The 144,179-nt window shown below is 43.2% G+C and overlaps 3 protein-coding genes across 3 annotated transcripts; 2 read left to right on the forward strand and 1 right to left on the reverse strand.

Annotated features, from left to right (window-relative positions):
• Positions 1 to 5,630: 5,630 nt before the first annotated feature.
• ANTXRL (ANTXR like) lies at positions 5,631 to 67,046 on the forward strand. Its single transcript, XM_086616838.1, is given in 25 exon segments — positions 5,631 to 5,900; positions 6,266 to 6,471; positions 18,715 to 18,786; positions 18,916 to 18,987; positions 21,085 to 21,166; positions 21,270 to 21,303; positions 23,259 to 23,338; positions 23,449 to 23,517; positions 23,719 to 23,751; positions 23,753 to 23,800; positions 23,906 to 23,966; positions 30,795 to 30,893; positions 33,128 to 33,160; positions 33,163 to 33,196; positions 34,338 to 34,416; positions 38,756 to 38,851; positions 39,553 to 39,591; positions 43,079 to 43,130; positions 43,133 to 43,176; positions 44,802 to 44,853; positions 44,856 to 44,909; positions 44,912 to 44,965; positions 45,884 to 45,912; positions 46,147 to 46,227; positions 66,816 to 67,046. Coding segments are annotated over 25 exon segments (2,004 nt in total).
• Positions 67,047 to 85,317: 18,271 nt separating this feature from the next.
• Positions 85,318 to 98,460, forward strand: ANXA8L1 (annexin A8 like 1). The gene is made up of 12 exons (XM_009986532.1): positions 85,318 to 85,338; positions 89,408 to 89,498; positions 89,764 to 89,858; positions 91,110 to 91,223; positions 91,754 to 91,844; positions 92,475 to 92,554; positions 93,174 to 93,233; positions 93,768 to 93,861; positions 95,683 to 95,778; positions 96,025 to 96,083; positions 96,940 to 97,062; positions 98,404 to 98,460. Exons 1-12 carry the CDS (start codon positions 85,318 to 85,320, stop codon positions 98,458 to 98,460), a joined length of 981 nt encoding a protein of 326 aa, XP_009984834.1.
• A 27,150-nt stretch (positions 98,461 to 125,610) lies between these two features.
• Positions 125,611 to 126,743, reverse strand: LOC104379296 (neuropeptide Y receptor type 4-2). Its single transcript, XM_009986536.2, is given in 2 exon segments — positions 125,611 to 126,716; positions 126,719 to 126,743. Coding segments are annotated over 2 exon segments (1,131 nt in total).
• Between the last annotated feature and the right edge of the window lie 17,436 nt (positions 126,744 to 144,179).

Below are 144,179 nucleotides of genomic sequence, written 5' to 3' on the forward strand. Positions count from 1 at the left end.
GCTGAAGAACACTATGTAATGTGAAATTCTGGAGAAAAACATAAACAACTTATTTTACACAACAATGAAGCACAGAAATCTTTTAAGTGAAAGTGAATTTCATAAATTAAAATAGATCTGACCTAAAATAATTTGTTTCCCAACAAAATACTTTGTTCTTTGACCTGATGTTTATTAATAGCATTTGCAAGTAACGTATGACTGTGCTGTAGGAAAATTATATAATGATTCACAGCATTACAGACATAGAAATATCCGCAGATAACATACTAGGATTTAGCCAAGTAATTTCTTCTGCAAAATCTTCCATGGAATCTGTAATTCTTTACACAGAATTTATTTCTATACTTTCTTATCTGGCTGTATTATGTTCAGATAACAGACGCTAAAGTAATATTTTGACTTTACATTAAGATTTCCATGGCTGTAAGCTATTTTTTTCTGTAAGATGACTTCTCTATAGAGTTCTATAAGGCAGCTCTACTTTGCTTTGAAACACTGAAAGATGCTTAAATATCGAATAAAATCTGCTTTCTCAAAGAGCAGCTTATGCTTTGGTGTAGTTTTACACATTAGAAGAAATAAATCTTAAATGTAATCTTCCAGTCTTCCTATTGCCTAAATAAATTCCTCTCTCTAGTACCAATTATATTTAATAATGATAACAACAGCTGTTGAGCACTACATTTTGCATTTTTTTAAAGCGAGAAATAAGGGATATATTCTGAGCAATAATTTATTTTTAAATTTCGAATTTCATTTCATGCATGAATGCAACTGCTTTTTATTTAAGAGCAACTATATTAAAAATATAAAACCATTTTAAAATCGTATCTTCTATCAAGTTTTTATTGGCATTTCTTCCAACTAAGTACCTGTCTGATACTACAATAAAGACATTAAAATGCTTCAAACATTTGTAGTGGACTGAATTCCTACAGAAACCTTTTCATGGAAGGATTTGCAAATGTAAAGACCAACATGACATTTTAAAGTGGCAAAAAATAGCAGCTTCTAACTTACTTAACCAGTAGGAAATTTCTGCTAAGGAACATGGACATCTTTATATTAGATACAAATAGAGAATAACAATGTGAGGTATTCCAAAGAAAGTTCATCGATTTCTTAAAAGCAATGAGATTCTAAGTAAGTACCTAAAGCCGCCACGATGCTCTGATCACCTGTCGCAGCTGGAAGGATGAGGAGAGCTGCAACCAATAAAAAGGGCAACTGATGCTCGAGAGGTCTCGGCGAGAGCAAGAGGAACCGGGAGGGAGGAAAAGAGCTGCGACCCTCGGGGTTGCCGAGGGGGTGGCCGCCTTCCCCCCGCACTGAGCCGCCTCCGCACGGCCCCCCGCAGCCCAGGGACGGTACTCGCCGCCCGGGGGACTCTCTCCGGGCCCCCTCGCTGCCGCACTGAAGCGGGCGGTGACGAGGTGGGGGTTAAGCACTAGTCACCAAGGGGCACTCCCGTGCCCTCGTCTGCTCCCCGGCAAACGCCCTCGGGGCAGCCCGGCCCCGGGAGCGGCAGGTCCCGGCGCTGCGGCAGCGCCCGGGCCGGTCGGGACCCCCTCGGGCCACCTCTCCGACCCCTCCCTCCCCCCCCCGTCCCCTCGGTGCACACCGGCCGCCGGCACGGCCCGAAGCGCGGCGGCCCCTCGCCGCCGCCCTTACCCGCTCCGGGGAGGCAGCGCAGCGCTCCGCGGCCGCGCAGCCTGGGCGGGAGGGACGGCGCGGCGCTGCCCGCGCTCTGCCGGCAGCAAGGCGGCCGCCACGGCCCTCCCCGCCGGGCCCCCCCGCCAGGCCCGCCCACCGGGCCACGGAGGCCCCGCTGCCCCCGTCCCGCTCACCTTGGGGGTGCCTCTCCGGCACCGGGCTCTCCGCCGTGCCCCTTTTTCCCGGCGCGCAGGGCGCAGCCCTCTCCCAGGATCCCGCTACGGCCGCGTCCCCGCGGAGCCCTCACCCCACCGCCGGGGCCGCCCGGCCCCCCAAGAGCCGCGCCGGCAGCCCCCCGCAGCCGCACCGCCCCGGCACGGCGGCATCCGCCTCCCCTGCGACGGCTCCCCGCCCAGAGCAGACCCCGGGAAACGCCTACCGCAGCTCCTGCCCCCCGGCCCCCCCCGCCGGCACAGAGCTGCTTCCCACCCCCAGCTGTCCCACTCTCCTGGGACCCGCTGGCACCCCCGCCCGCGGCGGGCGCGGAGCCCTCCCCGAGGCAGAACCCGTCGTGGTCGCGGGTGAGAACAGCAGAGAGGGGGGCTCAGAAGGTGGGTAGGATTCCTCCTTGTAATGGCACTTTAAAAAGAGAAGTTTCTTTTAAAGTTGGGGAAAAAAAGAAAACACACACACAAAAAAAAAACGCAACACAACAAAACCACCTCCTAAGCTGTCTTGCCCGTCGTCCTTTACAGCATCTGACAACACTTTTGAGTCTGAAGCTATTTTGAGAGCCGCAGATATTGACAAGAATGGCTTAAAATGAAAATTAACTGCTTCACAGAAAGTACTCGCAGGACACAAAATTAGGAATTTGAGGTATGAAACGATTTGTGGCACAGCTGGTATGTAAAATAAAACCATCAAATGTCTTGTCATAATCAAATATTCCCTAAATCTGGACTAGCGACATTGCTTTTGAAAGATGTCGTTCCATATAAATGCCTTTAACGCCTGGTAGAAAATTCTTATGAACATCTTGACAAATGAAATAACCCAGGTTATTTGATTAGTGTCCATGTAATCTGAATATTGGCTTGTATTGGGAAAAGAAACGTCAACCCTTTAATGCTTTTGAAAGGATGGATTTTCGCTGCAATTAAAGAGTAATCTTATACCAATAAAGAAAGTGAATCACGCTCTACGTGTTCTGCGCTACGGGGAGCGAAGAGGACGAAGTCAGGAGTCCGTGTTTCCTTTCAAAATTCAGCTCAGGCAGAACGAACGACGTTCTAGAGCGTAACGGAGTTTGGTAGCTGCCCCCTCGCCGTGGGAAGCTCTGCATCCCACCGCCCTCTCAAGGACGGGTTTATGTGCCGCTGGCATCTCTTAATACCTTCTTTGGAAACACTTTGTGATTTGGGGTGCAGATGTCAGGAAACCGAAGTGAACAATGCCGCGTTATAACCTCGCAAGCGGTTACACTTGCGCAGCCCCTGCGCACACAGCTACGGAGGGCAGGGAGGGATGTTGCCACCTGCCTTACGGAGCCTGAATCACTCTGAGACAGTGCGCTGTGGTAACCCCTGTCCCAAGCTAAGACCCGCATCTTGAAGTCGGCTCGGCTGGTGCTTGGTTTGGTTTTCCTTCGAGCAGCACGCGAGAGAACGAGCCCAGGCCACCGGCAGCCCCGGTGCTGCGACCCCGGCCCGGCCCGGCCCGGCCAGCCTCCCCGCTCCCCTCCCCTGGCCAAAAGCACTAATCCCACACACACCTCGCTCCGCTTTCGGACCTGTCAGGCTTACCCGGTGTACGTGACAGCTACTGCCGGGGCTTAGCAGGTCGGAAAACCTGTTTTCTGGAAAACGGGAGGCTGCGGTCCGGCAGGCGGCTCCGCAGCCCCCGCCGCGCCCGGCGCTCCGAGCAGGGGCTGGCCGAGCAGGGAAGGGGCGCTAGCTCCCCATTCCCCAGGAATTTTTCGGTTCGGCACTATCGGTGGCAGTCGCCAGCCAGCGCTAATCGTGGCGGTACCACCGCGTTCGCGTCCGCTCAACGAGCCTTAAAACATTCCCCCCTCGCCGGGACGCATAGCCTTTGGAGAAGGCAGGTCAGGCAGCCCGCTTTCTTTGCTGCGTAAGATGATTTATTAGTGATCAGAGAGGGCAATGCACATTATTGGAAAATAGTTATATCCAAATTTTTCTTTGTAGTGCCTTATTATTCTGCTCTGAAGACTGCCTTGAAGTCTGCCACGTTATTTTAAGAAACAAACAGGTAGTGACGGAGCACGGGGGGAATCTGAAGCTATTAGTATTTTTATTTCGTTTTGAAAGGCCGCGGTGGCTGCGGGGGAGGACTGCTGCTTCGGGCAGGGCGAGTGAGGGCGGCCGGGACGCGGCGCCGGGGCTGCGGCTCCCGGGGACCGTGGAGGCTGCGGACGCTAGTGGGCACCGTCGAGGCCCGGCGGAGCGGGAGGAAGAGTGATTCCTGCTGCCCAGCAGCCGCTTGCTCATTTTTTTCGAATGTCACCAGGGAGGATGTGGGTTTCTTGTATTTCTCCATGATCTAAGTAATCGCTGGGTCTCAACTGGCCAGAGCATAAAGCCCTTTAAAGTGGTTAGCTCAAGCAGTGCGTTCAACTTCTGGCTGTGCATAGTTAAAACTAAGCGAGCAGCTGAAAAACGGTGGACCCTCTAATCTTTTCTTGATAAGCCCCCGACTGCCGCCGCGGTTGGACGTGTCTGAACTCGGTCCAGCAAGAAAGAGGGAACTGAAACCGAGATGCTTTCTCCGCAGTGCAAACTTTATTTTAGACTCGCGGGCGGCAGCTTACATCGCACAAAACACGCGAGGGGCTGCTGGAGGGTCCGATGGGGAAGGGGCTCTGCGCGGCGGGGGCAGGCGCGCCGCGTTCACGCGTGTCCTTGTAGGGCGCAGAGGGATAGGGCCCGCCGGCTGCGTGGGGGCAGCCCGTCGCCCCCCGACGGAGCCGCACACCTACCGCGGAGCCGGCCGAGCCCAGGACAGAGCTGCCGTGTGCTACGGGGAAACAGCCCGCTGGCTCCCACCCGCACCCCGCAGCCCTGCCAGCGCCTCCCCGCAGGGCAGCGGGCTGAGCCCCGCCCGGGGGGGACCCTGCGCCCCCGCCGGTACCGGCATGTCGGGGGGAGGAGGTTTCACTTTTTGCTGTTGGCACTTAAAAGCGGGTCCTGGCCCGAGCGTTATCGCTCGCTCCCCGCGTGTAGAGGCCCCCAGTGAAGAGACGGGTGTTTGGGGGGGCAGTACCGATGGGGCAGCGTGCCAGCACCCCACAGGGGATGGATTCCCTCGACCTTGACTCGTGTTCAAAAGCCTCGCCCCAAGAGAAACATCTAGTCCCAACTCTGTCATGCAAAGTGACTCTGCTCGCATCCCTCCCCGTGGCTCTTTTCATTAATTAGGGGCTGCAACGGGTGTGGGGGAGGGGGAAGCGGCTGGAAGCCACTAATTATTCAAACTTTGGAGACAGCATCCAGATGAGCTGGGTCAGCTCTATAGGGCAGTGCTTTGTAACCTGTATCAGGCGGGGAGTGGTTATGCTACTGTGCTGTGCCGTCCATTAAGAGATTTCGTTTCGTCATTACTCATTGCCTGCACGATGTGTGCAGACTCCAGTGTGAGTAAACTAAGCCTTCTCTACCACGGAAAAGAAACAATTTGCTGCGGTATCAGAGAGTCGTGAAAATCTGTCCTTACGCTCACCTCCAGGCAATGACCTTTTTAACTGCAGTCATCTCCTGCAACTCAATTTTCCACAAGTGCCCCCTCGCGTCGTCCCCCCACTCCCGGTTTGTCACAGGTTTTTCCAATGACGCCCATCATTCCTACAGCAATTTCTTTCCGCCCCGGCAGCTAACGCCCCCCAGCCCCAATTGCCTCAGGACCCCGGTCGCTCCCGGAGTCCGCGGGCGAGAGGCAGCGCAGGATTCGTCGCGATGCCCTGGAGCGCACCTGGGCCGCCCCTGCCCCTCTCCCCCCTGCCCTGCCCCGAGGGCGGCCGGCACGGAGCTGCCTCCGCGGAGCAGCGCGCACGGGCGGCGGGGGCGGCTGCGCTCCCTTCTCCGCTGCGGCTGCCAAGCGCCCCGCGGGCAGCCCGAGAGGGAAGGAGGGAGGGACGCCCGCCCTGTGCCCGCGGGGGGCGGCGGGACTGGGGCGCAGCGGTCTCTGCCCTCGGTCCTCCGCTCGCAGCAGCCTTTCCCACCTCGGTATCCCGGAACAGGAAAGTCCTAGTTCAGCTTTCCCCATAAGATCCTGTCTTCCTCCCCCCGCTCCCCTCCCTCTGCCCCTTCCTGCCTCTGGCCCTGGAGAGAGGAGCTGCTTCTCTCCGTGCGGGACGACGCTGAGCCGCTCGGGGCAGCCGCCGAGGCGGCGAGGTATGGGGACGGGGCTTCTGGGGACCATCCGGCCGGCCTCAGCCCCCAGCCCTGAGCCGGCAGGCCGGTGCCCGGCGGGCAGGGCTGCCTTGAGCCCGCGGGGTTGAGCCGAGATCCTGAAGTTAGTGATTTTTTTTTTTTTTTTTTCCCCCTCCCCTCTTTTCTCGGTGCTTCCGAAGAGCCCGTAAGGTCTGCAGCGAGAGAGAGAGACTGGGGGAGGAGGAAGAATTAGAAAGGGAAAAGATGGCGAGTTGCAGAGCAGCGTGGAGAAAGCAGCGGTTTTGTGCTGCTTCTTGCTGGCACTGGGGAGCCTGACCTCCTGCGCCCGGCCAGAGGAGGAGGAAGAGCAAGAAGAGCAGCGCTCCTGTCACGGTGCCTTTGATCTCTACTTCGTCCTGGATAAGTAAGTGACAGTCGCATTTAAAAACGTTATTCACCCTTCAGTGCCTCTTTGCAGCAACAGTGACGTTGTTTCCCCCGTCCCCTCCGGGTTGCCTTCCCCCAGCGCCCCTGGTGCCAAACATGATGTGTGAGGCAGGGTCCTTATTTTGCTCTCCCAAACTTGCACGTTTCCCAAGCGGAGCATTTGGGGGAGTGCTGTGCTTTATCCTGGGGTAGTTGCGCACGCAAACCCGGGAAATCAGGTCGCTTTCAGATTGTAGCATGGGATGTGTGGGCTGTGAGTGTTCGATATGAGGGCATGTTGGTCTGTGTCCCTGGCACTCCTGGAGTTTGGTGTCAAGACTTGGGCTAAGTGCCAAAACGTCACCTGTGGGATTTAGCTGTGCCAAGGCTGTGTAGACCTACCTAAAGTTAAGACTACGGTGCCTGTATGTATGTTTGCTTTTTTACAGACTCACTGTAAGGTTAAGGAGAAACAAGTTTATAGAACTTCTTTGAATTGTCTAAACCTGTGTCTGAGTTACATCTATTAAAATTGGCAAATACTTTTCTTTAGTGCTATGTTACCCCAGTTTAGGTATAGCCAGAGGGTATGGTTAAGCTCACATTCATAGGCGTGTTACAGCAAGCACTAGCAAAGTGAGTGGTAAAACTGGTGCACCCACAAGTGTTTTCAGAAGGCACAAACTTCTGTCTCTCCTGGTGCACTGCTCTGGCTTGACAGTCAAGGGTTAAACTCGAGGAATAAATTGTTAGTTTCCCACATACGCTCAGTTTGATGGTTGTGTTATCTAATGCATCATGGGTTACATATGTGACATGGTATTATGAAAGACTGAAGAATTTACTTTGTGATTCTTACCCGTAAGCCAGATAATGAAGGCTGCATTGTACTGTTTCCCACTTGGGAGAACTATGCAGTCCATCAGGCCTTCTGCACAGCCTGCATGAGGCAAAAAGCCACCATCACTCAGGAGCCCGTATGTTCCCATATTCAAGAAGAAAAAAAGTGTCATTAAGTAGTGATTCTGGTTTTAGAGCAAAAGGATCTGAAGACCAAAGGCATTCTGCCTTTCTAAAAGATGCACTAACACACCATGTGATCACTGTTTTGTTTTCTTTAGCTAAGAACTTGTTCCTGAAGTAACCTTCATGTCTAGGAAGAGCTCTGTGGGGAACTACTGTTAGTTCTTCAGCTGATTCTCATCAGGCTTTCAAGAAGTGACTGGTACTACTGTTGTGCTCGCTTCTCATACTGAATTCCTAATAACAATTGATGTTGCTTGATTGCAATATGGGTTTTCTCTGTGACAAGATACCTGTCTTCTACAGTGCAATTTCTGTGTTTACAATGGCATTGTGTACCCTTAGCAATCACCACACTGCGCTCCTATGCTAGTTTTCATCTGTAGGTCAGAAAGGACTTTACTTAGGGTGATTGCTGCTATCCCTCATGTTGTATTTGGGGAAATCAAGGCAGAGAAGAAAGTGATTTGGTCAGAGTAACTGATGTGTTGAGCAATAGAATGTTGGCTGCATAACCAAGTTGTTCTTCAGTATTGTGGATGTGAAATCATAATGTTTTCTTTTAGCAGGCCACAGGTATTGTATCTTGGCTTGCGTGCTATCTACCTGGTACATTGGTCCACTGGAGACTGGACCTGATTATGGTTGAAGTAAAGTCATGCACTTCGATTCCAGTGGAAAAATTCTCTTTGGCTTCAGTTGCGAAGTGAGTTTTCATAACCTTTGAGAGGCTGAAAGAGGAACTCTTTGATAAAACGCTGCAGTGAAAGTTACTTTGGCCCGAGGTGATTTTAGAATCCATCTCTGCTCCTACGGAGTCAGTGGCAACATGGTGGCAAAGCTGCTTTTGGCCTCAGTGGGATTGAATTACAATCCACATGGGTACTGCCAGATCTGAGGAGCCATAGGTCCCGTGCTGCCTTCCTGCTGTAACAAAACACATGTAGTACTTGGGGATAGGGGGCTGGCTAAGGGTGTATTTAGTCCTAGCTGTATTGTGACATCTGGCACAGCACAAGTTTATGGAGGCAGGGAGGTTTGACTGACTGGATAGACTCTGGATCTTGGCACAGTTCTTCAGGAAGGAACTAGATAATCCATTAGTGTTGAGAAGGGTCAGGGTAGTCCCAATAGGGAGAATGCAGGAAGCCAGTCAGAAGCAGCTGGTGAAATCTGAAAATGCAGTGGACATACGTTTTAGAATTGGGTCCCTGCTGATACATATCTGGGAAGAATTCTAGTTCTAATTTCTAATGAGAGAATCCCCAGAAAAACCCAGCCCTATACACCACAGAGTATCCCCACACAGGCCTGGGGATTGCCTCTCTTGTTGGTGCCCTGCCAGTCTGGAGTTAGATGCATTCAGTCTTAATTAGCTGTCTAAAGCCTGGAGTTTTCACAGAGCCAATGCTTTGACCCCATTGTTAATTCTGCAACCCTGTAGTGTGCTTTTTAGCAGAATGACAGGCCCTGTTTCTAAAGTCAGCCTGGGTGAACCAAAATGACTTTAAATCTGCTTTGCTTTGCTTTGCTTCCCCATAGAAAAACGTAATCTCACATCAGTAGGAGGCAAATTGGAAGACGACAACAAACCTTTCTCCTTATGCATGTAAGCACTGTGTGTTACTGCGATGACTTTATTGGGGCATGATTTTTCCTTTTCATTTGGTCAGGCAAAGTCTGTGGAGATTTAATCCTGCAGGCAACAACCATCAGATGGAAAAGATCATCTGCTGGTGAAGTTATTGGTATAATATACATGCTGCCAATTAGAAAAAGAAACTTGCTGGTTTATTACAGTTTTTCTCTGTCTGAAGTTGATTGCAGCCCTTTATGTTAACTCCATGGGATAGGCAAGATCAGAGCAGAAGAACTCAGCCTTGAATGTCCAAGAAGCTGGCATGGTGAAAGAAAAGCAGCATGTGTGGGAGGGAGACCTGCCACCATCCTCCTTAGGAATGTCTGACTGTGCCAGAGCCACATTAGGACTGCCTCGTCTCTGGGGATGCTTAAATGAGCAAATCCCTTGAAGCTAAGAGAACTGGATGTTTCCTGGCTGCAGAGGTGGCTGCCTAGAATCTGCCATCTTGTGCTGTCTGTATGTCATACTTCATGAGCTACGCAGGCTTGAGCTTATTTGGAGCTGTAGTGGAAGACTTTTAAAGTATCATACTGAAGCAGCAGAAATTTTTCTTTTTGCAGGTAGGTCACTCTCTCTGCGAGAGGTAAAGCAATATACTGTGCAGTTGGCATACCCATCTCTCCTGTGGCATGTGGCAAGATCAAGTCACATGTGATACCAAAGACCACATCTTTACATTTAAACAAGCATAGCTTTTAAACTCAACATAGTGGATAGATGAGAACTACTCGTTTGCTTTGGTTGCTTCTTTTTCTTTGATTGTGAAGGTGCATGAAGAATGTTTTCAGTCCTATCCCAAACTGCCAAGGACAGGCCCTCTTAGGGATTTGATTGCTTGACTATTCAGGTCTAGTAGTGACATCCTTGTGCTTGAGTATGTAAATAACTCCCTTTCATCCCTGCCTTGCTGTTAACATCCAGCTGTTGTTTGTAATCATGCTGAAACGCACAGCAGAAAGGATGACTGACCTCTAGTGTTTTCTAATTATAACGGTGCCTGGTAGCATCGTTACGGTTGTTTGTTAGAGCAATAAATAGAAACCCTTCTAAAGTAAGAATTTATAACTATCATAAATATCTGCTGCTGGCAACGCTTGACATGACAGATTTGAGCTGCAGAGCTATCTGTATTTTATATTTACCAACTATGAAGTGATTTCTTTGATTATTTTTTTTGACTGTAGGACAGGACGGGAAATGGGGAGTAAAGAATGTGAGATAGTTAAAAGTATTTTCTCATTTTTCCTGCTGGGATGTTTGCTAAGAAATTGTTTGATTTTTGAGGAAAAATGAGCTGCACAGCCTTGAGAAGATGTTTTCTTTTTCCACAGCACAGATCATGGCAGCACAAATGTCTTGAGTAAAGCCCTGACTGATTTTCCTTTTAGAGCAGTGATTATAATTTTTTTCTGAGGGAGGCTGGCTTAACTACCCTTTCCCCACTCCCCATCTTCCCCCTGAACTTCTGGGTAGTCATAGTCCCTTTTCATGGTGCTCCCTTCTCTTGGGCCCACAACAATACTGCTTTTCACATCAGTTTTGTTTCATCTCCTGTGCTCCCAAGAGCGTCTCTGTCAATAGCAGCTTTAGTAAAGACATCAGTACAATGTGGCTGGTCGAGCCCTCTCACTTGTAATGCATTTTCCAGCTGTCTCTCTTTAAACTTGATAAGCCTTGCTCCAGGGGTGTGTGTCACTGGTAGAGAGCTGGTGGGGAAGAGCACCACCTCTGACTAGACTGGGAGATTAGCTACCCCATCCCATCTCCTTCCTGGCTTTGGTTTTTGGGTCTGTGTTTCCCCTCCCAAACTTTGCCTTGAAAAGACAGTTTTGTGGGGAGGAACATGTTGGGAGGGAAACAGGTTGATATTTCCTAATTCACTTCAGGCAAGCCAAAAAGTCATCAGAACAAAAGGTGTTTTCAGGAGCTGCTATTCTGGGCCAGCTTTTATCATTTAAGGCAACTATAGTGAATTCTTGATCTCCAGATACCTTGTTTTTCACAATATGCCATATCTAAAGCAAACAAGAAGAGAGTCTGATAAACATGTTTTGTGCTCCTCTCCCCCACCAAAGATTTCCTTGCCAATTATTGAATGAATTCAGCACTCATGAATTACAAGTACTAGTGAGAGCAAATATTTTGGCCCTAGGCTCTCACTGTAGCCCTCTGTCTCTCTTCCTGCATCTGCATGGTCCCAGCCCAAGAATGCTGGGATCGAGCTGGAGCTGTGGGAACTTCTGCAGCTTCTCTCTGCAGTATCTCGTTCTGATGCCCTTCTGTGTGCTGGTTTTACACACACTGTGTGAGGAGGGGAAAAGTCTGGCTAACTACATTGTTGTAGTTGGAAATCAAACTGCTGGCAAAGATAGGTGCTGGAACACATGTTCCATCACCTAACTTAATTGTATTTGAAAATCTTGTATTGACTGACTTAAACCACTGCTGAACTCGCTTTTCTGTAAGCAAGAATATCTACCTACTACAACCAGACTTCAGTTCATCGTAAGATGTAGGACCTGATGCAGGTCAGCTGCCTGTTGAGATTGAGAGGAGTTACTTTTGTTCAGACAGCATCAGCTTTGTTCCTTAGATGGCACTGATGACTATGCATGTATGTTTAAAAATGGTGGTGTCTGTCTTCCTCCTTTGCTGTCTGACTTTTTCTTTTCCCCCTTTTTAATATAACCACATCATCTACATGACACTTCTCATGCTCTCTAACTGCCCATAAGCAATATTCTTAATCTTTCAAACCATAATTTGTTGGTCTTTTGCCGTTGCGTCTTTCTTTGTTGTGGTTATATCGCAACCAGTGCTCTGATTTTCTTACAACCAGGTATAATTACTTGGAATGTTCCAAAGCAAATTTTTATTCAGCTTCAGACATACCTATGTTATTGGATCCAGGTTTTATTTGTTTGCATTTTGTCTGATATTATTTTGCCAGATTTGTCTTTTGGCAGGAAAAAAATATTCAGGAAAACCAATTCTCCTCCCCTCTGCCCTAAGAAAAAAATTCTTTATAAAACACAAGGCAAATCTAATGGGTACTGGTTATTTGACGTAAAACATGTACTGTTAACGGGAAGAAAAAGCCATGGCAGCTTGTCATTCGTAGTCTATTTATGCATGTAACTAAATCTGATTTATTTGGGGCTTGAGCCAAGGAAGTAAACCATAAGATTCTCGCTGACCTAGGATTTTGTTTTGTGTGTGCTCAGTGGTTGAGAATTTCATTACTTTTGTCTGAGGTTTCAGGCCAAACACTGGTGTGAATGGTGAGTTTGTATGAGGCGTAGTAGGACTGAATCTTTTAATCTCAAATGCAGAGAAGATGAATTGACTCCTGGGAGTTATTCACAGCACAAGAGTTGTATTTCCCTGCTCCTGGTTATCATTTGCACTTTGTTATGAGTGTTGTAGCACGACTGGGGTTGAGTGTCCTGCTTTGCTCCCTGTGTTGTGTTGAAGAGGACCAGGATGCTGAGAGTGGGTCTTCCAGCCCTGATGCTGCTCAGAGCATCTCTGGAGCTTTACAGGGAGATCTGAAGTGGTTGGATGCAGTCTGAGCATGACTTCTGAACTTTACTTTGTGCTCTTTCGTCGGCTGGGGATGTAGCAAGAGCTGAAGTGCCAAGTGGACAGGACTTTGTGGATTAGATGGATTACTGTAGGAGAAAAGGGCAATGTTTTGAGGCATGATTTATAGAAGTCAGTAATGTTGCTGCAGGCTTTGTCAGTAGTTTTATAGGAGAAAAGTTGTCTATAAAATTAATAGTTTTGGTCATGAAACCTTTTAAATTCAAGTACTTTGTGTCCTGTGCTTGAGGTGCTGGCCTAGGACTCAAATCCATTTTTCCAGTCACTTCTCTGCATCTTCCCCTCCCCGTTCCAGCCCTTGTCTTGTCTATTAATGTTAGAAGTACTCTGAAGTGAGGACTGTCTCAGAATGGCTGTGTCCGCCAGTGTTTCTAATTGCCTCTGGAGCAGATAATATAAACTAGTCCTTCCTTGCCTCGATGAATCACCAGTTAAGGTCCTTTCCATGCTTGCGAGAAGCATTGTTTGGGAGAGGAGGATTCTTGTCACTTCGAATGCTCTGCTGGCTCAGAAGAAGGGAGCAGAGGGGTGGATGAGCACGCGAGCGCATGTCTGAAACCACAACAAACTAGATGCCCCAGGGTTTGCTTTTATTGCAGAGCCATTATTAGCCATGTGCAAGAATTCTGTTGTCTACAGTGTGGTTGTGGCCACAAAGACCTCTCCAAATAACAACAAAGTGTCACGTTTCTGAGCAATAGGCTGTATAAAGGGCCGCCACTAGCTTGAGGGAGACTTACAGGGAGCTGCAAACTCAGGGTGTTGCACTCCCCTGACACCATACTCTAACTGAAACCTGCATCAGTAATAGAGTCTGTTTCTTGCTCCAGGATCTCTGGAATTGCTGCCTTCACCTAATCATTACCAGAGGCAAATGTGCATGGAGGGGGTGGTGGTGGTGCAGGGAGTAGGACAAGGGGCAGCTCTCTATCTTCAAGGTGTTTCACTTTCTCACTTTCAGCAGGGAGGAGAGAGAGGCTTTGAGTCCTGTTGCCTTCTCTCTGTGTACATGTGGTAATAAAAATATTTACTGTTTGGGTAGTGCTGGGGTATTAACTCTCACTGCCAAGCTGCAGGTCTGATGTATATTGCACCAGATGGATCTGTATAGACTCCTGATAGCGAGTTCAGCTGTAACTGAATCACACCTGTCTTCAGACAGACACCTTGCAACTGACCCTCCTGGTTTTTGCCTGTTAAAGTAACTGGCCTGAGAATGGCAATCCACATGCTGGGTTTGTGCTACTTGATTTCTCTAGGCTTCAGCTTCCACTGCACCTGGAAGAGATTTCCAGCCAGTCTTGTGCTTTGTTGTCTTCTCAAACAGTGGCGAAATCTTACAGATTGAGGCAGATATGACTCTAACTACTCACCATTTCTGTACTGACAGAGAGCTCCGCTAAGCTAAAAGGAGTCACTCTAAAGTAAGCAGGAGCAGAATCAAGCCTTGCAATCACATCACTTCCTTCCAGCCCCAGAAATACTCACTGACCTCCTTGTTTTTCCCTCTCATCAAGCGATAGCAATGTGAGATTTGGGAAAACAGCAGAAGCAGGAGCTGCAGCAGCAGCTGCTTCTCTGAGCTGAGTCCCGATGAGGCTGGGAGCACATTCCTTCCTATGTTGTGGTTTACTGAATCTTCTCTTTGTCTCGTGTAATGGGAACAGAGCTCGTGGAGCAGGGAGCATGCTTGCAACAAATGGCTCCTGTGAGTTTTTCACTTGACTTGGGCCTGATTCTGATCCCATTTATGTAGATATGAACCTGGGGAAATTTTGCTCTTTCTCTGGACCTGCTCCAGGTTCACTCCAGCGGAACCAGCAGCAGCAACAGGCACTGAAATATTTTCTCTGCAATGCTCTGGCTACCCACAGCAAGTGTTTATTGCTTGTCATGAGAATTAGGTAACCTCCACAGGCTGAAACCTCCCCATCCTGCTTGACTCTGAAGGGCACGCAAACTGCTTGTAGGCTGTGGTCACTATCCACAGAGGTGTGGGGCTTGGTACTTTGCAGAGAGCATCAGGCTGACAGGGCTTCTTCAGCAGGGAGAGTGCAGGAAGGGAACCTAGGGCTCGGCTGGCTGACGGTGGCCGCTTTGGTTGATGTGAGGAGTTGAACTAGGTAGCCCATGACCTGAAAAGCAGGAAATCTCTAAGGCATGAGCCAATGAGATAGGTCTGGCTGTAACACTGTCTTTCTTTGCAGACAACCAGAGCGTTGGCTTGGTGGATCCACAGGTACAGATCTCCGCAGCAGGATACGTGGGGTTCCTTGGCTGCATTGTTTCCCCATGGCTTCCCTCAGTTACTGCTGACGGGTGGATGAGCGTGTGCCTCACACACAGTGATTTTTCTGCACAGTGATGCTCTTTTTTTGTGCTTCGTTTTATTCTTTCCTCATTATTTAAAAGTCTTCAGAGTTCCTCTGAAATCTTACAGGAGTGTTTCATTTGATGGCCAAACAGGCAAGGAATCTGTTTGTGGTTATTTACTCATGGCAGTTCGAGACAACATGCCAGCTTTGTCTGAGGCCCCTGTTAGCACAACTGATTCAGGAGTTGTTTGATCTTAGTTGTTGTAAGGTTCTAAGAGAAACAACAAAAGTACCAAAACAGCTGTAAAAAATCAAGCCAAGTGCATGTCCAAGAATAACCTGTGGTATAGACCATCACTGAAAGACCTTGTGCTTTCTCTAGGCATGGTAACCGTGCAGTTAAAAATGAGTATGGTTTTCAAGCATTGGCTATGGTCAGAAGTAGCTTAGAGGATGTTTGGAGCCTCCCCGCTTGCCGTGGGAAACCGAAGCAGAAACCTCCTAGTCTGATCCAGCCACAAAGGACAGCAAGTTAGTTTATGCTGCCAGCAAAAGTGATTCTACAGTGATAAGATCTCAAAAGCAGTGAAACGCCTCAGTATTTTCAGTAGTGTTGTGCAGCTTCTGTTTGTCAGTGTTGGGAGTAATATTTGACAGCATTTGGCAACTCAGTATATAGTTTTGTAAACATTTTATTGTTGCACATTTTTGTTTAATGTGCTGTTGAAACTGCTGTAGCTGGTTTTGTGGGTTCAAGCTTCTGGGGCAACAGATAAAACTATATCAGAACAACCGGACAAACTCCAGAAGCCTCCAAAACACATACATATATAAAAAGAAACAGCAAATAGACTTTACAAACGAGGGTATTCAGAGGTGAATTTAGGTGGGAAGGGTGGGAAATCAAGTTCTTCTATAAGCTAGGCCACCCTCACTGGTGTTCATGAGAGATTTGACATGACAACTATCAGTGGCACTTGGGCATCATTTGCAGTGTGAGGTGACACACCTGGTCTTTTGAGGGCTGTGGTGGGAAAGTGATTAAATGCTGACCACTTCATTGATGTTCTTTATATGAGGTTTTGAAACAGTAAAATTTTCTTGCTTGTCTGGCCTTGACACTTCCCAGCCAACAAGCAACACATGGGTGGAGAATTCCTCCTGGAGGAGAAGGAGACCTGCTGCCATGCTGAGTTCCTCTGCTCAACAGGATTGTAGCTCAGTGATGTAGAGCCAGGAGCTCTGAGAGCACAGCATGGTTCCTCTGAGGACTAGCCCATGATAGAGACCTCCCTAGCTCTTCAGAGTTGGGCATATATCAATTTATTGCCGATAATAGCCAATTCTAGTTACCCTTTGTCTCACTGGCTCTGCCCTTTCTGAGAAGGGGTTTTCATTATAGTCAGAGAACATGGGAGTGCACAGTACTAAGTTTATATGTGTGTTTTCACTTTAAAAGTCTTGATGTTTTTCCACCATTAGTGGCTTATGATTTTCTTAAATTTTCAGTGTCTAGGCTGTTTTGCCAAGCTGTTCTTCGCCTGAGGGGTACATTAAAAACAAGCAACACCAACCCCCCCCACCCCCCCCACCCCAAAAAAAACCCACCAAACAAAAAAACCCACCCTCCCAAAAACTCAACCAAAATAATTCCGACCATCCTAAAAAGGTACTGGAAATGATGATTTGTTGCTGTTGTAAAGAAAACTCATTGCTACTTTCTTTTTTGGATTGCATCAGTGCCTCTGCAGCTGACAGTAGAAATTTGATACCTCATCCAAAATAGGTCAGTCTTTTCCAAGTAAGAAACTCACTATTCTATGATGTAGGGAAGTGAATTCATTGGAAATTGTATGATTTGGATTTAAATGAGATGGCAAGCTCAGAATGAAACTGAAAGTATCAGCTCCAGGGGAAAAGAATTAAAAAAAAAAAACCACAAACCATACTGTGAGCTGTAAATGCATCTCACATAGATTAAAAGAAAATATGTCTGAGTTAAGCATGCTTAGAGATTTAGTCTGGGACTTTCAGAATTATAGGTGTTGGATTGCCTGAGATCCCTTCTGGAAAAGCAGTGCTTAAAGTACATACCTTGCATCTGCATGGGGTTATTTTTTTGATGATGTGAACAGTGCCAGCACCTTTCATTGGTGCTGTTTGCAAATATATAATCATGTCTCATCCTTTGTCTAGCATATATAAATTGAACTGCAGAGGCTCCAGATCCTTGTTCAAGCAGTTTCTGGTGCTTTGTTGCCCTCCCTCAGTGCCTGGCAGCTTCTTGGCTCTTGATGACTAGTTTGGTCTGTGAATCAATCACCAGCTCTCCAGAAGAGCAGCATGAAAGCAAGCTTATTCTAGCTTATGTTATTCAGGACTCCTTTCAGTCCTGTCTCTTTATCTTTGCTCTTCTCCACTCCATCAGCACTGTTGCAGGGCAGGCAGTGCAATATGATGTGGGCTTCTGTACGCTGATCTCTACCTCATGTACAGGGGTAGAAGTGACTGGCGTAGGAAGAAAGCCTATAGTAGAACTAAGATTCTAACATGGGATCACTTTCTTCCCTTTATATATCCATTTATACAGAAGAATGTCTGACAGCAGTTAGAGGAAACCTGCTGCTTTACAATAGACAGACAAGAACTAAAAAACTTCTGAAATTTAACTAAGGTCCTGCAATCCTTCTGTATGTGCTGTTGTTTATTTATCTTTTTACCTAAGAGACCTGATACATGAGTTTACCTGGCAAGGAAAGTGCATGAGCTGTTCTCATAAACACCACAGTCCTAGGGAGTACTTTTAAAATCATTGACTTCTTAAGCCTTTTAAAGGCTTTAAAGTGTATGGCATAGATCCACATGGTAGAAATCACGTATCACTTACTGTAGAGTTGCTGCGTGCAAGGCTCTGTTGGAGGTCTGAGTCCCACCAGACTGTGGGGGTCCCTGAGAACGTAAGACTAGGCAGAAAAAAGCCAGTAATGCAGTTTTATATATTGGGAACGGCAGCACAGACGTGTAAGTTTGTGCATGCAACTAAGTTGCCCAAGTTTTCGCAAGAAACTTGTAGCGGAGCCAGGGATTGACTGTCCAGAATGCTAGTCCAGTGAATTAGCTACAAGCACTGCCTTTCCCTTCGGAATGACTTCAAAAGCTTTCTCTTTTGAAACAAACAGTAATTCATGGAAACATTCTCCTACGCATTCTGGGAGAATAGGAGATCAGTCAAGACGTTCTGTGTGGCTGCAAGGGCAGAGCTGTGCTCTAGGAAAGTAAATAATCTGCTAGCAGATGATTTAGTGAAGTCAAATAAAATGAACTAAACTATAAGAAAATATTCAAATTTTTATGTTATAAAAGGAACAAAAGCAGATGGAAGAGTTACTGGACTTGTTTTGAAATTGGATGGTAAACCATTTCAGACCTCTTTCTGCTTCTCTTTGAGTCAGTGGGTTTTGTCAGGATAGTTCCTGCTACGGCTTCTGACACAACTGCTATGGAAGCCTCAACAGAGTTAGCTGCCTCGTCTCCATAGACCTTTGGGGAAGTTGTGTCCCTAACCACATTTGTAGTGGCCCAGGCTTCAAATTCAGAGTGGAACAAGAGATTTAACTGTGAAATAAGATGAATGTAATCAATTATGTTTTGTATGCAGGTCTGGAAGTGTCAGAAATCATTGGACAGAGATTTACTCTTTTGTGGAAAGTCTAGCTGAGAAGTTCATAAGGTAAGTTTTCTTAAGATGATATTTTAATTTGATATATATAGTTTAATTTTCATTGACTGCTTCTTAGCAAATGAGAATCTGCCAAAGCAATCTGTATCTGTGATGTGGATCTGGCTTCTTCTGTTTCAGTCCAATGTTGCGGATGTCCTTCATCGTTTTTTCTTCGCGAGGCACTACAGTCATGAAACTAACAGAAAACAGGCAAGTACTCCACAGCTTTCCTCCAGAAATACCCTCCATCCTTCCTCTCAAGCAGCGAGTGGCCCCAAAACTAGAATTCAGAGCTCTGTCTTGGTCCTTGGTGTGGCACCAACTGAAATCTTTTCCACTGCTTCCGACTGGAAGAGAGCCTTTGGGTCTCCCATTACTGTCCAGTAATCCCACAGTCCAGTGCTGCCTTTCTTTCTTGCAGTATTTCAGGGATAAACTGTGTTTCCAGTCAAGGATTCATGTACATCCTTGCTGTCCTCAACTACCCAAGTAAGGACAGTTTTTGTGTACAGACCCTGAGTTGATGAGCAAAAGACTGTATGAAAGGCCCACAGTGCCCTTAAAGTGGCCCGAAACCCTGAACTTCATGACAGCAGCTGGTCATACTTAGTGCTGGAGCACTGCCTCACCAGGCTATCGCACCCCTCTCCTGGGCTGCCTTCAGACAGCACCTGTGTCAGAGGTGGTTGGCACTGCCAAGCAATAGGCTTCTTAAGAAGAGGGTCTGAGGCTGGAGCAAAATTCTTGTTGCCACCTTCTCAACCAAATCCTCTTTTTTAAATCAAAAGACGAACATAACAACAACAACAAAAAAGCAACAAACAAACAAACAACCCCAACCATGTCAAACAAAACAAAAAAAAACCCAAATAATTTTGGGTTTAATTTGCTTCACACATGGAAATAGCTGTCTTGGGAGTGTTTCTAAGTATTTTCTTCCATTTCAGCTTAAAGCTCTTGCTTTTGGTACTGCTGCTGTCTGTGTGAGAAGGCCTCAGTAGTATAATGCACCCTATAAATAGAGCTGTGGAGCAGTCTTGAAAGAACAACCTCCCCTCCTTTTTGTACCTCAGGGCTTCATCCAAGCCAGAAACCCTGCCAGGGGCCGTGTGTTTCTGCTGGTTCCACTGCATTTTGGCTCAGGTCTCCATGTTGTACCTTAGTGACAGACCTCAAACTTGCTTACTTCTCCCAGGTGGATTTAACCTTTGCAAGGTGGGAAATAGACAGGAACCCTGTGGCAATATGTTGAACATGGTGTTAGAATGTTCTTTCTCTTAAACTCCTCTTCTCTATATGGATCACCATGTGTGCCTTTTCAGCTCATTTTATACTTTGGAAGGGTAAAAACGTGCTTTTTTGCTCTAAGGACATCCCCAATTCCAGCCCCTGATTTTACCTTCATGCCACGTAGACTCCTGTTTCCTTTGCAATTGGGGTTGCGCTGCCTGAAATGCCCAGTTGCAAAACGGAGCTTAGAGAGGCTGTCACTATCCTTTTTTTAAAAAAGGATGCCCTATAGCATCTGGGACTGATGTTTGGACTTCCTACATTTTGTCTATTGAATATTTGTTTTGATATTTGGCCTTATTTGTGTTCCATTAATACATGAAAACTTGGCTAAGGATCAGGGTCTCTTAGTGATCAGTGAACTATTAAATTATTAATTTCCCTGAGCGATCTTCTTGGTTCGTAGTTATGTGTTTGTGGAGCAAGAAGCTGTGTAACAGGGGTCATGGTATCAAAGCCCATCTCTTACAGGGAGCAGTCTGTGCCCCAGAAAGGTCGATTGGTTCCTGGTCTAGGATAGTAAATTCTCATCATTCCCATCCTGTTCTCTTATGTTTTGGCCTCTGTCTCTATAATGGAAAAGTCCCAATTCTAGCTGTCCTGATGATTGATTGAACACAGAGTTTTTATTTGTCCCATTTTTGTGACCGGGTCATAAGTTCGGGTTTTTTTAATCCTCATTCTGCCTGCAGTTTGTCAGAGTTTAATATCTGGCATTTGCTTTAATTCAATCTTATCCTGCCTGACAGTGTATCAGAAAGAGGGAGCAGGAACAGAATTGCACCCTTACAATGTTAGGGCTAACACATTTTATCATGTCTGATTTTGTGCTCCCAGGGGTGTTTGGTTGAAAAATTGTGGGTTTTGAGAGATCTTGGGTTTACCAATGTTTTAGCTGGTGTGTGTGCACACTCTGTGCAATGTACTGACAGGATGCATAATCTGGCTATGGTACAGGGACATCTCAACAAAAGAATTTTCATAAAATTATTTTTTCCTGTTTTTTCCTATCCACAGGGAAGCCATAAGACGAGGGCTCGACATTCTTCAGTATGAAGTGCCTGGAGGAGACACGTTCATGCATGAAGGATTTAAAAGGGTACACGTCACAGTACCTCCTTTCTTTGATTTATACATATAAACTTTGCTTTGCTTGCTGCTGCTGTACTTAAGAGCTAACAATGTTCTACACTTTGTTGCAGGCAAATGAGCAGATTTACCATGAAACCTATGGAGGTAGGCATTGTATATCCCTCATGTTATATATCTGCATTGAAAAGACAAGGGTGATAGTTCTTTATATGACCTGCAGTAAACCCGCTGAGAGAAGTGTTGGAGAAGGCTTTGGTGTTACACAATCATTACATTCCATTTGACTACAGCTTACTTATAAATGCATGATTCATGGTTTATTAAGACCAGAGGAGGCCAGTATGATCACAGATCTGACCCAGTGCAGAATACAGACCAAAGCACTACAGCTAGAACTGCCTGTCCTGTACCCGGGGGACAGGAATACCCAGATTTTCCTGCGCCCTTCTGTCCTGACGTGCTCAGCCCTGTCTGCCTTGTGTGCCCAAGCTCTCATTCTCATTAGGGTAGGTATGAATGCAGTCAGATAAGATTTTGTGTCAGTATGAATGATTTGGGATTAGATTAGATTCTGAGTTCCTAAAATGTAAATTTTCACAAAATTTCAAGAGGGAAACATCTTGTGGATTTTGTCTGTGCCAAAAGAAAGCCTAATTAGTTAAACTGAACACTTCTTGCCTGGTTTGTACGCTGGTGTGAGGTTGTTCTCATTTGTGGGCTCATGGTCTCTTTGGAAGATGGAAAAATAGGTCAGTGCCTTTTTAATAAAATAAGCTGTGAGTGTAGAGTCTTCAGCAGCAACTCTGTGTGGCGTCTCAGACACTTCTGCCAGCGAAATCGAGTCCTGAAGAGTCCACCTGAAAACTATTTACTTCTTTGTAACATATAGCTAAGAACCAACCAACTATTCTGTAAGTTAATTAGGAAGAGAAAAGAAGTGGACAAGAACTGGATTTATAAGCTGAAATATCAAGGAAGAAACAAGTGCTCAAAAGAAAACTAAGATCTCTAATTTTTCAGTCTTTTTTCAAACAAACTGGGCAGGAAAAAAAATGAGGGATACAGGAATCCAAGATATTTTTTCCCCCAAGTTGCAGGTCACTTTTTTTAAGATTTATGTCGGTCTGACATGACATGGGAAGGACTGCATGGCATAAGAAACCTGTCAGAACTAATCAGTCTTTAATTTCAGACAATATGGGGAAAGACACTTGAAATTGTAACAGATTATTTTGACAAAATACCAAATACGTCCCTAAAAGTAACGTGTACATATTAGTTACTTTGCTTAAGAACTATGGATGCAGAATGCTTGACTGAACCATAGTTGGCACATTAATTTGGTTTAATTTTGTTACTGTGTTGCATTTTTCTAGGTAGTATTGTATTCTATACTGCATCATGTATATAACTATTCAAAGTCTATGCAACCTTTTCACTTAAGCTTAAGTGGAGTATGAAATGCCTTGTAAAACACTTTCTCCAATGGACTGGATCTTGAGGTTTCCACGTGCTCAGAATTCCTATGAACTTCACTGACAGCTCTTGTTGCTTTAGAAGTGTAGGACTGAACCCCCTATAGAAGCACATTTCATGCCGTGTTCAGTGGGATTGCTCTTTGAAAGTCTGCTGGAGGGGAAGGTAGGATGGCAGGAAAGCTCCTTTTGCAGAGGTATTGCTTACTGCAATCTCTGGGCAAGGTTTGTGTAGAGACAAGTTTGTCAAGAGAAGAGAGGAAACCTCTCCCTCTCTGCAGATCCATTTTGCTACTTCTCTACATGAAGGATGTAAATGTAATATTGGTAGATGTTATAATTTATGCAGAACAGAGAAGTTTGTGCATGGCATTGTTAGAGCAGTACTCCTCCTTCAGTGATGCTTGTGGTATGAAAGTGCACAGGTTTTGGCTTATTACATGCTATTATGCATCTGACCTTCAGCTGTTATATCTCCAATAAAGTCCATAGAAATCAGGCTGAGAGTCTGACCTTATGGTTTTGTATTTATTTGTCAGCAAAAAGGAATGCCTCACTTCAAACTTTCTTTTTGTTGCTGAATCTTGTCATACTCATGCAATCTGTTAACTATCCTCCATGTAGGAGTTCGGACTGCTAGGTGATCATTGCTTTGGACGGATGGAGAATTGCAAGACGTTCAGTTTTATTATGCAGAACAAGAAGTAAGTCACCTTCACGTTTTACCCAAACTACCTTATGTCAAACCTGTAGGTGTTTACTGTTGGCTTCACTGATTATATGGCTTTGCATTTAATGACATTTTTTTGTTTAGGCCAACAGAGCCAGAAGCTTTGGAGCTATTGTTTATTGTGTTGGAGTGAAAGATTTCAATGAAACTCAGGTAACTTGGCTTGCTTCTTCTTGTTTTGTTTTTCTGTTATACTACTGCATAAGTAACAGCATCAGATGAAGGCATTTATTTAATTACTTGAGGCATAAATCATTTGTGTCAGTATGATGTCTTTTAGCAAGTATGAAAGGGCCCAGTTTTGTTCACTGCAATTTTGTTTTCCTTATGATTTATGATTGTCTTTCTTTGCAGCTGTCAACAATTGCTGACAGCATCGATCATGTTTTTTCCAGTTACGGGAGGCTTTTATGCCCTGAGAGGAACCATTGATTCAGTAAGTTGGGTGTTCTGAAACCCAGAAAAGGGCACCCTTTCTTGTATTAATAAAGCACAGATAAAAATGAGTGATTACCAAAAATGCCATTATCTAATCTTCTAGATTCTCAAGAAATCTTGCATTGAGATTCTAGCGGCTGAACCATCGAGTGTTTGTGCAGGAGGTAAGTTTCCACAAGAACAGTGTGATAAGGCAAATGAATGACAATGATGAAATGTCAGTAACTACCTAATGTGGTATCAGAGCTGAAGCCCATGGATGTGTTAGTGTCCCCTCAGGCCATGGCTAAAGCCCTGTGTGTCCCTTCTCAGCTTGAGAAAAAAACTGTACCAATAAACATGTAGCTACTGCAGCTGAACACCAGCTTGGAGAGTTGTTGGAGGAAGCACTCAGGGAATTGGGAATACTGCTTTTTAAAATATCTGCGAGAAGGAGACACATGATATGAAGTCAGACTGGCAGAGGTGTTTTAGGGTCTGAAGGTAATGTCTTGCAGATGTCTGGAAAGACTGCGTTCCTGGGATCTGCTAGGACTTGTCAGCAGATAGAACAAGATTTTGCAAAACGCTCACAGAAATTCCTGGTTTATTGAACCAGATATAAGTAACTGCATAGGCCAAGATACCTGATGTGTTTTCCAAATTACTAATGTTTTACTTATTTGCAATGAAAGAGCCATTAGTGTATATGGTATATGTAAAGAATCTCCAGAGGAGCTGTTGATAAATTCATGCCTTTCATGTCTAGTGTATTTAACTTGGATTTGTTCTGGTTTAAGTTAGCAACTCACTTGCTGTGGTTTTGTCTATTTAAGAGGCTATTGCAGCAGAGTAATAGTGACACCATAAGTTTGCTGGAAGGTACAGTTTACCACATGGTTATTTAGATCTGATGTTGCTGTTGTGTGTTCATTTCCTTATACGCTGTAAAAATGAGCACATAAAATAGCAACGATGCATGAAAGCCGACCTTGAAAACAGATGAAAATTGGAAGCTCAGGAAGAATGTAATAAATATCACAGAAAAGAGAAATTTTTCACTCTCTATTTCCTCATGTCAATCACAATATGATTTTACCCTGAGTGTTTCAATTTAAAATGAAATATCCCTGTATATTTTGAAATGCCTAAATATATAATTGTGGACTAGATGTTTGTGATAAAATCTTGTCTGTTTAAAAAATTAAAAAAGGAATAATTTTGCTTTTAAAAATCTCCATGTGTAGTTGATTAAAAACAATTTTAAAGCTTTGACATTTCAAAGCTCTATTTCATGGTGATAAATTCTTTCTTTTTTTGTTTGCTTATTGTATAGCAGCCAGTTTTTTGTACAGCAACTTATTGCAAGCTTTCCTGATCAACAAAAACAGCATGTAGCTACATGAAAATGTGAGTGTTCCAATAGGAGGGAATTCAGTAGTATTCTTGTAATTGTTTGGAACAATATTAAGAATCCTGGAAAGCTGAATTTGAAACTGTTTTTTTCAAATGGAAATCTGAAAATATTTTTCTAAACTAGTTGAGAAAATAAATTTTCGAGAAAATAAATTTTCAAGAAAATATTTGCTTTTCAAAAATAGATATATTTCAGCAAAAAGAGTAAAATTTCTTTTTTAAAAGGAATCAGTTTAATTCATGAGTTTGAACCACTTCACTTTTTGTCAAGCTTGCTAGGTAACTAGTTTATCACAAATGTGACTAAAAATACACAAGTACACTTAATAGTTTACCCTCCCTAAAAAATAAAATAAAAATAAAATTATTGCATTACTTGCGTCTGTAAAAGTTTTTCATTGTCCCTATGACTTTCAAATGAGACCAATATAAATCAGGGAGAACCAGTTTCTGTGTAGTGCTGCTGATTCAGCAAAATATCAGCGCTTGATTCACTTAAATTCTGAGGTTTGTTCTGTCTCTGTTGACCAAGCTGCCCAGCAGAGGCTGGCATACGGCAAAGTGTGGTGCCGAATCACCAGGACGTGAAGACTTGGATCTCGCATGCTTGAAGGTGTGTTTATGACAGCAGGGAGCTTGAAAATAGGAGGAAGCCAAAACCGAAGCTCTGAATGGTGTGTTACTGTTGAGTTAAATGGCTTTTAGCACCAAGAATCAGGCCTGTAAGAGGTTTTAATACGAGTCTAGTCCTGCAAGCTTTAGCTGAAATGAACTCCTGCAAAAGGTTTTACAGCACGAGGTTGCAAATGTTTACTCTTGGCTTTGCTTTATTATCCTTTAGTATCCCACTTGCTTCAACATAGCCAGAACTTCATCTTTATAGCTGTGTGCACCACTGTCTCCTGGAGGGAATCTGCTGGTATTAACAAGTGGGTTTTTTAATGGTAGTTTGAATCCAGATCCTGAATCCAGTTCACTAGACAGTCATAGTTCTATTCTATATGCAAGATGATTTTTTTTCCATGGACTTTAATGCAAAAAATACTGAAACTTATGAAGTCATCTCAGAATTTTAATGAATTTTAAATTTAGTTAATTACTAATACAGTTTACTAGTAATGAATAGGTAAGATATATAGCTATTGTATCCTGTGTAAAAAATATATATACCTACATTTAGAACTGGCTGAAAATTAGAACTTATCATTTTCTAGAAATGCAGTGTTCCTCTTCCTTTTTTCTATGTTAGGAATTTTGTTTGGGTTCTTTTTTTAAGAAAAATATGTAATTGAAATTTGCATTTCAAAAGTTTGGTTGAAAAACAGTAGACCTTTTGTAAGAGTTGAATATATTATCGCACTCTCCAGCAAAGAAGCTTGCTTATTTACAGCCTTGGAATGTGGCTCTGAGCATGTTTTTTGTGTTAAACTTATTTGAGTGAGGAGGTCATAATCAGCTTGACTTTTATTCAGCATTATTATTAATTTGTACAATCTGATATGAGATCATGAGGGATTTATGTTGCTTAGTGGAAGCCCATCATAATCAGGGCTTAGAGCAGACTGGCCCACCCCTTCTAACTGTTCTTGCAACTCGTAATTACCACTGCATTGGTGATTACTGGTGATTCCGCCTTAATTTTTGACTTGCCAGAGGTTTAGCGAAAGGAAGATAAAACTATTTCCGTGTGGTGACAATTCCAGTTGGGACTCTGGCTCTCTGTGACAAAGCTGTCTGGCAAGTCCATTTACAAATTGATCTCATCACGTTGTGACAGCTATCTGATGCTTAATGCTTTTTGACCCTGCAAATTCACTGTCCCCAATGCGGAGCCGTGTAGTTGGGTTCTTCCTATTGCCTCTGATTTAAAGTGACCAAGACATGCAGCCTGTAAACAGGCTATCGGTGCAGAATCGGAGGTGCCTCATATCCTGTTTGACAGCATCATTGCTTTGATTATGCTTACGGTACGCAGATGTGATTGAAAGGCTTTGCTGGACGTGGCATCCTACTGGCCACATCAACTACCAGGTGTGGATGCAAGCCGTCAGCTTCTCATCAGAGTCACAGAAGCGAAGCCGACAGCGCAGCCAGCACACACCAGCTTCAACCTACCATCTTGCTGCCAGCGCCGCCCGGTTATTTCAGTGCTGACCTTTTTCCCTTCACTGTCTTGTCAAAAGCTACAATCTACAATCTGACAGTAACTAAGGAAGAAAAGGATGCAGCCAGAGCCAGGGCGCAAAATTAAATGGAATTAGCCATTTCAACAGACCATCATCCAGAACACGTTAATGCTCCAGAGCATCCGAAGGGGCAGACTTCTTAACAGCAACAACCAAATCCAGTACCAGCTGATTACGTTTCCATGCAAGGCTGGTATTGAGACTATATTGTCAGCTTGTGTTGGTGGAGACGGTACTACTGAGTCAGTTGTTCACAACTGACTGTGCAGAGTGGCAGTGACGGTGAAAAGAAGGGCAGGAGAGGTAAACCATCCTGACAACTAAACTTCTCAACATAGCTTTTACCTTTGATGTTTTGTGTTGAAAGTCTCTGACTTGCTGCATCTTTTAAAGCCATGGAAACAGCTGTCAATTTAAGCCTTTGTGGTTGCTGCCTTTTAAGACCAGTAGTTTGGAGGGTGGGGGAGAAACGTAAGTGTAATTTTCAGCAAGTTGCTTTTGTAATATAAGGTAGAGAGACGAAAAGAAACTATCGTCTTAGCTGGATATTCAGGTCACTGTGGAGTGGGCTGACTACAAGCAAGTCTGGGGCAATGTGTAGTCCCAGGCAGGTAGTTCTGGTGGGAGGGCAGAGGCCGATTTGCCCCCAGGGCTGGCCATGACTCTCAGCTCTGCTGGCAAAAAAAGGGATGCTCATCAAGAATAACTCTCAGCATATCAGCTGGGTTAGATGTGGAATGGCTCAAGGCATGAATCAGACTTAGAGTAACTCCATATTCTTGCTGGAGTAAGAAGCAGCTGAATCTGCCCCACAGTCCATTTTTAGTTGTTTAAAGAAGTGCCCTTCACCCACAGTGGGAGCCAGGAGGTACAACCTGTCCCTTAAAGAGGCTGAATTCTGATGCTGACTTTTGGCTCTTGTTGTGTTCAGTGAGGTCTCAAATTTGATCATCTTTCTTCAGCAAAGTGCCAAAGCATGTGTTTCACTTTATTTTGCACTCTGGTAGATGTTTCCTTTTTCCCCTCCCAAAATATCTTCACCGATTCCTGTGTTTCTTGCTGCCTGCAGCAGTTCAGAGCCCTGCTCTAAGGGAAACATTACCATGAGAAAAAACAGTGTGGGTTTCCAGTGCTTGATCATAACTTGTCCATGCCCTTGTCCGGTTCACCCAGAGTTATGTTAGACTTCAATGTAGTGAGAATGTGTTTTGGGCAAGAACAAGCTGTTTTTTTTGGAAAAGTTAAAACGCTCCACATCCTCATGCTAGCTTGTCTTATAGTAACTTGATAGTGAAGAGCAGGCAGGCTGAGCTGAATATGCATTTCAGCCACCTTTTGGCCTCATGTAGTGTTATCCAATAAAAAGTCCTTCCTTCCAAGCATAGAAATAACATGGCAGTGCATCATATGAAATGTTATCAAAAGCTGGATCTTGTATCACTAAAAATTAGGTACGGCTCCCCCCAATACTGTCAACATTGTTTTCCTCTCATTTTTAGTGTGTTGGTCAAAGTATAAGTGGTAATGCATGTGGACTCGTTAATGGTTTTTACTTGCTGCTAGTGGAGAACTTCTATGCAGTTTATTCTTATTTTTCTGTATATGTGTAGCTTGAAGACTAATTGACCCTATGTTGTGTTGGTGTCTCCCTGGTATTGGGCTGGTCTCAAATGCTGCTCAGCAGCTGGTGTAAATGAGCTCTGTGGAGAATTCAGCTAAAGCAGGAGATTTATGTGTGAAAGTGCAACTTCTGTGCTTTCCCTTGTCATGTTTTATGGGTCTCAGCTTCTTGTGTGTAGCATCAAAGGGAGTTCCAAAAATGTTTGGCACAGAACAAATTGGTAATGTCTCTCCACCTGCCTGTGTTAAAGATGTTATCTCTGGTTGGTGTAGCAGCAACAGTGCATTTTGTGACCTAGAGGGAAGTTTCCCTTTCCGCTTCCCCTCCTGACGTACCTTGTGCCTAGCTTGGCGATTCGGGAAGACGTGTGTGGCTCAGTGTCAGGCTCCACCTGTGTAAGGTAAAAGGGAAGGAAGAGCAGCAAATAGTTGTGTTGTGTGGTTATCAGAGCTCTGAGAAGTGTTACCTGTATAGGTTACTAAGAAATAATGTTTAAAGCTTGCTGTGGAGAAGGCAAGAAACCAACCAGGCTTCTTAATACCTTCTTTCTCAAATTGCCTTTCTTGTTTCTAACTGTTCTTCTTTCTCAAATTGCCTTTCCTGTTTCTAACTGTTCTGGGTACAATGACTCGAGGAGGCTTCATGATAGACATAAACTCACCTGATGCTACTACTGCTTGTCTCTGTCCCTTTCTTTCTCTTGTGTGTTTCTGTTCCCAGCAGATACTCAGCCAGGCAGATTACCTCACTGATCTCTCTGGCAACAGAGGGTTATTGTTCAGGTATGTGAACAAGCTCAGTGCACTGCAACATCATCAGTGGTGCCAACAGCGGAGGGCTTGTACAACTGCAAAATCTTGCTTCTGGCAGCACCCTTCCTAGATTGACTTTACTCAGATGTGAAACTACCCTATCAGTAAAAAGACCATTGAAAGATTGACTGAAAAAACAGACAATGTTTTTCCTGCTTGAATGAACAAACTACAGTTGCTTATCACAGTAATGACAAAAATCACAGGTTGGCCCCCCCCACCCTCCCCCATCAGGACTGAAGCAACAGAAGTTGAGAGCAACTGAAGGGCAGGTTCAGGAACACACTTGCTCTATCCATCAGACAGTGTCTGATTGTGGCAGGTCTCTTCTGGTGCCACTGGTGGTTTCTGCTACTGGGGCAGGGGTGTGGGGGAAGAGCACAAAGAAACTTCAGCACCTGGATCTTTAGTTATTCCCAATGCACAGCAGATGGTAACAGGGCTGTGCACAGACTCAGTTCTTGTATGGACAGAAAGATTGTGTTTTTCCAGGATTTATACGAGATACAAACCTTTCTCACTGATTCTTGGGGAGGGAGTTATGAGGGGAGTCCTGTTTGTCTGCATCTCTCTGAACAGAGCTGCTGCTGAAAGCCAGGTGCAATCTGCTGTGGAGATAAGAGGAAGGGCTGGTGCTTAGGGTTAGCAAAGGTGTCTGGCCCGGAAGCTATGGAGGAACCATGACATGACATCAGCTGTGTCAGCCGCACAGTATTACTGTGGCACCTTTAATTAAGGCCTTGGGGTTGATAGGATGCTTGCAGGAGCAGCTGTAAGATGAATGTTGCTCTGTGAAGCACCAGTGCCACTATAGCACTCCTGGCCATTGCTGCTGAATACTGAGAGTGTCAGTGTGAATGTTTTGTTTCAGGTGTAGGACAAGAGAATAGCCACTGCTGTGTTGTAACTCAGATCACTCTGTAAGGAAGGGCTGTGTTTGAGCTATTTTTCATTACTCTTCTGTATTTTTACTTACAGAATCATTTCAAGTTGTGGTAAGAGGCAACGGCTTTTATCACGCAAGAAATATCGACCAGGTACTCTGCAGCTTCAAGCTCAACGACAGCCTTACTATCAGTAAGTTTGCAATTTGATGGATTCCAGTGCCCCCTGTGGCTGTGTCACCCCATGAGTGACAGAAGTGATACAGGTCACCTCTCGTCCAATTTGGAGGGGTCCTTGCAGTGGAATGTAGGGGTAGCTGAGTAGGGATCCACATCTAACAGAAGCTTGAAACATCTTTAGTCAATGCTGTGACCTGTGGGCATTGTGTCTCCAGGGCTTACATGGGGTGTGCTGCTGCACAATGAATTCCAGCATCATTGTAATGGTGCATGTGGGTGAGGCATACAGCCAGTGAGGGTATCAGGTTTTAAGAGGGAGAAACAGAATTGCTCCCTAGTCCTTTGTTCACTAGTGAAAAAAAATAACGCTATCTTGATATCCTTGTGGTGTCTTCAGACTATTTATTTACCAACTCAGGAGATGCTCCCCACAAAGCAGGGCTTTCCTAGGCCTGCTCCGTTCCTCTCTGACACCAGTTGCTGGTCTCATCGCAGGGAGTGTGTAACGTGGAAACTCCCTGTCATCGCTGTGCTAAAGAGGGTCTTTTGTTTGCTGTCTCAGCAGCCAGGCAAAGGACTGAATGGCCAAAAAAGATGGAGTGTCCAGTTTCTCAGCAGTCCTCTCATTCCCGAGAAGCACGGTGTGGGGAGGGGAGCTTTGCTTCTTTTCTGTATATGCTGCCCTTGTTGACTGTGCACAGTAGAGGCTTTCATATCCTTTTGTGGTCAGACTGCCTTCCCCAGCAGTCAATTCACTTACAAGAGGGAGCACATGAATCGCGCCTTCATTTCCTATCCGAGTTGCCTACGTGGAGGCTACATTAAATAAACTCTGGTGGTTTCTCTCTCATTCCGCTTACAGATGCCCTTTGCCAGGGATTTGTTTCTTATGGTTTACCAGGTAGACTGACTTTAGTTTTTTTCTTCCTTGTCCCTAATGCACTGGCAACTTGACTGGTGAGTGCTGACCTGGGTCTGGAAGTGCACAGAAGCAGAATTACCCAAATTCCTTACATCTCCTCCATGTTGTGTTGTCCTTGGATTAGGTCTGCAACAAATGTTGTGATGAGATACTGATCTATGCTGGCTGACTTTTGCCCTCAGGCTGGCCCTAAAACATATCATCATTTCCATGGCTTCATCTCTGCCAAAGCAGGGAAATGAGCTTTGTCTTCAAGTGTACTTGATTGAAGCATGAAGGAACAACTCTCATATCTTCTGTTGCTCAAGTTAATGTGTTTTTTAGGTAGAGAAAGTAATCAAGCCTTTAAGGTTTAAATAAACTGACAGCTTTTACCAGGCCCTGATTCACTTGGGTCAGACTTTTGTGGATCAGTCTTTCTCTGGACTGGCAGCTTAGCTGCTTTATTGTGCCATTTGAAGCTAAGGTGCAGTCACAGCAGTGATTTGTCTGCTCTTGTGCCTCAACTTACTTTTAGTGGAGTGGCATTGCAGGATTACTGCTGGGCTTCCTCTTGGTGTTCATGGGATGTGGCTTTTGAAAGCAACAGAATTAGCACTGCCGACTCTTGGAGCAGCAGAGTTCAGAGAGGCAGGAAAACACCTGTGCCTTGCTTTTGACTCTGCCTGCACCAAACCCTTGTAAACATAGACTGTTTCTGGATGATGCTGCCACAGAGGGGAGGTTGGGGACAGGAACAGCAGCAGCTAGTGCAGGACACGTCCTCACAGAAACATTGGTCATGGCCCCTGTCTGTCATATCTGACCAACTATGGGTTTCTTTTTGCTCCAGTGTCTGTCCACTTCAGCTCTACCCCATCTCTGTTCTTTCTCTTCCCTGGGCTCAACAGTGCAGCCTTGGCTTCTCCTGTGTGTAAGTTTGGAAGTGGGTAGGTGAAAATTGAACCCTATGCTTTTGACACCCTTGAGTAACTTGTGGGATCAGAGTATTCAGTATGAGCAGAGTTTGTGTGCACTTGTGAGATAGGCAAGATGAATATTGCTCAAAGCTGGTTTCCAAATGGCTGATCGCTGCTGTCAGGAACAGAGATGTATTTCCATTTCTTAGCTGTAGTATCTTCAGCCTGATAACATTGTATTGACATCAACAAGAATGGTCTTCCTAGTACTTGGCTTTCTAATCAGTGCCATTTGAGAATACCGGTACTTGCCTATGTATTGAATTTGTCTGTGGCTCTCATTGGTGTCAACACTTCTCTAGGGCGTGGCCTGCTTGGGACAATCTCTTTTTTTCATCCCTGACAGTTATATTTACTTCTTTCCAGATGAAAAGCCGACCCTTGTTCAAGATACTTACTTACTTGTCCTGCCCCAGTGATAGAAGATGCTGGACAGTAAGTATTGCTTTTCAGCACGTGTCAAGAAAGAGAGGACTTCTAGATGAAGGTGTCATTACTGAGCTAAGAGCTCAAAATTTTGCCCAAAGTGCCAAGCTAATAAATTTGTGTGTGTGGCAGGATTACCTCCATCCCCTTTGTGCCAAATCCTCTCCTAGTATGAGCCATTCTATTCAGTGTTGGGTCTTTAGCATGGCTTAACCAAAGGCCTTGTTGGACCATGGTCCCATATCATAGAATGGTGATTTTTTCCTCTGTTCCTACATCTTGTTTTTTCAGTCCAAATGGTAATTGAATTCTAGACAACTTTTCATTTTGATTGAAGAGAGATGCTTGATTTGAATTCGCTTACTGCTGTTGTAGATGTTGCTTCCTGTGTTTTGCCCTGCTCTGGCTAGTGTGGGTATTTTTCAGCTGTTGTAATCCTGCGGACTCCTGGGGGACGTGGCATGAGGCCCTACCTTCTTGGGTGACCTTGTGGGTGCTTAAATACTGTACTGGGGATGAGGGGAAATGCCTCCCTCCCCTTTCCTGTTTATGGGTGAAGGAAAGCTGTTTGGGTGGGTTTTTTGTGGGTTTTTTGTTTGTTTGTTGCTTTGTGGTTTGTTGTTTTTTGTGGTTGTGTTTTTTTCCCCCTCTGATCCTTCCTTTGATATTTGAGAATGGCTAGGGCCAGATTCTTCTTTAATTTCACTGTCACTTCAGTATTCTTACACCTTGACCTCAGTACAAGTATTCTGGATTTTCTTGGATATAGAAGAAAACACATTCTGGCTCTTTAGGCTGCAGAAGGAGTTTAAAAAAAAAGCCTTAAATTTTCTTGTGCTATCTAGGGTAATATTGTGAATGTCTGAGACTCTGTTATGACTTACTGTCCTAGTGCCCTTTGCCTCAGGTGGGATGGAGTTTTTCAATAAAAAGCATATGCCCCAACTCAATTAAGCCAACATAAAGGTAGCTCCTGGGCAAGCAGAGAGATAAATGCAGGTAAGCACCTGAAGCCATGAAAATGTCTTGACTCAGCAGGACATGTTATCCATGCGTGTTCATGAGCCAATGGCTAAAACACAGCCAGAATAAAGGAAACAATGGGTATAAAGATGACACTAAAAATAAGTGTATCTGTTTTGTGCTTTAGGGTGGTTTTCCTACAAGTCAGCATGAACAACGGGCTAACGTTCATCTCCAGCTCTGTCAGCATCACCAGCACACAGTGTGTAAGTAATTGCAATGGGGCTTGACAGAGAACCATGAGATCTTGGAAAGAGATGATGGCTCTTCAGGCAAAGCCTCCTTGAGTGAGCATGAGCTCTCTATAGCTTCTGCAGCACACTTATTGACTGAATCCCAGCATTTCTTTGAAAAATTACCAGCACTAGTTAGATTGAATTGTTACTGATGATGGATAGATCATGATAGATTTACTGAATAAAAAATTACAACTAAAAGGCACCCTACCCATTCCTATCCCAGGAAAGAGAGATCCTTAGAGCTAGGATCTGACTGGAAGGGAATCTGGGAAAATGAGGGAAGGAGCGTCAGCAAGCAACACCCTGTTGAGCTTTCAGATCCTTTATGGGATCTGAGGTGAAAGGTGCAACTGCTAGGACTTGGATCTGGAAGGGCCACAGTGTGGAAGGTCCTCTAAATTTGCTTGGTTATTTTTTTTGATTGGAGCTTACAGCATTTGTTCTTAGACTCCCACAATTTGCCTTTTTGTTCAGGATTCGGTAAGGTGTTTTTTACAGTTTTAGTGATGGGAGCTGGTTACTTTTCTCTTGGTGTCATAAGGATGACCAGAAAGGGAGCAGCTTCAGATCCTGGGACGACCTTCTTGATAACATGCTGCTGCTCAGCCCAGCTGAGGGAGAATGTACTGCTGCAGGACAGTGATGACTGTGATGTGAGCATTTCCTGCTCAAAAAGACCACCTATCCTCTGGTGGAGCATCAGGGACCAACAACTAGAAGTGATCCTCTAGCAAAATCTGATTTTTAGAATCAGTCAATCAAAATTAAGATGATGATTAGTAGATAAACATTTGTCTTTCTTGCCTTGAAGTAAAATAGGCAAAGCCTATAGCTGATGTACTGTACTAAGCAAGTACAGTAGCTAAAGATTTGGCCTTGTGCTTGTGGATGAGACAAGTTTGCTGAAGCAACTGATAGCAACACTTTGTATCAAAGTTGAGCTTTATTTTTGTTAGTGTCTAAAGGACTCTTATAGCCTATGCCAAATGCTGTCATATCGGTTTGTAATCATTGTTGGCCTTTTGACAGCTGCAGAACAGAAGGGCAGGAAGGAAGACAGAGGCAGTGACTAGAACTTGCAAATACCATTTTCTGATGTTTCAGCAGTGAAGCTGTGAAATCTCACACCGGATTGCTGGAACAGTCTGGGATGCAGGGATGCAGAATTTAGCAGAGGTGTATTTGCTGCTTCACCTGATTATTTTTAATTTTCCAAAACTTTCCTCTAAATTTTCTACACTGAAGATGAGTATTTTCACATTTTATTCCCTTCTCTACCTCAGGTACAATAAAATCTTTTGAGTCTACAGTGAAACGTGTTAACTGATGCATTTAGTTACCTATATGTGATTCATTTCTTATCAAGACTGAAGTCTTACCCCTAGCTGGGGTTTCTACAGGCCAGAGCACGGACGGAGGAAGCTTTCGTCTCAGTAGCCTTAGGATAAAGAAAGGAATGCAATCTCCAGTCCTGTCAATCTCTTGCAGATTGAATGTGAAGGAAACAGGGACCCTGATTTTCAGCTGGTACAAAAAAAGACTGTCTCACTCCAGTTACATCCTGTAAGCAGGGAGGTTAGCAGTTCAGTTTCCAACTTTGTCTTAATTTCATGCATTTCACTCTTGTCATTCTAGAGACTCCTCCATTTCCTTTCCTCTCCTGTTTCCTTTCCTCTGGGTGGCAGTCAGCTGGCCTGCTCAGCTCTCCTCCCCAGCTGGCCCTTCTGTCCTTTCTGTACAGTAAGTATCTTCTCTTCACTTTACTCCTAAAGCCTCTGTGTGATCCCTGTGCTTATTTCTGTTCAGCTTCGTGAAGGCTGCTATTCCCTTTTCAAAGTCCAGCTTCACTACGATGCTTTGTATGTTTAATCATTAAAAGACAACTCTTTAGCTTGTTGCTGCCCACAGCTCCTGAGCTGCTGCTGGCAAATGTCTCTGCAATTTATATGAGCCCTTAGCATGGGAAAAGCAATGCCTGGGAACAAAGGCTACAAAACAAGGAGGTAATGTTGTTCGGAGTGACAGTAGCAGTGGTATGTGCATCTGTTGGCTCATGCACTGGATTGCTACTGTGCTTGGATTTATTTTTAAGGTGTGCAGCAATACCTCTTAAAGTTATGCTTGACTTTATTCATCCTTTTCGCAACAAACTGACTTCACTGGGATTTCATGCCTCTCAAGTGTCTGCTTTCCAGATATGTTAGTGCTACATGAGGCCATTGGAGGGCCAGAGAAGAGGGGCTGCAGCACTGAACTGCAGCTGGGAAGTGTGTCTCCTGCCCTTTAAGCAGGGCATTTGGCACATATTGCAGCATTCCACCTTGGCTTTCACCTGACCAAATGAAGGAAGTGAGCTAAATACTGTATCCCAAAACAGGTCAGTTGTATCTAAACGGAGAAGCCACACACCAGTGGAGGGATGGTGATGCTGTGACACAGATATGGAATATTGAGCTACCTGCCTAAAATCATGGAGTAGGAGCTGTGGTTTGGCTAGTCCCGTCTTCAATATGTCAGTCCTGATAGCTATTGGTTTTGGTCTGAGAAAGAACTAGGTACCACCTGAGTCAGCCACATGTGATGTCAGTTGGTATTTTCTTTTCCATTCTCAGCTGTTTCATTGTCTGAAGGGAAAACAAACCCAGTTGGAAGAGTGAAGGGAACTCCTATTGTAAGAAGGGGCTAAGCCTCAGTTTCTGGTGTCATAGGAATTCAACAAGTATTTTCAGATTAAGTAAGATGAATCTCATGGACTTTATCCTCCATAAGTCTTCTTTGGAACTGGCTTTTTTTTCCATTTTTCCTTCACCTGTCCTTCTTTGAAAACCTCTTACAGCTTCTTCTCTAGTCAGGTCCTATTCCCTCAGCCTGATTCACAGATCTTTCTTTAAGCTCTTTTCACATCCCCCTAGCCCCAAGCTACTCTGCAATTTGCTGCCAGATTTTACCTGTTCTCTGGTACCCCTACTGCTGATGAATCAAACCTCTTCTCAAACTCAGAAAATCATAGAATCATAGAATCGTTAGGGCTGGAAGGGACCTTCAAAGGTCATCTAGTCCAACCCCCCTGCAAGGAACAGGGATATCTCCAACTAGATCAGGTTGCTCAGGGCCTCATCTGAGGAGGTTGAGGAGGTTTCTTTTCCCAGTATAAAAGAAATGGCAGGAGCACCAGAGCTAATTTTAACTCATCCTGGAGTCCAATGCAGTCAAAGGAAGTGGCATGTCCTAGCATGCCACACCCATCTGTAACAAATGTTTAATTCCCAAAAGGTCACATGCTCCGTATGTTCTACAGGGGCCAAGCAGCATATGAAGACCTGCATTCCTGTAGTCGTCACAGCAGTACACAGAGTTAATAATCTTCTGAACACTGATGTGAAATGCTCTGAGTGCAAAGAGTCCCTCAAGAATTACATAGGAAAATCAGAGCTGTGATTCTTTTTGGTTGCCTGGCTGCTTTGAAAAGCTAATTTCAAGTGTTAACACTTGATTTTTTTTTTTTTATTCTAGTACTTTTGAATAAAATTCAACTTCTATTTTGAATGTAGACCGTTAGCTACCTGTCCCTGGAGTCCCACCATTCTCTGTAGACAAACAGATGGAATATAAGAATCAGGAACTAAGATCATGATTACAGCATGTAATTAAAAACAGTCAAACCAGCTCCAGGAGGATTACCAATAACCAGTGGCGTTAAGGACTAGTTTGCATAGGCACTTGGGCTGGGTTTGTGTGTGCAGTTTTGACTCAAGGCAATTCAGGCAGGCTTGGGAGCTGATGAGGCTCAGCAAGGAAGTTGTGTTCTGTTCTGTGATGTTGGTGTGCAAACAGTTACCCATAAGCTCTTAGCTCCAAAATTGCCATTCTTTGAATATCGGCATTTGCATACTCTGCATATCTAGTGGTGAATGGTTACTCTACACCCAGAGTCTGTGGTCATGTACTTTGAAATACCCCTCTGACAGTATTAAGGGACCTCTTAGCATGGATTTGGGAATGGTTGGTATAGAAGTTTAGCACCCTTGAATCTAGTGGGCTATATGCATACCGTAAACTTTTATATAAATTATACATATGCACACCACAAACAGGAGGTGCTTTTCTGAATCATGACTTCAAATAGAGATTTGTCACGCTGAATACTGATATGACCCTGATGAAATCATGATTGACTACACCATCTATCTGAGGCCTTGTAGTGAGGGAAACCTGGCTCATTTTGCCCAGTCTAATTGTGTAACTTCAGGGCTCCCACCTTGTTTGACAAATGCAGATAACTCAGAAGTGATCATCTTGTTTGCAGCTGACTGGGACCATCCTTTTCATTGCTCTCCTGATTCTCTTTCTGCTGCTGGCTCTGGCTCTCCTTTGGTGGTTCTGGCCTCTTTGCTGCACGGTGGTAAGTACAGGTTTTTATTCTTTGACTTGGTTTCATGTGTTACCTGCAAAAGCACAACATGTGTTGGAGTGAGTGGTTAACTTTGTTTAAGAAAAATGCTGCCAAGTTTGTAAGGCCCTGATTCAACAAATTGCTTAAAGTGCTTGTTGAAGTCTGGGTTTTTGAATGTTGCAAGGCCTGTGTGATGATGATACTGAAGAAGTTTAAGTGAGCTTGTGGACATGGCCCAAGTTTCTGTAGAGATCAGGACCTCCTTAGAACAAGATTTGAAACCTGCTGCAGAAAAGTGTAATGGAACTGGTTGGTTGACTGCCTAATATGCGCGTAAGCATAAGGGTTTAGAGACAAGAATTAGGCTTTCTTTTTTTATTTATTCATAGGAGTTGCAGATTCTGAGCAAATATTTTGCACTGGCTTGGTAGTCGCATGACATTAAGTCAGAACTACCAGAATATGGAGCTGTGTTATGAGTTACTTAAAAAGGTAATAGGTAATTGAATAGTTCAGTGTGATGGATTTAGCTTCTTGTCTGCATTTAATTAATGCCTGCTGAAAAGCAGCGGGCTAGTGATGGGATTGAATGTGGCCAAATGGTCCAGCAACCTTTTTGTGATATGAGCAAGAAAGCAGAGAGAGCATAGTATTGAGATGGATGAACCTTACCGTTAACTCAGATTTCTCCCATTGTTTGTATATTCCAGGTAATCAAGGAGCCGCCACCACCACCACCTCCAGAACCTGTAAGTGTGCTATTTTTGAACTGTTGCACTGTCTGCAGCCATTGTAAGGTATTGTGCTGTCCAGGGACGTCAGCCCTGTAGGTGTCTTAATGACACCTTGAAGGCTGAGAGAGGAAGTCGCTTGGGTCAGGAAAGTTATTTCTGCCTTCTGCCCTCTTTATATACTTACAGCAAGATTATTTCCATCCACAGTGAATATAGTTGCATAACTCAGAAGTCTACAGACCAACAGTTCCTATGGTATTTTATTCCTTCTGCTGTGCATCCAACAGGTGTGTAAGCAAATCTTTGCTTCTCAAGCTGTGCTGAAAGCTCTCCCTCCTCCAGTAAAACTGCCACTGTTCTCAGCAGGAGTTTAGCCCAGATTGGCAGTAAGGAACAAAGACTGGCAGCAGGAAGAAAGGACAGCGAAGACCACGTTCTTGTGGCTTTGCTATAGGAGAGGGAGACAAGAGCCTGCCCTGGCTGTGGTTCTGCTGCAGAGTGACCTTTGGAAGGACATTTAGCCTTTCTCCATTTAGGCTGGGAGCTGTTTGAGGCAGGGTTGTATTTAGCTCTTTTTGGGACAGTAACACACTGACCCTGACCTCAGCTTAGTTTGACTGTACTAATTTCATGAAAATAATAGTAATAAATAAAAGTACCTCCAAAGAAAACTCATGCCTGCCTTTATTTTTTTCCTAGGCATAGACAGTTAAATGATGGAAAAATACTTGCCTAACCCACAAGAGAATCTTACAGTTTGCTGCTAACTTGGTGTAACTTGGCATGAATATCAGAAGGCAACCACAGCTGCTGTTTTGAGGTTGCCAGAGGCCACCATTACTGTGTGTGTGATCCTGTTGCTTGTCCTGGCCAGCAGCACTGTGACAATTCAACTTTAGAATATTAGGCTGAGAGAGCTGGGTCTCTTTAGCTTGGAGAAGAGGAGACTGAGGGGGGGACCTCATTAATGTTTATAAATACATAAAGGGTGACTGTCATGAGGATGGAGCCAGGCTCTTCTCACTGGCATCCAATGATAGGACAAGGGGAAATGGATATAAGCTGGAACACAGGAGGGTTCCGCTTAAACATGAGGAAGAACTTCTTCCCAGTAAGGGTAACAGAACACTGGAACAGGCTTCCCAGAGAGGTTGTGGAGTCTCCTTCTCTGGAGATGTTCAAAACCCACCTGGACGCGTTCTTGTGTGATCTGATCTAGGTGGCCCTGCTCAGGCAGGGGGATTGGGCTAGATGATCCTTTGAGGTCCCTTCGAATCCCTAACATTCTGTGTGAATATGCACTGAAAATCATGCTGGTTTTAGGGTGATTAGAGTTGTTCTGAAGTATGCAATTGCAGCCGTGCTGCGTTTGAAGGAGGTTTCAGAGAGCATCACACCCCTGCAGCAGAGTTCCCAGATGCTTTGCAATTATTCTGATTGGCAGAGATTTTAAATGCAATCAAAGAGACTTTGAGCTGAAGTAAGCCTCCAGAAATAACACACTTACAGATGCTATCCGTCCTTTTATTTGGCCTTGTCTTTATCCTGTGTGGCTACTTAGCACTGGCCTCCTGAGGTATGGTGACCTGCCCTTTAGCTGATATAGTCTGGTATTGCTGCTATTAAACTGAATATGGTTATCTAAAACTTATTCTAAACCACAAGTGTTAGATTCCCATTACTTTTCAAAATGTATATGGTAGCTGTTGATGTTACTTTGCCATTTGTTCAGTGTAGGGGATATTTTGTATAAATTCTATGTCAGCCATCATTGTTAACTGTGTCCTGCTACTGTCAGGCTTGCCAGCAATAAGGATTTTTTAGACACAAAGACTTGAAATCTGTATTACATCACATGGAAAACGCAGGATATTTTATACGGTACCCAAGTTCATAAAGAAATCAAATATAAATTAATTAAAACTGCTGATGTAGTTCACTGGGTACTGTTTTACATGAGGCACCAAATGGGATAAAAACTTGTATATTTGTTATAATCTTTAAAAAAAAAAACAACTTCAAAACAACACCCAAACCAACAAGAATACCCAACACCAAACCGCAGTGCCACCTTTGTATATTTATTTCCCTGACTTAAGATGAAAACAAAGCAACAACAACAAAAAATCCCAAACCAAAACAAAAAACCCAAACCTCTTTACTAGTTAATGGGAATGTCAACTCTAGTCTTGGCCATACTAAAGAATTTGTTGGAGGAACTGACCCATGAACTGTAGCTGAAAGATCAGATGCCACTGAATAACTGATGGAAATACCTTGCTCCAAGGCATAATTTAAGAGTTAAATATGAACAAACAAAAAATCAAAGCATATTTTTTAAAAGCTTTTTATTGAGTTTGGAACTCTCAGTTTCTTTTACATTCCAGTAGAAAAATGTAGGGCAACTTTGAGAAAAGATCACCTAGTAATCTAACAATAATTTGTATCCTTCTTTAGTGTTTGAATTTCACTTGATTTATTTTTTTTTAGTAAAATTTAAGTCCAGGCAGTGTTCTAGAGACAAGCTTGTACTGATGAAAATTGACAGAGGCTCTGTGCATGACCAGCCCATGATATGCATATCTGCCTATCAGCATGAGGTGTAGTTATTTGTCTTTATTAAAGAGTATGAGGAATGAAGATGGTATTGTAGGATACTGGTTGGGCCCTTTCCTCAATTATGTGTGTACTTGGAGAGTGTCAAGGTGTGACTTTCAGCTGCCTCGACTCGATGTAATGATAGGGAGTCTGAGAAGTCCTGGTGACTTCTATCAGCTCAAGATGATAGAGCTGGAGATGTGTTCCCAGGGTTGTTGACCAGATACACTTGCCAGCCTTTAGTTAAGTAAGAACAGAACAATGAACCTGAAGTAAAACCTGATTCACTCTCTCATGTTCCAGAAGAATAATCTGCAGTCTTATAATTGCAGATCAAAAACTTTGGATCTGAGCTTCCTGGCAATTTGGAGAATGCTTGAGTCTGAGTCCTAGTTCCAAAATGTACTGCTTGACCCCAGACTCTACAAAGAATCAAGCAGCCTAGAATAACTGCTTACAGCTGCCGTAAGAAAAGGATCGATGCGCATATTAGAAAACAGTGGTAGCTTTTTTCCCCTCTTAGGTGACATTAAGTTCTAAAAGCGCAATTAATAAATGATTTGTTTAGGTTAACTGATTGCTGCATTTTCTGTATACCATAGTGGTAAGCCAGTATAATGTATGATTCATCTCCACTTTGTCCTCCTTTACAAGTCAGTTGTGATGTTGAAGCTCAGTGCCTATTTAACTAAATAGAAGCTGTCTGGAGAGAGGAATAGGCAAATCTTCTTTGGCTTCACTAGTTAAAACTGCAGCTGCAGAGACAAGAGACTTTTGTTTCTTGTCAGCAAATAACACATAAAGCCAGATATCCAAGAATTGGACCATAGGATGTTAATTTGTTTTCCATAGCTTGTGCCATTTATGTGAGAACAGCATCAATATCTCCCTGTCTTTCCCATAGGAATCAGATGATGAAGATGGATTGCCAAAGAAAAAGTGGCCAACCGTGGATGCATCTATTATGGAGGTCGAGGTGTTGGTGGGATTAAGAGGATGGAGGTATTTGGCTTGTTCTTTAGTGTTGTAAAAAACAGCACATTTAATTATAAACTGTAGAAGTATATTTTTATGTGATTTTTAAAAAGCTACCTAGATGGACTAGAGACTGAGATTTAATTAGGGCTTGTCCACTTGATTGCACCTGCTGTCTAAGTAACAGACATCAAGCTGCCATCATTCACATAAATAATTAAATTAATCTAGTATTATGAGCCAGAGAAAATTTGCAAGTTAAGAAATGGGATAAGCACCAAAAGAAGTTTTTAATCTACTCAATCAAACCCTTCTGTGAGTGCAATTGTGTCCAGTTGTCTTGTCTCAGGCAGAGTTACACTTGTCTGGAGTATTTGAAGGTGCCATCTACACTTTGCCTGGCTGCCTGGAAGCAGTTGGTTTGGGAAACTTACACTAGTGATTTTTCTTGTTTTTTCCTCTTTCTTATTTTTTTTTTCAGTGAGCATTAACTCCTAATGCACAAAACAACATCTATGTTGAAATTGTCCAATAAATCAAATCCTGCCTTGGGATTCATGCACAAGCCAGCCTTAGTTTGTAAAGTGAGGTGTTACCTGTGAAAGAAATTTGCTTTGTGTTATCTTATGGCATATACATGCCAGGGAGTCAGTGGATAATGCTGTGATCAGCAGCTGACTCCTGTAAATAACCACGTTAGTGAAAATCAATTCAATATTCCTAACCATGGATAATGCAGGGAATTGTCACTTACTTGTATCAGCTGAGAGCCTAATGATGGCTTTTTAGGGATGTCACATCAGAAACTCCCACTAGAGTTAATGGATAGTTGAAGGAAGTGGGTTAATATAAGTTAGCCAAGAATCTGGACCAAGCTAGGGCTAACAGAATGAAAGCAATGGCTTCCTTGCAAGTCTGCAGCTGAAGATTGCATCTGAATATCCTGAACTATTTTCCTCCTAAGAATTTTATCTGTGATGCTGAGTAAACCTATGGATCATATGTAGCCCTTGATTGCAGGATCACATTTCTGTTTGAGGCTCAGAAAACAAATCAGAATTTCAGGATGAAATACGCAGTGTATAATACATGAAGTTAAAGTTACTGTCCCCTCTTGTGACTGTGCAAGGTCTTCTTTAGAAGAGCTGTTCTTAGTAGCAGGTGCCCAACTACTCTTAAGATGCTTTTAAGCCATTCAAGTACTTATCTACTAACCCTGTTTTCACTTTTGAATGGAACAGCAGGATCTGCTTATGGCTGGCTATAAAGACTGTGCACCTTAAGCTGGTGCTGCTGCCTCCTTTTTGCGTCAGGCAATGGGAAGTGTATGGACCTGTATCCTAGCAGAGCTGGGCAGAGTGCTTCAGACTTCACTTGGAAACGGGTTAATCTGCCCTGGATGCTGTGAATTCCCATGCTGCCTTAGGTTACTGGAAAGTGCACATGCTAGTAGTTCAAGCTGATTTGAGTGAGAACGTTTGACTCTGAAATGTGTATTTCTGATTACACTGAGTTTGGTGCCTTCATAAATTTGGATTCAAATCTGGTGGTATTGGGTCATCTGGTGAGAACTAGGTTAATCTCTGTGAAAACCACCTGCTGATGGGGACTGCTGGAGTATCCCTACTGACAATGTGCTCTCCTGATTTCAGGTGCGATGGGGAGACAAGGGGTCAACAGAGGAAGGAGCAAAATTGGAGAAGCCCAAAATGCTATTATTAAATTGCCAGAACAGGAGTATGAGCCATGGGAACCCAAGCCAAAAAACCTCACGTGAGAAAACCACCTTCCCAGCGGAATGGTACACTCAATCAAGGTAATGCATCTGCCCTTAGTTTTACCAAGTCTCTTATGTCATGCATGTTACTGCATCCTGCTTCCATAGCATGTCCTTTCTTGTGGTGGAGCTGAGAGATCCTATTTAGAAAATGGCCAGTACACCTCAACTTTGCCATTTCTTGGAACATGCATTTCACCTGGCCCTGTGTTGCAATAGAGTTTTTAGGGGGAGAGTGGAGGGTGTTGGAGGCATGAGCAGAGATTTTTCCTCCTTCAACTCCACACCTCCTCTCTTTGGGTACTTTTGCACAGCATGGATTGCAACAGCAGAATATCCCAGCTCTTTGTGGGAGAGCAGAGTGTCCTATTTTGTACCATCTCAAGGCAACATACAAAGAGGATCAGACTGTGCACAGTCCTTGCTTTGACTGCACTGCGGCCAAGGCCTTGGGTTAGGATTCAGCTCTGCTTCCCTCTAGTTCAGCCACAAGATAGAGTGTTTGATTTTGGGGCAAGTCGTTCAGTGTCTCCATGCTTTTTCATCCTCATTTCTCCTGTGTCATTATAGTATCTGGTATCTCTCTGTCTTTAATGTATGTATCCTCACACAACTCTTTAGGCAGGGCAGAGCTGTTATCTTTGCTTACGGAGGAGGAAGCTGAAGGGCTAGCGCAGGCCGAGAGAGCAGCATGCCACAGTCATCCCAGAAACCTCTGGCCATGTCCCAAACCTGTGCTTTGTGGGATGAGGTCCCCCTCCTCACCATGCTCACAGATCAGCTTAATAGTGCTTGAATTTACTCACTGGAAAGTACCTGTGAGTTTAAAAACCTGCCTATGTAGGAACTCTTGTGGCTATTCATCCATGCTCCAGCTTACCTCGCCTCCTGTCAGTACAGTATTTTTTTCTGCCTTTTGTTAACATAACACCTGTCTAATTGTTCCTCTTATTGAAGCTGTTCACACTGAACTACAGACATTCTCAGTGAGTTTTGAGCAGGGTGAATTTGGCCCATTGTGTATCAGATCCACGTTACCCCATTGAGGTCTGTCTTCTAGCTGTCTAGATAAGCAGTATATAGAGGGCAAGGGCACAGGAGCAATGTTTGTGCAGACAGTTTAATACAGAAAGGCTGGAGCAACTCATCTGTAGTTTAATTTCATGCTATTTTCCCTGAATTTCTTGATCATGTCATAGTTGTTGGTTTTTTTATTCCAGGGCAAACTTGATGCACTGTGGGCTTTGGTTCGACGAGGCTATGATCAAGTCTCTCTTATGAGACCACAGCCAGGAGATAAGGTAAGATGTTACACACAGACTTGTCTGTTAGCAGCAGCAGTGCTCTTTCCCTGCCAACCACCTCCTCTTTTCTTTCTCTTTCTTTTTTTTTTTGGTGAGCTTGTCTTTTTTCCTATTACCCTGAGGCTAGAAATTTGTCACAGGAACCAGAGATTTCAAAACAAGCTAAAGTGTTTGCTGTGGCATCTACTTAAAAGTATTGCCCCAAAAGGTCAACAGCAATGTCTCCACAGTGATGATTTGAGCAGACCGAGGAAGAAGCTGGCCAGCTGCAGTAGTATGAGCTCTTTTTCAGCAATATAAGTTCTTAGCCTTGTTTTTTCTAGGCATATGTGTTGGAGTCCAAGGATTGATTCTTTGTTTGTGGATTCTGGGAGACTGCTCATTTTGAATTTAATATGCAGTAGTTGTTCTGCAACATTAGTCTTCCTACCCAACTTCATAAAAATGTTTTTTCAGATTTCATAATAGAGCTAAGTGATTAATGAGAGAAATCATGAACTGTGCAGAGGAAGAAACAAGTCATAGCAAAGTTAAAGGAGAATAAAGTTTCTGTAGAATTCTGCAAAGACATATTTCTTGATTATATCCTATATATAGGCAGAGATTATCCCTTGCCTTGGTGAAGTTTGTTGGCCAAACGTAGGTCAGGAGTAGATTCCTCTTTGCCTTTGAGCCACAAAGATGTCTGTGTGCTGCCCCTGGTCACTTGCGAAAAATTAGTTCAGGGCGCTCTCATGATTTCCCTGTGAGAGCCTGGCACTGTTATGGTTGTCTCTGTCTTGTTATTTCTGGGCGGACAACTCCGTAAGAATTGAGTGCTGCTGCTTTGAGCTGTTGCACCTTCACATCTGGCTTTCTGCAGTGGAGCTTTGAAACACCAGGGTCAAGCAGAGACAACAGCATCTTTCTCCCTGTGGTGGCCCTTCTCTGGCCAGAGTCCATACAGTTCATCACCTCTGCTCTCGGGGGAAAGGGTGATAGAGTTACAGCAGTGGGGGCCATAAAGTACTTTTCTGAGGTAGGAGTGGTGCAGAGATCCTTGTGCTGGGTTTGCCTGCCTGGGTGATTTTTATACCTAATAAGTCTTAAAGACAGCTCTAATTTGCATAATCGAGGGCAAAGACATTACATCTCTCCAACTTTTGGCAAAACACTGTTAGGGCATTTGTCTAGTTATTAAGGAAGCATATGCAGCTTCAGTATTTAAAGTTTAGTCTCTTCTCTTTTTTCCTTTGGTGTGTAAGGAAACGAAGAGAACAGACTCAGCTTCCTGTGCTACTTTGTAAAATAGTCTTAACTGCTTCACTGAGCTGCATTTTCAAGGCAGCTGTGCTCGGGACACGTTATTTACTGTTTAAGCATGATCTAGAGTTTCTGAATAGGCTCTTTAGGCCCAGCTGTATTTTGATAGCACTAACATTGTATAATACGAATCTATCCTCTGCCTTTTCACTCCCTCAGTTGGTGCATTTCTATCAGCGCAGAGCACAACAGGGCCTCTGTTAGCCCATGCGGTCAAGAAACATGCAGGGGGCTGGCTCTGAACAGGCATCCTCAGTTCCTTGCCTTCCAGCTCTGCTGCTGGGAGAACGAGGGACTCAAAAGAGGCAATGTAAAACATAGAGAGCTGAAGGATTATTGTATCAGGGGGAACATTAGAAAAATCAAAGGTGCATCTGAGAAATAGGGTGGAAAGAATCCTATTGAGCCAGATTTGGTGGAAGAATAGGATCATCTCTGTTCCCTGGCCTGTGAAATTAACTAAAGCTGAAGAATATTGAAAGAGAAACAAGAAAATGACTAGACGTCTTTCTGCTGTAAAAAAAAAAAAAATATCGCAGGCCTGTATTTCATGGAGAAAGCTAGCACAGAAAAAAGCAAGGTTATTATTTATTGTTTGGTTGACTTTCCTATTAGCAATTCTCCTCAGTGGAGAATTGGCTTCTTAAGAGTTAGGCTTTTCTGGAGGGGAAGTGTTTAAATATACATGTATGTACACAGAAGCGTATATGGATATATACACACACATGCACGCAGTTACTTCATGGCTGAAGAATGGGGAAATCAAGTCAGTGCTGCGAGTGACCACCAGCAGCATGGAGAGCCTGGAGCTCTGGCTGCGCAGAGCTGGAGGAGCCTGGCAGCCCAGGAGCAAGCCCACAGCTCTGCTCGATCCAGCTCTGGTGGGGACAAGATCACTCCTGTCAGATGTGCTGACAGCCATGGATGGGTTTTGGTTTACTGTTGGGTAGACATGAAATTACAGCCAAACATGCCTCGGTGCACTGTGTTCTTCCAGACTGCGCCATTCAGAGGCCAGTGACTGTGTGGTGATCTTGGAGAGAGGATTGCTTTGCTTTGTGGGTCAGAGGGGAAGAATTCTTTGTGGTTTTTTGTTTGACTTTTTTTTTGTTTAATTTTAAGGTAATTTCATAGCTATCTTGGTTGTTCAGGAAAACTTACAGCTCGGAAGGCAAAATAAACACACAATTTAATTGTGTTTTAGCAGTGGTGTTTAGATTCATAACTCGGAAAACTCCTGTCTCTGAAAGTCCTCAAATCAGTCAAACTATTTTTACATTTTTTGGGATTACGAGAGGTATAGATAGTTTCCCACTAGAACAAGGTAACTCACTGAAGTTATATTTTCCTGAATCTCTGTTTTACAGTTTACCTTCATTTAAAAAAAACACACCACAAACTTGTCACTTTCTATTTTTATTGCTACAATTGGGCATATCTTCAGTTTTCGTAGCTATTTGGGGGGAATTATAGCAAAACGTGTTTTTTTTTCTGCATAATGGGAATGTTATAGTAGTGAAAGAACATCCACAATACAGGGAGAAAAATGTTTCTTACAAGGCTTTTGGGACGGGGGAAGATGTCAAAGGATAATTTTTGACATTAATTCTCAGGCACAAAAAGAAGGCCTATAGGGGGTGGAAGCAAGGACAGGTAGCCTGGGAAGAATACAGAGTGGTTGTCTGAGCAACCAGAGATCAGGTTAGGAAAGCTAAAGCCCTGATAGAGTTAAATCTGGCCAGGGACGTCAAGGGCAACAAGAAAAACTTCTATAGATATGTCAGTGATAAAAAGAGATCTAGGGAAAATGTAGGCCCTCTCTGGAAGGAAATGGGGAACATGGCTACCTGGGATATGGAGAAGGCTGATGTTCTCAATGACTTCTTTGCCTCAGTCTTCCCTGGAAAGAGCTCCAGCGGCACAGCCCAAGTCACAGAAGGCAAAGGCAGGGTCTGTGAGAATGAAGAACCACCCACTGTAGAAGAAGATCAGGTCTGAGACCATCTTAAGAACCTGAAGGTTCACAAGTCCATGGGACCAGACGAGGTGCAACCGCGGGTCCTGAGGGAACTGGCAGATGAGTGCTAAGCCACTATCCATCATATTCAAAGTCGTGGCAATCTGGTGAAGTTCCCAAGACTAGAAAAGGGAAAACATAGCCCCCATCTTTTAAAAAAGGGGAAAAAAGAAGACCCAGGGAACTACAGGCCAGTCAGTCTCACCTCTGTGTCTGGCAAGATCATGGAGCAGATCCTCCTGGTGACTATGCTAAGGCACATCGAAAATAAGGAGGTGATTGGTGACAGCCAACATGGCTTAACTAAGGGTAAAGCCTGCCTGACTAATTTGGTGGCCTTCTATGATGAGGTTACGGCATTGATGGACAGGGGAAGAGCAACTGACATCATCTACCTGGACTTATCCAAAGCATTTGATACTGTCCCACACGACATCCTTGTCTCTAAACTGGAAAGACATGGTTTTGATGGATGGACCACTCGGTGGATAAGGAATTGGCTGGATGGTCGCACTCAAAGAGTTGTGGTCAACAGTTCAATGCCCACGTGGAGGCCTGTGACGAGTGGTGCTCCTCAGGGGTCAGTACTGGGACCAGTGCTATTTAACATCTTTGTTGGAGACATGGACAGTGGGATTGAGTGCACCCTCAGCAAGTTTGCAGATGACACCAAGTTGTGTGGTGTTGTGGACACGCTGGAGGGAAGGGATGCCATGCAGAGGGACCTTGACAGGCTGGAGAGGTGGGCCTGTGAGAACCTCATGAAGTTCAACAAGGCCAAGTGCAAGGTCCTGCACGTGGGTTGGGGCAATCCCAAGCACAAGTACAGGCTAGACGGAGAATGGATTGAGAGCAGCACGGAGGAAAAGGACTTGGGAGTGCTGGTGGATGAGAAGCTCAACATGAGCCGGCAATGTGCACTGGCAGCTCAGAAAGCCAACCGTATCCTGGGCTACATCAAAAGAAGTGTGGCCAGCAGGTCGAGGGAAGTGATTCTGCCCCTCTACTCTGCGCTCGTGAGACCCCATCCTGGAATACTGCATTCAGCTCTGGAGTCCCCAACACAAGAAGGACATGGAGCTGCTGGAGTGGGTCCAGAGGAGGGCCACGAAGATGATCCGAGGGCTGGAGCACCTCTGCTATGAAGACAGGCTGAGAGAGTTGGGGCTGTTCAGCCTGGAGAAGAGAAGGCTCCGGGGTGATCTTATAGCAGTCTACCAGTACCTGAAGGGGGCCCTACAGGAAAGCTGGAGAGGGACCTTTTACAAGGGCGTGTAGTGATAGGACAAGGGGCAATGGATTCAAACTGGAAGAGGGGAGATTTCGATTAGATATACAGAAGAAATTTTTCACTCAGAGGGTGGTGAGGCACTGGAACAGGTTGCCCAGAGAAGTTGTGGATGCCCCATCCCTGGAAGTGTTCAAGGCCAGGTTAAATGAGGCTTTGAGCAACCTGGTGTAGTGGAGGATTTCTCTGCCCATGGCATGGGGGGTTGGAACCAGATGATCTTTAAGGTCCCTTCCAATCCTAACCATTCTATGATTAAAACGCTCCTTAGAAACTTTTGAGAGGTGTGATTTCTGTCATCATTTGAAAATGAATGCTTTGTTTTGGGAGCTTTTCTCCCACAAAATATCTGAAAAATACTTGTAGAAAAAAAAAATCTTTCCTTGATTAGTTTTGGTGAAAACCAAAATATGTTAATGTTTTCATTGATTCACTAATGTATCTGGTTTTGTAAGAGAAGAAAAAGGTATGTGAGGCATTTTTCAGAGCTGTTCAGCATCTTCCCCTACAACACAGCCCTCTTCTCTTTGATTCTGCAGAACATATGGGGAAGGCAGTATTGCTGCCCCAGATTTTCAAAACATGACTTCTTCCCCAGTCCCATCAGGAAGTGAAGTTAAAAATGGCATTACTTGTACTTTTTGAGTCTTCATGTGGTGCAGCCCATTCCAGTGTGTGAGAGCCTTGCAGTAGAAATTCAGGCTGAAGACTGTGCAGGAATACAGAGCTGACTGCTGCAAGGCACTCTGTTTTCCTTTGCTCTGGGTGGCCAGGGCTGCTGTCTGTCCATCCTCATTTCTTTTTTCATCATGAGCCTGTTGCCACCTGCTCTTTTCCATGCTTGTGATCCCCTTGGACCCCTGCCCTAGATGTTCCCTTGTTTCCTTCTGTGGTTTCTTCCTCTCCCTGCTCTTTCTGTCCTTGTTTCCCTGCACCTCTCTGAGATGAGGGACTGATGCCCTGCAGCCCTACCTTCTGAGAACGATGGGTTGGTCACCAGCTTCGTTCCCCTGTTCCTCTCACGCTGCAGGAAGGAGCTGCTGGTAGGAGCATGCCCTAGGTATGGCTTCACTGCAGAGCTGGCTGAGGCTCCGGAGAGCTCTGTCCTGGCTGGTACTATCCAGGGCACAGCAGGGCCTTCTCAGGAAAAGGATCCCAGAACAGATAACCCAGCAGCATTGAACAGGATTGTATTAATAGGACTGGTTGTTAAAATCACAGGCACTTTTTGGAACTGACTAAAGAAAACCAGCCAAGCACAAGCTCTGATGCCCCTTCTCCTGGGAGCTGTGCCCACAGTGTTTGGCTTGGCTCTGCAGACAGTTGCTTCTCTTGGTCTCCATTCAAGATCATGTCATGGCCCCACCAGTGAAATTAGTTTTTATTAGTTTGGCAAGTACCTCAGTAAAGGGTCACAGGACCCCACTCACTAGACTTCTACAGGTCACCCCTGGCAGGAGCTTCTGTTGGACCAGGATGGGACAGCGAGGGATAAACACGCACTTAGCTTACCTCATCATTAGCAGACTGACTGCTGTTTGTGGGATGGTGTCTTGCTGAGCTCTCCAACAGCATCAGCAGAGGGATGGAGAGATGAAAGAGGGCTAACAGCTCTCCTGTGGATTGCTAGGCTTTCTTCCTTGCAGTAACATACAAAGGCAAAGCCTTGATAGGCATTTGTGCTAGTGTTGCAGTGATGGATTCCTTAGAGCTAGGCTGCTACTCTTCCCTTTCTCCCCCAGAAATCTGGGGCTTAGAGGACCAGCAGTTGCTCTTCTGGTCCAACAAAGGGGTTGACGGCTCCAAGGTGGGCACACTTTGCTCATCCAGCAACATAGAGCACATCAAGGTGGCCAAATGGCCTGGCAAGCTATGTTGCTCAAGATACTCAAGCTGCCTTGAGGACTTCCCCATCACTCTGTTGGTGTACTTCTGAGCTTGCAGGGGTCTGCTATGACAATTGGAGTTTGGGATATATTAATGCCTGGTTATCTTGAAGTATCTCACAGAAACCACCGTAGCTGGTGGGGCAGGTTGTCAGTAGACTCTGCAGAAGGGAACTTTCAAGCTCTTCCCCTTGGCCTCATGGATCAAAAGCAGGGCTGTTACCAATGCCAGCAAGTAAACATTAAAAGCCCCAATATGTGCAGAGAAGAAGGTGAGATGCTACTTTCAAATGGTCTGCTTAGTTGCTGCTTTCAGCAAATCCATTCCATTTTGCATTTCAGCACATACTGTCACAGGAAACTCTCAGAGGCTCGGTTTACTGAAAACCTCAACTGAAAAAAAAATTTATTTTTTTTCTCCAAGGCAAAATTGCCCTTGTTTATTTTAAAGCTTTAGAAAGTGATCTCATTTTTGTTGCTGAAAACTACCTGCAACAGAGTGAGAATGTAGACCAGATTTTGCTGTCGCCATCACCCTTGTATACTCATAGGACTTCACTTGAGGAAAAAAAAACAGTGCTTTAGCAATACTACCCTGTGGTTTGCACATGCAAAGCCCTTTCCTGGGGAAGGGGACTAGAAGCAGGCTGTTGTACAGAAGTCTGAAAGCCTTTTTTTTTTTTCCTCCTTCATTGCATAAAACTGAAGGTAAAAAGGCTGCTGTGCAGCCAAAATTTCAGACTATGAGCTGCTTCCATATATTGGAAGCCAGGACTTCTGAGTCCTTTCAGGTTCTCACCATGGAGTCATCGCATGACGTTGAACAAGGCATGGCAGCTGGAATTTTAAACACCAGCCCTCTGAAATGAGAACAGGAGTATTGGGTTCCTCATTCTGTGTGTCCCTTTGGAAGTGATCACTCTTAAGCTGAAAGGCTTGTTAATCTCAGAAGGTCTGATACCCTCAAATTTTGAGTGATTCCTTGTAATGCTGACTATGACATCTATGTGCCTTAGTCTTCCCAACTGCGAAATAATCATGAGAACACAGTACTTGCCTTCCTTACAGCCATGAGGTTTAGTTAAGGCCTGCCATGCACTTGAGACTCCTCAGATGAATGGTAGGACATCAAGCCTATGGGATTATTAATGACTAGTAATTATTTTCTGACTGCTGCCCACGGGGATGGCAGCACCCGCCTGTCACTCCATGCTAGCTGCTCTACTTCTTTTCAAGACGGAGTAATGGCCTCTAATAGGCTTCCCTGCCACTTGCTTGGAGATGTGTTGTAATCTCCCCAGTAGTAATTGGCAGAGCTACAGGGGGTGCTGGAAAAGCAGCACTGAGCTCCTTCAGACTGTATTCATCAGTGACTGCAGCCTGGTTCTGAGGCTCTTCTCCCTTTGCTTAACCTTTCTGGAGCCAATTACCTTCATAAGCTGCTGAGAAATTAAGAGACAGGGACATTGCCTGCTGGAGTAGGTGATCTCACTTTGTCACTTTGAATGAAAACGTGATACACGTAGCCCCTGTTTTACTTTTTCTTCCTTTTTGCAAAGGAGACCGATATCAGTAAGGGTTCATTCCTGCTGTAGCAGGCATGGCATGGGGAAGAAAGCTTCCTGGTGTGGGACCAGTGTCCTAATGCACAGTTCCCAGGATGTGCTGAGCACTGCAGCTGGATATACATAATTGGTGACAAATTAATTTCCTGTCCTGCAAGAATCCCACATACTTGGTATTACCTCTCACTTGTGCCAGAATCATGTTATTTCTGATGTGGAAGAAGTCACAAATGGGCTTTGAGGATAGATGCTGTAGCCCCTTGGTGGAACTAGTGGTGTGTTTGAGTCTTTGGGAGCCAAGGGCTCCCAAACAACCACAAGAGGCTCTTCTGAAGGATGGGTACAAATCCCAGGGCTGGTGCTGCTTAGTGCACAACAGGATTGGTGCTAGGATTGAACAAGGATTGGCCTTGAGGTTAAGAAACTGGGATGTGACTTTGGAGACCCTGGCTGTAGCTGGTGTAAGTTATTTCACTTCTGTTGTAGTATAGTTCCACAGTGAATAAATGAGATAAACAGTAAATTCTAGGAAGGTGAGACCATGTTCCTAACAGCACTTTGAGCACTTCACAGATGGACTCTATGAGGTAGGCAGAGGCTCTTCTGTTACTCTTAAAGCACGTGTAGCACTTTGATATTTATGGTAAAGGAACAGGTTGAACAGGTCTGATTCTCAGTTTTTTTATAGGAATTGTGACTTTTGGATAAGAACTGGTGACTTAGCCCCTTGTTAACTGAAACTCTGACATGTTTACCTTAGAGAATAGGCTTTTGCATGTCATCCACAGTTTTCCAGGCAGCACTTCACTGATGCTCCACAATCGTGCTTAAGAGTACAGTGTGTCTAAGCTATGCAGGCCTGGCTTGGAGCCAGGTGACTATCTTGGGACTTAGATAGAATGGCTGTGCTGCCATTCAGAGAGACCTGGACAGGCTGGAGAGTTAGGCGGGGAGAAATTTAATGAAATGCAACAAGGGCAAGTGTAGAGTCTTGCATCTGGGTAAGAACAACCCGTGTACCGATACAAGTTGGAGACTGAAACTGTTGGGGAGCAGCACAGGGGGAAAGGGACTTGGGGGGTCCTGGTGGACAGCAGGATGACCATGAGCCAGCAATGTGCCCTTGTGGCCAAGAAGGCCAATGGCATCCTGGGGTGTATTAGAAGAGGTGTGGTTAGTAGGTCAAGAGAGGTTCTCCTCCCCCTCTACTCTGCCCTGGTGAGGCTGCGTCTGGAATACTGTGTCCAGTTCTGGGCTCCTCAGTTCAGAAGGTCAAGGAACTGCTTGAGAGAGTCCAGCGCAGGGCCACAAAGATGATTAAGGGAGTGGAGCATCTCCCTTATGAGAAAGGCTGAAGGAGCTGGGTCTCTTCAGCTTGCAGAGAGGAGACTGAGGGGGGACCTCATTAATGTTTATAAATATGTAAAGGGTGACTGCCATGAGGATGGAGCCAGGCTCTTCTCATTGGCATCCAATGACAGGACAAGGGGAAATAGATATAAGCTGGAACATAGGAGGTTCTGCTTAAACATGAGGAAGAACTTCTTCCCGGTAAGGGTAACAGAACACTGGAACAGGCTTCCCAGAGAGGTTGTGGAGTCTTCTTCTCTGGAGATGTTCAAAACCTGCCTGGACACGTTCTTGTGTGATCTGATCTAGGTGGTCCTGCTCCAGCAGGGGATTGGACTAGATGATCCTTTGAGGTCCCTTCCAATCCCTAACATTCTGTGATTAGGAGGAAGCCCACAACTCAAGGTACGTCTTTTTTGAGAAGACAAGTGCACAAATGTGCATGCAGTTGCTTGCTAGGACTGCATGTACAGATCCACGATTGCACATGCAAGTGAACAGATATGCTGTGGCCATGTTTGTTTCTTAGGCAGCACTCCTGGATCATGCCGAATCCCATGTTACCTTGTTTCAGTTAGATTGCTGGCAGCTGTGCATCCCTCATTGTCTTCTGAGTTGGGTAACAGCCCAGAAATTACCTACCTGGCCTTCCTTAGCTCTCTGCTTACATACTTCTAGTAACTATGTAGGAATCCATTTCCCCGTATGCAGAATGAGTAATGCTGCGACCTTCCTCTGAAGGTGTTTGAGCTCTAGAAATAAAAAATGCCATGTAAGATAATGTCATACTAAAGTTATTGTACAGAGTGGTAACTAAAAATCAAAAGGTGTTTCATCATTACTTTCTACAGAGGAGCTGTAGTTCTGGATGTCTCTGTTCTTGTATAACTACTGTGGTTCACTTTGTGGTACCAGAAGAAAACCAGAATCACTGTGTCTGCCGTTATACAAGTAACACAAATATACTACGCAACCTGAAGAGCTTATGAGCTATGTCTGCTAAGTCTTTATCTTAACTTAATCTTGCTTTGAACATAAACATTATGTTAATAATAAATCTTCCAGTTTTATATGCCAGTTTAGTCTCAGATAGGAACTGTTCTTGGAACGAGAAGACTGCGCTTTGCCCTCTTTGCAGCAGCACAGGTGGTTTCTGTAGCATTTTAAGATCTTTCTGTCTTTTTTTCCTTTTTTCTTTTTTTTTTTTTGGCATGTGAACATATCCCTCTTTTTTCCTCTCCTTTTTGGGTTTCTTCTGGAGAAGGTAAGTACCCAAGTAGACACCTCAGTCTTCACTGGCTGATAACTTTAAGGAGCGGGATATACAGAAACTTTGAAGTGAAGTCTAACAAGAGCAGTGTCTCTTCTTGTAATGCTAAAGGCCAGGCGCTCTGAGTGGAGCAGAGTTTTGAAAAATGAGAGGAGGTGTACCTGACTTTTATATTTTTTTTCTTTTTGCTTCTGGGGAACTAATCTACTGTCTCTGGTAAGTTGAGACCAGGGTGTATAGCAGTTTGTATGAGAGGTGTCAATGAGGTGCTCATGGAAAAGAGTAACTTCAAAATGTAGAGCTGGTACTTGATAGACCAGTCAAGCTACATAGGGGAAACATGGCAGAGATATATTTGCATAGAGCATTAGATCTCTATAGCATACCTGAAATGGGAAGGAAAGTTCCTTATGAGGACGTTAGTACTTGAGTTGCTTCCCTGGTATGTTCATTCCTAGAAATAATCAGGTGGTTGTGTCCTAAGGAGCTCTTCCATCCAACTTAAAATAGGAGCATTTGGCAGGGAATTTCTGTGCTTTGTAAATATGCCAGTACTGATAATGAACTGTATGAGTCTCATCCCAGGAGAAGAAAATCCTGGTGAAATAAGCACAGAGGAACCTGGGAGCTGTGGGTTTACCATCTACTTGCTCTAGGTAGCAGTAGAGCCATTTAAAGGGCCAGGTACCCAGAGCTGGGTTGGGGACAGTCAGATCTGTTTCCAGACTTTAAACAAAGAGGCAGCTTGTCTGTGTGGTGGGCCAAGATCTTAATGTTTTTGACTGAGGCAAGGAAAAATAATAACCATTTTCACCAGAGATCTTTCTGAGTCTCCAGAATTATCCTATACCCTAGGTGGGTAAAGAGCATTGTGCTCTTCCTCTGTGCATGCCATAATCCCAGTTTGCTCCTGAAGAGATAATCATTCGCTCTGGAAAGCACAATGACATTTAGTTACAGTTTGAGCAAGACCAGTTATGGTCTTTTGTGGCCTAATTTGCTCCACCCAGCAAGCCACCAATACCTCAAGGCTGAGCCTGTTGCACCCAGCAAATGTTTGTTGCTCTTGTTGCTATGCTCCAAAGCCCTCCCTGTTCTAAATGATGGACGAATGCAATCTCCTTTTCCCTGAAAACGCCAAAGGAAAGAGAAAAATCTTTGCAAACCAACCACTGTTGTTTTTTTCTTGAACCACATTCTAGTCTGGTCAGCATTCAAGTGTGGAAATGTGTGGTGCTGTGGTTAAAACAGGGGATGTGAGTCACGAGTCCTGAACTTGTAAATACCTTTTTTTTTTTTCCCCCGAAGCTGCTGCATAACCTTGGGTAGATGACATGACCTGACAGTGGCTCTCCTCACTTCCTCCACTCCAGGAGCCCCATCTATAAAACCTGTCAGAAAACAGGAAGGCAGTAAATCGTATATTGTGAGTGCAGGTTTAGGTTAAGATGTTTCTCTAAGGTTTGAGTAGAATTTGGTCTGGTGTAACCGTACTTTCAGATCAGTACTGAATATAAAGTATGTTTGATAGACCTTAACTTTGATTATGCCCAATGTTATCTTTTTCTGTTCTCTTTGCCACTTTGCTTTTTTAGGGCTCAGAATCAACAGGCTTTGTAATTCTTCTGCACTGTGTGTTACTTCAGCCACAACCTCAGCAAGGTCCAAGACATGTGATGTTTTGTGCATTCCTGCGAGATATCTTGTGACTCTGGCCATTCTTTCAGGAGATGTCTGTAGCCCATTGCTGCATTTTCCTGCTAAGGCAGGACTGGAAACAACATGCAGCTCCCTGCTGAATGAAGTGTGGTACAAATACTTGAATAGCCCTGTCTTCAGTACTGGGATGGGTTCTCCATGTCACCTGCTTCATGTCTCCATGTCACTTTCCTAAGCTGGAAAAGTGGTATCAGGCTTGTGAGAGCTGCATGGTGGGGATGTATTTAGCTCAAAGTTTATTTTGACAAAGGGTCCTAGTCCTAGCTTAAAAGGCCAGTTTCCCTGGCTGAGCTGTTCCTCCTTCAGATTCCTTATTATTGGCTGATTTCTCCAGGGGTGAATTGGAAGTAGTCCACTTCTCTTCCATGTATTCCTGCACTGATCTTCAAACTAACTGAACAGACTGCTCCCAGAGGACCCATCCCTGGTTTCAAGCAGTGCCGTGCACAGTTGGGACTGTGAACTGGGGAGTAGTGTCTGCAGACGTGCGTGTCTTGGGAACCTATCAGTACTTGATTGTATTCAACTCTTCATATTCTGGTTAAAGAAGCCACAGTAGCCAGGGATATTGCAGCAATTAATCTTCAAAAAAACAGTTCCTATCTTAATACCCTAGTAGATCTGGACGCCATTTTCCACATGACTCAGTTTTGGCTAAAAACTGCTTCTTTAGGTGATGTGTTAGTGGAATTAGCTGAAGTGGAAAAAATACCCTTGAAAAAGTCTCAATATTTCCAATTTTTACTTTGAAACACCTTTTCTGTCTGAAACTCAAAGAAAAAGATGTTTTGAATTGAACAACATAAGAGTTTCAAGCCCAAGTAAAACCTATTTTGACATTTTTTTTTTTACCTGAAAAATGAAGACTTTTGGTTGTTGTTGACTTTTCCCTTGGCCAGCAAGTGAACCGAAAGATGACTTGTATTGCTGCTGTTATGTGCAGTGCATGCCATAGGCCTGTTTGTGAGTTTTCCCTGGCAACCTACCTCCCTCTGCCCCTGGGGGATCCCCTGGATGGGGTTATCACACACTTGGTGTCAAAAGAAGAGCTCCTGTGCTCTCTTCTCCCTTCCCCACCCCATAAATCCTACTTTCTCTGCTATTTGGCTCCTATAGCCAGGGTGTCTGAGAGCATAATGGGCTTCTGAAGGATTTCTTCTCCCAGCCCTTTTACAAAGCAAGGCTGGTCCCTCTTTGCCTCTGTGAGAGGGGCTCAGGCATCGTGGCTTTTGCCCAAGCTTTCTGGGCAGCAATGTGGGCCATGCCTTGGCTTAGCCAAGAGGATTTACTCTGAATGTGTCAGTAGCCCAAGGCATTGCTTAGCTGTGTCTCGCCATCACTGTGTGCTCTGCTCCTGGCTCATAGGCAGCTATCTTCTCAGCAATGATTGGGGCGTCAGTTTCTGAAGCAGGGATTAACTTCCTGTGCTGTGTCTCCCTGGTGCTGCACCAGTAAGCCAGTGACTGGGGCTTGTGGGTGGTTTAGTTTGGTTGCTAAAAAGTAAGATAAAAGGCATGAAAATTGCTTATAAGAGTGCCTTTGTGGACTGTGTGAAGAATCCGCATGTGCCTTAGCTGCTTTTTAAATATCACTGCCCCTTCCTGGGTCAGGACATGTGTCCTGTTTAAAGTTATCTCTAACATCTTAACGATCAGTCTAATTCCTTTTATGATGTGAAGCACATTGAGTTACACCTCTTGGCAGCACCACCTTGCTCACACTGTGCTGTAAACAGAGTTTGCTGCTGCTGCTGTGTGGGTCATCCTTGCACATTTGCATTAGTCATCTGTAATTTTTTATTTTAATTCATCATATGTACCTAAGGTCATTATAGGGTCTTCACTGTTACAATATGAGTGATTCACAATCCACAATGCAGTGATTTCTGTCCTCTCCAATAACTCCATCATAGGAGGGAGGAGAAGTAATAGGCGTTTACTTATAAAGATGCCAGATAATACACTGGATAAATAATGGGCTGAACTGATTCTCCTTTTTAAAAGCATCACTAAAGAAAATAATTATTATATTGTCATTGTTGGACACTGCCACTTTACTGGGCCTTACTTTTAAAATCCTCCTCTCTGCAGTCAGCTCCATTTTCTCTTATCTCTTCTCTTTGGATTACTATCATTTTAGGAGTCAGTGCTGAGCTGCCAAATATATCCTCAGAAAATTATTATTTACAAGAGATGACTTATTAAACTTGAAGATATTTAGAGAGTCAGATTCTCATGCAAATATTTTGTTGATATTAAATGTTTTGATTTGAGACCTAATAACTTAAAATAGCTACATATAAAAATTAATTACAAGTTAATAAATTAATTGATTAATGCAATAACCACAGTATAATTAATGATGATGATTAAAATCTAATTGTTAAATAATATAATTAGAAATTAATTATAAATTACATATTTATTGACCTGAAAGTACGATCAGCCACCAGAATGCTGATATGGGAGTCTCTTATGTTTCCAATGCTTTATTTTTCAACACAAAACCAATATCGGAGTCCCAAACATAAGAGTAGGAGTTAGTAAAAGTCACTTGAATATGCCTGAAAACCAGGCAGACTTAGGTTTTATGTGACAAACTGTTTCAGCGGCTCACTAATTTCTAGGCTGCATGCTGCAGGGTAATCAGTGCAATTCCCAGGAAATCTGTAAAGGTTTTAATGAGCGATGACATGTTCAGTGCACAGTCAGCATGAAGCAGTGCAGTGTTGAGGAAGCTTTTAGCAAAGGCTGATGTGCATAGATCCTGGCTCCTGACGAGCCAGCTGCTAAACCTAACACTTGCCCAGGGAGCTCAAATAGTGGGAACTCTGTACCACCTCGGTTCAACTCTTTCTCTATAAAATTACAGTATCCATAGTTTACCTCATTCATAAATACATTTGCTAAACAAGTTTCTCATACTGTTGCCATTTTAGGATACTCGATGCAGGTATTTCTGCTAGAACACTTTTGTTCTTTGTTTTTTCCAAGGTTCAGCTTTTGCAAAAGTCAGTGATTTTAAAGGTGTATATCCCGTTGGTTTCTGGGTGTGTGGATCAAAACCTTCATTTAGCTAAAGTGATTCTGACTTTTTGTAGATGCTCACTTTTGTGATTTTGTAGGTAGCATAAAAACCTGAATCTATTCTTTTGAGTTTGAGCTCCACTTTTACACTGAGCTATTGATAGATATTTAGGAAGTGAAGCTACATGCTGATGAACCACGTCCATAGCAAGCTGGCAGAGTCATCCCAGTGACATCCGTAAACAAAACTGGGGAGAAAGGCGACTACTCATTTGAGCCCAAGGAAAACTATGTACGTTTCAGTTTTCAGCATCCTAAATGTAGTACTTTTGACTGGGAGCTACTTTTTTTTTTATTTGATGGTCCAGTGCTTTGGATCACTATGCTCAAACTTCAAAGGAATTATTTTATCTAAAATGTAAAGGCAAGTATCATACTCTTACAAAGTCAAAGACCAAGAAATTTAAGTAAACGTTTAAGTGAAGTCAGCTTTTCCTCAGTCAGATGCCCAGCTCTGCTAGTCAGAATCGCAGCACTGAGACTCCATAAACAAAATGAAGAGTGAATGAAAACTCAAGCAAAATTTGTAACCAGAAGGATATCTTTTATTAGGTCAAGTAATACAGCTAAAAATAAGAAACATACTTTTCTGTACACAAACACTCTGGCATGCACAGAGATGAAACTGGATTTGATTTTTGTTAAATAAACACCAATGCATGTATTAAAATGAAGAGAGAAAAGGGATGGCTGCTGGCAGATGGGGCAGATTTTTTGAATTCTTTTTGCTGCCATGCTTTTAGTATCATGGGTGAAGAGATTTGCTTATGGCACTCTTTAAATTGCCTGGATCCTTCTAACAGTTGTTCCTTTCCATTGAAAACTTGCTGAGTAGTAGCTAAAGATTTTGGGGAAACAAGCACTGGGGAATGATATACTGAGCACTATGATGAAAGTAGCTCAGAAAAAAGATGCGGTGGCTTTCAAGAGGTTCCTCCCTTCCTTCCCCCCCTTAAACCACACACAAAACCACATCTTAGGTGGTCGAGGAGGCATTGCCTAGGAGTACAAACTGCCTGAATTGCACATGTGATTGTTACACTGGGATAAAAGCTGGAGTTGGGACAAGGGCAGATCCCGCTGCTTCAGTATTTGTACTTTTTGAAAAGCCAATTTGGCAAGCAGCATAACAAGAGCCTAACAAGTGGACGGACATATGGGGAGGCAAAATAATTGTGCATTAGGAAGACTGTGCAGATGTGAGCTGAAGTAAGGGCGTAACTCCATATGGCACATTGCTGACCTTCAGTTGGTGCCTGAATGACAGTATGCGGTGCGGGTCGCACCATCTGAGGGATGCTGTACTGGGAGTGGGGCTGAAACCAGACAGAACTGGATTTACGCACATTGTCTGCTTCCTAGAGAACAATAAAGCAGCTACCGACAGCTGTTGTGCCTGAGATCATCATGGTGTTACTGCACCTTGAAACTCTGGCACCTTCCCTAAAACACTTAGTGTATACTGTGCTTCTGGGAAATAAATACTGTTAGCATGGTTGTTCTTAATCCCTGCTAATCTGCTGTGCAGGGAGAGCGTAGGTGAGTGTGCAGGATACCTGATTTCTGTCCACGCTCTCTGTAGTTTAAAAGCCTTTGTGTACCTTCAGAGAAGAAATTACTTAATCTTTTCAAACACTGAATATTAAAAATCCTGTGGTTAGCTTGTTTATTTGAGAAACGTCATGGACTTTTTTTATAAACTAACCCCAGAGGGATACGCATGTTAGGTAGAATAGCTGTGGCACTCTGTTGTTAGGAAAGTGTGATGAGTGAAGGGCTTAATTCTTCAACCTGGAAATCCTTTGATGAAATATGCTTGATAAATCTAAACTATGACTATGATTTATTATCATTTGTTCCTTGCTTTCCCTTTCAGCTGTTAATCCTAACACTGGCTAAGAGTTCGGCCTTGTTTTATTGATGGCTGCTTGAAGTGCACAGGAGGATTTGCTCCAGTATTCACCAGAAGTCTTTGATATATGAGATTGTAGGCTAACACCAATAATCTTTTGTGAGGAAGTGTCACAATACATACATCGATCATCCAAGCCCCTATCTGTCAGACTCTCCCAACCCAACCGTATTTTTCATGACACAATGCGGCGCATGGCCTTTAAATTACCCATCTGTCTGACAAATCAGTGAGTGTGGCAGAAACTGGCAGCAGTTTGACGTCGCCTATCACTTTAACTGAAGTGAAAGTAATGCAAACAGATTTATGGGATCCCCTTTGATTATAGACTATGAATATATTTGGAATTGATGTTTGGGAGAGAGACACAACAGAGAGGCAGGAAAAGCTTGTAGGCAAAAGCATTAGGGTTTGCAGCTTTGCATTTACTATGAGGGAAACTGTTCTGTTCTTAATTTTTTCCTTCCATGTATGTTGCATCTCAACTGAATACTTGTGACTTTTTTTTTTGTCCTGGGTGATTATTTAGCTGTTCTAAATTGATAACTTTATATATATATCAAGGCTGAATTTTCTTAACTGTACTTGTAGTACAGGTATCAAATATATCTGTAGCATTCACTGCATAACAGTAAATATTGCAGAATTTCCAAGGGTGCTCTGAATATAATAGAGCACAGCAGAATACAAATGTCTGTTGCAAGCTGATGAGGATGGCTGCTTGCTGCAATGCTGATGGGAACTTGAGTTCTCTGATGGAGCAGAGCAGAGTACTGTCTTAGGGGGTTTTTTTATCCAACAGTTCATCTTTGTTGCAGAAGTAACCAAGACCTTGGCTTTTGCCCTTTGATACCTCTGTGCAGAGGCCCTGGCCCTAGAATAGTATTGCCTTGAACCTGGTTCATAACCAAAGTCTGCTGTAACAAGCCCGCTTTTTTTAGAAGGGGGATTTTATCCTACTTATTGAGGCTATTGTCTAAGTGTAGTGGTGAATTTGTGATGATGAAAGCTGGGACTGAGAACTACTGAGTATTAGTCACATACAGGCAACAACACACCCATTTGAACAACTCTTGGCTGCAGCTGAGCTCTTGAAGCCCTGAGCCATCCAGTCCAAGTAAGGGGTAGGGTGGTACCCTTTGGGCGTTAGTATGTTTGGTGGATTGTTTTCTGAGCTCTCTAGAGTTTACACAAGCTTCTCTTGATACTCTGCTTGACTTTCTTCAGAGAAGCTGTAGACTTAAGTGATTCCCTTCTTTTTAAAGGAATAGTATTCATGAACAAAGGTACAGGTATTGGAAGTCACTTAACAAATCAGATAGTTGTGGTTCAGCTATGATGGCTTTTGCCTGGATTCCAGGGGAAATTGTGATTTGTGGTGTTACCACAGAAACTCAGCCAGTTCCCTAAACACCTTCAGAGTTTCCTTATGCCAGGCAGCACTGAGCTAGCAGTGATCTGTCGCTGGGGTGGGTTCTTCTGTTTCTCTGTTATCGCAGCCATTGGTAGCGGCAGGGATTGTGATTTACAGCTGCTTAGCTCTGAGAAAAGCTTTTCTAAATCTGGAGTCCTTCTCCTGTATTTTGCCTGGGGGATGCTGGCATAACCTTGAGCTGATTGTTGATTCCAGTGTACAGCCTAAACTTCTGGCCAGGCATCATGGTTCAGTGGATCTTTCAAAAGGAAAGATGCCTTCTGGAGCAGCTGTTTTATGAACAAACCAAACAGGTTTTTTCTTTTCCACCTAGCTAGTGTTTGCCTTGGAAAGAGAGAAACGGGTAACATTCCGCCCCTCTGTGCTAAACTGTAAAGGCCATTTTCATTAGGACGATTGCTACGTGGAACAAAACAGGCCTGCTGCACGAAGAAAAGGTGCTGACAAATGGAGTTGATCACTGATGGGATGGGTGCTTTCTGGCTCATGGTTACTTATTTGGAAGCCACATCCCTGCTCCTGTAAATGAGCTATTGGCAGTGTCGCTCTGCATGTTCAGGCAGTCTTCGTCTCCAGAAGAAGAGACACATTTCAATGTACATGATGATGAGAGGTCTTCCTGACTTCCAGGCACAGGCTTCTGCCAAGCTTGCAGCAGCTGAGTTCTTGCATAAGCATCTCCTCCCACCTCCCTAAGTGAGGAGGTAGAGACAGTGACGCCAAGTGTTGCATCTCCTCACACAAGTTTGTGTCTGCAGGATTTCATGAAGCCTCTGCAGAAACAGTGGAGCAGTTTGTAACAAAACTTAGGGGTTGTGGGGAGGAACAAGTACAGCAGATAGCAGAGACCTTGGTGTCTGCCTGAGGTTACCATGTAGGTTTTGAAGTGCCCCCAGAGCCTCTGGCTGCTTGCCACAGCCAGGTGGGTCTTTGGGATCTGTCTGTATGTCTTCCTGTCTGGAACTTGGTTAGTGGGAACCTATGCAAAGCTTTGTTTTGGCTAAAGGAAACCCTGACGTATTTGCATTTAGCAGACTAGGACATCCCCAGTGCTTGCTGTTTTTTCAAACCCAACTTGCTGCTGTTTTAAAATCTCCATCCCCAGTTCTCCCATCAGGTCCTGCCTACCTGCGTCCCACATCCATTCTGGAAACACACTTCTTGGAGAGCCCTGAGCAAGTGCCACACCTTGGTGTTTGTGAGGGAAGCCACATCTACATTTGGAGCACAGAAGACACATGTACTATCGCAGTGTAGGGTTCAAAGCATGGATACCAGCTAGGCTAGCATCACAGTCAAAAGGAAAGCTATAGATGGTGTCTTTGCTAAGGTCATTTCTCTGGTATAATCGTGTCTCTGCTATGAGTTTTTTTTCAAGCACAGTTTCATCAGTCAGGGATCTCACCAAGGCAGGCATGACTTTGATGGAGCTGTGGCTTTAGGTATGTTCTGCATAGCTCTAGTAGCAGAGCGGAGGGCACGTGTGAGCAAAGTCACACTGGAGTCCCTTTTGGTTTAAACCAATCCTGGGCTATTCTCTGTAGGTAGGAGCTCTGAAACCCAAGGAAAGCATTGTTTTCTAGTGCTGACCTTCAGTACAGCATGGTCTCAATGTCATGTCTAGGACCCAGTGAATAATACTGGATGAAGATCTCTAAGTGCAGCCTGGCCCCTCTGCTTATAGTCCCTTTGGCTAGCTGCTGATGATCCAAAACACCTGCTTTTTATGAATAATGAATTTTTCTTTACCTCTAGGGGAGATGCATAAACTTCACTCGGGTGAAATCGGATGGAACCTCTGCCCCTTACAGGCCACCACCGAAGCTGCCACGGCACGATGATGTTCCTCTCAACAATGCTCCAAGGAATCCTTCTCCTCCTGTGTCTCTGCAGCCTCCTTCCAGGCAGCCACCTCCTGGACCACCCCCATCCCGAGTCCCTCCTGGACCTCCTCCTTCGCGCCCACCCCCACAGCCTATGGCTTAGAGTGCAGCAAAACCCTGATCAACAAAACATGTCTCTTTGCTGAACACGGCATATTTATTGAGTATTGGTTTACAGTTAAAGATATCAGAATTTGTTGCTGGTCAGCAAAAAAGAAGAAGAAAAAAAAAAGAAAAAGTGCCAAGTGTCGATTTTAGTGTATGAATATATTTATACCACACGTGCTGAGTAAACATTCAGTGGATAGATTCAGAGCTATGGGGTATAGAAACAAACCAAAATGATCATCTAGATACAGTAGCAGCTTTTTCATGTATACATTTGAAGATCTATTTACATATGACATTTGTCTGACTGGTATGTCAGATTATTCATTAATAACTTTAGCCAGTACACGTGCATCAGTTGTTTTGATAGCTGCCACCTGCAAGTTGGTTAAACATAGTTCATTGAGGAATTTGCTTTCTTTTCCCCAACAGTACTGCATCCAGATGTTAATATGAAACAATAATTGCAAAGATAACTTTCTGCCTTTGGTTCTGCAGGTGGAATTTCCACAAAAGTTTATAAGAAGGTTATAACAATAATGAGGTAAGATGAGGCTGTGTGCTAATAATCTAGCAGCAGTAATCTAGCATAGGAGAGAGGTATCTTTTTCTCCTGAGAAAATCAGTTTTGAGCCTGCCATCTCTGTGTATGTTTAGACTTGGTTGCATAGTATAGCCACTGAAGGTCAGATACTGGTTCTAGAAATCCAAACCTTGAATAAGACCTGAGTTAAGATTTGTCCAAAGTTCAGAGGAATTTTGAGAAAAATGTTTTGGCTAGCCGGTTAGTTTTAATTTACAGAAAACATAGTCCAAAATGGAGCACATACACATGCAATTTTTGAGCATGAATGCTGTAATATGCAAATAGCATGTGTTATATCAGAGCATTGAGGGACAGATCCCATTGCTATTTAATTAGATACATTTCCTTTTGATCTTACTGCCAACAGAACTAGATCCTTTTGTGATTCAAACATGAATTCTTCTAGGAGTAGCTCTTTCTTTAGACAGACCAGATCCCACTAATATGTAACCTTGCAGTCTATCTGTGGTTGAGAGGCATGGCCTGATGGGTCAGTATGAGCTTTTACCTGTTTTATATAATGTTTGGCTAGAGGATTTCCCAAACATTGTGACTGCTCACCCATGACCTCAATTCTGTGTGTCATCAGAAAGTGATGTGAGCACCCACACAGAGGTGGGAATTTATGACGCGGGACTGTGATACAGCCCATGTATAGTGTTCACTAAGCAATACCTGAGTGGGTTGTGCCTCGATCATTCCCTAGTGAATCAAAGTAACACCTGAGCTTGCTTTTTCTCCACCGCTACCTATCATATTTTACTGGAGAGGGTGGCTGCAAATCCCTATGCTGGTTCGCTTTGGCACTGGCTGTGTTATTAGGATAGTTGTAGAAATAATGTTTATGACACAGCGTATACCTATCTCTCCATCTGTGCGTAGGTGTGGGTGTGTAGCACATCACAGTAGCTATTGGCACATAAGTCCAAGATAAAACACTAACTGTATCATTACTCCAGATTTAAAGCCTCTTCATGCAGTCATTACAAGTGCTGGTTGCACTGGTACAAATAGAAATAAAGCTTACTATTTCCAGTGGAGGTCCCACTTGCAGAACACCATACCAAGCTCTCATCGGTCTATGCTGATCACTGTGACATGCCGTGTGTACACAGCTGGGGCTGTCAAAGATAAACTCAGAAGAACCACAGAGCCTCTTTCTCTTCTTGCACTGTTCTGCTCTGTTGAGTTATGCTCTTACCTCATGTATATTGGTGCAGGTAATGGAATCAAACTTATGGGTGCCAGCTGGCCTTGGAGCTGTTCCTAGTTTAGGCCTGAGCCAGCAAAGCACTGCCGCATGCATTAAAATGTCCTGCAGGTCAAGAGGAACATCCTTATGCCCAAGTACTTTGCTGACCTGTGACTTCATTGTGATCAGAAAGGAGAATTGGGATGCACTCAACCCTAGCTCATTCTTTTTAGTCACTTGAATAGGGTCTGCATAATTTGGTTCATAAGAATGGATTTCTGTTTGAAGGAGAGAGAATTGTGTGTATGTGTGTGCGTGTGTCTGTGTGTGGGAACTGTGTAGGTTTTTGTTTGGTTTCTCTTCCTTTACAAAAATTGCTCAGAGAGTAGCGCTCCTATGAATGGAAAGGCCTTTTGCAGCCAGTGCGACGCACAGTCATCACTTACTTATCTCTGTTTCTTTCAGTTGAAAGGTGAAACTATAACATGTCCAATTTTCCACTGCAGTTCTGCCGAAGCTCTGCTTTTGACACCAGTGAAAGGAACTGGATGGCTGCAGTGGGGGTGTAGGGACCTGGATGTGGGAGAAGGTGCTTTATAAGCAGAGACCACTGGCTGACATTATTTTGGTCGTATGGAAGCCTCTGTGAAATAAATGTGCTGGGTCTAAGACCAGTTGTAATGTGTATGTACAGTTGAACTTAACAGCCTCTCATGTTGGCTGTCTAAGAATAATTAGCCAACAAATGCTAACCAAGAAATGAAATGGGAGGAGATAATAAAACCAAATCCCCTGCTAGGACAAAACATGGTATTTGAGGTTTAGCTGTATGTGGGAGTGGGGCAGACCACTGCTCTGCAGATGTCAAGTCTCTTATCAGCAGGCAGTAATGAGACTGAAACAATGATGGAGCTCACAAATGATGTAATGATAAAAGGGAAAACTTGCTTACAGAATTAGTATCTGCTAGTAAAATTGAATTGATGGGTCTAGAGTAAGCTTTAGCTAATGAAAAAGCCTAGGAGCCAGACTTTGTATTGCCTTGCAGCTGTACAGATCTTGAGAGGGGTCAGCAGAGTTGTTGCAGATTTGCATTGATGTTAACGTTGGTAGAATTTGACTCATTTCCAGCGAGAACAGAGGTGTTGGCTTAGGGAGGGCTTCTCGCAATCGCACATCCACCATGCCTGTTGTTTGCAGTTGAGAGGACTATTCTTTGCTGGAATAGCCAGTCTTGTGGAGATAACAAGAGATAGTAAGAATTTGTGCATAACTTGCAAGTGCGGTGAGGATAGGAGTGGTCTGGGCTTCCAGGTGATCAGATCCATAAATGATAAAGCAGGAAGCACCATGAATTTGAAAATTCGATTCAGCATAAATGGAGTTCCTAGCATTTTCACTATATAAAATTAAGCATTTGGTGAGTAACTCGAGTTTTGGCTGCAGCTTCTGTGATGAGAGCACCGCAGGTTTAGTTTGCCAGTAAAGCAGCAAGAAGAGATAGTGAACATGAACTTTGCAAAGGTGGGGTCAGTCAATATGCTGCACTGACTACAGAGAGGCCTTTTGCTTGTGTAGAAATGTACCAATTTGCAGTGATCTCAGGCACTATAACAATGCAGTAGTAGAGACTGGTTGCTATTTTACCATCTGCTGAGCTTGATCCTTACTTTGTGTAAATCAGTATAGGCCAACTGAAATCAAGGCAGTAATACTGGTGTCTGTCATCTGAGAGCTGGCTCTGAATAAATGGACAAAATCTCTCTAACTGGCTTGATATTTCAATGCTTGTTTTGATATGCTTGTATGTCATTTGTGATTACAGTAGTTACACTGCTAAGAAATGTTCTCATGTGGGATGATTCCCCTGTATTTTCCAGCATATAGCATCATTTGAAACTTGCAAAAAGTGAGCATCTAATGCTTCCCCAAATCCAAGAGAAAAATATGGATTTGGGGGACCTTTGGCTCACACTTAGCACAGATGTGAAATGACACAAGGTGCAAAGCAGCGGGGAGGGAAACCCCATGTGTTTAAAGCTGATATAGAACTACATTGATCAAAGCATATTTATGGCCATCTTTCAACCTCAGTGCATGTATTGCCATCTGTGGGAGTAGCCTGCAGAGCAGACGGTCCTAAATGTAAAAAGAAAAAAAAAAAGAAAGGAAAAGAATCAGCTCCTCGTCTGAATGAGCGAGCATAACAATGAATGACATTATTTCATGAACTGTACCAGTTCAAATGCATGTGCACCTGGTGCTCCTAATGCTTTTTACTCCTGTTGGTCTTTAGACAACATGTTCAGTAATATGCTTTCTCTCTTTAATAGTTTGCTGTTTTATTGTTGTTATTCTGTTTTGTTTTTTAAAAAAACATTTCACTGAGAAAACAGCCCTACTTCTGTAAATATAGAGTTTAATTGGGAGGAGACAGCACACTTCTGGATGTTACTGCTGGACAGTTATTTATTAAAAAGGGCTTAAGGTGAATAAATACAGGTGGCTCAGGATACATGCATGCAAGTGTGGTAATGCAGTATAGCATTTTCAGTTCTCTGTAGTTTTGGGGGAAGGGGAATTTTTGGCTAATCCTAGTTTGTTTATAAGTTTGTTACAGATCTGATACTTTTGAATAATGCAATAGAGATTCCTAACATATAACAGTGCTTGAACAGATGTGTAGATTCTGATAGATTTTTCATTTGGGAGGAGGGGGTAGTGAAGGAGAAATGTTTTAGTTTTTAAGGGAAAAAATGTACTGTACTAAACTTTTTCTAAAAAAAGATGTGTGTTTTCAGAAACAGTGGGGATGCGGGCTGATAGACAGCCGGGGCATGGAGATGAGGGTCAGAGGAAACAGTTGGATTTTTGAGGGACAAAGAAATTTTATGTGGGGGTGTGGGTTTGTTACTGGTACATGTGGTACAAATTTGTGTAACTGACATGCTGCTTCCATGTTATAATCATGTAACCTTTATGCATTTTATGCGCCTGCTCCATTTTTCTGAGAAAACCTTGCAAATGTAATACCTGCATGCAAATGTGGGAGATGTAGCCAAAGTCTTATAATCCAACATAATGTAGTCTTAATGGATTCAAAATCAACAATAAAAGTGCTTACTGGTTAAACACTACAGAGGATTTCATTGCAGGGTCATTTTAAGAGAGGATAAGCTTGTCTGTACCCCATTTCTAATCAGCTCAGCCATCTAATGGTCAAGGAGGAGAACGTGGGGTTGGGCTGTCAGAACTCCCATCCACTTGCTACTCATTTGTTGTTTGACTAGAGACAAGGGTATGTTCTGTGCCTCAGTTTCCTGTTCCTAGCCTGAGAATTTCAGTCTTTGCCTAATTCAAAGGTACAGCATCGTTTGTTGGAAACCCTTGTAGATCTCAGGTAGCAGGGTGGAAATGCTGAGTAAATTCCCCTGGAGTCAGTGCTCAAACACTGACATATGGGCAGGATCTGAACTTAACTGTTGCTGTCTGGAAGAGAAGTCATCTAATGCATAGAAATAACAAAGTAAAAGCCATGCAAGATAAGGTGCTAGAGCTCAAGACTTTAGCAAAAAGAAATTATATGGCAAATCCTACACCTATGAAAACACTGGAGTCACCAGGCTTCAAACACAACTACTGAATTTTAGGAGTCTTGCCTGAAGGATGCAGGACTGAATCCTAAGACCCCTTCTCCCTCACTGTCTCTGAAGCTAGTTTTTTCTTCCCTCCCTTCTTCTAATGCTTCCTCTCTATCTCTTGGAGCCCCACTGAGGGTAGGAGGAGGCTGGTGGAAACATAAGACAGGCAAGAAGGTCAACAGGGGTAGGCCACAAAAATCTCCAAACCCAGCAGGCTGCAATTATGGGTAATCAAGGCTGCTGCAAAGCTGCTGAGCTGTGCTATGCACTCAGTCTGGCCAGCATGGCAGCCACAGCCCTGTGTGCAATGGGAAAGGAAGCTGGTCCTTGTACACATGCAGCACCCTGAGCCCATGTGAGCCTCATCTGCAAAAATGGTGGGCACTGATTTTTGAGGGTCTGGTAGCCTCATGAAAACATCATAGTGAAGCAGGTGGGAGCTATGTGGTGGCTAAGCCTGGCACTCCGCTCCCTCTGGCAGCTCCCACTGGTTGAGCTGCTAATGGGAGCCAAAATCCTTTGCCTGGAGCTGTGCTATGTCCTTTGCCTGGAGTCAGGGGCTATGACAAAGAGCCCAGCTTGCTCTCGCTCTGCTCCCCAAGCTGGCAACACAATGCTCACCCAGAATGGTTTTGTGGCCTTCACTCCTTTTTGTTCTCCCATCTGCTTCTTCTGCGAGAGGCAGGCTCAGGCTCTTGAAAGAGATGGGATAAACAAAAGCGGTCCTGGAGCCAAGGCTCTGGGCATTTTTGTTCTGCATCAACAAAAACCCAACACTGGCTGCAGCTGTGGCTGGTTAGGTTTATGCATGCCTGAGACAACAAAATTCAGATTTGACCTGAACTTCCCCAGAGACCAGGAATGTGCAGATCCAGGGCTTTGGTTACGGACTTGTCTATAAATAGCCTCTAGTGCTGATTTAGCATCTTTTATCAAACATACATCACAGTCTCAGGAGTGGCATTTATATGTGAACATACACCAGCATACCCTATTTGCCGGCATGGAAGTCAGCAGCAAGAATTTTACTGGCTTCAGCAGTCCGAGCCAGGAACTGAAAAAATGCCCTTTCCCCCTACCCTCTCATTCCTTAAGAAACCACAGGCAGAGCATGTTGCCCGTGCTGGAAGTTGTCTGATCTTTACTCTGTGAACGTAGTTTGCCCTTTGGGTTAGGACTCATCTCAAGCTTCATTGGTTTCTGCAGCAAAGTTCCCTCTCTCCCTGGACATTGAGGGCCCCCTTTTTCACTGCAAGTTTCCTAGCCAGGTATTACTCTGATTTCTGGCTGCAGATCAGAACTGTGAGACAATGAGATGTAAGAGTTCCCTGAAAGAAAGGGAACATCGTGCTGAAATGTTTTGCCTGTGACATAGCTTGAGAAATGATTCCCTTTTAGCTTTCGGAGATGCTGAAGGTCCTTAGATAACCCCATCTGTGTCTCTACCAGAGTTTACAAAGTGATCTCTGCTCAAGCCAGTCTATCACTGCCATGTAGCAACTGAGTTGCCCTTTGTCCGTGCTGGTGTCCTCCTGCATCCTGCTGAGCCTTTGAGCTGTGATTCTTGGGTGCAGATTCTTTCTTCATGATAGATAGGAGCCCTGCAGGAATGTCCTAGTTCCTGTGACCCACACTGGAGATACACACTTTTCCCCCTGATGGCAGAGGGATATGGATTTAGGGCATGAGCCTTCCCAGAGGGCACAAGGGAATATTGCAGTCAAGACATACCCACATGTAATAAACATACATGCATTTGACACAGGTTGCTAAATAAAGTAACTCTCTTACGGCTCATGCATTGTTAAGGTAAAATACTAAGTGCTCGCAAATGTTTAGTCTCCGTTTTTTCAGTGCATAGGAAGATGTTTTGAGCCGAAGACAGGACTCCCAAGATTCTCCTTGATCATCAAAGGCATATTTGGACAACCAAAACCAAGGGGAAAATATGGCAAGCATATGTGGCCGTTCATCCTCTTCAAAAACACAACTGTGGCTGCTTTGTGCCTCTCTTTCCTTGTGCATCAGGAATAGCTTAGTTAAAAGTGAACATGCCTCGATGTAGAGCTTAGTCCTGGAGAGCTTCAGTGCTTTTTCCTATTGTTTTCTGGACTTCTGATCCATCTGTGTAAGGTGTGTTGGGATCTTTGCTCATAAGGGGATGCAAATGCAGCAGTGAGGCTGTTGGGCCTGGTTTCAACTGGGAAATGCTGCAATGTCCTCAGCAGGCAGGTGCCTTCAGAAGGTAGTTAATAACCCTTACAAGCCACTGTCATCATGATAGGGGACTTGGGTACACCAGGAGACACCTGCTCCAGGAATACACACAGCCCGTGTACACGAGTCACGACAGCCTATCCACGAGGACGGTCACAGAGACCCTGGAGGGCTATGTTTCTTCGCAATCAAGCAGGTACAGCCAGGTACTACCAGTGCCTCATAGCACTTGTCCTTCTCTAGGGGAAAAAAGTGGGCAGGGAGAAACTGCAGCGCTCTGCAGTTTCCCAGCTCTCTCTATTTTTGCCAACACTAATGGTTTCTGCATTGCTGAAGTGACTCACAGGTCAAAATAGGAAATAGCTCATTTCCCTCCCGGCCACGGACAAGAGCAAAGGAGAAGGTCTGCTTCTAACCTAGCCCAGCCGGACCCTGCCCTGGGAAGAGCGGGCAGGATGTCTCCCAGGTGGCATCAGGCAGCGGCTCTGCCATGGTCTCCTGGAAGGTGTATCTGGAGGGTGAGTTTCCTGCAACCCTCATGAATCCTGGTTTCTTTTCCCTGAGCCATGTCTGCTCCCCGGGGGCCCGAGCCGCAGCCTGATCGTGCCAAGAGGGGCTCTGAGGAGCCGACGGAGTGCCCCAGGTTCACCAACTCTGCACTTATTTCTGTGGGGTGGCACAGCCAGCATCAAGCTTTTCCTTCCCTCCTGTGATGCTACAGTTGGCAAATCAGGCTATGGCTGTTTCTCTGCCCTCCATTTTGTGCCTCAGTTTCCCTTGCTGGAAAGACAGAGCCCAGCTCTGGCTGTTTGAACTGTACAGCATTCCTGGCCAGGTAATTTCTGCAGCTGTAGTTATGGTGGGTCCTCTCAGACTTGGCAGCTGCCAGCTTTCCTCTCTGGGGATCCCTGGGGCTGAGGGAGAGGCTCCTGGTGCTGGCCATGTGCATGACTCATGTCTAGCATTCCAGCATTTTTGGTAGTTCAGGAGCAGCCCCAACACAACAGCAGGAAATAAGTGTAAAAATAGTCTGTCGGTGTGTCTGCAGCCAAGCAAAGTGCATGATGTCTCTCGGCCAGCATCCGGCCGAGCAGCCCCTTTCCTAACCAGCTCTTGGAGAGCTGCATGGAGAGGACAAGCTGTGGAGAAGCACTTGCCCCTGTAAGTCTGCTTCTTTTCAAACAGCCAGCTGAGGGCAAATGTCAGCCCCCAGAGCCTGTTGGCTTGTTATGGCAGGATTGCTTGTGAGCCCCAAGATGCTCCATCACTGCCTGTCTTTCAGCACACCAAAGAGGGAGGTGATTAAAGCTGCCCTGGAGGCCATGGTCTGAGCAGAGCTCTTCTACGCCCCAGGGTGGAAAAGGGGCAGTAAGCAATCGCAGCTTCACCATATCCCTGTCACCCTGGCTGGCGTCCTGCGAGGAGTGGGGACTGGAGCCCCAGCAAGGCCCATGGCTGCCCCACAGCTCCCCTGCCCCTCTGCTGAAGGCGAATCCCCCCAGCGCTTCCTCCTGCCTCATCAAGAGTCCTAGCAACACGCATGGCGTTTCCCCCCCCTCGCCAGTGGGAATCCTGACCCTCTGGCCGCACACAGCAAGGAAACAGTTGATGCGTGTCTGTCCCCTGACGGCTGGCAGAGCCTTTCCCAGACGGATGCTTCGAGACTCCAATCAATGCCAGCCAGGAGCTGCTCCTTGGCAAGGCTGTCACCTGCGGAAAGGGAGGCCGCCGCACAAGGCATGGGAATGTTCTCGCACATGGCACCACCCCGGAGAGGCCGTTCGGGCTGCGCGCCCTGACAGCGCTCCGTGCGCGGCCCTGCGGGGCTGAGCAGGGGCCGCCGCCGAGGCAGGCGCGGCCGCGCTGCCGCTGGAGGGCAGGACTCCACAGCCCATCGCCCGCAGCGGAGCAGCCCGCTCGGACTTCTTCCAGAGCAGAGTGGGAAATCAGCACTGCTTTAAAACAACACACACACAAAAATCTGTTTCGAGCTGGTTTTGCTGTGGAAACTCTGCTTAAGCCAGCAGTTCCGGCTCCATCAACAGCCTCTTCTACCGCCCACAAAGTGAATGTGCTGTCCGGGTGCCCTCTGTTTATCTGTCCTGCCAAGGAGCAACTCCCTGGCTGTAAAACCTGTGGGCCACGTCACTGCCATTCTCTCTCTGATCCTACTCACCTTCGCCACCAACCAGCCTCAGCCCTGAGCCATCTGAGCCGCTGTGAGCTTGAGGTCCACGTGCTCAGCTGGGACTTGCACAATTGCTAGGCGAGGAAGAGCTTGCTGCTGGAAATATGCACTTGCCCTGGTAGGTCAGGTTGCTTTTGTCCGCAGCGATGCATGCCTATAATCTCGGGAGGAAGTTTATGCAGATGGGTAGCTCTGTCATTGACCTCCTTCACATAGACACACATCAGGAGAGAGAATATTACCTTTTGATGGAAATGGGAATTGTAGAAGTCCTCTGGGATAAGAGTTTTCATTTGTTTTGCAGTTACCATCCACTTGTGACACAATGCAGTACTTTTCCTGCTTACATAGGAATTGCCCAAGTCTCTGCTGAGATTCCCGAAAGCTCATAAGACCAGAACTGGACATGGCTGACCTAACAAAAGCAATCCTCCAGACATCACACAGCTGCTGTAGCAATGTGATTCTTTCCCTAATGCCCAGCAGTGGAGAAGATGACTGTCTCCTAAGTCAACAGCATCTATTGTTATGCATCTTGCACCAAACTAGATCTCTGTAATTAAAAATGATGTGATGGCAAAAGACTACCACTAAGGTTCAGTTTTTGGACTTGGATGAGTTCAGCATTTCTGGGCCTTTCAATAGCAGAACACAGCTAGATAACAGTAGCCTGGTAATCCCACTGATCAGTGCTGTTTCCACTACAGGCTGACCCGTATAGGAAGCTTGGGACAGCCCTTGGAGCTGCCACCTTTCCTGCTGGAAGGCCAGCACTTGTAGACCTCTGCCACAACTGGTCCCTCCTCAGCTCCTTCCACGGTCAGCCTCTCTTTCTGGGCTCTTTCCTTCACCTCGGCCATGCCCCTGCCTCTTGCAGCCTCCATGCAGAGCCAAGCTGGTAATGCAGCAGCACACATAAGCCCATGCAGTGTTTTCTGCGCTGCACGTTTCATACTGGCGCACTCATTGGTGAGCTGTGACCTGGTTGCTGTATTACTATCAAAGAGACACAGACCAGCTCTGAAACATGCCAAGTAAAATCCTCCAACCAGACAATCTCTCACTATCATTCCTCTTCTGTTCTTGCACCTAACTGAGATGATCTATGAGCTGATGACCACAATTCTGTGTCTGAAATGTTCAGGCCTCCTTTATCACATTTGTGACAGAAATCGGCACCGAAAATAACCCACAGTTTGGGACACAAGGTACTCCATTGAGGCATGAATGAATATGCTGTGCCATTCTGCAATTAAGACACTGTGGCACTGTGAGTCTAGCTCTTGAGAGAGCTTGTTTTTATTTCTTGCTTTCTCTATGACTCTGAACACATCCTCTCTGGTTTGACCCAGTGGACTCTAATCATCACAGTTATCGCAGAAAGTCTGGTCTTAGATCACCCACCCATATCTGGCAGAGGTGTCCAAGAATAAGCTTGAACTCTTGGAAGATTTTCAGCTAACACAACTAGACCACAGCCCTCAGCTTAAGGACAGCTGGCTGTTGTAGCAGAACTATTGCTGGTTTTAATGCCTTTAATGCAAAAGTCTTCTCTGTTATCAGATTATTTTCCCTGATCTTGTTACTACAAAAAAAAATTGTGAAATATATTGGTTTCTTTTAGAAACCAACCTTATTTCAAAGCCCATTTATCAAAGCCTTGCTCCTGCCCGTGAGCACGAGTGCTCATGTAAAGTGTCCCCAGTGGTCTGCTTAGTTATTAAGATCATAGGTACTTGAGTAGAGACTGAATGCCATGTCTCCAAGAGAGGAAAGCAATACTTCATGTCTCTCTGCCTCTGTTTTCCTCTGTCAAGATTTTGAGACACAAATGCCTTTGCTATGTCCACCAAGACATCTGAATGTACACAAATAGAGATCTGGATACCAACTGGAGTGTTACCAATGTAACTGGCATGGCCACGCTGACTTCAGTAGTGTCACTGCCATTTTGCAGCAGTGGGAGGGGTATCAAAGTAAATCAAAAGGCCATGGGTCTGGCTCAGCACTCACTGCAATCATTGGGAGAGCTTCCACTGGTTTCATAGGTGACAGAGGAGCACAGAGAAACATCTGCACCCGATGGAAAAGCTCTTCCTAGTGTATCCATCCTATGCTTGTTTATTTTGATGACAATGTCATGATAATATTGTACCCTAATAGTCTGTGAGCTCTTTAAACCAGACATTGCTCTTTGGCTCCCTACTTCTTCAGACTCAACAGGGCTATGGTCTGAAGTGGAGTGTTGGTACTAGGACCTTGGTACTATAGCCCAGACACGGTACTACAATGTTCCCAGACTGTGCCACTGACCAATTACAAGCCATCATTCCTAGCCTAGCCGAACCCATAACATCTCATAGAGCCTGCTCCAGGATGTTGTCTTCAGTGTAGCCATCTCTAGGCTGGAATATGGCCACTTCAAAGCTCAAGGCAAATCTAGCTGTAGAGAAGGATTTGCCTTGAGAAAAAGAACACTAAACGCAATCAAAATGAGATATATAAGCAGACAAGGAGTCAATACCAAAGCTGGATAATCCCTGAAGTACTTGTATTACCTCTAATTTTACCAGGAAATCAGAAATGACACCATGTTCTAATGTTTTTTAGTGCTAACCTCCTGCAGCACAGATCATTCCACAATGCTTGAACTCCGTGTGGATCTCAAGTTACTCAGATGCAGCTGCTACTTTTGAGGCAGTACTACATGATCAGCACCAGAGTGAGCCTATGACAGAGGCTCATGGCTCAATTCCTGCTGCAGAGTAGTCAGGGCTGCAAGTCAGAAGGAGCTACAAAGGATGGTATCAGGTGGTGGCCCCTTGTCCCGGCTGTGTCCAGCCTACTCCAGCCCTCAGCAGGACAGCAGGATATCTGAAGTTGTTACTGTCTCCTGTCCCTGACCAAAGGCTTCTCTCTCCTCTCTGAGCTAGGTAGCGTGTGATTTGTGGCTGCTGGCTGTATGATGATATTGGTAGACACCTTGGCTGACCAAGAAGGCTGGACACCTACATCGTATGCCATGCTAGCAGTGTCGCAAACCTGCTATTTTTCTACCCTTAGTAAAAGTGATTCATGTATCCATCACTACTAATAATTGTGTGAAACCTGGAGAAAAGCGTATCTTACCAAGAAAGGCCGTCCAACATGCCAATCAATGCAAGCGATAAAGGGTATGTCTGCCTCGCTACAAACAGCTGGACTTCAGACACATCCAGGGACTTTTTCTCTTCTCCCTTAGGCTGCTCTGTATAAGTCTGTCTCCATTGCAGAATCATTTCAAGCAGCAGGACTGTCTTTAATTGTGTACAGACATCTGTACTTATTCCATTGAGAACTATACAAAAAACAATGTAGGTGGGGACATGCACAAAATACTGCACACGCAAGCATCCAAAGGTTTCCCGAATGCTGCCTACCACCTGCTGCTGGCATGCGAACTCCTGGCATCTGTCACCTCCCCATCAGGCCCAAGTGAGCTGCCTTTGCCCATTTTGATTCAGAGGGTGCTTTCATTGTCAGCCTTTGGGGTTAAACAAGAGCAGCAATTGCCTGCTTTGTGTGGGGAAGGGTTGTTAAGGCGACTGGGAGGAATTTCTTGGCACCAGCACCAGTGCAAGAAAGGAATGAGCAGAAAAATGCTCAGCTACAGCCAGCCAGAAGCAAAGCAGAGGCAGAGCAAGCCAAGGAGACGTGCTCTGCTGTTTGTGTTAGTGCCTCGCCCTGGCTCTCCCACCAGCAGCAGAGGGGCCCTGTGCAGTGAAGGTGCTCTGGAAAGGCCAAGTCAACACACACGTCACTAACGTGCAAAGCTCTGTGCAGAGTCCCCTGCAGCACTGGCTGTCCCTACTGATCCCAGGGCTCATCCTCCCTCTGAGCTACAAAGGTGCTGAGGGGAATCAAGCCCTGAGTTTTCACTCTATTGCTGCTTCTGTGATTGAACAACTCTCACAACATATAGACATTAATTTTCTCTTACGATACCTGGCACAAAGCTGGTTGTGGTAATCAAGGAAAATTGGAAAATTTAGCTGTGGTAGTGATTTTCAAATGGAAATAATCCTATTTTGGGGTCATTTTCACTATGAAAGATGGTTCAAAAGTACAAGAGGAAAAGGCAGGGTAAGCACTAAGCTGCCAGGTATGTGAGTACAATCTGTTTAGGCTTTAGTGACTTCATTTTTGCATTACAGATGCCCTCCTTAGTCAAAACTGCTGCCTTTCCCACCTGCTTGTTTTCCTCAGCATACATCCCTTTCATACACAGACAGTAACTTTTTGTTTGGATTGGCTTGCTGGCAAATTTGCACAGCTCTCCCATATAACAATCTGATTTCAGGTGATGGTGAGCTGATTAGTAGATGTAAGGGCATTTGATCTTAATAATTGTAAGGACATTCAGCTGCTCATATTCATTTAAGTAGTCATAAACAGGGAGGAAAGGAAAAAAAAAAAAGAGGAGAGCAGTGGAAGGTAGTGTCTGGTCTCTGAGCTTGTTTGTGCAGTGGCTTAAAATCTGCAGGATGAAACTAGTGTAGTTTGCACAGTGAGAGAATGCTAAGCCCTTCTGCAAACAGCAGCTGCTGGGGTAAGAGACTGGTGTAAGTTACTGGAAGGCAGGGCAAGTATTGTTAATAATAGGTGTAGAGCTAAAAGACTTGTAGGCAAGGGGGTTATGTTCAGACCTGGAAAGCACAGTATTGAATGAGTTTAGTGATTTCTGTTACGTGTAAAAAAAAAAAAAATTCTGCAGTTTGCTGAACTGTCTCCTCATCAGAGCTACTGTTCTATGTGGTATTGCAGACTGCATTGGAGAAAGTTATTAAGCTTTTAGCCTTGTAACAGAATACCTCTCGCTTGTTTGGTCTGAGAGGTGAGCTCTGATTTCCTCAAATTTAAGTAGTTATATTATACTATTAATCAGGTTATTGATTTGCATAGAAGTATCTCTGTGTACGTGATCTGTTGTTTCTACAGTGATTCCACTTGATTTCCAAGTTCTTGGCTAAAAAAAAAACCAACAAAAAACAAAACCAACGAACCAAAAAAACCCTGAAACAACAAATACAAACTTTGGAGTGAAATCCCTGATGAGATGTGCTTTTCTTGTTAGACTTGAAAAAGTTCTAACAGGTGAAATCCATGGAGTAAGTGAAATGGCTGAGCAGTTGTGAACCTGGTTTCCATAAGCTTTAATATTTCAAAGCAGTCAGCTCCCAATCTGAAACTTTCCAGGCACAAGGCCAGACTTTATAAACCTACAGATGGCAAAGGGGAAAAGGGGGCTGCCTCTGTACCCTAGAAGACTTTAGTCACTCTCAATCTAAATTAGAGTATCCTATAAACTGCTCTCATTTGACCTAAAATAGAGCAGTCAGAGCTTAATGAGTGCTAAAAGCTTCCTGAAACAATGCCAGTAATGCACTACTCTAAGGCTATCAGCACCTTTATTTCACATCTTAAATATTTCTGGCATTTGACAAAGAGTAAGCAAAATCCTACTTGTGATTTCTTTCACAACTTTCCTTACACTGATGGAGTATATAGGGGCAGCTCCAATGTTACGGATTCAAGCTCGGAAAGTCCCAAGGGTGGAGTCAAGAAAAGTCAAGTACTCTGGTAGCTTCTTCATTTTGTCTAGCTGAAAATTGGTTCGGATCAAATGGCTTAAAAACCTACAAACCAAACTTCATCACGGTGAATGTACAGCTTCTGCTGGAGGTTTCTGCCCACTCTTGCTGGCTGATGGCTGTGCTGGGCATCTTAACAGGAACAGGGACTCTCTGAAAGCCTAGAGGAGGCCTGTGGATGAGGCTTGATAAAGATTCACTGTGGAGACACTTTACGAGTGTCTGTACCTGCAGTGTGGTTGACCCACTGCCCAGGTAACCATCTTTCAGATAGCTGACTGTATTTTATGGGGTACCACAGTACTCCACAGTACAAGCAAACAGAATCACTGTCTGAGTCAAATTCTAACCACTGTATTATGATGTTGGGCTGAGTTTCTGTTGACAGTCTTGTTAGTGCATTTGGAGTTCCCTTTCCAAAAAGGAGTATTGCCTGAGATACAAAAATGGCCTCATTGGGGGGGGGGGTGAGACAGTGAGACTTGGGAGAACCCATGCATCATCTTCTACTCCTTTTCTGAAGTTTTACATGTTCCTGAGGATAATCAATGAGCTATAAGTGAGGTTGTGCCTTACATAGTTTACTGGTGCTGTAAAAGATGTGTACGTCTCTCTGTTATACAGTAGTAAAGTGCATGAACTACAGATGAGCTCACTCACGTGCACAGCTTGTGTGTTAAGGGAGGGACAAGAAGTGTAGTGAAGATAAGTCTGTTCGTGTTTAAAGCTGCTCAGTTTAACAGCATCTGTGCAAGCAAAACGGATATTGGGCTGTAATGTCTGCCTCCTGCTCCACTGGCCCGTCAGTGCCGACTGCTCTGGTCTGCGTTAAGGCTGTGCAGTACTGCTCTGCACCTTGCTGCAGGGTTCAGGTTTCCCAGACCTTTCCTAGCCCAATCATATTGATTTCTTAAAATCTGGCCAGTGTTTCTCTGCATTAAAATCCCTTATTGTGTCCCTTCACGGCATTTTTAGTTCATACTGGCAAGAATGACCAGTTGGGCTTTTCTGCATTTTCTTTCTGGTTTGATCTCTGCTCCCCTTTGTGACCTACAGCTGTTTGTTGTGACTCTGTGATTTTCTGTCTAGAAGGGCTTCTTTGTCCTTGGAGTCCTCAAGAACGCTGACCTCCATGGCAAGCTGACCCAATTAAATCCTAACACAGGGAAAAGGCATATGTAGCCAGCCAGGCAGAGTCTTGAGGTCCAGCAAAAGCAAATCCACCCTGCTTGCGAATCTACCTTACCCTCAGGAGGAGGAGGAACGAAGGACTACTCATGAGCTGTCCTTGCTGTGTGCTGTTGATGAACTTGCCTCTCAAACATGACTAGAAACCAAGCCAGTGCAGACCCTAGCAGCATGCTTGTTATGCCAAGGGTAATGCCTCCTCCTTCATGACTTGCCCTCATCATATGATGGATGTGTTTAAGGCAGGAGCAGCTGGCCCAGCTCGTTCTCTTGGGAATAGCCAGGGAAGCTTCCCAGGCCATAGAGGACCCTGCTGGGTGAAGTGAAATAGCAGTGTGTGGGAAGGAAATGAGAGAGGTCTATAATTTGATGTTTACCCAGTGTCCCATGTGAGTCTGTAAATGTGAGAGGGGACAAAGCTCCTATATAGTAAGGGTTAAGATATAGCTGGTGGGAAAGCAGGGCAGCTTTCCATTTACAGTAAATAAATAAATGCTGGCACTGGTGGATTCTGTCAAAAGTCTAGACAGGAAAATATTGCTACAACCATATGATATTTCAGCTGATTTCACAGGAACATTTCTCCAAATTAAAGCATTAAGAGCTGTTCAGCTCTTTTTAAAACAAATAGAAAAAGGAAAAAAAAAACCTCAAACCCTAACATTTCACACTCCAGTCCTAAGCCTTAACATGTTACAGCAGCTAGTGCAAGCCCTATGACAACTTTGCTGGAGTTGGCCTTACTGAAAGTTGCTAGCCTTAAATGTGCTGGTCCTATGTTAGCCTAGAGATGCTTCTTGACTCATGCCATGCAAGTCTAGATATGGGATGGGAGGGACCTCCCAAGTGTCTGTACAATCTGCTGATTTATTGAGCTTTACTGTAAAATACAGGACATGTATGGTGTGGGGTGTGGCTGTGTTTGTTGGTTGTTTTTTGTTTGGTTGGTTTGTTTTGTTTTGTTTTTTTAAAAAAATAAGCTTTTTTTGAAGGAGGGAAGGTAGAGGAGGTTTTAAGTTTCTAGAGTCCTGTTTTGCTCTGTTCCAGATTGGTAGAGATAGAAAGAGTTGGTAGTAATGAGTGGCTTATTCTGTTGTAGCAGAACTCAGTGAGTTTCAGTGGAGTTTTATGCTGAGAAATTACCTGATTGTAATTTGCATGTTGTGTTGGTGCCAGAGGCCAAAATGTTAGTGGGGAAGGGTGTGTGTAGGGAGAAGCAGTGGAAAAATTACAGTGAGTTTTAGTCAACAGGGTTGAATGTAGGGCTCCTCACAAGGGAAGCCTCATCTGTTAAGCAACTTGATCTCTCCCTGTGAGATCATGTGTGAAAAAACAGGTTAAGCCATGTCTGAGGGCGTTGCCCCATGGAATTTGTAGATAAAGATGGTTTATACCTGCGTGCTCCCAGCGCAGAGAGGCCAGTTACGTTCTGCAGCTTCCAGAGGGAATAAGCCTCCTGAGGAGTACAGTTATTCTGATTTTCTTTAGGTAAGTTTATTGAAAAGAACTTTTCTTCCTTTCTCTTCTCCCTCCACTCCCTTCAAATCTCAGTTTCCCTAACCATGAGGTGTGATATGTGTGGTTTTCTTCACCAACAGACGCAGGTATCACTACTGAGACTGCAATGGCATGGTGGAAGGCTTGGGTAAGTAGAGGAAATACTGAAGTAAGACTGCGTGGGAATGAAATATTTCCCTTTAAAAATTAGCCAGACCTATTTACTGTTTTTTCTGACTATATACTAGCTTTCAGCACTTCCAAAACTTGATTAAGGAAGGTGTTAACATGATTGCTGGCTTCAAGAAGAGGAGCAGACTCTCCCTGATCTTTCAGTTGAGAGTGGTGCAGGGGGTGTTTGTTTGCCTTTGTGTATGGGGAGACAGTACCAGGGAGCAGCAAAGTAACACAGCTGAGGTCTGCATGAGGTCTGAAAGCTGCAGGCTCCTCATCTGCTCCCTTGTCTTGTGACAGTGTGTTCAGGGCACTGGCCTGTCCCCATTTTGGTCCTCAGTTGTGCTGGCAGGCTGCGGTCACAGAGGGAGATGTGGTCAAGCCACAGTGACTTTTTCCTTGGTGGGTTTTTAATATTGCAATGATGATGTGGACTTGGACACCCTGTCTGTCTGCTAGGAGCCAGAAATGCTGTGTGTTGTCTTTTAAACTCTTGTGGCTTTGGGAAGAATGTGGTGGGATGGGGGGATGGATGCTCGTGGGGTGTGCTGAGGCAGCCTCCGGGTACGACTCGGGCCAGGTAGGAGGCAGCTCTGATGATGTACATAGCTCTGTTGCCATCGATAGCTGCTCTCCCATTAGCCTATGTGGAAGGCCAGGTTTATGCCTGGACTTTATCTCCTAATACCTATAAGCCAAGGCCTAGAAGAGACCTGCTGGAGACATGCGTTGGAGGAGTACTGGTAGAGAAGTCTTCTTTCCCAGCCCAGTCCGCTGCCTAGCACTGCTGCCAGTAGTGTGCAGGCTTTCTCTTGGCTGCTTTTGTGTCATATTTGGAAAGATTTATGTCCCCTCCTCTTCCTTATTGTGGAGAAGGCTTCATGTTTTGGCAGCTTGTGCAAGGGGTGAGCTGAGCAGGGAGCCTCAAAGGGGCCTCTGCTGCCACGTGCCAGCAAAGGTGCCTAGCAAGCATAGGAGAGCTGTCTTGCAGTGTATTATATTACCTCAGGCAATACATCATCAAGGAGTGAGAAACCACTTTGCACGGACATGACCAGTTTTCAGGTTCTCAGTTACAATTTTGCAACAGAGGGGTGGGAACTGGAGAAACCAAGCCAAATCACCTTTGGCATTGGGGAATACCAAGCTAATTCCTACTTTTCTTCAGGTAGACTTTGGATAGGCAACTTTCCTGATCTCAAAACATATCATGATTTTTTTTTTTTTTCCCCGGAAGATTGTAATCTTCTTTCTGCTGTTCTCCCTCTGTCTCCTTATTTCCTTTTGGAAGTTCAGTACAGTAAAATGGACTTTTTCCAAAGCGTGGAGTAGCTCTGACTTTAATTTTTCCCTTTCTGCTCATCTTTTCCACCCCACCCTGCCAAGCTGGAAATCTTTTGAAAACTTAGAGTGAGAAAAAGAGGAGAAAAGCCCTTGAAAGTTCCGGCAATCTCTTACTATTGGTGTTGTAGGGGTTGGAGGCATGAAGAGAAGATGAGATGGCAAAGAAAAGATGATAGAAAATTGTTTTGGTTTTCCAAACCCTTCATAAAAAATAGATTTCTAAAGGAAACAGAATGAAAAAATGTGAAACTTTTTCAGAAATATTCCACTGAAAAAGAACCCAGTAACCCCACCTATCCCTAAATTCCAGCTTTTCAATAGACTACCGCCTAGATTTGAAAATATTTTGGTAGGAAAACTTTTAATTCTGATCCCCTTCATTTATATGTAAAACTTTTCAGGGAATCAGCTGTAAGGTACACTGATTCCATTGCTTTTATGCCGATTATTCATCTTCACATAAGCTTTACACGGATGCCTTGAGTAATTTCAATTAGGTAATTGTAGGATCAGTTCATGTGGGAAAAAAGACTAAACTGAACAGGGTTATTCTGGAAACCTGTTATGATTGTACCTGTGCTGGAATAATTAAATACACAGAGAATGAGGTATATGAGTCATGAGTGCTCTACTTGAGCCAGGATGGGCTGTAAATGTTTATTGGAATTAGTACCAAATAGAAGACTATTGTTTAAGTTGTTTCCGCCTCCAAATGAAAGCTCAGCTTTGCGCTCCCTCTTTCTCTGAATCATGAGGCACAGGATCTACCTGGCAAGGATTGCTTGAAGGCTTTTTCTCTATGGAGGATGTGGTTGAGACTCTAGGAGAAGAAGGGTAGAGCCCTCTTTAGCACAGGAGATAAGAGCAGAAGGGATCTGCCCCATAGCAGGAGGCTGCTGGGTGGCACTTGGTGATCCGTGTTATGCTAGCCAGATGGGACAACCATAGTGATTTCTTCTGGTCTGTAAGCTCTGATTTGAAGATGTTTTTTATCTGACTGAGGCCACCCCCATTGAAAAATCCATTAAGTCATACTAATATCATTAGTTCATATTAACTATATCCCTGCAAGTAAATTTATGAGAATATAGTAAGGCAACTTAAATCTCTCTGCTGCTATGGAAGAGAAAATTCTGTCCGTTACTGGAATTAAGTGGTGATGACTCTCTCTGACTAACCACTCATATACTCCCCTGTTGATAGGACTTTATATGTTAGAGATGCGTCAATATATTCAAGCCAGTCCCTTGACTAACAGCTCTTGTTAAGTTCAAACTCTTAAGCCTGCTTCTAGTTGATGGCCCCACTCCAGCCCCTGTGGTGACTGGAATAAGTCTCAGCATGTCTTTCTGCCCTGGGACTTGTCGTGGTTTAGCCCAGCTGGCAACTAAATGCCACACAGCTGCTCACTCACCCTCCCTCACCCCCAGGGAATGGCAAAGTGAATTAAAGGGGAAAAGAGGAGGCTCATGGGTTAAGTATTATATAATAATAATAATATAAAATTAAGGGTAGTAATGATAATAATACATACAAAGAAGTGATGCATAGTATAATTACTTACCGCCTGGTGACCAACGCCTGTCCTGTTCTGGCAAATGATTCCGAAAGAGGTAAGTCCCAACACAGCAATCCTGGATAAGCAAGAGGCCCAAAAAGAGAATGAGAGAAGTAACGCTCCGAGAGAGCCTCCAGAGAGCAAAAACCTTTCTTTCTGATCAGCCCTCATCTATATACTGGGTGTGATGTTGCATGATATGAAATACTTCATTGGCCAATTTAGCCCTCAATGCTAAGTCTAAATTCAAATCATAAGAGGAGTTGTGGACCCTCTGTCCTGGCCTTGCTGCCCCCCAGCCTGTTGTGCTTCTGCACACTGGCACAAACACAGGAAGCTGAAAGGTCCTTGATGTCTCGGCACCAACTGTGAATATCGGTGTGCTATCAACACTCTTCTTATAATGAATCCCAGACTAAAACCAAAACACAGAGCTGTTCTAGCTGCTAAAAAACCTCACTAACTCTGTCCTAGTCAAAACCGGGACATTAGTGACTTAGGGTCTGTCTGAAGGACTCCTGTGTAGTTGGCCCTTGGTTCAGGGGAGAACATCAAACACGCACTTCTCCAGACAGATCTGTTCTTTCTAAGTAGTCTCTTGGCCCAAATCCCTCCAGTGGTGATACTCCTTCTTGAAATCAGTTGTGCACAGGTGAAGCAGTAGCAGGAGAATAAAGCTGCTACCTAGAAAAATAGTCTGTGAAAGCGTGACTGTTCAATGAGTCAAAAAACTATGTGTAAAACCTACCCTGCACCAAACCACTAAGAAACGCAGTTCCTAGTAACAGTATAATACAATAGCATACACGTTATGAAGCGTTGTATTTAACAGGAGAAGAAAGACTAGCCTGCTCAGCTTTTTCTACCAGATTGCCCGCACCTAATGACTGTTGCAGCAGTGTCAGTCATGCTTTGCACTTCATGTTTCTGCCAGGAGCTGAAGGCTGGTAGACACGGTTGGAGGCAGGAAACCTGTGGTCTCTTCGGAGCTCTGCTGAGACACTTGGCACCAATCCCTCCACTCTCCTGTGCCTTCCCCTTGTGTAGGCAATGAATAATACTAATTTGCTTTTCAAGATACTTTTTCTTCAGCTGACGAAAAGCAGTGGTGAAGAGTCCTGTATTTTTCTTCTTTTTTCAGAGTGAAGCAGAGGGCAGGTCTGTGACAGGCGCTTTAAACTTTGACCCCGCACCTGATGCTCAGATTCTGTTCAAGGCCATGAAAGGGCTTGGTGAGTTGGCTCCAACCACATGTGTAAATTCCATATGCTGCTTATAATTGCCCAGTTGAAAGCCATTCCTTAAGAAAGTTGCATCCAGAGATACAATTTTTTAATGTGAAAAAAAAAAATTAAATTTTCCTCAATACATAATTAAAATTCTACATTATGAAGGCAATGAACTAGGGAAGATTGTCTGAATACTTGAATTGGGATTTTGGACTAGTCTTAACTTATTCTATGCACTGTGTTTATGGCTTATTGTTGGTCTCCGCAGGGACTGATGAACAAGCTATAATTGATGTCCTAACCAAGAGGAGCAATATGCAGCGTCAACAGATTGCCAAATCCTTCAAAGGACAGTTTGGAAAGGTTCTTCCAAAACAAAGCCATATTCAGTCACTGTTTCACTGCGTGCAGGATGCAGTAAATGGATGTACAGTTCATCCTGCAAGCATGGTGTAAACAATATGCAGGTCTTCTGCATATAAGGCCTGGGGTGGATGTGTGAAATTAAGTTTTGGTCAGAAAAAATTGTTTTCCCTCCAAATATTGGTGGAGGGGGAAGTTTTTGGTGGTTTTTTGTTTGGGTGTTTGTTGTTGTTGGGGTTTTTTTGTAAAATGCTTTTTGACCAGAAATATTTTTTTAAATTTATTTTAATTTAAAGTGTAACTTCTTTTTGCTTTCAAAGCTATAACACAAACTAATACCTTTCTAAGTGGCATTTTGAGTAAAATGTTGGTTTGATTTGGGGCCCTTTTAAATGCCGTAGAAAGTTCAATTTAAAGACTTATTAAATTACATTTGTTCGGAATTTCTGCAAATGAAAACAAACTGCAGTTATTGACAACTAGATTTTCCTGTGGCTACTTTTCCATTTTTGATAAAATTCTTTATTGGGAAAACTCTTCTGCTGGCAAACTCTTCCACCAGCTGTACTCTGGAGCTAGTTGTCTGAGAGTCGCAGTTAGAGGGGGAAAGAAAGAAATGTATTGGGAAAGAGCAGTAGAGGCTCTTAAGTCAGCATAGAAACAGGAGTCTCCAGTGACCCTTGCTAGAAGGGGGACTGCTGTGCAAAGACCCAAGAAAGGGAAGCAAATAGGGGATGGCAAGTATGAGACAATGAATAGAGTGCTTGCATCCCACTAAAACAGGGTGGGTCATGCCCTAGAAAACCTGCATTATAGTGAAAGTTTGAAATCTATCTTTGAACAGATTGCATGCCTGATTCTGCAAAAGTCTTGGGTGCATGTTTATATGCAGGCTTTGGGAATAAGCTCTGTCTGAAACTACACCCCTCGCTCAATTCAAAGCCTTCAGCTGCCTGGTTCTGCTCACTGGGTAAAGCAGGGTGGAGCACGATTTTTAGCTTCCCTTCTTTGCTGCAGAATTAATTAGTACCTGGAAGAAGCTTGAGTAATGGGACAACAGGGTATGTGGGAGGACCTAGACAAATCCCATTTTGGGCCTTTTTCAGTCCCAGGACCTTTTCTTATAAGCGATTATCAACACCATACAGTTGTTCAGTTTCATTGTTGTAGGCTATGGGGATGGAAACAGCACTAAACAGTAAAGAGATCCTCTGAGGCTTTTTATGTAACTGTGTGGTGCATGTTTAACAGGATCTGATTGCAAGTCTGAAGTCTGAACTGAGTGGCAGCTTTCAGAGGCTCATGGTAGCTCTCATGTACTCCCCATTCAAGTATGATGCCAAGGAGCTCTATGATGCCATGAAGGTAAGCGAATTGAGTGCTGATATTTAAGTAGCAGCATGGATCCAGGGTTAATTTCCTGTAACTGTGCTTATTAACACAAGTGGTAATAACTGGACTGTTACATGATTAAGTTTGTTATTAGCAGTAACCTATGAGAAATAATTAATTGTGCTATTAATGCATATCTGGGGGAAAATGCTGCGTAATATTTAGGGGTATATGAGAGTTTCTGTACAAACATAACAGGCAAGCATTCATCTCCCCACATCCCTCTAAGACTGTCTGTCATCAAAGATCTAGATCCGCCTGTACAGGGTTATACAAAATCACCCTTTATGAATTAGGCACCTCAGTAAAAGAAACCATGTTTGAATCAAAGATGCTTTATGTCTTCACCTTTCGTTCTGACAGTTCCTCACAGCTCAGCATACAGCCTAACACTGTGCTGCCATCTGACCCCTCACCTGACTGTACTTCTCTAACAATAAATTACACTCCGTGACTAGATGCCTTTCTCCACCTTTATTTCTCCACTATGTTTTCTCTTAAAGGGTGTGGGAACAAGTGAAGATGTTATCATAGAGATTCTGGCATCCCGGACAAAGGCGCAGATCAAAGAGATAATCAAGGCTTACAAAGAAGGTAAAGCGCCTGGGGCTCTGATTTATGTGGTCAGAGCAATGTGTGGCTGCTTGATTGCACAGCAGGAATGGTGTTACCAACTAGCACTGTCAGCAGGAAAATGGGATTTTTAAAAGCGAGAAGGTGCAACCTAACTCAGCTTTCAGCCTGGCAAACAGAACATGACTATGCTGAGAGAGTTTCAAAATCCCTTTCCAACTCTCCATCCAGCTAAAGGAAAGGTCAGGATATCACAAATTTGATTCAGCTTGACCACACAGGCTATTGTCAGAACGTGAACAAAATTGTAGCTATACCCTTGGCTTTTTCTCCTCATTAAATACACTCTAGATAGGAATTTGTCAAATATGTGTTTGTAAATATTTGGTCTCTCTTTGGTCCCTTAAACTGTATCTCTAGCATTACTTCTGTGTTTATGCCTTGGACATCAGTGGACCTAGTGCCTCAGTCAGATGCGAATGCTGAGCTGGGTATCACTGAGAGTGTGAGCTGATCTCAGTCCTGTTTTATTCCCTAGCGATCTTCTTGAGTAATGTTAGGCTATTATGTGTCCTTGGGTGACTGGTAATATCCTGACTATACCACCCAAATAACAAATCCTTCCCTTGTCCTTCTCTTTCCCTTGTGTAGAATACGGTTCTGATCTGGAAGAAGACATAAAATCGGAAACGAGTGGCTACTTTGAACAGATTCTGGTTTGCCTTCTTCAGGTAATACTAGAGAAGAGCAATGAGGGTATAAAAATCTTCGTGTTTTTCTCTTCCTTTTTGGAGAAGACATGCAGTAGAAGAGGCAACATAGTCACGATCACCAGATAAACTGCAGAGACAAACATGTCACTTGGACTTCCAGCTTCAATGCGACTGAAGCAGGGAAACTCTCCTCCCTTAGCAGCAGTAAGAGAGCTGTGAACTTAGGCAGCTCTGCTGCAGGGAGACACCTCACTTTTATATATGTGTAAAGTCATTGTACTCTACAAGGGTCTTCAAAAACAATGCCCCTCACCTATGATTCACCACTCTTCCAGGGTCTGTCCCCCTCAATGCCGAATGCATTGGGATGCATTTATCCTATCACATTTTCTGAATTTTCCTGCTTAGCACCAGAATAAATTAGCAATTTTTTGGCTCTGCTTCATATAACTGATTTCAGTGTATTTCAGTGAAGGAGTTCTCACTTGTGCTGTCTGAAACACTACTGCTTGAGTACTCTGCAGAAATAGATAGCTGAGATGGATAATTGATCTTTGCCCAGAATGTACACTGCAATCCTTATATATGGAAGAATCTTCATGAGACAAAATGGTTACCTTTCTTTTTCTTCTCACAGGGTGAGAGGGACAATGCCACTCTCTATGTGGACACAGCACTGGCTCTCCAGGACGCACAGGTACTCTCAAATGCCTATGATGAGTGATATGCCTGCATCCCACCTGTCCTGAACTTTAGAGTGCGCTAGCAAGCAGAAGAGCCCTGGTCAGCAGAGAGCTGGAGCCACCATAGTTGGGGGAGGGTTGGTCTTGAAGCAGAAGCGACTTCGAGTTTCAGTTTTTCTTGCTCTGCTGAACCTTGCTGCTTCAAAGAGGAGTGACAAGAGCTGGGCTTGGGCTCAGCTGCTTCTGACTGGTGAAAGTATACGGGTATAGTGGAGTGGAATAGCAAAGAGTATGGAAGAAATCTCAAGAGTATTTTTGACTGTTCTAGCTGCTGCAGGAGGGCTGGAAAGGGTGGAGATAGTGGCTGCTTCAATATGACGAAGAAACATGGTCAAAAGTTTTCATAATCAACCACTCTAGGAGAGTCTCGTTCACACAGTGTTTTCAGTTACTTCAAACCCCTTTATGCTAGCAGTGCCTTAAGCCAAACTCTGTTCCTTTACCAGCTGCACACATAGCACATCTAACAATTGCATGTTAATTTACAGGCTCTCTATGCGGCTGGGGAGAAGATACAGGGCACTGATGAGGTACAGTTCATCAAAATCTTGTGTGCAAGGAGTGCCACACACTTGCTGAAAGGTATGAGCAGAGCCCATACTCCCAAGCCTCTGAAATGAGAAATCTCTCTAGTCAAAAAGAAGAGTCAGGGCTATAGATGGTAAAGCTCAGTGGTCAGAGATCAGTACCTGAGTCTGCCTCCTAATCCTTGGTCACCAGTGATCAAAAGCTGCCAGCAGCTTTCATGAAAAGCTATGAATACTTATTGCTGCTGAAAATCAAGTGGCATATCTAGCCCTTATACAGCAGTGACGACTGGATGGTATAGCTATTTTTATAAATGCAAGGAAAGAGAGAGGGAGACTCCCTTTCTAACCAGGTAGGAGCATGCAGTGGACAGACGTGTGACTCCTTGGATCTGGATTCCTCTGGGAAAAAAAAATCACTGAAAAAGTAGCTGCTTATTCAGTGCTGGAGAATCACGGGGTGCACGCTGCGTTTCTGCCCCAGGTTCTTCTGAGGGCATGAGAGACTTCTGGGAGGAAAGACACTAACCCAGCTCCAGATAAGGAAGCCTTCAGCTCCCCACTGCCCAGTGCAGCAGAGACCTGGCCTTGTCATCTCAAGACTTTTGAGGCAGTCCAAGGCTCAAACTATCAGATTTTGTTGTGTTGACTGAATCTAAGCATAGCAAGTGCTGTGTAAATCAGCTGGACCTAAACTGATAAATTTAGCTGGTGATAAATTAGCTATGCCTGAGGTTTTTCAAGCTGAGGTCTTCTGAAGCTGTTTTCTAGGTCCTGGAGGCCAACTCCTCCTGGTGTTCCAGATTTGATCTCCCAGCATCACAGGAAAACAAACCAAAAAAAGTAGCATCTAGTCTTTGACTGTGTCTGCCTTTGAGAACTGAATTTCAGTTAGTTATTTTCAGGACACAACCACTCATTGGGATCTCCCGTATCTCCAAGCAAATGATTTCCTCTGTACTATGGCAGCTTGTAACTGTTTGTCTTTAAAACTTGAGTTTAATTGTTGCAGCTATTTTAATTTTTTTTTAAAATATGGAGAGTAGGCCTGAGTTGAGAAGGTTGTATCCATCTGTCTGTTCTGTGGTATTGTCTTTCCCAAAAGTATCTGAGAGTTAATATTTAGGTATCTGATCTTGAATGCTGAGCAAGCTTCATTAAGATGTTCGTTGCCTTACATAGCAGTTTTCCTTCTTTGTTAGTCTTAAAGTTAGGAGTCAAAACTGAGATCTGTAATTCTGAACCCCGGAGTATCCAGAATGTGTAAGGTGAACAACGACTCCGTTGTTGAGCTTTTGTTAATGTGAGAGTTCAGATATCTTGGAATCTGCACCTCCGTTTTGCTCATCTTTTCTGAGTTGTTTTTTTTTTTAAATTGTAGTTGAAATAATAAGTTTTCCCAAACTATTGTTATCATTTAAAAGTCCAAGGGCCATGAGCAGCATAGTCCTAGATTTAATTTGATTTGATTTTGGCTCCTGAAGCTAGTGACATCAACAAACAGAAGACCAGATAGAGTTGTGCCTAACCTCCTGTTAACCACAGAAATGAAGCAAAGACAGTGATGAAGGGTCAGATTTCCAAATAAGTATGAGGTGACTGCGCTTGCATTTTCAATTGAAGGCAGGGAATTCAAGGCGCGTGAATGGGTTGGGTTTTTGTGAGTGTTGCCATCAGTCTTTGTAGCTGATTTATGGGCTTGACTAAAGCCTCTTGAAGCTGGTACAAATATGTCCATTGCTTTAGCATGATCTGTGGTTTCCTATCGCCACACAAGCCACACCTGTAAATATTAGACACAAAATGCCTGAGCAGCTGCTTGGTAAAAAGTTCAAGTTCTTTGTGTTTCAAACACAGTTCACTGTGTTTCAAACAGTGTTTGAAGAATATCAGAAGCTGGCCGGAAAGAGCATAGAAGACTCTATCAAGAGTGAAACCTCTGGTTCGCTTGAGGATGCCATGCTGGCTATTGGTAAGAATAGCTACATTTCCCTTTCTTTTATCTGAGTCTGCTGCCTTTTCTCCTGCAGCAGTTGACTGTTAAGGGATGGATCTAATTTATAAAGATATCTGGTAGAAAGTAAAGGGTGCTTCTTAGGTAAGATAAACTCAAATCCCAAGGCACGCAGAATTAATGGAAAGCATGTTGAATCTCTTTTACTTGCTGCCTAGGACTGGAAATAGCATTGATTCTTACTGAGCCTTTTTGTATGCCTAGTGAAATGCACCAGGAGTGTCCATCGCTACTTTGCAGAGAGGCTGTACCACGCTTTAAAGGTAAGACTCTTCATTGTAACATATTTGTTTTCATACTAGACTTGACTTTACTTTCAACCTGGCTTCCCTCAATTTAAATCAGAAGAGCCAAGGTTTTGGTGAAATCCAGCAAGTTTTGTGCTATTGTTGCAAGTAATAGCAGAATCCCTTCAAACACCTTGGGCAGAAAAGTACCCTTTAATCTTGAGTTACCAAGGGAGTCTGTCTTTTCTGACTTAGGAGTCCCACCTTATGGAACATGAACAAAACTTCTGGAAGATGGTTTTCTGGGAAGTTGATCATGGTGGACTTTTGCCCATAATGTTAACTTAGTGGACTGAATCACAATATTTTCTTTTTAGGAAGCAATTTTCTCAATGGCAGTATAATGTGAGAGTTCCAAATGGAGGCACATAAGGCATCTGCAGATTGTGCCCCTGTAACTCTTAACTGATACATAAAAGATATCAGCTCTCCTAACTTTGTGGAAAACTGAGATGAGTGATTATTTTTGTTCTCAATGTGATCTTAATTTTCCTGTGACTGATTAAACAGTATTGGTTAAAGCCAAGTGTTGTATGGTGGTGCTGCAGAAGGACAACATGTATTCAGTGCCCACTTCCAACACTATAGCATGTTTGCTTTTGCGTTTGACATGTGCAAAGGTTTATAGCACACTTCCATGGTGGGCTCGTGGCATTGACAGTGGCCTCTGGGAGGTAGGTGGGGCTTAGCCCTCCAGAATAACAAGCAGATGTGCTGCAGAACATGTGCCAAACAATGTTGAAAGCTGACTCCTTCTGACCTGAACCAGTTTTCAAGAGCTTATCTCATGAACACTCACTAACATCACAGACTGATATATCTGTTGTTTCAGGGGGCTGGCACCAGTGATGGCACTCTTACAAGGGTGATCGTTTCTCGAAGTGAAGTTGACTTAAATCTTATACAGGCTGAATTCAAGCATATTGCAGGAAAGTCTCTCTCCAGTATGATTCTGGTAAGCAGCATCTTGATATGATGGTTCTTGGCCATCACATATATTCCTGACCTGTCTGGCACTGTGGGATGCTTTCATGGCTGTTTTCAGTAAAAATGTCGTCTCTGCTAAGATCGTAGCTCTCTTTCATTAGGCCTGTTAACAGGCATCTCCTTGAGAGACATATATGCCTGAAAAGTGAGTCAGATTGTATGCTCTGTAAGTGATTCGGGCAAAGCCAAACACGAGGAGAGCCTGCTCCAGGTTTTTCATGAACTAGACTCTGTATCCGTGCACTTCATGATCTCCTAGATGAATCTAGATTCATTTAATCCTTCCTGTTACACTTTTCCCACACTGCTGTGCCATGCTCTCCTCTCCTTCTGTTGCCCTTAACCACCTCAAGCCAGTGTCATGTAAATCAAAACAGTACTGGGTTTTTTATCTTATCTTTTCTTTTTGTTGTTGGTTGGTTTTTTAGCTGACTCATCCCAGATGAAAGCCTGGTCAATGTTGTGGTGAGATAGGTTTAGAAAGTGAACCTTGTCAAAGCTTATTGTAGCTTTTGAAGTTTGAGTCTCAGCTCTGAAGTGAATGACCCTCCTCAATTAGGGCTGAAATTCTGGGTTTTACCATTTGTCCTAAGGACTCTGAGACATTCCTCTCCCTCAGTGCAAATGGCACAGAAGCCCTATCCTTGGCAGACCTCATGAGAAGTCTGGTTCTGTAATGAAGGCCCTTTCTTCTAATTGGCACTGTCAGTGTCTGTCATGTTGATTAATGACCAGTTTTCAAGGGTCTGTACAGAGTATTCATTCCTTCTGAGAAGTGGAACTGACTTTACACCTGTCGTCACAAAACATTCGAAGGGAGCAGATATTTTTTCTGGTAATATTTTCGACAGTGCTTCTCTAGATCAAAATGACCATATTTGTGGCTTTTTAAAAAACGTCATGTGTCAGGGCTAACTATATTGCCCTTTCCCTTCCTGTAGGGAGGAGATGCTACACAAATACCCAAAGACATATAATCTGAACGCAACAGGCTTGGTTGCTCTCATTTGTGCTGACTTTGTCTGTGCTGCTCTGTGGGATGAAGCCCTGATCAATTGCTTGCCTGGATTCCAAAGAAAAGAATTGGACTTGATAAATGTTATTTCAAATGGCAGCTATAAGCGCCATTTCTCTGTTCACTTTTGATGATGTCTCAGCTGGCAGTAACTCTGCTGAAATTTGGCTTACCCTTTCCAAAGTCCTTTTCCTGTGTGGACATATTCCATGGACTGGACTGACAAAGTCAGCACTCGGAGCATGCAGAGGAACTTTCACGTTCGACTTTTTTTTTTATTTTTTCTCCTGTCAGGATGACACCAGTGGCGATTACAAGACAGCCTTGCTGAATCTCTGTGGCAGTGACTGACAAAATCTAAGAGGAAGATGTTGAAATGGATACAGGGAGAAAGTTAACAGTGAACAAGGGTCTGAAGATATACATGTAGAAAATCTTTCTGTTGATCGAAGTCGGGAAAAAAAGATGATCAAATTAATGGTCAAGACTTCTGCAGCTCTCTGAAGGATGTGGGTGCTCATTACATATTAAAAGCTATTCGTTACCCCAACAGTTTTTCAAACACAAGTGGGAATGTTTTCTTATTTGTTTCCATTTTATTCTGTGCAATTTCCCTTCTCTTTTAACACACTGTAAATGGTGGCTCTTGGATGTGAAATTAAAGGCTTTTTAAAACCCTCTGTAGATGTTTCACAGGTCTGAACAACCCTACAAAGCATGGCTGTCCTGAAGCCTTGCTAACTTCACTAGGACAAGCTGGTATAGCACCGACCATTTGATGCTAGCAGGGTAGGTCTGGAAGGAGTCCCAGATATTAATGAGGCTTTAGGGCATGGAACAGAATGGAGAATTCAGTCCTAGAGGGCTGGTTTAGCAGCCTCATCTGCATAATGTCAGTGGGGACTCCCCAAGGAGCAGGGAATGGCAGAGCCAAACTGGCTGTAAGCATGTGAAAGTTGAATGCTGTATGCCTGGTTTCCTTCTTGCTTGTGTGACTGTTTGTGAGGGGGAGACAGGCAAGTTCAGGGTGTGATATCAATGTCAGAGTGTGGGGAAATCAAAACTCAGGTGGATGGTTCGTTTTTGTGAATATAGGATATCCTGCTCTTGGGAGCAAACTTGTTTCTGCTCCTGCTTTCACACTAACTTCACAGAGGTCAGTGGACTCCTTGGAAATTGCCCCTCACCTCCATGGCTGCACCTATCACTCACTGAGTGAGGCTGCAAATTTGGACAGGATTAAGTGCTTTGAGAAGCTCAGGTCTGCCTTAACCAATGATTCTCCACATTTAAAGCAACTCATTTAAATGTGTAATTACCAAAACCCCTTGTGTTCAGAGAAGTAGCTTTTTCTCATCAAGTGGGTGAATTTTCTGGCAGGAGGGATAGTTCTTCCTCGGCACTGCTGAAAAGAGCAGGAATTGGTGTAGCGAAAGTGGTGAGTTCAAATGGTCTTAGGGAGCCCAGGACCCAGAGCTGGAGCCAGGGTATTTGCATCCCTCAGGTGAACAGGAAGAGGTTTCAATCTCTGATCCTTTACGTGCTTGTGTTTTCAGTGAGAACCTAATTTCTCACCTGGACTACAAAGAGTTGGAGACAGGTCTCTAGACTGAGCATCAAGGGGAGGTTCTTCACTCATTTTTTGGGGGGATGTGGGCCAGCTCCAGGCATCAAAGGACCAGAAATCACATGTGCCTTCTGCTGGCCGGAGGACCCACTTGATTTTTGGGAGAGCCACTAGTTCTCATCAACAATGACGACCAGCCTTCCTCTATTTTTTTCTTAAGAGCAGGTTCAGGAGCTGATTTCCAGCGAGGGGCGTGCCAGGACCTGGGAATGGGATGCCTGCTGCGGAGAAAACCGTGCTCACACCACCATCTGGTGGGTGGCAGCCGGTGTGCAGCCCGGGCGGCGGGACCGCGGCGGGGAGCTCACGGACCCCCCACGGGGCTCTGCCCGCGTCCTGCCGCCCCCCGCCTTCCTCCGAGGAGGCGGGTGAGCGAGCATCCTGGTCACCCCCCTCCCCTCGCCTCCCCGAGTAGTGCCCAAACGCCTCCATCACAGGCCAGGGCTCCCGCGGGAGAGATGCAGAACAGACACGGGGTGGTGAGGTTTGCTCCCCTTTAAACAAGGCACATTCCCCCCTCCCCAGCTGTTTTAACATCTGTAATGAAGAGTTGCATTTGCTGTCAGGTGTCCCATTCGTGACTGCAGTTTAGGGACTCTCACTCTGCAGTCACTTCGTTCTGGTATGGCTAATGTTCTTCTATCTGCAGAAATGCTTTCTTCTGGCCAGATCTGTGTGAAAAGGCTTTAGTGAAAATATGAGCCATTCCCTCCACGTTTAGTGTATCATCTAGGAAAGGGCAAATGGGAATTTGTAACTGCCTAAACAGGGAGCGTGAATGATTTATACGGTTGTACTCAACATCTGCATCTCCTGAGGTTGGACAGACAGCGAGTGAGAAGTGACACCAGCTTTGAGGGACTTGAAATCTGAATAGAAAAGTCTAATAAGAGCTCAGATCTTCAAAGGTATTTTAGTTCAGAGTTGTCTGTTGATTTCACTGAAACTTTTGTGCTTATATCATCTTGCAGCTCTTGAACCAGGTTATTGAGGTCAGAGGCTGGCTTTTCTTATTGGCCTATACTTAGCACAGTGGTTTAGGATTAGAGTTGTTTCAGTGTGATTGTGGTCTCAATTTATTAATGACAACTTGAGAGACGTAAGGTGACCTGCCCATAGACTCACAGGAGATCAGTAGTAAAGCTGGCAAGGAAGAACAACTGAGGGAAGTTGATTCTATCACTATAATCGCTGGGAAACAAAACAATTGTAATACATCAATAAAGATTTAATTACATATTGATTGCTGCTAAAATGTTCCCTGGGTGAACAGGTTCTTTAATAAAGTGGAATCAATTCCTAAGCTGTCTAACCAGTTTTTTCCAAATGCAAATATTGACTTAAGGCCTTTCTATTCATTCACAGTTTAATTAACATGATTTTATTGCACAAAAATCAAGACAAACGCTTAGCAAGGAAAAGGTAACAGGGGCAATGTAAAAAATGCCCAGGACTGGTGCAGGCCTTCTTCTGCCTGTGTTGCAGCCTATGTCCACCTCCTGTGCTGCAGGAAAACCTGTATATGGGGAATCTCCACAGACTGCATTAATGCTGCCTTGCTATCCCTCCCTGTGTCCTTGGACGCAGCACATACATGGCAGCAGCTGTGCTAACAGGCAGCGTGATGGGGTGTAGGTACTTTAGCTGTCTGCTCAGCTCACACTCAGGTGTACATAGGAATAGTTGACTCCACTAGCTCTTTTCCTGACACCTTGGAAAGCTAACAAAAAATCTGTTCTATAAAAATCTATATGCCAATGCACATAAATCATATTTAGTGCCTGGAGGCTCCCATTCCAGAGAAAGCTGACTTTATATAGTGTTGCTTAATTCTCCCAGCATCCCAGTGCAGATGTGGCCTGAAACCCAGAAGGCTGACCACAGGATCCCCAGGCAGTGGCCAGCCACGAGCAAGCAAAGGCTCTGATTAACAAGTATCTTATCACTCTGACTTACGGAGAGAAGAAGAAAAGATTGGATGGGTCTGGCTTCATTTGCATTTCTATTTTGCAACATTTTGGAGGAATTTTTGGATAAAATATATTTAAACATTCAAACTGAGGTTAGAAAAAAAAATGTTATTTCTGTCAGGAAGTGGAAGAAGAGAACAGCTAATATCTTAGTTGGACAAAGTGGGAGATCTCTTTCCCATCTCCCTATGCTTAGGAATGTTTTTAAGGGGGGAGAAGGTAACCTGAGAAGCATGTTCAATCTTCCCAGTTCCCTATGGTTTCCCCAGTAGTGCACGGAGACACCCTGGGTGGTGTGGACTCTTGAGCACGGACTGGGGTGGGGCAGGGAAAGAGCCCTGCCAGAGCCACCAGAGCTGGCACTGGGGCATCTGTGAGGAAGACCAGACAGCACATCTTCTCTTCAGAACAGAGGATGAGTTCACCAAAACACAGGACAGCACAGCTTGTGGCCCAGAGGGGAAGGGGAGGTGGGTTATGCTAGCATGGATGGCCATATTAGTTGCTCTGGGGTAGGCTGAAGGGAGGCTTGAGTGGAGAGCATACTCGTTGCTGGGCAGATGGGAGCCTTTCTGAATGGAAAATGCTGATTATTTTTTATTCTTAAATTAATAAATTAATGTTAAATTGGTGTTGATTTATTAATGTAATGTGCTGCAGTGAGGAAATACGGCCTTCCACAGGCATCTAGATGGGATAATAGTCTCCTAATGTTGTGGCTTATTGCTTGGCTTTCTTGAAGGAGCTGTTTTGCTGGCAAGGTGGCCATCTTATGATGAAATGGTAGACCTTCCTCGAGACCTACTGGATGGTATCTTCCTTGCAGGGAAGATAGTAACAAACTGTAAAATACTAAGATGGGACTGTGTCAAAGATGTAACGGGCTTTCACAGAATCATAGAATCATAGTATGGTTTGAGTTGGAAGGGGCCTTATAGATCATATAGTTCCAACTCTTCTGCCATGGGCAGGGACGCCTTCCACTAGACCACTAGAGTCCACCACCTTCCACTAGATTATTACCTTCGATTTCTGCCCTGAACTTGAATGCCCGAGCTGACTCCAAAGACTCTTCACTTCTTTAGTGGTTGAGGTCATTAAGTGCAGCACATCCCTGTGCCTGGTATACTACAGCAGCACATAGATGTTTTGTTTGATGCAGTGCAGTGACTTCGTCTCCTCAGACCATATGTAAACAAGAAGGTCACTCCAATTCTCCATCACTGAAAACAATGCTGTCCCAGCTGAAACCAGGACATAAGTAGTAGTTGTTCAGTCTTCTGGTGTCATCCACTTGAACCCAAAGGATCCATCTCTGAGATTCCAAGAAATTATCAGTAGAGAATTTGTTGTTTACTAAAAACCCTATGTTAGGCTGCAGGAAGAGATTTGTACTTTAGGTACATCTGACTGTCCTCCCAGAAGATGATAGAAACGATCAGCCCTGGAGACCTGTGCTCCTGTCTATTTGGAGGAAAGTATGATTTGTTCAAGCTGTGCTTCTGTTTTCCACCAAATCCCTTCCTGTTCCAAATCTCCATTAGCCATAGTGTGTCAGCATCATGCCTTGGACTGCTCGTGTCTGTTGGAGGCTTAGGACTGGCATTTCTGACTGAAAGTTGTGTGCCTGACAGTTAAGGATGTCAGTGGCACGGGAGTTCAAAGCTCCCAGGAACTTTAGCCCATAATACTTAGTATTTCTTTGAAATTAGAAGAATGCATATGATTATATTTTTCTATGACATATAAATCATATGAATACCTCTAAGTGGTTTTATAGTCCTGAGAAACCTTTTCTGCATTACTGGCTAGATAAAAGTACTCATTACACAAGAAATGCAGATGTCTGTAGGCTCTCTACGTGCAGGGATCTAGCATTTGGAAAAATAAGTAACTCTCCATCGCATAGAGGAACCAGTACTGTTCTCTCTGTGGTAATGAAGAACAGGATATGTTGTAGGCACAATATTATCAATAAATAGTGAGCAATGCAATACAAATCTGTAATTCAATTTATGATTTCAGCTGAAATTGCTCTTTGGAGTTACAGATGACAGTGAGCTCTGAAATTAAGTTACAGTCCAAGCAGGAACTGAGTCATGTGTAGCAATGTTCCAGGGAAGCATAGAATCACAGTCAGCACTGGGCAAAATGTTATTGACAGTAGTATATTCACTGAAACATGGCATTTGGTAGACACAAATGAAATTTAACTGAGCGTATAAATGAATGTCAGGCAGAAAAATAGGGGGAAAAAAGAAAGTCAACATTTCCATGTATTGATTTTAAATGGCAACTTTATTTTAAAAACTATTTCAAGCTGAAAAACAACTATTGAAAGGTTTCATTAATCTGAAGATGGAATAGGACATTTTGGAGGGGAAAAAGTTGAATATTTCAGTTTGCTTCACGATGTATTTTTTTACTTTCCAAATTAACTCCTAAATTTCTATTTTAGTTTAAGGCAAAGAACCACAGTTTCACCTTCAGTTCCTCAGTTTAGCCACTGAGCTGAAGGATACCTTGTTATTTTAATCATAATAAAGGCTGATGGTCTTCAAAAGGGAGGGAAGAGATTGCTTTAAATGTCATCAGCTATTGTCTCCAATAGGAAAGATCAGTGTTGTGGGGGCTAAATTCTGAATTTAAACAGATCACAAAAGGTCTAGAGAAGAAGAAATAGGAAGAGTACAGCTGATGTCAGCTTCTAGCCTTGCCAGAACTTCCTATTCAAAGCTTGTGAAACACATCAGAATCACTCAACAGCTTTACCGCCTTCGTTAGTTGCTTAGCCTTTCCTCTCCACGTTTTCCAGGGTTTCACCTTAACCTTACTTCATTACTTTGCTAGGAAGCAATGATGACACATGAATACAAAATATTTTTGGAAGAAATGCTAAGTCAGTGTCAACTTTCTAGTTTGCAGCAGAAAATTAGCAAAAGGAAGATGCAGAAACTTATTCACACTGTGTGCTGAACAATTCCAAACACAACTTACTGTTTGAAAGTTTCTTAACTATTTAGAATTCTTTTGCCCTAACCTAAAATACTAGAATATCCATTCAATACTCTGCCATCGTAGACTAAAAAAAAAGATATCTTACTAAATAAAGAGCTACTGCTTTCCCTAAGATCATATCAATCACTCATACTAATTCAAGAAATTACTGCTTAAATACAACAGGATCTCATGGTTATCCCCATGCAGTCACCATCTCAGCCTTAGCGCTCTCCTTGCAGGCAAGGCAGAAAAAAATTTCAGAGTGAGTCCATGCCACACACACGGAATATTAAAGGCTGAGTCTAGGGCTGAAACCAAAAATGTCCTGCAGTCTTTGAAAATCATTATATAAATGAGAAGGCTCTAGGGAGACATTATTGTGGCCTTTGAATACTTAAAGGGGGCTTACAAAAAAGATGGGGACAAAGTTTTTAGTAGGGCCTGTTGAGATAGGACAAAGGGTAATGGTTTTAAACTGAACGACTGTAGATTTAGACTAGGTATAAGGAAGAAATTTTTTACAATGAGGTTAGTGAAACACTAAAACATGTTGCCCAGAGAGGTGGTAGATGCCCCATCCCTGGAAGCATTCAAGGTCGGGTTGGATGGGGCTCTGAGCAACCTGATCCAGTTGCAGATATCTCTGTGCACTGCAAGGGAGTTGGACTAGATGACCTTTAAAGATCCCTTCCAACTCAAACTATTCTATGATTCTGTGATAAATCCCCTAACTCCTCACTGCTTGTAATGCTTCTGGGACTGAAGGAAAAATCTCTGCACAAGGCTATTTTCTGCTCTGCAGACATGATAGCTCTGGATTTCTACGCCAAAGCTGTGTTACCATGAATAATGTGCTAACTGTAAAACCCAGGTAGAGATAGATCTTTACTTCCCAGGACTGTCTGTAATGAGGCTAAATTGATTAATTTCAGGAAAGTCTTCAGATTCCATGATAGAAGCTGTTAAACAGATAGGATTTTCAAACAGTAAAGCACAAGATCAGTTTCTTCTGAAGCACCAGATACTGTCCACAGTTAAGAAACTGGTGATCCCATACGATATACTTTGTAAGCACTAAACTAAGTCTATAGTTCCTTTCTCTTCTTCTTTCATCTAGATGATCCTGTAAGAAATACACAGCCACACTAGGTATCTCTTTTCCTGCCAAGTATTCTGTAAAAGCTGGTCAGACAACCTCGGATACTGAAAACCAGGCTAAATACAAGGAAGAGCTTGACAAGATCATCTGTTTTCCCATACAGAATCATTTGTCTAACAGCTGATTCCCAAATGAAATGATATGAGGCAAAAGTTGAAGAACTATTCATTTGGGTTTTGATGGAAGATAGAGAAGTCTCTTTTTAAACTAGCCAAGTACCCAGTAGGCATTATTACTTTTTTCTGATTTAGAATCATAGAATCATAGAATTCATTTTCTGGTGAATTTTTCCCATGGCTCTAATGATAGGTCATAACCACTTTGTTAAATGTTTCAGTGACAGTAAACACAGCAAAAATAATTGTCTGGAAGACGTTGTGCCTTAAAGCTCTCTCACTAGTTTATGAAAATCATGGTTAAAAACTGTAGCATTTGGATGACCTTCCTTTTGCTGTTCTTCCAGATAATACTAATACTCAATTCTTGTATAAATATAGGCAAACATTAGTGATAATAAACTTCCAAACTCAGTCACTGACTTGTTTATAGCTAGGTTGGTACTTGAGTACAATTTAAAAGGCAATAAATTGAAACAAACTCACTCCATTTTGGAGGCTGTTTATGAACTCTTTTAATTTGGTGTCATATTTATTTGGGGAAAATTAGATTATCCTATTCATTAGATGCAGTGGCCAGTGATGAATGGAACAACATTCCACATCAATGGCATTAATTGAATCCTTGCAAGCACAGATAATATCCCTGCAGGAAACAGGAGAAGATGGAAAAGTTCTCCAAAGTAGGTCTGCAAATACTGCAGTGAAGAGGGAGCTCTGCTGGATGGCCAAGGTTGTTGACAGCAGTTGAATGCCTTTCATTTTTTGTGAGACTACTTAAAGAGTAGTTATGATCTCCAGGTATACAATTAAGATCAGATCCCCATGGTGATAGGCATTGCACAAGTGCATGTTAAGGGGAAGCTCCTGCTCCAAGGCTGAGTTTAAAGAGAAAAATCACGCAATGTATAGGACAGGTGGTAGATCCAGCCCAGGGGAAGATAGGTGGTTTAGGATGTGGTTGAACAATATAGGTTAGCTGCTGTGCTAGCTCCCTGCTGCCCTAGCAGACCTGACGCGCTTCCTTTACTCTGGCACTTACCTGACTTGGTGATGAGCTGGTTCTGGGGACAAATCAGCAGAGAACTTATCTCAATATTTATAGCATGAGACTGCAAATTTGTCTCAAGGGGTTGCCCGAACCAACTGAACAGCTCACTGATGGTGCAAGCAAGCTGTTCCACTCCCCCTTCCCTGCTCCCAACCATGTATTCTTGCCTGCCACTGCTCCCAGGCCTTGTCTGACCACATGCCAGCCCTAACAGCAAACAACTAGCTTAGCACTTCTTTGCCCAGGAAGGGAATTGCATCAGCCCACCCTGAGATCATAGCCAAGGCAAGGGAGAAATCCCCTTCAGCAGGCAGGGAGCTCTTACTTCAGCTCAGTAAAAACAAACCTGCCTCCTTCCTCTCCTGCCGGCTCAGACCCCAGCCCTGGTCGGATCATCAGAGTGCCCCTACTGCTACAGGGGAAACAGTGAGAAGGAGGGAGGGGAGGTGAAGGCTGTGCCAGTCAGCCCACTGGATTGCCTTCCTTGGGTTTTGACATTGCACCCATATAGGTCCTTTTAAAAACAGGACTCCAGCTCAGCAGGCATAGGAAACCTTTTCAACATGTCTTGTCCAGGATCACCCATGGTATCTGAAGCAGAACCAAGGAGACAGTACAGGTCTCCTGAGTTGCAGGCTAGTGCCATAACTAAATCCTTTGCCTCAGGGGAAATTTACTTTATTTCAGAGGGAAGCCATAATCAAAAAGACTGGCAGACCTTCCAGCAAAACTGATTTAAACCTTGGTTTGTAACAAGACCCAGATTATTATCTCCTAGCTCATCAATAACACGTTTGGGTCTGTTGAGGATTTCTCGGAAATGTGTCATTCTTCCAGGGAGTGTGTCCTATTGATAGAGCCATAAGCCACTGCCAATTAATCAGGGCATAATGCAGTGTTCAAAAATGAGCATGAGCTTTTCATGCCAGTCCTCTTTGATTCATGCCTCTGCTATGATTCATGCCAGTTCTCTTTCAGATGAGAAGCTGTTTGTTATGAGCAAATTACTTTGTTGTCAGTGAAAGGTGAAAAACAGTCCGAGACATTGTGGGCTTAGATGCAAAGAAAGTACAAATCAAAACTTCATTAAATTCTGAGCTTCCTGATTGTTTCTTATGGAAGAGACTGCTCTCCACATCCCAATAGCACAAAATAATGAACGATGGCAAAATGGGTTGAAGCAACTGTGCCCTGGATGCATGGGATCCCCTGAGATCCCTGATGTGACCTATGAAGTCCCTGTATTCCTGATGGAATGTTTTGAACGTGTGCCCCAAACCCTCCAGCTGGGTAAATGAGAGGGGCAGGGCAGCACGTGTTGGGGATGATGATTACTCATGCAAAAAGAAGGTGCTAGAATGGGCCACTGGGAACGCTGATGACTCTCAGCTCTCCCATGGTATAACCTCTGCCAGAGGCAGGAGGGCTGGAAGGCAGTAAGCAGTACTGTCCTCTTTTTGCTGAGGCAGAAACAGAGGTGAGTGACAGGTTCAGGTCAGCAGTGGAGCAGAGATTAGGATGCAGTTTGTCAGAGCCCCAGGCAAATCACCTACCTGGGGACTCCACCTCTTTTCTCTGCTTGTGCTGGGCTATGTTTCTTTCTGACCTGTGCTCTCAATTCTGCGGTTCTGAGAAAGTGCTCTCAGCCAAGGTCTCAAAGAGGTTAAAGCAGTAACAGCCACAGAGGGAGCAACATGGGCATCTATAAAACTAACCATTTCAGAACACTAATTTCATCAGCAAGCTAATTGCAAATATTGTATCTAAGAACATTTCCAGCCATCTGCAGGAAGGGAATGTCACAGTGCTTCAAAGCCATTGTGTATTTATGATTGCATCTTGCTGATAAATAAATCTGGCTCTGTGACTTTTGGATGTCCTGATGATAACCATGCAGAACAAACATCTCTTGCTGTTACTTGGAGGTTTATACACAACACTTTTATTGCGGTATCTGAATACTTCCTTGTATGTGTAAAGTCCTGTTACATTTCACCTCTCTTTTAGAGTATAGAACTGAGTGAACATGAGGACCGTTGCTACTCCCTATAGCAGGGCTTGGCTGTGCCTGTTGTCACACAGGAAACCTGCGATGCTGCAAGGAACAAAATCATGTCTTCCCAGGTCCAAGTCTGGTACTCTGCCAACAGCATCTTCCTCTTTTTTTGTGGACCCAGGTAAATATTTGCAGTCTCGAAACAACTTTCATCAGAATCAGTCCAAAGGTGACACGAGCATAAAAGGGACCAAGAAAAGGTATGTTTATGTCCCATTCCCAGAGTAAGAACAGCAGCAATGTCAGGAAAGTGGGAAGCTTGTGCTGCTACTGTCCCTGTGCTCTCTGTATTCTGGGTAAATTTAAATCCTCCCTTCCTAGAACTGGAGGTTTTGACAGACACCAAGTCTGCTGGAAGTTAAGTAATTTTTATAAAACACACAGGGAAGGATTCAGCATGTGGTACAGCTTTGGGTTTTGATGCTCCCTGAATCAGGTGATGGAGTTTGAGCTCTAAAGAAACCTGACACCCTGTTGGGTAGAGCTGTGGCATGATTTCGAACCAGGTCTTCAGGCTTGTTGCTCCCTGGAAACTGAGTTTTGATGTTTGCATTGTCTCACATAACTCTCAAATCATCTGTGTTGGTAACCAACCTTTTTCAAGGACTTGTGTATAATAAACAAAAATAAATTAGTTATGCTTACCTTTTTCCTCCTGTGCAAAGGTGACCTGACATGTGAAGCTATCCAATGAGGTGGCAATGTAACAACCTGCAAGACCTCCCTCCCTCACACCAATTAAACAGCTGTATGTCTGCATATAGTCTGCAGGTTTTGTGAGTTGCCAGCCAAAGAACTGAGAGTTTAACACCCTCACACGTCCTACTTTGCAGGAACCAACAGCCTTTTAAAAACAAGTCAAGATTATTTTTAAAAACACTTGTTTGTGAGTTGTTTTAATGAGGGAGGTTGTCCCACTAATCACTATCACAACACAAACATCCCTCACTTGATGATCAGTGGAGACATTATGTTCTGAAGTCTCAAAAGTTTGTGCTGAGACGGACATCCTACCAGCACAAAAACATTTCTATCTTGAGAGCAGGGTAAAGTTATTACATCCAGGCCTAAGGCTAAATAATCCCAGGGGTCGAGACATTCAAACTGAACTTGCAACATAGCTCTTAAAATGTTCCCCACTTTCTCTAGAATAAGCCAGTTGAAAAAACACGCTCATGTTTCTTGTTAATTTTAGCGTGCGGCTATCAGCGAGACCTTGATGTTGTGTGCAAAGGAAATTGAAACCTTACCCCAGAAATAGCTCACTTTAAAAGGATTTATTAACATCTCAGCTTGTCTGGGCTCCAATTCTGGTAACTGATTTATCTAGACAGATTCAACACCAGGACTGAGCACCATGGATTTTGTTGAAGTTCTCTTGGGTTGCTGGGGTCCAATTAACATTTCTCAAGATCGTGACCTGCGGTTGGAGCAGAGAGCTGCACAAAAGTTTCTTCTCACATTGACTTTAATAAGAGGTGGAGAGGCTAAGCCACTCTAATAATAAATAAATGTATATAAAGTGCTTTATAGCACTTTAAATAGACAGAAGCAGATGCTGAATCACAGCAATGTGAAGGGACCCTTCAGAAGGACCTGCCAGTGCAAGCTCTGGCAGATCACTACCTGAGTCCTGCTTTTCCTATAGATTAGGTTGTATGTCTGCCCTATAAACACATGCAACACAAGTTTTTTACTTCTAAAGGCCTAATAATTTGCATGTGAATACTGGGACACAGTCCTAAGAGTGGTTTCCCACTCTGCAGTCTTGACTATGCTCTGAGAGCTCAGCTTCTCTTGTTGGTGGTTCCCATGTGTTATTGTTTAGGACAGAGTCTGGACCTCCCAAAATCTGAACTCACATCACTGGAAAACAAATAGAAAGCCCAGTTCATGCTAGCTGAGGTTTCAGTTCAGAAATAAAGCATCTTTTAGTCTTTCATGCCTCTTCCCAAGACAACTGCTATAATAATTATATTTTTGCCACAGCACACAGAGGAATGGGGCCTCATTTTCCAAAGCTGTGTAAGGCAGACAGGAGAATTCACCTCAAATTTTGAAGCTCTTAGAATTTAACAGAAGGCCTGTTGAATAAAACAGGGACTGCACAATGTCTTTTGTAATGTAATAATGGAAACAGCCTTTGTCCATCCTACAAGAGTGGTACTGTTAGGAGCAAATGAACTTTGATCTTTAGACTGTGAGACAAAATTTTATCTGGAAAAAACCCAGCAGGTTCACATGAATAGTGGATAATGCTATTAAGGTTACTTCCAAACTACGAGGTTCTTTTGAAAATGAAATATTGATGTAAGGACAAAATTCTCAGCAGTTACAGAATCACTTAGGAATGGAAATGTGAGCAGATCTCAACTTATAGTAGGTAGAAAACGATCACTATTTTGACAGAACAAAGATTTGTAATACAGATGCACTTGGTGTGTGTGTGTAGAAAAAATAGACTGTTTTTTCATGCTTGAGCTCCCAATTCAGGATGCCTCAGTGAAACAAAGAGCGAAATAACCTGCTAAATAAGTGTACTTCAGGATGGTTCCAAATTGGCCAGGTCTGGATGGGGACCTAGCTTTGGCCCAGCTCCCCCCATTATAGTAACTTTGTAGAGTTGCAGAAGCCATTTCCATTGGCACAAGTGAAGCCTGTTTCACTGGCTCTGATAGTGTTCTGCTGCTATACAGCAGCTGAAAATCTGGTTTTAGTTCAACCAGATGTTAATTCCCAAAGGCCGGGGAAGTCCTGACTGCCTCGAAATAGGCTTTTTAAAACAAAGCACTCTTCTAGCCTCTCCTACTGGGGTATTTGCCACTTCGTCTATCATAACCTTTGCCTTGCTTTCAAGATTGTTGTAAGGCTTTATTAATGCTTGCAAAAAATTGTCACATGCTACTAAAAAGTAGCTTTTTAAGTCTGATGCACTTTAACTAGCTTGAATGCTGAAAAATAGTCATAAAATCAGGAACCACATTGATTGAAGTTTGTTTGGAACACCTGGGTATAAAATCACCACCTAAGACATCAGGGCATGGAGAGGTGAGAAAATCCAACTGCATGTAATTCCAATCTAAGATAATTAATTGAGGGTTAATTGCTAGGGAGAGGTTGAGAAGACTTGCCCTTCATTTGTGCAATTTAAGGGGCAGGACGTGGGGATCTCAGGTGTAAGAGCTGGTCCATCACTACTGTCTGCTATGGTACCAGGTAAACTCTTCTACTGGCTAACCAGGTTTTATTCTTAAAGGTAATGTGGTTAGGAGGTACCTCAATGAAAGCCTTCCAGTTTCAAGCCCTACATTAACTTGTTCTCATGCTAACACTGCTGCTTTACCTGAACTGCCTTTTCTTTCTCTTGGATTTAATCTGCCTAATGCAGGTACAAATGGCAATTGCAGTCTGAATAGCAAAGTTCTTGGTTGCTTGTGGTATATAGATTGGCGGTTTCTCTGATCCTAGTGATGTTGCAGCTTTTCCTGGCCTCTCTAGATCTTTCCTCAATGTAGGTAACTGTGTTCTGCAAGAGGTTCTTGCACAATGACGTTTCTGTCAGGTCCTGCAACGGTACTGCCCCACGCATCCTCAAATTGCATTTTCAATTCTCAGAGCTGCCTCATGTTATGAGCTCACTGTAATGCTGTAAAGGCAGCATTATGTCATCTAGAAGCACTAGCAACCACTGCTTTCTTCAAAGGACACTATAGTATCTTATAATGGTACCTCAGAAGATGGGCACCTAGCTTGGTGTTGTGGAGAGCAGCACCTCAATGCTCCTCATGTATCTGCATTATAAATATTTCTGAGTCTGTGCAGGGATCAGCCTCTGCTCCTTAGGGTTATGGCACAGAGCTTAGACTTCACATTCACCCAATATTGAACTAATATAATAAACAGATATTGCAGTATCTCTATATTGCTCAGATATGGCATTGGCAGGACAAATAGGAGAGATGTAGAGAGTTGTTATACATACTCCTTGAAATAATAATTTGTGGTGGATTTTACCAATTTTCCCTGTTCAATGCTAATTTACCAACTCATGGCTGCTTACATATGTGTTCACTTAGTTTTTATCAGCTGACAGTTATCAGCGTTTGAGCTTCATGTTGACTCCTTGTTTGTGCTCTTTTGTTACTGAGGCAAAAAATTTAATTTTAAAAACTAAAGATGCTCAGATTTGTTTATCCAACTCCCATTACTTACTGAGGGCTACTTAACATATTCTCTACAGTGTTGTGTAGGACAAACTAAAAAATGAGACTGTCATGCTCCACTGTGATCCAGAGAGGAACTGAGCCAGCTGAATACAATTATGCAAGCTGGAACATGAACAGCATCCAAAACACACAGTAGAATTTCCCCCTGGCATAGTAGCACTCAAAAAACATGCCATACGTTTGCAATAACTACAGAAGGTCAGGATCTTGGCTTTACAGCTCATTGGAGAAAATGGACTTGTTAGTTTATTCTTATTAGTATTTATACTAGACTGTACCTGGTTTCTTGTGCTACACTCTCCTCAGTATGGTAAAATGAGAAAAGTCCATGGTGCCAATATAGGAATGAGATACTTTTTCAGAACCTCTAAGGCAAAAGTTCACCAAGCTTTCTTCATTTAGTATGGTACTTAAACCTTTATGTTAGAAGCTTCTATAAAACACACTTTTGGGTGCACTTGTAATAATTTGGAGCAACTGTAAATACTGCAGCAATTATACTAAGAGCAGTCAAAATATTTAATTCAAATTACATGCCAAGTAACTTTGCCTTATCATAACATTGTCTGCATTGTCAGTATGATGTGCAATTTTTTATTTCCTGCTCTGAAAGACTGTTTAGTTCTACTGAACATTGTTAAACAGATGTAGCATTTCACTCGCGCTGGTTGTGTTTCAATTCTGGATAAAGTGGTTCCTGTAAATAAGGCTTGCAAAATGCTTTCTGTCTGAACAAAACTATGGGCCGGTTTTTATTACATGCTATTGTTATAATTATAGGATCTCCTGCTTAATCAGGATGTGCTTAATTAGGATAGCCATTTAATTGGGACATCTCCCAAGGAACCAATTTAGCTTAATGTTATTAGTACTATCTAATCAGGGCAGCTTAGGAAAAAAATGGCTTTTAAAAAATAAGACCCCAGTAGTGGAAAAGATGTTTTGCTGGTCTGATGCATCCAGTCCATTCCCTAAAGGTTCAGATTGCAGCGTTGCTCAAGCAGCTGCAGGGATGATCTCCTTAAAGTAAGAGAAGACAAGTACCATGCTTCTGTTGTGAAAGTACCAGAAGGGACCTTCACTCCTGCTATTGGCTTCTGTGTCCTTACACCAGAATACCCTGGCAAATGAGAACCATGAACTTCATATTGTACCCAACAGGAAGAAAGAGTCTTCAGCAAATGTAAATGGTGAAGTGGAAAATACCATGTTTTAATCATTAAGGTATTTTCAAGGATATGAAATAAAGCAACAAGTAACAGGTCTTAAAAGGAGAGTTGTTCAGAGATTCCCAGTGAAACTCTTTGAAGCTAATGCAATTGTGATTATACGTTCGGCATTGCCCAATGAGATACCACCACCAAACACAAGGTGCTGTTGTAAGGAAACAGAATCGTGCAAGTTAGGCCTAAAATCCAATAAGAAGTTCAAAGGCACTACCTTCTGTGATCATACTTAAGACTCCGTCTTGGCCTATGAGCTAACATTATCCCAGATGGGTAACATGAGCCTGCAGATGAACAAAGGTTGAATTTACAGTTTCAAATACTAGTCAAACTTGGAATGAAAGAAAACAAAGTAGGGAACAGGCTTACAGTTGATGTAAATCTGTGACATTCCATTGTAATTGATGCAGACATGCTGGTCCTCATGTGGTGAACGTTATAGCTTCAGATAGCGAGATGAAGTTGTGATGCATTTGCTTGTGCAAGGTGGAAGCACTGGAACAAGGTTGCCCAGAGGCGTTGTGGCATCTCCATCCGTGGAGACATTCAAAACCCATCTGGACATGGTCCTGGATAACTTGCTCATGGTGACCCCGTTTGAGCTCAGGGGCTGGACAAGATGACCTCAAGAGGTCTCTTCCAACATCAGCTGCTCTGTGAGTCTGTGAAGGTTCTGACCACACTCCCCTCAGTATGGGTAAAGAACAAGGCCGGAGACTGAGGGTCTTTAGTTAGGCACAATGTTGATTTTTGGTGAATCTGGCTTAAGAAATCCCAGTCCCCAACATTCCCTCTCCTCTGCTTTTTCCCATGCTGCAAGGTCACTGTCTCTTTACTTGTGGTGATATAACTATTTATAGGCCACAGTATTAATTGGATCAATGACAAGACAAGGTTAAAAATAGCAAGTTTTCTTTTTAATTTTGAATGTTTATTCTTCTGAGTGTTATTTGAAAATGCATTTCAGGTCATCTCTCCAGTTCCCAGCTCTGCTGGAACGTACTGTCATATCACATGAGATGATGAACAAGTGAATAGAGAGAAAGCTGAGAAGAGACCAGCATGATATCTGGATCCAACATATTGTATAGTTGCACACTGATTTACATTTTCTCACTGAAAGCAAGAAGAGCTGTTACTCAACATTAATTAATTAAAAACATCAGACCTCTGTCTCCTGCTGACTGTACGTCTTGGGTACTCTTCATACGGGGATAGAACATACAAAACCAGGTATGCTTTCTTTAGGTGCAGTTGAAGAGGTCTAACACTTAACCAAATAAGAATTAAAATTGCATGAAAGTATATCCAGCAAGTTCTGCACAGGTATGAGTTCCTCAGGGGCTGGATGGCTCATTAGTACTACAGAGCCTGCAAGTAAACTCATTCAAACTAAGTTAATTATAAAACCAAGTGACTCCTCAAGAGGAGAAATAGTTCTAATTGTGTGACTGCCCATCCTTATTCAGGTCACCTTGTACAACCTCATTTCCTTTCCAATGCTCTTATTCCCTGAGTCTATTCTGAATTGAAGATGCTGGGGCTGCAATTTTAAGAGATTCAGATGCAGTTGAGATGGAAGTGGTTTATTGATTAGTGTCCTGGTGTAGGGCTGAGTTCCACACCTCCTCAGTTACAAATTCCCTGCATGACTTCAGCATGTCACCTTGGAGCTGAATTTACTATTAGATTTAGATGGAGCTTAGGCACCTGTATTTCAAAACAGGACCCTCAGAGCTCTCCCTAATCTTAGACTTCTGCATCGTGCCGCTTCCCTGGTCCATCTGAAATCATGTTGTGGCCACGTCCAGAATCCCCTTGGTATCACCACCACTGATGAGCTGTTCACCTTCCCAGTCCCTGCTGCTCTCTGCAGAGTAAGTGCTGCCCAGTCTGTGCTTCCCCGAAGGCCTGTTCCATTAGCTGTGCATCAGCAGCTCGGGTAAGGCAATCCCCTTCCCCTATGCTCTCGTAAGACTGCTGAGGGGTTGATGTATAGACAGTGCATGTAGGACCCTTCTTCCCTGCACAGCTCCTGCAGTAGCAGAGAGCTATATTTGTAGCACAGGTAGATAAGCAAAATTATCTACCTGTGTCTTCAGGGATCTGAAAAATGAAAGCTAAGGTACAAACCTATTTAATTTGAAAGTGTATTCTTTTCCCAGGAGTTAATTATCTGCACATCATTGCTGTCTCATGTGGCAAAGAGCAGCTGCTCTACGGCTGTGTCTGCAGCTCTGTATGTGTGTGCATAGCCCTGCATGTGCTTGTGGCATGTGGGAAAACACCCAGTGGTGTCCAAGTCAGTGTGCTCCTAGTGTTTCTAGGAGTTGTCTGTAGCTGCCTACACTTAATTTCTGTGTACCATGATGGCACTGTGGGGCCTGGAACTCTTTGTGGGAGATACTACTGACAGTTATTTACAATTAACACATGTTTACGGAGGATGCAACACAGATATTCTGTCCTACAAGGGTAGTGATTTGTAAACATCTATTAAAACACTTGACTGTTTTCCTGAATAGATAATATAAATGTTATTTTTTTTAAAGTTTGACAAAGAATAGAAGTTCTTGGAAGCTGGTGCTATTTATTAGCCCCATACCTCTTATTAATTTGTATTTATTTATAAAAGGAAATACTAAACATCATCCACTCATAGTATAAAATGGGATATTGCCACTGATAAGCGCACTTAAAACAAGCATCCCAGTGATTATTTTCATTCCCTAACTATAGTAACAGACTATGGAGTCTAACATAACACACTAAATGAGTGCAGCCAGTCCAGCTAATGGCTGAATCATAGCAACAGCATCAATTGATTTATTTCCCGGTCTGACAGAAAACTAATAAAGATTTTACACAATCTCCTAGATACAAAAGGATTAAGATTAATGTCTTAAATCTGTTCCTTATGTTCAAATACTCTCTCTGTACACACAGGTGCTTGCTACTACCTCTTTCATGTGAATTCTATTTGTAAAAAGTGATACTGAGTTAAGCTGGTTGAAATAAAGGCACATTCCTCAAGAACACTGAGGAGAAGCTATTAGCTATTCTGTACTGCACCAAATCATACCATTTACTCACAGTCCAGTCACAATAGTGTATTCATGTGTGCTTTACAGTGTTTATCATTACTGTACTGTTTCTTTATAGTCTTTCTAGTGAAGCTAATGTGTTAACCTAGGAAGTACTGCACAGTAGGGAGTCTAAAATGAAGCTACTTCTATTCCTGACATAATTTCAAGTAACAATTTTTTTTACTGCATTCCACCTGTTTGCAGAATGAGGGACTGGTTTTCATCCTTGTAAGTTTTTGCCTGGAAATAGTCAAAATAAAAAAGTGGGTTTCCTTAATGAAGGATTTTTAAAATGTGTAGTGTACACTTGTTCCATGGCCTAGATCCTAATAAACTATACGGGCTTATGATTTATTTTATATATATTTTTTAATTCTGGAATGTTTTGCATCTTGTTGTTCTAACCAAATATGGTTTGAAGAAAACTGATCTGTGAAAATGCTTTGAAGCATAAAGCCTCATATTGTCCTCTCTTAATGCTTAACCTTTGCAAAGCAGGAATATAACACATTCATTTTGCAGTGCAAAGAATTAAGCATGTGCTGGATCAGGGTTTTGCTGGCAAATATATCGCCTGTTGCTCTGAGTACAGGTAGAACACTTATTTTTGTTTCAGTCTTCCCACAAATAGGAAGATACTCCTTATTTAAGACTTCTCTGCCCAGCTGTCAGCAACTCGCCCAGACACAGAATGCAGCTACGCTGCCATGAAGCTTTCCCTTACAATGCATGGAGAATATATTCACTCAATTAAGAGCCATGTTTCGTAGACTGTTTCTGAGAGAGAGGAATTATTTTAGCAGTCTGCAGGTTTAGTAACAGTCCTTTTGGTCTGCTAGTGAAGATTAGCTTGTTTAGTGTGAGATTGTGCATGACTGAGTGTGTTGTCATGAGCCATAGGAGACTTCTGTGGTGGCTTCTGGAAATGTGGGTTATCATGAAAGGACGCTACAATTGGCGCAGTGTAGCTGTGTTTCTGATGAATGGAGTTAGGTACGCACTGAATTTTAAATGGAACTGGTGTCATTAGATGATTTCATCAGCATTAAAAATCTTAACCAAGGCGCCAGGCAGCTTCTGTTGCCTTTGAATTCTGTGAGCCTTCCAAAAATACAAGCCCAGGGGGTATATGCACATTATGCTCCTGAAGCAGTCTGTGTATTTGCCATGACTTTAAACAAAACTCTCTGCTTGACTCTATTAGTTCCTGTGAGTTTAACATACATGCTGAGGAGATTAGAACTTTCCAATATTTTTCAACCATGTTTCTGCTGTGAATGCAGTGTGTTTCAGAATGTAGTTATGTTGGTCTTAAGACGTCAGGAACTTTTCTACACTCTGTCTTGAAAGAAATATTTGATACATGTAATTACTTTTAGTCATTAAGTCAGCCTATCAAGTAGAATCAATGCTCATTACCTTACTACAGTCATAGCATGAGATAAGTGCATTCTACATGCAGTCACGCTGTAATAAAATGGAATCAAGACAAATATTTGTGAATTATGAAATAGTATTTGCCCACTAGCTGCCAACAGGAAGCCTTTGTATTCCTATAGCCTGGACAAGAGACACATTAATTCAAGAGCAAAAACTATTATGTTCAAAGGACAGAAATTGTTACCTGGGACTTTAAGGACAAAACTTTGCCCTACTTTTAAGAGTTAAAGTGCAAGTTTCATGTTCTGGATGTCATCATAGCTTTTGACTGACAACACTTCCCTTTCTACTGTCAAAGGTTGCATCTTGATGTTGCATTTGTGATATCCTACAAAAAATACTTATCCTTATTGTTATTACATCTCCATGTCTAGCATAACCCATCATATTTTTCCAATAGGTAGAAAAAGTGTACAATGCTATATTTTGTGTACCATGACTACATTTTTATTTTAGTATTATGGTTGGCAATCTGTATTATAGTTGCTATTGAACAAAGTATTTACTGTCATATGAGATGAATACTATAACACTGTTTAACTGAACATTTTTAATAAAAGGGTGGTATGATCTCATAAATTTAAGTCCTAAAAATTTCCTGGAGTTCACTTTCATCTCAGATTTCCATCATATAATCTCTGCGCTGTTACTGGTCTTCATGTTTACTGATCATTTATTGGAAGGACAACAAAACAATTCTGGATAAGGCCTAATGAGCATTTCCTGGCAGGAAAGGGCGTTATACAAAAGTATAAATCTCAGGCTTATTCTACTTACGCCTTCCTGAGTTCAAAGAAGTGCCTTTGTAAAGCAACCTGAGAAAGTGAGGGGAGGTCATAAAAGCTGTGTGGATGTTGATGCTCATAAAATATAAACCCAGATTACCCATGGTGCTAAGCAACAGCAGTTTCTGTTGAAATCAATACTGGCCTGAAAATCAGGGTAGTATTTCATGAATTAGAAATTTGAAGATAACAGTCTGTAATGAAGCATCAGGTGACCTTGTGAGAAGACACAAAGGTCAAAGTAAAATAATTCCTTAAGAACACCTTAAGGCGTGATGTCTTAATTTACAATAAGCTCTGTCAGACTGTCACGCTTCATGTGTATGTGTGCACTGCGTTTGCAAATACCAAACCTACAGTGCGGACCCTGACTGCTGTCACAACATCATTACCAACCACTGATTATGATTACATCACATTTATAATGTACAACAACATGCCAGGCGGATAGCAGATACTGTTATTGCACTCTTTCCTTGCGTGTGTAAATGTAATAAATATAACTCGGTTATAGCACAACATATGGTCATCTCTAGTACCCTGGTTTACTTTCTGTGGGAGCGGGTAACCCAGGTCAGAGAAATTTACCAGTTTTTTCAACCCAGTCAAAGCATTTCCGAGGTTCAATGAAATTTTTATAGACATCCCACATCAGTTTTCATCTCTGCAATCCTGGTTACTTTCTGGTTGGGGTTCAGGAGAGTATGTCATGTAGGGCTCAGTTTCCTGTGCAATCTGGGAAGTCTGTGAAGATGAGCTTAGTCCTGGCATGGGAATATTCCAACGTTCCACATTAAATTTTTGATACTTAGCCTGTCATCTTCTCCTTGGTTGGCTGTGCTGCACCATTGTCTGTCCTTAGGAATAATGCATCAAGCTATTAATCCTTCATATACCAATGGCTCTTATCATACAGTACAACTTGTTTTCTCTTGATAAACATTAACTGAGAACTAAGTGTTGTGTACTTTATACTATGAATAGTATTATGTTATTTTACAGAAGCAGATACAGAAAAGTGGAATAACACAGGCAATGCTTTATTATTTAAGACTACCTATAGCATGCCACTTAAGTTATTTTCTTGCTCTGAAAACCTTACAATCTTCTTATAACATGTTACAAGAGGCAGGATTATAAAAGCTTTAAAAAACCAAAAAAAGCAGGGTAAGGTCTTAGAATTGTACGAACTCATGATTTGCACAACTCTGACGTATTCCACCAACATTGCCTCTGTAACTCAGCAGGTAGAACTCTGTAAAGAGCATTCTCAAAAGCATCACTGTACACAATGAACACAAAAATGCTTGATCCTTCTTAAACATGAACCTTATCTGTTATTTACAAATGGATAATATATATATAAGCTATTTCTGTTCTGTTACCCTCTGCTGCGACCGAAGAGACATAGCCCCCCTCAATTGCATTAAAGCCTCATAGCAGCAAGTAAAATGGATCTTTCAACCATGCAGACATAATTGCATCCAGCCTTATGTCTTTGCCTTCAAGGGGAGCAGTTGCTAGAGCAGTTCTTAAAAGCCGGCAACATAATATCCTCCATTGCATTTGTGCACAGCTGCGTAAGCCTTGATGTCCACACAGAATGTATAAGTGGTGATAAAGGACTTTTCCTGTTATGGCTATTTGTGCCAGCAGGATGCCTAGTGTGTAAAGAAAGATAGAGTTTACACCTGGCATAGATAGTTATAGAATCATAGAATGGCATAGGCTGGAAGGGACCTTAGAGATCATCTAATCCAACCTCCCTGTCATGGGCAGAGACGCCTCTCAACTAGACCAGGCTACTCAAGGCTCTGTCCAACCTGGCCTTGAACACCTGCAGGGAGGGGGCATCCACAACTTCTCTGGGCAATATATTCCAAAGTCTTACTACCCTCGTACTGAAGAATTTCTTCCTAAGATCTAATCCAAATCTGTTCTCCTTCAACTTAAATCCATTTCCCCTTGTCCTATCAGTGGACACTCTTGTAAAAAGTCCCTCTCCAGCCTTCCTATAGGTTCCCTTCAGGTATTGGAAGGCAGCTATTAGGTCCCCCCAAACTCTTCTCTTTTCAAGGCTGAACAATCCCAGCTCCTGCAACCTGTCCTCGTAGCAGAGGTGCTCCAGCCCCTGGATCATCTTTGTGGCCCTCCTCTGAACACGCTCCAACAAATCTATGTCTCTCTTATGGTGGGGACACCAGAACTGGACACAGTATTTGAGGTGGGGTCTCACAAGAGCAGAGAAAAGGGGAAGAATCACCTCTCTTGACCTACTGACCACGCTTCTCTTGATACATCCCAGGATGCAGTTGGCCTTCTGGGCCACATGAGCGCACTGCCAGCTCATGTTGAGCTTCTCATCTATAAACATCCCCAAATCCTTCTCTTCAGGGCTACTCTCAACCCACTCTGCCCAGTTTGTATTTGTGTCTAGGATTGGCCCGACCCAGGTGAAGGACCTTGCATTTTGACTTGTTGAAGCTCATGCAGTTTGCACTGGCCCAATTCTCAAGCCTATCAAGGTCCCTCTGGATGGCATCTCTTCCCTCAAGTGAGTCCACGGCACCACACAACTTGGTGTCATCGGCACACTTACTGAGGGTACACTCAATGCCGTCATCCATATCGCTGACAAAGATGTTGAACAGCACTGGACCCAGAACAGACCCCTGAGGGACACCGTTTGACACTGGTCTCCACGTAGACATCGCATCATTGACCACAACTCTTTGAGTGCTACCATCCAGTCAGTTCTTTATCCACCGAGTGGTCCATCTATCAAATCCGTGTCTCTCCATTTTAGAGACAAGGATGTCATGTGGGACAGTGTCAAACGCCTTGCACAACACCTAGTCGTTTGGAACTTAGATATATATTTTTTCTGGGTTTACTCTAAAGTTTATTTAGCCACCTAGGGAAATGTTGAGGTTGAAAAACACGTACCTCAGGATGTTATGTAAGTAGATGGATAGGCAGCAGCCGGTTGGGAGTTTTGAGGACCTGCATTTTCGCAGTTAGATGTATGGGTGTGGTTCAGTGGCTTTTTGTGTTTAAATCCTTTAGTTTATCCAGTCCAAAGTCTGTTAGCAACAAACAGTACTTGACTTCAAACTTGACGCTTCCCTTAATCACTAGAGGAAGATACATCCATTTGTGTCTGTCTGAGTTACTGTAAAGTTGGATCTGCTTGCTTTACATATTTATTTGTGATCATGGATACAAACTGCCACTGAATTACAGTCAAAGAGTCAGGCCCTGATGGTATTTCTACCCTTTGCAGGAAGAACTGGGACCTAACACACAATGCCAGTGCAGAGCTCTAGTGGCAGGTCTCTGATTTACTGTAAGTGCTCTATCAAAAATTTTTCACTTAGAACTAGTGACAGACACATTCATGGAATTATGAATTCTAAAAGTAATTGTTTCCATTTAAGACACTCATGCTTGAAAAGTTGTATACTTAAGACCATAAATCAGATAACCTTCTGTGTGTGTTTAGCAGAGTATTCTTACAATATCTTGACACACATCTTAGTTAATTAAGTGTTGTAATTAGAACAAGTGCAGGAAACAAGCAGAATTACTCAAGGCTAATTGGATGAACTTGATCCTAAATACAAAAACACTACAAAGTTTAGGCAGTATTTAAGCCCTCAAATAATACAACACAATTTTGGTACAAATCAAGCTGATGAGGATGAATTACTATATTTTGTACTACTTGGCATCGTGTGGTTGTATCAGCTCTGGTATCAGCTACAGTAGCAATTTTCAAGCTGCGTATAAGATAAAATGAGAGTTGTCTTGTTCTGTGTTTCTGATAGACTCAATGTCCAGTCTAGAAACGACATTGCGTACAAACAAACTAGGAGAAACAACTCCTCATCGTACTATGGCAGATAACAAGGAAAAAAAGGAAGCAGAAATCCAGTTGAAAGAAGTGAAAAATGCCTTGCCAGGTAATTGAGGAAGATACAAAAAGTAATTGCACATGAACTCTCTTTCTCTCTGAGATATACAGGTTCTGCCCAGAATTAGAAGGGTGGCTGCATCAAAACAGCTTCTGTCCTAAGACTCTGCACACAAGAATTTAAGTCCGAACTTGAAGTTTTGCCATTGATTTCTGTGCACCCAGCTCATGGCAAGGGATTAACTCTCATTTCTGCCAGCTGAGGTTATCATCTTGTTTCCAGATATTCTGTTCAACTTCCATATTGCCTGTCAGACCACAGCATGGAAAGAATTTTTTTCCTCACCCAGCTGCTTACCAGCTTGTCTAATCAGAGAACTTCCAGCTAAGGAATTTCTAGCTGTCTGCATAACAATACATCAGATAGCTTCAACTCAGTGCAAACCCATTGACTACAATGAGTAATGGCTGCTTATTGTAGCATAATTCAGACTGGAAATTAACTCATTAATTAGTTAAGATTAGTTTAACAACTCAGGATGGAATGTGCTTTCGTATTTCTTTAGCATTGGCCTGGCTGGTCTCCTTTTACTCTTGCTGCCTTCTTTTTCAATCTATTTCTCAGTATGGGCTTCTTGGACATACCTACTTCTTGGTTTCTCAGTAGTCATTGAGCAATATCTCTGGCTCTAGAGGTTAAAATGTGTTTATGGTTTGCAGGTTTTGTGGACAGAGACTAAAAATACCACAGATGTGAAAAAACATGACCCTCACTTTAGTAGAGCAATTGACAATACCAATTTACATGTAGCTTGGCTTCGGCATGACCTGGATTCCACTTGTGCACTTCCATTGACCTTCTACTGATTAGTTGGCATTTCAGCTCCATCTCTGTTGTTGATGCCAGCAAGTGGAACTGGTATCTGACATCTGGTTTCAGATCTGACAAACGGTTTCCACAAATGTGTTATCATGCCTGTTCTGACCTTCTGAATGAGACACTTTGCAATTAAAGCACCAAGGAGCTGCTGAAGCAGAAGTGACATCTTGCTACTAAGACCTGAAACAACTCTAACAATCCAGCTGCCTTGTACCGTCATGGCATGCAGTTTTAGCATTGCAGAGCTTTGTGAGCGACAGCAACATGGACTCATTTCCATGTAGGTTTACATCTGTTTTTCACTTGCTTAAAAACAGTGCTCAACATCATCTCAATGTGTTTTAAGAGTTTAATCCACTGAGTAACATTTTCATTTGCCACCATCCCTCAATAAGTAACTGTCTTCTTTACATACCGGAGTCATTGTTCTGTGTCCCTACTTGCAGAAGCAATGGCTATTCCCAAGCCTATATGATAGAGAAGTTTCATAAACAAACATTTATATATTTACACATCTCTGTTCCACTGGTGTGTCAGCCATGCATAAAAATCTTACTAATACAGAAGAACAGAGAATCTTCTCTAATGCAACTTTTGGCAGCCTGCAGTGCTGAAACTGGAAGCTGGGGTTTCCACTGCAGCCATGGTAGAGATGTGAGCTTAGCTGACGAACCCCATGTCAGTCTACACGCAGCCACAGCTTAGTTACTGATCTGTTAGTGCAGCCATGCATATGTCAACCCAGCCTCCTCTATGTCTGTACCGTCTCAATAATGTGAACATATTGTATACTATGGGAGCTCCTGTAAACATTTATGACCTTCCTTTGCCAGTTCCTCAAAAAAAATCGGGCAGTTAAGGCTTTCTGTTCACATCCCAGCTATGACATCACCAGTTGCTTTTTATACCTACAGGTAATAATTGGTGTTTGGTGTCAGTGCATCTGTCTGAAATGTTTTCTGCTAGCTAGATAGAATTATGTCTGCAGTTCAACATCAGTGAGCCCTTGGAAATTTCAGTCTGCATGGTGGATAAAGGCAAATGATCGTATTCTTCCATTGATGCAGTTACCGAATTATGCTGGCAGCTCAGAATCAGTGACTTCACTTCTTTTTTGAAGTTGCTATTTAGGAAACCATAGATAACAGGGTTGACACAGGTGGAAGCCATAGCTACCAGGTGGCACAATGAGAAGATCAGATTGTGGTGGCAAGGTGAAATGATTTTGTAATTCCAGTCCACAATGGTGTTGAAAACATGCAGTGGTAGCCAGCAAACAGCAAAAGCAGCAACCATGGATGCTAACAACATATTTATCCGTCTCAACTGAACTGCTCGGTTGCTATATTCATTCTTCTCAAACATGTCCTTTCTCTTCTGTAGACGTAAGTAGATACGCAGGTAGCAAAGTATAATGAAGAACAGTGGGATGCAATATTGCAAGAGCAATAAAGTGGTAGTGTAGATAAGTCTGTGTTGCTCAGAAGGCCACGAGTCGATGCATATGGCCTTGTCAGAGGAAAAATTCATGATGTGTGAGAGCTGCTCATACAAATCACTAGATAAGACAGATGTGGTCAAAAAAGGCAGAGACATGAGACATGCTAAAGTCCAAATCACTCCAATTCCTAGATAGGCTTGGGAGATACTTGGCCTCCAGCCAGTTGGGTTTATGATGAGCTGGTGTCTTTCCAGAGCGATAAGGACAAGAGAAAGAATTGACACTGTCACAGATGTGCACTGAGTGAAAGAGGTCATTTTGCACATTACTTCCCCAAATATCCAGTAGTCCATCATGGTGTAAACAACGGTGAAAGGCAGACAGACAAGACACATAAATAAATCTGAAATTATTAAGTTGGAAATTAGGATGTTGGTGACGTTGGCCTTTTCCTTCTGCCTGGCGATGACAGCAATCAGACAAATGTTTCCCACAATGCCTAGGACAGCCTCCAAGCTGTAAGAGGTGGCCAGAAAGACAGTAAGGTCGGTGATGTTCCTGCACTGATTAGAAATGTGCACAGGGAAGCTTCGGTTTGAGCTCCAGTTCCTACTGTTCAGGAAAGGAAACCATCATCAACAGCCCTTGTCTTATTCATCCTGAACCCAAAATATTTGTCCAAAAAGGTGATAGTCAAACAGAATCTGGGTCTTCTGGAGCCAGCCTAAAAAAGGTTTTGTGTGTTCTGTTTGGCTGTGGAAGACCTGGGTATATCTGCAAAAGAAAGGAAAAAAGATTGCTTAAGTTATGCTACAAGAAATTAGTCAAGAGAGTAGAGTGGGAGACAGAGAAGCAAATGCCAGGGATTCTGTGTATATTCTGCAGCTCCCTTTCATATAGTTTATTAGATCATAAAATGAAACCTTTTGCCAAACTGTGGTATGGAGACCTGTGCAACTCTATTGAATTATGACTGTGTTCACTTGTCATGAGGTTGTCCCATGGATTTAAGAGCATCTTAACTTTGTCATTTAACTCAGTGCAGTATCTTGAACATCACTAATGCAGTAGAGTGGTGATTCAAGAAAGCTGGATCAAAACACACTTGGGGGTAAAAATTGTATGTAATTCTGGTTCTGATCCAAAACTGAGTGGAAGACACATTGTGGGGCTGCATTTACCTTCAATTGAGCTAATCATCAATGTGAAAAGTAAGGCATTTTAGGTGCATAAAGACAACACTAAATTATCTTATGTGAATTAATCTGTGAAATGCATTTGTGATTGCAGCTGGAACCCACATTTTCTTGAGACAACCACCATGCAAAAATTCAGTCTCATATCCTCAGGAGGGATAATATGAGACAATTCTGAAAAAGTCTAAAATAATTCAAACTAATGTCAACATTTTTCAGCTTCTGCACAGCTGTGATAAGTCATGGGAACGCAAGTCCAAGTTCCCTGCCTTCCCATTCTGGATGAGCTCCAGTGCCCATGAAGCATTGATGTCTCCCTCTGGGTGGTTAATGTGGCCATCACAGAGTTTATCAGAAATATGGTCCAGTCTCCTGATTTTGGCTTTAAGAGTGGGCGATTTTGACAACATCTCTGAATTCCTTGTGGGAAGCTTTTTATTGACTCTCCTTCAGCATAATTTTGCTTTTTTTAAGCAAGAGAATTCAAGTGTTGTAATAGTATGTGCTATCTCTTGGATACTGTTCCTGCACAGACAGATGGGTCTGCTTAACCACTGCTGCAAGCCCTGAGCTGGGATTTTCAATTGTGTCTCGGAAAGCTGAACCCACAGAGTTAATTTGAGCTGCACACTTTTGGAAATCTCAGCCATATGACTGCCTGGACTCTACCAGGTAGCTCATGAGAGGTTGTTGTGATCTGCCATAGCAGAGTCTGTGTTATAATCCTGATCCTGGAGTCCAAATCCTCTATGTCCAGGAATCAAAGGAAAAAAGATCTGACTCTGCTGGCAGTTCTCCTCAGGCCAGAGGCAGTTCCATGCTGTACTAAGGCTTGTAATGTGAAAAGTAAACTATTTGCCCATTGCATGGCCCTTTCCTCAGCAATAAAATGCCACTCAAACGAATTTATGGGGTTGTGAAAAACTTCTGAGCTTCATAAAAACAAGTGTTCAAGATATGAAAACATAAATAAAATAGTATAGTGAGCTTATCATTTTGAGTAGCATTTACTGTTGAGCAACTGCATGCATAAAGGTAACCAGTACTGTACAAAAAAGTGCCTACCATCCTACGATTTTTTGTTTCTCTTGTCTTTCTCTTTATGAATTGTATTACATGCTTCTAGAGATGTTGCCTCTCAGGAACTAATGAAAGCAATAGTGTACAGTAAATAAAAAGATGTTTTGTGATCATTGTTCTGCTTGAGCAGCAAAAATTAGTACAATCAATTCTTTTGTTGCTTTGCTAGACCTGTTGATTTATCTATCTGTATCTATCTACATCTATCTGTAATCTATTTGTATCCATCTGTCTGAGACAATCAAAACACTCACAGGAGTAAAATATAGTAATCTTTTCTTCCTCTTATTCTTTTATTTCCTCAGTAGTTTAAATCTTAATTAAAGAGGGCAAAGGAAATTTCCCAATTTGCGGACATAGGTGTGACTCTTCCTGTCCACTCACTTCAGTGTTTTCACTCAGCTCATGTGAGCAGATCGATTTATTTTCTGGAACTAAAAGAAAAGGCAATGATGATGAGCGGATTGCACAATCACATATGGAGAGGGTATGGTGGTCTGTTCCAGTGTGAAAATAGATATAAAATGAAAAATCATCAACCAGCCCCTTAGCTTTTAATGACTGCTGGCCAGTGGAGATGCTACAAATGAAATAGAGCAAAGGGATCAGCAGCCTGCAATATTGTTTGGTACCAGTCAAAGGAGTTCAGTCTTGGCATTTGGACAGGATAAACAGACTCTGCTGTAAACGAACATGTGAGGTTTTTACTACAGTCCCAGGCTAGTGTCCTTAGCTACAGTATCCTCGACAACAAACACGTTTCTCTTCTGTTGCTTGAAAAATGTGTGTTATTACAAACAACTGTGCTCCACAGAGTAAGCTGATTCAAGGGTCCTAGACACTTCTGGACATGCTGAGGTGTCAGTGAGGGAACTAATACTGTTGAAGAGAAAAAAAGAAAGTAGTGGAGCCACCTGAAAAGCAGAAGCCACATCCCACAGCTTTAAGGGGCAAATTCTCAAGAGGAATGCCAAAAGCAGAACGCGGCTGTGCAGTTGACACAGTTGGCAAACATGGTGAGGATAAAGAGGCATCTCCAAAGGCTCTGCAATGCGTTTGGTTGGGTTAGAAGCTCCCTTTGTTTTAACACCTTGCATTCCATGTTGTCTCCCACAAGATGATTGTCAAGCACTTCCTGGGCATACATTCTCCTGGTACTGCCCAGTAGCAAATAAGGAATTACCACCCTCTTATCACAGATAAGGTGACCGAGAGAGGGAGGTGAGACATGAGTTGTCCAGTGTGTCAAGGGAACCTGTGGTGCACTGTGCAGGACTTAAAACTGCCTGCCAACCTGATGTCTTGTGAAAAATCAGAGTCTAGATCACCTAGGTCCATAGTTCCCTGTATCTCTTATTCCAGCAACCATAATGTAAACAGCAGTTCTAGAAAAATAGAAGAATGTGTGTTGCACTGACCTTATACTTATGTATCCTATCATGCTATCCTTGGATGGCAGACTCTCAAGGTCAGTGTCGTGGGTTAGGCTGATCCGGCAACTAAACCCACGCAGCTCTCCCAGTCCAGTAAAATGGAGAGTCACTGCCAAATGCTGTGTTATCTCTAAGTGTTTGACTGCCATTCAGTTTGGTCTAAATGAAGAGCCAGTAATAAGCAATATCTACTTACTCTGTTTAGATATTTGAATCAAATGTTAGCTAATATACTGAATCACCAACGCAGTTGGAAAAAAGATGTTAGACCACCCACTGTATCGAAGGTTTGTTGATTGTCTAGTAAAATATAGCAAAAACTTCATAGGCAAAAAAAACCAGCTTTTGTCTTCAGAAAGTGAAGCAACACTTACTTGGCTTGTAGGAGTAAGAAGCATGCCTCCTAAATTAGCTTGCAGAGGGATTGGAGCGAAAAATTGTATCGTTTTTATTTGCTTGTTTGTTTTTAAAGAAGAAAGAGTAATCCTGTTCAGAACCTTAATGAACTTCAGGAAAGAGATCCGTAACAAAAGCTAACATGCTCAAAAAGCAAGGGTTTTCTTCTCTGATGCAGCATGAGATAGTTTCTCTAAAAAGTAAGTGTCACAAAAGTCTGCAGCAAGTTAACAGGATACAGAAGGAAAAAGACAAAGAGCTTTCAGATTTAGTGTAAGTTAAATTCTTCACATGCGTCTTTTATAGACATTCATCGCTGTGCTGTCCATGTTGGAAGCAAGGAAAAAGAGCAGGTAAGGTTTGAAGGATTTGTCCTGCTGAAAAATACAATATTCTAAACTAACAAATGTCACTCGGTTTATCTGTTTGTCTCAAAACAAGGCAAGCAACTATCACTAGTCAGCTTGAAAACCTTGTCCCACAGGGCTATCTTGTGTTTCCTAGAAAAATTCCTCAAAGGAAAGAGATTTCTGCAGAGATGGGTCAGGAAAGAAACTGAAACACTCAATGGGTTTCAAGGAGACTACTAGACAATAAATGGCCTCAAGCAGTTAATGCATGACTGTCTTTTTGAGAGATCTTTGGGCTTGAAGACATCCCATGAAAACCTCTGTAAAAACTATATTCCTGGAGGGAGGATAAAGCAAGGGACTACTACTGATACTGTGATGTATATGCTAACCTGCAAAGAGCGGGTCATTCTTGCAAAGCTAATTGTGGTCATCCCCTCCCTGTAATCAAAACCCAATCTCCATAGATGTAATGGACAGCGTGGATCAATTTCCACGAGACATAAGTCAAAGAAAAAAATGTTTGCAGTGTTCGGCTTCATTATCTGGTACTTAGAAGCAATTGTTTATCTAGCTCAGAATTTAACTAGTTGCTCAAGTCATGTTTGCTGCTTTCAGTCCCAAGGTCTTCCTGAGAGAAGTGATGCCTAAAGACATGAAGTGATTGTGTTACTTATTTAAAGGGTTATGGCAATTATCTGGAGTAAAGCAGTTATCACCTGCCTCTTATAAACGAGAAACAAATGAACAGTGGAAAGGTTTAATAGAACTCTGAAATTCATCTTGCAGATACTAATTGAGGTGGTGGTGACTGACTAACAGCGGTATCCCCATTTGCTGGCAGTGACATTAATACAGTAAAATAGATTTTCCCTGTTTAACCTTACATCTTGGAGAAAGGTTAAAAACCAGTTGGCTATCTTTACAGGTTCCCAGGAAGGTACCACTTAAATAGAAGAGGAAGCTTGCCACTGAGTATGCACAGACATCCCACAGCAATGTTAAATCTGTAAGGGATTTGGTACAATGAAATTTAATGGTGGACTTTTTGTTATTCTTCATCTCTGTTTAACTCTGTGTGGTAGAAGTATTGGCAGCAACTATCTCAGGTCATTGAAAAAGCTAAATATATTAAACGTTTCTGAAACCTGCATAATTAGAGTATAGGACAAATTGTGTATATAAATATGCTACAACTCTATAACATTGGGAGATGGTAGAAATACCCAGGAAAGTCAATACCTTTTCCCCCTCTCACATCTACACATTTTCCAAAGGAAACCTGTTAAAGGGTATGAACTTACGAGTTAACCTTCTATGACCCTGCAGAAATCAGAGAAGTTTTACAAAAGTTCCTACTCCAACTTTTTCTTTTCTGATTAAGTTCATAACAACCTTCCTAAAGATACAGAGAGCTCACAAAGGCAAAATGTGAGTAGCAGGTCAGCAGACTGAAGAAAGTAGTTAGTCCGTGATTCTTTAAAGGTAAAGGCCATTGTGACTTGTCCTGTACTCAAGAGAAAAATAATTATATTTTTACAAAGGTAATCTTTACCAAAGGAGGCAACAAATGCATAAATCATTGTAAAGGGGACCTTAGCAGACAGCCAGTTAAGATATCTGGAGAGTGATGTGATGGGTACTGCCAGAAACTGCATGGGTTGGGTGAGGAATGAGGAGCCTTGGGGACCAGGAGATAGGGAGTGTTTTCCAGTGACCAGTGGTAACCAGGAAGGCTTTCTGTCACACTGCAAGCTGTCAGGGAGCACATCTGAACCCTGAAGATCCCCCAAGAAGTTGACATCACCCTGTTGCACCCTGAAAGGTCGCAAAGCTCTGCTTCATAGATAAAAAGGTTGGGCCTTTCATGACAAGTCAAACTGGATACATTTGTCAAAAATAGTCACCTGCTTTGGTGGAAAATGCTGGTTCAGTGTACACGTGCTCTGTAAACATTTCATGGAGCTGAGAGATGTCCCTTCAAATGTTTTTTCTGAATTAGATGGAGGAGGGAGAACCCAGATGATCATTGGATTCCATTGGGTTAAACACCAGGTTTAGTATAATCATCTGCTGTACAGTGGTACCAGCTCTTTGGTTTGTTAGAAAAAAAGCTCAGAAATTGATTACTACTATTTTGTTTTAAATTAAACAAAATGTTGCATTCATACTGAAATCACCCCTTTTTTCATCTGAAAATGCCTCCTTTCCATCAAAAAAATACAGTCTTTCAAAACTATACATTTAATGTTTTAGTTCAGGCACTGACTGATAAAAGCAATAGTTTGCTCAGCCTTAATCAAAGCTGAATGGTAAACAGCAGTAGCCTCACTTGTTTTTACAACCCTTCTTGCTATATTATTACCATTAATAATTATATTGATGTTTATTATGGTAATATTAAAAAACTAGTTGAGAACAGGTCTTTTTGTTCTTGGTGCTGTACAGGTCTAGAGGAGCAGACAAGTCTCTCTCTTGCAGATATGCACAAGAGCTTAAAAAGTATACAAAGAGAACAAAGTATTTATTACTGTTTTTCCTTGCCTTGTGACTGGATTCAGAGCATGCTGATTATAGTGGACTTTGGAATAGGTTCACTTAATATTTCTGCCCTCTATACTGTTCTAAAACTGTAAAGAAATCTACAGCATTTTTGTGGAACTGAAGGACGATGCAAGAATTCTTTGGCTTTAGGAATCCAATATGCACAAAGCCTTTCAATCCATGGTTTCTCTTGAGTTTAAATTTCATGTCCCTGTCAATATCAATGGATTGATTTTAGAATTTAAATGCTAATTGAATGCTTTCCTTTATCTCCTGTTTACCCTAATAGTTAAACGAATGAAGACTTTTATCTGAACTGTTTGTAATCCATATTTGCATGTTCTTCTAAAACTCATTACTTTAAACTCTATTAATGTAGCAACTACTCAGTTACTCTCCCTTAAAAGTTTCTGATATACAACTCTTGCCTCGGCTCTCAGGTTAAGTTTCAGGTGTATCCTTACTTAACATTTTCTGACCAGAAATCAGTCAGTTATCCAAACCAGAAGAAAACTTGAGCAGAAAGGGAATTAACAGTAACGATATCAGCTGCCAGTCACTCAAGTGAAAGTTGAATAAATTTTTACAATCAAAAGTGATAACTTAATAAAGAGATCTGAGTTCTCATCAGTCTAAAATGAATAATTTAGAAAATTCTTACCTGCTACTGATTGAGAAAATCACTTCTGTTGCTGCACATTTCTGTCTTGGAAGAATGAAAGAATGTTATAGCAGCGAAGTAAGGTCTTCTGTGTTCTAGCAATCCAGAAGAGAAGCTCTCTTCACTGTTTCTGTAGGTAATTTGGATGGCATCTCTTTCCTTCTCACCCTCTTTCTCTCCCCCTCCTTCCTTCCCTCCCTTCAGCATAGCAAATGAATTCTACTTTATGGTTGTGGTCTGACTTTGAAGTTCTGGCTCCCTCTGCTGTTACATAAATACAGGAATTCTGCAGATAGTTGAATAGCACTCCAGGAAAGAGCAATGAAGCTATCTGAAGCACAGCATGCACCCATGCTGCACACAAGTGTGTACTCGAGTGGAAACACACTAAAGCAAAGGAATGAAATACAGGAACAGAGCCTAATTCTGTTCTCCTTACTGAGGCAAGATTTCTGTAGGGCTCAAAGAGAATTTTGCCTCACATGTATGAAAAGGTTGCCAGTATCAGTTTTCTCAATTTTTCCATTCCATCACAGACTGATATTGGAATTTTATTTTAGAAGGATCCAGGCTGCAAGTCCTTAAATTGCAAAAGGGGAAGAGGTACGCTGTTACTCAGAGAAAGAAACCAGAAATATAAGAGCACCGAGAAAGCTGAAAATAGAGGAAAAGAAGGATTTGCAGAAGTGTCAGTTTTCATTGTTTTTTCCCAGGTCTTTCTTATGAGAAACCAAGGCAAAAATAAGAGTTGCAAATTTTTCTCTTGCTTTGGGAGAACATACAAGCAGAATATTTTCAAGGGCTATATCAGAATAACCTAATTTAGTTTTTACTTAAAGTGGGTTTTGATCTATATTCAACTACTTTGCTAGTCCAGTGGCTAATGCTATTCTGGGGCTCTTCTAAAGGTGTGATAAGTAGTTGTAGCAAATATGTGTTTTCATTTGTAGGCATGTAGTATGTCAACAGAGATCAAACATTTCAATATCAAAATAAGTACTAGCTCTTATCACTAAAGTAACTGTGAAAATAGGTTTTCATTTGTACTGTATTCTTTCTTTCATTTTTTTCTGGTACCATCTATTACAGATGTGTCCGTCTACTTCAAGTGCTTAGCTGACATCTTTCATCATTAGAGAAATAATCAAAGCAGAAGAAGGAATATTAAGTCTTTCTAGGGTATTTTGGCATTTCTCATGATACTGAGAAGCATAAAACTGTAATCTGTGTAATGAATGATGTGAGCTGGAGAGTCGACTTAGTTACTGGTTCTTTCTTCAGGGCATCCCTGAGTTGCTTCTTATTTTGTATTACTTATTTTCCCAGCCTCCTTTTCAGGGCTTTATTTACCAGCTAGTCTGAACCAGCAACTCATATCACAGCATTTCCCTTTTACCCAGATGCCTCAGAAGGAGACGACCTTGCTGATCTGGTTAGGAAAGGGGACATGAAAGTCTGCTCCAGCTAAGAAGGCATCAACCCACACAGATCTTGAGCATCTCGCCAGCTCCTTAGGAAGTAGAAGCTTCCTATCTTACTGGAGCCAGAAAACCTGAAATGATTTATTTAGCTGGCCTGTTCACTTCTGTTTTTTCCTTAATTTATTAATCATATGTTTATTTGTTCTGCTGTTCGAAGCATTAAAGAAAGGGGAGAAAAACCACTGGGAAATAGTCCTTTTTACTGGGGAATATTTTGATTTGCAAAGCTGTTCTTCCATCCCCCTCAGCTTGTAGCATTCCTCAGCCAGCCTTATCTCCACACCTTTTGAACATTTAAAGATATGCTGTGTCACTTTTATTTTGTCAGTTCAGACCTTTGGGCAGAGCCTGCAAACTAGCAAATTAGCATCTGGTCTTCTCTTAAAGTCAACAGAGAACAGCTGCAGCACTGTTCCTGAAAGACTGCTCAGGGCTCTGCTGCCCAGGCATCAGGAAATGACCTAACCACCAATATTTTGCTATGATATCTGAGACTTTCTTCTTGACAGATTTTTAGGATGAACTGTTGTAACAAGGTTCTGGCCATTTTTTGATGAGGTGAATGAGACTGCATTAGAGTTCTGTTACACACATATTCTTTCCACATCCTGTTCAAACTGCAGGGTGAAAAATTTTATCATTAACAAAGATGCAGATGCCTCTTTCCTCAGCCAGGTGAGTCTTGTAGGCTTGGTTCAACACCTTGCTGTATGGGATGCCGGTGCCCGAACTGGCTGGTTTGAATCTGGCCATGTTTAATTTCACTATACAATGGGGACTTCTGAACATGTACCTATGGAGAGTCTCTGTGAGCATCCTGACCCACTAAGGCTTTTGAAAAATGTACAAGCTATACTTGTGTGAGAGTGCATAAGGGTGGAAATTCCTCTATACGTACAGGTACTGTAGTCCCAGCTATTGCTAGTCATGTACTGGTCACACTGGCTGCTTCTGTTCGTATCAGGAGGTTTGCATTGACTCTAGCAACCAATGGACCAGCCCCTGTTTGCTGTTGATAGAGACTGGAGTAAAGAAACTGTGGCTGGCATGGCATGGGGCTGTCCTACTACCCACAGAGCAATAAGAAGGCTTGTTCCCATTCTCTGCCTGCAGAACGTGCCCCCGTCACAGGAAGGCACTGGGGAACTGTCCTGCTTTCTCTGCAGTTTATTAAATAACACAGTTGTACTCCATGGAGGCAACATATTTCAATAGAGTGCAGATGCACGGGGAAATGGTCCTCTTTGCACCAGTCACATCACTCCTTTCTGCAAGTGGTTATGGTGACAGCAAAGCCTCTGCCAAGAAACGCTCACTGGGTGCAGTTAAGCGTTTCCCTGGGAGTGACAGGATTATCACAGCAGTGGGATTACAACAGCAGTCCTGATGCTTTGAAGGTCTCCTCCAGCTCCCCTGTGTCAGGTCTTCAGCTATATCAGCCTTCTTTGATGGAGGCCTGATTCTCTGTCTCTTTCTTTTCCTCTGAGCATGGAATTTCAGAGGCTAATTCTCCTACAGTTCATTTAGCAAATCTAATTGTGGTCCAGCATCTGGAGTTCTGCTCTCACTGGCACTGTTAAACATTGAGCAAACAGTGTCACAGAGAATAACATTAGGTGCTTGATAATGAAAGCATATGGAGAAAATGTACCGTGGCACAGTGTGTAGCCCATGTGTATGCTAAGCTTAGCAGGTCTACTTGATCTCCTTGTAGGCATTTTGCACAAGTTTGGTTTGGCTTTATTTTGTCAGAATCTCCAGCTGCCTCTGGAGCAGAATTGACATTTTAACCATTTTCAGCCTTCTCTAGTTTGTTCATAACCCTCCTTCCATGGAGGGAGCTATGAAACTGATCTATCTTCCCAGAGATTTTTCTGAACTGCTTAAATGATGTTCAAGCCTTCAGGAACCTGCTACTCAAGGCTCCCTAGGCAGGCCCTTATAAATGCATCTAGCATTTAGAAAGCTGACGGCATGACCTCTTTTATCTATATCTACCCCTTTGTACATGTATATAAAACTGGGTGAAATCTTCTGATCTGTCCTCAGCAAGTAGAAAAGTGAGGGCCCCTCCAGTGCCTGCTGCTCACAGGTTGGAAGGGTCATAGCCAGCTTCAGTGATGTCCATTGCGTTACTTCCTAGAAGGCACAGGGAGATATCATCAAAGAGAGCTGCTACTAGCCAGTTCTAACTGGGGTCAAAGATTTAAGAAACTACAATTGTATTTCTCATTTTACCTGCTTCCTCGAATCACCTTAATGACTTTCTGATAGTAGCTGGAGCCATGGATGGGTTTTGTTCTAATCATTGGTAAGCTGTTTTCTTTAGCATGCACAAGGTTTCTACTTTTATACTCTCAGCATCGCGCGTGAAAATAGACCATGAGACTGTGGTTTTCCATGACAGATATTAAAAAGAAGTTGTTGTTTCCGTCAGCTGAAATATTTCATTGTAATACACTTTAGCAAAGTAGAGGAAAGGCAGATGAAGAAGACATCTATGATGTCAGTGTTGAATAAACTGAACACATGCAAATGATTTATCTGGGCTTTCTAAGCTGTACAGCTCTCTTGTTATAATGGTTCTTAATGTTGTTTAAATATGTTTTATAGGATATTTCTCATATAAACCACTTCCATGGACTTCGTACCAGGCATGGTGTAGTGCCTGACGTCTACTGGCTAAACATGTTTTATAGTCTAGGTTTTCTGTACAAACAGTTTTCATAGGCTTGTTTGTCAGTGGACTTTGATCCAAACAAGATTATTGCAGGAAATTCTCCCTGCTATGGAAAGCTACAGAGCTATTTATATGGCATTTCTTTGCAGTAGGTCAGACTCTCAGGCATGGGCTTGCCTTTTTTGTAATACACCAGTCATCTTCTGGAGAATATATTCCCTTGTGCATCAGCACTAATGGATTAAGCTACACAAGGCACATTTCGAAGGGCTGTTTTCTGCTTTGTTTCATCCCATTCTTCTAGTATACGCGTCCTTTGCGGAGGACTGTCAAGAAGCATAATAGCATAATGAATCTGTTTGGCAACAACTTGTGTAATACCTGTTACTTTAAAAGCTTGATGATTTCCGAATCAATAATTATATTTACAAACATTTACGGACACTATGAATTCTTCTATTTTCAACAAGATCAATCCATGACTACTTAGAAGGAAAAGCAGAGGTCTGATGTATGTGAAAATTTATTTAACTCTAGATCCCAACAGGAAAAAATGTCACAAAGTTATCTGTGGTAAAGCTTGGTTACAAATGTGTATGTTACAAGACAAATCACCTAATGCCAGAAATGAGATAGATGTGGCGCAATTAGAGCTGTGAAAGGCATGAGGCGAAACCATTCCTCCTAAAACCATACTGCTTTGCTGCTTTCCTCTAAAGGAGAGATCCAGAGCATGTTCGACTTTTGGGGCAGGTGCAGAAGAGGAGAAACATATCATGTGGTCTTAACCAACCCCATTGTAGACTTTGCAGCTTATGTCAGGATTAGTCTTCTTCACCACGCGAATGGAACAGCTTTTCTTGTGGAACAGGCCAACACAGTTCACTCTGTCATAGTTCTTGGGGATTAAAACCCTGTCATTGAGAAAGGCAAAGAGAAAATCAGCAGCCAAGACAAGGACTGAGAAGGGCACTTACTGATCTACAGCCATCCTGGAGCAAGCTGTGTCATGAACCGATTTGGCTCATGGATTCCATTAACACAAGTGCTATGTATTGTCACAGGAGGAATACAGAGTCCCCTGATCATGGCTGTTAACACATGATGTGATTTCCCAATGTTTGTTCTGTTTTAAATGTGGTTCTCACTGGTCATTCTGTTAGAGATTGGTATAAATTCCCACACAGAGACAAAATAGGGATTAATTCTGTCATCCCCACTCAGATTAAGACTTCCTGGATAATAACAAAGCATTTAAAGAGCGCCGAACCACCCCAGCCTTAATACCTCCCATCCGAGCCTCTTCTCAGCACAGGCTGACTCGCTCCCTCCTATGGCTGTGGACAGCCAGAAATATTACCTACCAAGGGTTCCTTGGATTGTATCCTTCCTCACAGACCCTTTATGGGACTCTTTCTCCCTCATCTCAAGAAGAGTTTTTCGAGCCTTCTGGGGAGATAATCAGTTCACACCACTACATGCAGGAACACACAGCTCTCCTTGATGTGTCACCTGCCGTCCATGAGGCAGTAAAGTGTGAGAAGATTTAGAAAGCAAATTATCAGAGCAGGTCATGTGTGTCCTGTTTTCTTAAGCGGGAAGGGTGGGCTCTTGGCAGCTTGAGAAGGATGTAGAGCAGCTCTGGCCTGATTAGATGCTTGCAGGCAGGCCACTGGTCTGGTGCAGAGCTGCAGAAGCCCACACATATGTGTGTTGTGGAGTGTTTAGGTATCTGGAGACAAGCTGCTGAATAGAAGGAGGAAGAAAACAGAGGCCAAAGGGAACTATACGCCCAATTAGTGTCAGAATCAAAAGAAGGACTAGGTGATGAGGAAGAGCTGTGTGCTGGAAAGACCCTAACCGGGTTTCATTTTGTTCCTTCCCAAAGAAGTCTATGTGATTGCCAGATTATTCTGCTTGGTTACGATTAGAGGTAACTGGGAAACAGGAAGAGGAATTTTGCTCATGCGAGTATGAAATTCCAAAGCACACTTTCAGTGTCATTCTTTAAGTCTGAACATTTCAACCATTTTCCAAATAAGCAAACAGTAATTTGGGTGAACTTACAAGCTGCAGCAAATCATTGCAGTCATCTTACACCTGCATTGGTAACAATCTTCAGTCTTCCACACCGCCCCAAAAACATAGAGGTTTCTGTTTGAAAGGCACCCTGCATGGGCACACCAGAAAAGCATAGTCAGTAGATCAGCATGAACATGTATCAATAGACATAGACCACAGTCTTATGTTTGTGGACTAGCAGTCAAAGCACTGATTTTCATAGAGTCATACCAGGGAAAAATCTAACTCAGTGCTCTGCAGAAAAGATACCATGTCTTTGCTCCTGAAGTGTGCATGACTGAACGACATGGCATGATAAAGTGGTGGCAACCACATACCAGAGCAGTACTATTCTGCTATTGCAACGGATCTGAGAAGCGCCTTAGCTTATGGCTACAGTAGGATCTTTCTGCCCTTTCTCATGTTCAACATACAGGTCTAGATTTTAATTTCTCCCTCCTCCCCAATTCATATTAGACTTCAGCTTGCTCCGCTAAACTGAATTTAAATATCAGTTATGCTGTCTTTGCTTTGATTTTTAGTCTCAAGTACCCCCTTCAGGTTAGTCAATCCTGCTTAAAAGAACATGTTTTTTCGCTACATGGGCAAGGACTTTAGTTATATGTCAGCCCAGAGGGTAGCTACTGGACGAGATGGAGTCTTTGTGTGTCCAGAGATGCTTCCGTGTGGGTTATTACCTGAGTACACAGTTGTTTGGATCATTCCTCAGCAAATAATGTATTATACTATCCCAACATTTCTAAGAAAAAAGGCTTTGCATCTCTGAATTAATGTGTCGGGGATGTCTAATGTATTTCCCATTCTTACCGTATTTGCTGGCTGGTCTAAAGTAACAGCGAGCATCACACAGAGTCCTTGAGAGGAGAAAGATCAAGCAAAAGAACAGCAAGAATTTCTAGAAAAGAAACAAGAATCTTTCTTTAAAATTAGATGTTTTTTTCAAAGGTCTAACAGATTAACTTACACAGAATTAAAGATGAGTCCTACTATTCCAAGTAAACTCAGATTAAAAAATATTTCTGGTATACACAGACACACACATACACACAGTAAGCTGCTAACTCACCATACTTGCATGGGCTGCTCACATTTCGTAATGAGGAATAGTGTGTGTTTATATACAGTGAGGAAACAATGGTCAGTGCAAAGGGAGGTGATGTAAAATGTGAGCACCCTGGGCGCCAATGGACACTCTAACCTGTTCCAATCATCCATCAGAAAGTGGCACCTCAAAAAGTCTTGCAAAGGCTTGTTTTGTGTGCTGACGTACATTGGTATCTTGATTTCCATTGTGCTGGTGTAAATCTGAAGAAACTCCAGTAGATAGACTGGTGTTGGTGGAAGAGTCTGACCCCCAGAAATCTATGGCTCCAGAGCTGGCAGGCCATCAAGGAACAGTGGGGAAAGGGCACATGCTAAGCAAGGCAACAGGGCACTATTGTTCAGCTGACCTGCTACAAGGAGATCGCCCCCAGGCATGAAACAGGCCATTCATACAGTGCAGTGGTGTGGAGAGTCCACTGTTCTAAGGCTGATTTATTATAATTCCAGTTATTTTATGAGAGACATATTATTTTGTCCATATTTAGCACCTGCAGGGACTAGCTGTAGTTTTCCATCTCCTGGTTGCTGAAGCAAAGCCAGGCCTGGGGAACAGATGACCATGACCAGATGGCACTTTTTTGGCAGCAAAAGTGAAATGAGTTGTGCGTCGTCTCAGTCCAGAAATGAACGTAACAGGATGATTGTCACTCTTGGTTCCCTTCCTGACAGCAACAAGGATTGGGGGAAGGTAAAGAAAGAAAAAGCTCCAGTTTTCTCTCCCCACATGCATGCTCTGCCTCTAACACAGCTGAAATCGGACACCAACAGCAGTGTTTCTGCAACACTAAAATGAGGACATTTCTTTCAATACATGTCTTGCCACAGGCGTCCAGGTGTTTGTACAATTATACCTTTGCAACACACTATGTAAGGCTGCATCTCAAAACCAGCCAGAAAAACTAGCAGAGATCCCTGTGGCTGCATCAGGGGCTGTAGGGATCCAGTGCTTTACTGAACTGGAGCATAAGCATAGCAAGTTTTAGAAGTTACCTGAGGATTCCCAGCATAATGAGTCGTATTAATTCCATTAGCATGGCTCTTTCAGCACACCTGGGTTTAATTAGACACCTTGGTTGGTATGACTGACCTGGTTAGCTTCCACTGATTGACAAATAGGTAGAGGAAACAAAGCTGCACTGGAAGAGGTTTGGGGATAAAAGGGGCAGTGGCAGAATGGATGTGGTCTCTTGAGGCATCTGAAGTAAAGGGGTAGTTGAGGAGGAAGTGGTTGCTGCTTGTTGTGACAGATCTGATTTATGTAAGTTCCTTTTGTTTATTTGTTTGTGTGTACCTAGAGAGAGGCTTTAGAGCTTCTGTTGTGGTTTGCTTTCAACTTTGCAGTGCAGCTGTCAAGTGTGTTAACCTTGTGATTTTTGATAGGTTATGCTCTCTGTGCATGGTTCTGCTGCAGGAAATAGTTGTGGTATCTAATGAAGTGCTTCGAGAATACTTCTCCTTTGATAATGCTTAAATAAATGAACTTCTATTTGAAGGGAATTATTTGCTCAGAATTACTTTCTTGGAAATTAGTGGCAATAAGATGAAAATCTAACATATATTTCATACTACTAAGCCTTTAAGTATGTGATGTGAACTTTTTTTTACTATTTTAATTGAAACCATTTCATTAGGGTCTAGTGTAACGAGAGGCCAGACCTGCGTCTGGCCTGTTCCTGTTGTAACTCTTGACAAGTCTTGTGCTCTTTCTTGTGGAGAGGTAAGTGTTATAGTGCATAATATCTCGAATAAGAGTATAGTTGTAGGAAATTTAACAGGCAACTTCTGACTCGAAGGGCATGGTGAATTCTAAATTATTCTCTTACTTAAGATGATTAATTTACTTAATTAGCTAATTATCCTTTCTTCCTTGGAGAGAAATAACTATATTAATAACTTTCTTATAATTCCTGCTGTTCAGGTAGACAAGCTTATAAAATAGGAAACTTAAGTGTGGTGTGATCAAGGCTATCGCTGCGAGAAATGCCTGGTAGCTCTACTTCTTAACCTAAGGTGTGTATCAAAGCATGCTGGGTGCATAGCTTAAAGCATCTTGGATTACAGACTTGAGAATGAAGAAACCAAATGCTATGAAAGCCTGTCATATAGAGTGAGTTATCTATGGGATCCACAGCAGAGCAGAGGCTGAACCTATCTTAGTCTATGTTTCTGCTGACCTGCCTGGACCTCTCCTCTCCAGACAAACAAGGTTTTTCCAGGTCAAATGGGTAACAAAGGAGTAGAGAGGATTCTCTGTTATGTAGATGTAAATGAAGCTACCTTTTGGGGCTGCAATGTTAAGCAAGTGTCCTCTGGGAGTTCCTCTGTTAAGCAAGGGTTAAGTTGTCCTAGCCTAGCTTGCTTAGCTAATGGCTGTGATGAGTGAGAAGGTTGAGTACCTCTGAGACATGAAGACCATGGCAGCTGTCACCTTCCTTCTGTACCTTCTCCCTTGGGGTCTGTTGTGCTGAAAGAGCTTGCAGCCTAGCTCAAGACAATACTGACTTAAGTCAAACAATTTCCTTCACTGGCTGTGGGGATATAGCAGCAGTTAATGTATGGGTCTCCTCAGCTTGAGGTCTGTGAAGCGATGAGAGGAACGTCCAGCACTGCCTTTCCCTGTTTATCTAGCTCCTGTGCCTGTCAGAAACATTGCCAAACTAAACTGGTCAAATAATGTAGCTGCGTGACTAAAATAGTGACTCTGTGCCAAGCTGAGGAGGCAATTCTGCCCTGGGAAGCTTTTGCTAGTTAAGAAGGATTTTAAGTTTTCTGAGGAGATACCTGGAGTTGGAGGGTCTGGGCTGTGGTCCTTCCTTGAACCAGAGGTTCAAGGCTTCAGGTCATCAAGGCTCTGACTAGGTTATCAATTCCATAATTTGATTAAAACTTGCTCACATTGAAAACAATTCTTTGGTAGCCTTTAGTAGTTTTAGACATGGTCTTGTGGTTGGTTGTTGCTTCATCTTGTGTTTCCTGATTCAAAACTACATCAACATACTGCTTAATTAATAAACGCTATTGTGGTCTTCAAAATTGGATTAAAACATGTGAATAAATCTTACCTGACTTCAAAATGACTCATGTCAA

The sequence above is a fragment of the Tauraco erythrolophus genome, chromosome 9, assembly GCF_009769465.1.
Source record: "Tauraco erythrolophus isolate bTauEry1 chromosome 9, bTauEry1.pri, whole genome shotgun sequence".
Lineage (NCBI taxonomy): Eukaryota > Metazoa > Chordata > Aves > Musophagiformes > Musophagidae > Tauraco > Tauraco erythrolophus.

Coding starts and splice junctions, on each gene's coding strand:
- ANXA8L1 (XM_009986532.1), top strand. CDS start 85,318: ATGGCATGGTGGAAGGCTTGG. Junction 89,859..91,109: donor TCAAAGGACAGTTTGGAAAG/GTTCTTCCAAAA, acceptor CATGTTTAACAG/GATCTGATTGCAAGTCTGAA. Junction 91,224..91,753: donor AGCTCTATGATGCCATGAAG/GTAAGCGAATTG, acceptor TTTCTCTTAAAG/GGTGTGGGAACAAGTGAAGA.